General features: G+C 39.1%; 1 long non-coding RNA gene and 1 pseudogene across 1 annotated transcript; both read left to right on the forward strand.

The window, feature by feature from the left end:
• Positions 1 to 18,228: 18,228 nt before the first annotated feature.
• On the forward strand, positions 18,229 to 67,571 carry LOC114233260 (uncharacterized). The gene is made up of 5 exons (XR_003619410.2): positions 18,229 to 18,300; positions 26,366 to 26,516; positions 41,278 to 41,369; positions 53,720 to 53,789; positions 67,336 to 67,571. It is a non-coding gene; the product is annotated as an uncharacterized LOC114233260 (long non-coding RNA).
• LOC103290360 (low molecular weight phosphotyrosine protein phosphatase-like) lies at positions 27,959 to 28,422 on the forward strand (annotated as a pseudogene).
• Positions 67,572 to 144,179: the final 76,608 nt, after the last annotated feature.

Below are 144,179 nucleotides of genomic sequence, written 5' to 3' on the forward strand. Positions count from 1 at the left end.
CAGTTTCGAGCTCCCAGCATTATGTCACTGAAGACAGGGTTGGAAAGAGATGCACAATCAGCTCTGGTCAACCATGGGAGCACTCCAACACAGTATCAACAGTATCTTCTTTGGATGGCAACAGGGACAATGAGGATGACAAGGAGGATGAGAATGAGAATGCCAAATTGTTTAGTGCCACAATGCTTGCTGTTATAATTAGTCACAATCCTATATAATAAAAGGCTAATACGCAAATTGACGGAATAGCAGAACTACTGGTCACTATGACATGCACTGACCACCAGGGGGCAGACACTCAATGCAGGAGATGCCCCCTGATGGTCAGTACGCTCCACAAGGGGAGTGCCGCTCAGCCAGAAGCCGGGCTCAAGGCTGGCGAGCACAGCGGCGGTGGCTGGAGCTAATGATGTCTGACTGCCATCAGTCAGACAACCCCAATGGCTCCCAGACTGCGAGAGGGCGCAGGCCAGGCTGAGGGGACCCCCCCCACCCCCCGCATTCACGAATTTTGTGCACTGGGCCTCTAGTTCTTACATAAAAGCCACTTTTATGTCTTGCAGGATGCAAACTTTAACCACTGGATAATGCAGAATGCTATAAATAGCTATAAATGACATGTGTGGTACCTAAAGAAGTTCATAGAAATAGAAACTCATCTCAATAGCTCTTATTTATATTTACATATTTTTGCATTTTTTCTAGTGTGAAAAAATGTTGGTATCTTTATGAGCTTAAGATAGGCTATGTTTTTCCATGTTTCCTCGAATTATTGATTTGAGGTGAGGTTTTGGTTTACCATAATATAGGTAACACATAAATGCAAAATATCATATAACAGAGCACATTGTAATAATAACCAGTAAAAAATCATTAAAGATCTATTATTTAACTTCTGATAAAAATATAACTGTAAGGCAAAAATTTGACCACCCCTGAAACCTTCATCTAACATTCATCACCTAACACCCTGACAGTTCTCATGACTTGTTGAAGCGAGCAAATGTAATCCTGAACAGAGCCGAGATATTGCAACTTTCAGACAATTCATGTTCAATTACTACCGAGTGTCATGACGTGTCTCCTCCAGGGGCAGACACTTCTCTTTACATGACTCAGAGATCAATGTCCTACACAAAATAGGAGAAGTAAAATTATTCATGAAAGCATAGTCACTGAACCCTATCTGAAAATGCACATTCCTCCCTTGGTTTAAAAAGCAAAAGGCAAAGTAAATTCATTTTCATAAAGGAGCAACACGTTGTGACATTTTAATAATTCTAATTCTAGCATCTAAACAATGTAGTCAATGAAGATAAATGTATGGCCTCTGGTTTTACTCCATTTCTTAGATCTCCCCATCCATGTCATAGCCACCAGCAACATGGAGCTATTTAAATTTAAATTAGCTAAAATTAAATAAGATAGAAAATCTATTTCCCAGTCACATTAACCACATTTCAAGTGCTTAACATCCACATACGGTTGGTGGCTACCATATTGGACAGTGCAGATCTAGAACATTTCCTTTATCACAGAAAGTTTTATTAGACAGCATTAAATAAGATACTCTGGCCCTATTACACTAGCCAACGAGAAAATGGAGGAAAGGGGGGAAATGGAAATTGCCCTTTGCTATATTCTCATAGACATGATTTGGGCCTATCAGCATCTTCTGAATAGTCAGGTGTTAGGAGCACCTTAATCTGGAAACCAATATCCTTGAACAAATATGCAGTTCTTTCTTTCATATATAATTATAATGGGGAGAAATGGAGAAAATATTTCATCAAATCATGTTTCACGTAGGAATTGCCAAGCACTGCATGTGTCAGTAGGAGAAATCAGATTCTGGTTGCCCACAATTAATTCCTTAGTCTTATTTCGCTCCTTCCCTTCACCCTGGAATAACAGAAATCTTCATAGCCAGCAGTATTTAGTCCTGAGGAGAAAATCCTCCAAGGGATCCCCAGCCCCTTAGCAGCCAGATGTTCCTCTACTGAATCCTGACTGTCTCCAGTTGACGTTAAAGTCAGTTCAGAGAGCCTCCTCTCTTGGGCCCACTAATGAAGCCAACTTTTCCCCCTTTGACAGGCAAGGGCTAATTATTGTTCTTGAGTATGAAAAATTTCATCTGTAATACTATCAACAATAAAAAATACATATTTTTTAAATTGCTCAATACCCCCAAAAGAAAAAAAAATCAAACTTAAAACCATCAAGTTTCTGAATTAAATTGTACAGACCCCTCAGATTGCTTTATTTCTAACTCATTCAGCAACAACTCTGTCCTTGGCCATAACCTGTTCCTTTCCAATATAGTGGTTATCACAGTGGTAAAAATATCAGCAAAACCAAAGCTATGGTGGCTAAAACATAATGTTTTGTAATCATCTGTCTGTCAGAGGTTCATTGTCTGGTCAAACAATCATAGAAAATAGATTAGATGGCCCAAAAAAAGGGGGGAGGCGGGTGGGTTTGAATCTTGCATGTACCTGCCTGATTGCTCTAGATTAGCTCAGGAGCAGAAAACAATAGCAGCTTATCTTGACATACAAGATTAGAAAATTACACTTCCAAAATCTACCCTGCAAAATCAGTACCATTGTCTGAGATAAAATATCCCTCTCTGAATCATTTTTTTTCAGTTCATCCTTTTCCTACCTATGTTATGTCATTACCAGCCTAGTCCTTACCCATTGACTTCTTTTGTTGGGCACCTATTGGCCTTAATCTCAAATTACCATGGCTGTATTACCCATTTTAAAAAATATGGATGAGGGAATCCAGCCCGAATTGGCAAAGGAGACGCAGCTGGTGAGACATTTTGCAGCTGGGAAGGGCGGAGATCTCCTGGAAAAAGAAAACAACTCCGAGACCATGTGGATTCCAGCAACAGAGAGGAATTGACAGGACTACTCTACCCATGAAGACAGAAGAGAAGCAATCCAGAGATGGAAGACGCTGACGTTGCCTTGCCATACTAGCAGTTAGCAGCTGTGCATCACTGAAGGTTGCCCAGGACCAAACCAGAGAGAGTTGGACCTGCATTACCACCATTTGTCCACCATCCAGAACTGTACTGTCAGTGCTGACATGTACACATAAGGAACTGTTTGACATTGAAATTGGGTCTCAAAAGAACTGTTGGCCCAGAAAGAAACTCACTACAGACTGATTCATTTGCCTGTCAGCATAACCATTATTGCTTGTCTCATTTTCGGTTCTTATAAGTGTATTTCTAATAGCACATGATCTCACTCATCTAGGGGAAATAATGAACAACATAGACTGATAAACAAGAACAGACCCAGAAACAAGGAGGCATGGATCAGACTGTCAGGCCTCAGAGGGAGGGTAGGGGAGGGTGGGGGTAAAGGGGAGAGATCAACCAAAGGACTTGTGTGCATGCATATGAGCCTAACCAGTGGTTAAGGACAACAGGGGGGTGGGGGCATGCGTGGGGAGGGGTGTGGGATGGGAATGGGGGGATGAGGACAAATATGTGATACCTTAATCAATAAAGAAATTAATTTTAAAAAATAGGGATGAGCCCAGCCAGCGTGGCTCAGTGGTTGAGCATCAACCTATGAACCAGGGGGTCACAGTTCAATTCCTCGACAGGGCACATGCCCGGGTTGCAGGCTCTATCCCCAGTCTGGGGATTGCAGGAGGCAGCTGATTGATGATTCTCTTTCATCATTGATATTTTTATCTCTCTCTCCCTCCCCCTTTCTCTCTGAAATCAATAAAAATATATTTTAAAAAAATATATGGATGAGAGAGAATTTCACAACATTCCATAGCTTATTTGGTTCTCACTGGGATAAAATAAAAGGGATTTAAATCAGTAAGATATAAACTTATTTTCTCTTCATTTAAAAGATTGTTGTTGTTTTTTTGTTTTAACTGTTGTATCTGACATTTTTTAGTTCTTATCCCGCTTCCCTTTCCTAATTTGAACCTGTGTGCTCTCTTGTGATTAAGTGAGGAAAACACTTTTCAAAGGGCTCCTAACGTCAATATTAATTTCCTATCTGTAAGTCATTTCCACCACAGAAATGGTGAGTACATATCATAGGATAAATGTTAACAAATGGATTCTATTTGCTCCCTGAATACTGTTTACCTGGGCGATGTGAATACTATTCATTTGCCTATGAGCAGTTTCCAAGTTGGCAGTGCATGAGGTTCTTTCACAGAGAGAAAAGTGGACATTCCATGGCCCATCAGTTTCTGGTTATTCTAGCCTCCACTGGAGTCATGAAAAAACCATGAACAACTTTTATTTCATCTATTTGTTCTGTCATCTGTAGAATATAGCTGAGGGAAAGAGGCATCTTTTTCTCATTAATTATTATAAGTTAAGGAATAATTTTATGGCTGTGAGTGAGGTGGGCAGCATGCCCATCTCAAAGTGGAAGATGTTAAGCTGACCCATTTTCTCATAAGATGTATGTTCCTACATATTCATCCAATATTACTTAGTCTGCTGAAATACATTAAAAGGTAGGAAGATAAATAGACCCACCTTGCTTTAGCTGTTTTGAGGTAGTGGATTGAACTATAAAGGTATGTGCAAGAGATAGTGCCATGCCTACTAATACTATCTATATATATAAAGAGCCAGGGGCTGTCACATCCGAAACAACCGAACGGATGACCAAACAGGCTGAGTGGGATGACAAGGCTGGCAGGGGGGTTAGTGAGGGACAACCAAATGACTAAGCAACAGGCTGAGTGGGGTGACCAGGCCGGCAGGAGTGTTAGTGAGGGACGATCAAATGACTGAAGAGCAGGCTGCGTGGGGCGACCAAGCTGGCAGAGGGGGGGCAGTTGGGGCAATCAGGCCAGCAGGGGGGCAGTTGGGGGCGACCAGGCCAGCAGAGTGGGGCAGTTGAGGGCGACCAGGGCGGCAGAGGGGGTCAGTTAGAGGTGACCAGGCCAGTCGGGGTGGGGGGGAGTTGGGGGTGACCAGGTCGGCAAGGGGGTGAGTTAGAGGTGACCAGGTGGCAGAGGGGGGCAGTGAGAGGTGACCAGGCTGGCAGGGGGCCAGTTGGGGACAACCAGGGCGGCAGGGGGGCAGTTGGGGGTGACAAGGCCAGCAGAGGGGTCAGTTGGGGGCAACCAGGCTGGCAGGGGGGGCAGTAAGGGGCGACCAGGCTGGCAGGGGGGCCAGTTAGGGGCGATCAGGCAGGCAGGCAGGTGAGCAGTTTGGAGCCAGTTGTCCCAGATTGTGAGAGGGATGTCCGACTGCCGGTTTTGATCCGATCCTGGGCCTAAACCGGCAGTCGGACATCACCTGAGGGGTCCCAGATTGGAGAGGGTGCAGGCTGAGCTGAAGGGACCCCCCACACACACATGCATGAATTTCGTGCACCGGGCCTCTTGTAAGAAGTAATTTCAAAATAATAGTCAAATTGTAAATGAAATCTTGAAATAAACCAGAAGCTAGAAATATAAAACACAAATGATCAAGATGAAATAGGAATGTCACTTCACATAGCAGCCAAACCTGATTAACAATTAAGCAAATATGAAAGGTGTAGAAATATTGGGTGAAAGTGTCTCAATATGAAAATAATGCAGCAGTTGCTTTGCAAATATTTAAAATCTCAGTTAATAGAGCACAAACAAAAATTATTTCCTTATAGGAATTCAGGCCTTAAATTTGCCTTTTTGTTAAAAAAAAATTAAAAAGGAAAGGAATCATAATATATCTGTGAATAGATTGTAAACTTGATAGGGTTGTGTGTGTGTGTGTTATTCACTGATGACTAACTTTTGCCTGGCACATAGAAGGTGTACAATAACATTTGTTTTAATAGAGTTTATAAAATAACTAGAGGCCCAGTGCACAAAATTCGTGCATGGGTAGGGTCCCTAGGCCTGGTCAGAGATCAGGGCTGATCTATGGGGTGACAGGCAGGGCAATCGGGGGGCCCCCACTGGCACCCACCTTGGCTGGCCTGGTGCTGCCCACTCACCAGCCCCACCCCCCGCCACTGCCATCGCCGGTCGCCTCCTCTCTCTGTGGGGCGACCGGCAGGGCGATAAAGGGCCCCCGCTGGCTCCCACCTTGGCTGGCCTGGGGCCTGCAAGCTGGGGGCAGCTCCTGTATTGAGCGTCTGGCCCCTGGTGGTCAGTGCACGTCATAGCAACCAGTCATTCCACCGTTTGGTCAATTTGCATATCAGGGTTTTATTATATAGGATTTTCTGTATATTATCTCCCTTAACCAGCAGTAGACACCAGTCACATGCTTTAACCAGTAGGTGGAGGCTCGAAAGGACAGCACCTCAAGTGGTGTCATGGAAATAGAAGTCAGCCAGAAATTAGAAGTGTTTTTGGTAAAAGAGGCAGTGATAAGTGGGTGCTGGTGCTCAGGACCCCATAGACACCAAGTCAATATTCATTGAATGGTGAAGTCTTCTAATGATTCAGTCTGACTTAATTCAGCCTCCTTCCATTTACTATCACAATATTTTATTTTCTTCATAATTCTTATCATAATAACTTAGATTAGTCAGCTGTGCATTTAATTGTTTATTATTTATCTTATCCCACTGAAATGTAAACTTAGGGGCTAAGACAGAAAGACTCCTTGTCTGTCTTAGCCCCTAGAGAAGGGGCTGTCCAATAATTGGTAGATACACTGTAACATTGGGGTAAACAAATGAATCAACCAACCAACCATCCTCACTGAGATGACCTGTCTGAATTATCTTGTCTCAATTGTTCTCTCTCTTTAGCATACATTGTTTAGGTAATACAACTGTTTATCTGTTTTAGTTTGTGAATATGCTGCTTTTCTTTCCCTCTTCTGCTTACCCTGTAACTTTGACCTAACTCCTCTTTGAGGAGGTGAGAAGCCCTCGGGAAACCTTGCAGGACCATGGTGGAGTCCAAGAATAAAGAACCATGATTGTATTGACTTAAGCTACCTCTTCTCATATCAAAGAAATGTTCTTTTTACCCTGTACTCACCTTTATGTTTCCTCTCTTGCCATCAAGAGGTAAGACCACAGGAGCCAAGAGGAAAGAAATAAGGAAGCCACCAGGATAGGAAATGACATAGGATCCCAAGTGAGTTAGAGCATGCACATTTGCCTTGATAGTTCTTTGTTTCACAGCCACTTTTTAATAGTCAAGGTGATAATAAGTAGCTGGTAAATGGTTTAAATTCATGAGCTATATATTACTGTATCAAAACTATCAGCATAAACTATGTAGATGAGGAAACTGAGCCTCTGAGTGGTAATGAGGCAGGACTTCCAACAGGCCTCCCATCTAGGAGTCACCCTCTCCTTTCTTCTGTCATGCTGAGGTGCTGTCCTTCATAGCCTCCACCTACTGGCTAAAGCATGTGGCTGGTATCTCCTGCTGGTTAAATGAGTTAATATACAGAAAATTCTTTTATGAACTCTATTAAATACATGTTATTGTATCCTCACTGAGAATATGAACATTAAAGTTTTAAAGATATTAAGAAAATACACATTTTGATTATAATTTCTTCTTTACTTGAGAGGTAAATTAAATGATTTTTCTTAAGACACCCAGGCATCACAAAAGATGTAAACCAGGCCTCGGTTTAAAATAATAGGAAAATGCTATTACCACCTCGACTCATTTATTAGTCCTATTCACTCATTGCTTCTTTTTCTCCTTCCAGACAATTTTCTGGAAATACTGAAAAGTTTGTGTTCACATTGTATTCAATATGGAAGTAGTCCTAAATCTTGAAGTAATAACACTAGTTATAAATTCAAGGGAAGATTTGTAATATCTATCCTATATAATAAAAGCCTAATATGCTAAGTGTTCGGTCGTCTGATCGTCCATTCAGCCAATCAAAGCATAATATGCTAATGATATGCTAACCGCTCAACTGCTCACTATGACATGCACTGACCACCAGGGGGCAGACAATCGACTGGTAGGTTAGCTTGCTGCTGGGGTCCGGCCATTCGGGACTGAGCGAGATGGACCAGACACACCCTGAAGCCCTCCTGCAGCCCCTCCCTGGCTGGCCAACCTCCCACATCCTTCCCCGGCCACAATCGTGCACCAGTGGGGTCCCTCAGCCTGGCCTCTCGCAATCCGGGACCCCTCGGGAGATGTTGGAGAGCCGGTTTCGGCCCTATCCCACAGCCCAGACTAAGGGACCCCACTGGTGCACGAATTCATGCACCAGGCCTCTGGTATATATATAAAAGCCTAAGTGACCATCTGACCATTTGACTGGTTGCACAATGACCACCAGGGGGCAGATACTCAACACAGAAGCTGCTGAGCTGCGGTGGCTTGGCAACTGCGGTTCTTGGGTGATGCACCCAGAACCAGAGAGGAGGGAGCCCTATTCCAGGGTGCATCACCCAAGAACTGCCCTCTTGCAATCCAGGACCCCTCAAGGGGATGTCGGAGAGCCAGGCCGAGGGACCCCACCTGCTGGAGGGATCCCACTCACTCTGAAGACACTGCCCCAGGTGCGGCTGGCCAGGGAGGGACCTCAGGAGGTTGGCTCCAGGGTGTGTCCAGCCCGTCTTGCCCAGTCCTGCCCCATCGGCCACCTTCTAATTAATTACCTTTCAATGTGCACAAATCTGTGCACTGGGGCACTAGTATTTTATAAAAATCTAGCTATGTCATCTCATTCATGTCACTTAAAGAGTTATTTGTTCAGCTCCTGCTGCTTTTTGAAATGGTTAGATTTCTAACATAAGTAATATCTGTTCTTCTTCAGTTCCATCTTCTCCCTCCCATGCCAGCAGTTCAACACTTTGTTCAGCACTTGTGACTAGATTTACTGGTCTTTCCCCAGTAATTACTGTTTCTCTTCCATTTCTACATTTCTTCTCACATTGTGAAAAACATGCTCTGTACTTACCTTTTGTGCCTTGTAGAGCATTAATTAACAAGCAAAAAATATCGTCTTAAGTAATGTTTCATCTCCAGCAAAAATGAAAGCAAGAGTCAATATGCAACAATTATACCCTCCTGTTTGCTTCACTCATCCCCAATAGTTTAATATGTTTGTGATGGTTAGATTTGCATTGAAAATGGAAACTGAGAAAAAGCTTTAGGCTAATAATGGAATAATGGACATTGTCCCATTATTGGACATTAGCTGTAACAAGTCTAGGCTAGGTCCTAAGGAATTAACCCAACACCCTGAGCACTTTCATGTTCAATCCCATTACATTTAAATGGCTATCTGTATCCTTTGAAATTTTAATCATTTAGAAAGCTGCTGCTGATATCCTTGAGTCTGCTGGGTGAAACTATTATTCTACAGTTTTTGTTCTCCAAGTACTTGATACTCCTGCAACAATAGCTCCATATAACTTTTTCTTCCCCTTGTAGTCCTGTTAAAGTCTCTGAATGAATGACATAAAGATTGGTCATGGAACAATGTCAGTAAATACAGTAATCTCATGAGTTTGTCAAGGTGAAAAATTGGTCCCTTATGTGAAACCCAAACAGGTTTTTTCAGTCTCATCTTACCAGGAGAAAAGAGAATGATAGCTTTGTACAAGATGGGTCATGGATTCTTATATACAGGCTTAAAATTTCAGGAGATGAATTTAGTTTAGGCAGGAAAAAGTTCTCAACTGTAAAACCTATTTGACACTGGAATATAATCTTAAAAAATTACATTGTTGCATCCAGGATTCTAACTTTTTAAATATAGTTCTCTTAAGAGCTACCTGGGTGCAAAGAAATAATCTCTTGAGGAAGAGTCCTGTGATTCTATAATTATACTTACACTAGAGGCCCGGTGCATGGATTCGTGCACAGGTGGGGTCTCTCAGCATGGCCTTCAGGAATCGGGCAGAAATCAGCTGCCTGCTGCTCCTGCCTGCCACTCCCGCTCATCCTGGCCCCACTGCACCTGCCACGGGCTTGTGCCCAGTCAGTCCCGATCAGGAGAGGCTCACGCCACCACAGCGGCACTCGCCAGCCATGAGCCCTGCGTCTGGCACCCATCAGTCAGCTGAGCAGCATTCCTGCTGTGGGAGCACACTGACCACCAGGGGGCAGCTCCTGCATTGAGCGTCTGCCCCCTGGTGGTCAGTGCACATCATAGCAACCGGTCAGCTGGTCGTTCAGTAGCTTAGGCTTTTATATATACGTATAGATATGATGAAACTGGGTGATTTTCAGAGGGTGGTACAAGTCACTGGAAAAATGAAGAATATCCTTCTGGAGGTTTAAACACAAAAACACATATTCTTGAATCCTAAATAGTTTTTTAAGTAAACTCAGTGTTCAAAACAACAATCGTGCACATAAGTGCCTCTGGATTCAAGAACAATTAACACTTTGTGCTCACAGAATACTTGGCACTAGGCAAACCATTCCCAAAAGAAAGTGCTTGCCTTTCTGAGTCTACATTCTATACCAAATGGTACTATCTGAATATTACAAAAGACAACTTATAGCCATTTTAAAGTTTTAAATCAATTATAAATTGATTTATAAATCAATTTATAAAATTGAATTATAAATCAATTTTAAAGTTGGAATTTTAAAACCTTTGAGAGGTGCATTCATCACAGTCATAAAAGACTAATATTATTTTTCCCTGTTTGGGTTTTTTAGATTGCTTTTCTCTTTGGGGAGTACAATACCTACATTACCCTTCTCAAAGCCTTCATGGTCACACTGTAAATGAAGGCGTAAAACAATCCAGGTCACTTGGTGGAGCGCTAATGAATTAATCCAGCGTCCCAGAGAGATCTGGGATCTGTTCATCCCGGGTTACTAGTCAATTACACAGAACTACACTGGAGAGGAAGGACTCATTTAAATGCAAGCAGCATGTGAAGCTCTTTTTATTATTATTTCAAGTAAATTGTCTCATTAAAACCTCACAAAGGAGGTGGCAACAATGCCAGGAACAGATAAGTCAGCAGATCCCAAATTAACTTACTTCATTATATCATCCCTCACCTCCACAGAATAATCTACCTCTCACCTCTCTTCCTCCTGCCCTCTCCTCCTGCTCAGTGCTTCCCTTCAGTGAAAAAAAATAAATCAGAGCACAAGTTTCCGTTCACTCTCTGCACACCTCGCCAGAGCCTGCCCTAATTTTGCCCTGGCCTATGCACCAAAAGGTTGCTGGTTTTCAGGGCACATGCTTGGGTTGTGGGTTCAGTCCAAGTCAGGGTGAATGCATGCCAGAGGCAACCCAGGATATTTGATGTTTCTCTCTCACATCAATGTTTCTCTCTCTCTCTCTCTCTCTCTCTCTCTCTCTCTCTCTCTCTCTCTCCCCTTCCTCTAAAATCAATAAAACATTTATAAATAAATAAGTAAATAAATAAAATGGACTTTTTAAAAATACTATTATGCACTTCAGTTGTTATTCAGGGGCAGCGCTGGCCATCACGTTTGGGCAATATTTAAATATTATGCCTACCAGCTGTTTTGTATTTTTTAAGTAGTATTTTTGAAAGTCAGTGGCTGTGTTTGTAAGAGATTCTACAAGGCTTGGAATATGCATGGAAAAATCATTTTCTCCTCTGGAGGTTTAATCATTCCAAAAATGGCTTTACATCAGTGAGAAAAGTCTCCATTTCTCCAGTGCTTCCCCCATATAACTGAGTTAATGAGTGTTCCTTGCTTGCAGCTATCTTTCCAAAAGCAGGCACCAAATAGGGGGGAAAACATTCATCAGTAAAACTGTAAGCAAGAGAATAAGCCAATCTCCTGAAAACTCGGTGATGGGTTCAGGATAACTGAAGTTGAACGAGAGAAGCAGTCAGGGTTGGAGGCCGTTATGATGACTATTAATAGAAGTAAGGTTAGCTCTAATAGCTCTTTGATCATTTTTCAGTAGACAGCTCACAAACTCCTGCCATTAAAAATTCTAAGAATCACTATGCAATTGAGCATGCAGTGGATTATTTTTTAACACAGTTTTGTGGAGCATGGTTCTGAGCCACTCCTTGTAGGTAATTTTGGAAACTACACTCAAAAAAGTAAAAAAAAATCTAAATTACAAAATATTATCGCAAAGTACTGACTCATGTACAGTGTTCTCTGAATCCAAATGAACTCAAAGCACACCATAAAACAGTTAAGTGAGTATAAAAATTTATGTATGAAGACAGATTGGTATCTCCTCATATAAAAGGAAAATGACTCATTTCCCCAAGGGTAAGCTAGCATCTTGGTACATTTTTCAAATGCTATAATGTTAACTTATTTCTAGTCCAAGTTATCTCCAAAAGCTGCAGTAATGGTAACATTTCTGTAGATGACAAAGTCTTGTCACTCGTTACCTAGAACTGACTTCAATTCAGTAAATTCACTATATCACACCTTTTACTTCCTAGGTCCACTGTCCCTCTGTTCTCTTGGAACCTTTCCAAACCCATTCTGCCTTCCTTTTCTATACTCGTTATCTAGATTCTGTCATCCATCACTTTGTTCACACTTTGCCAATATCCCCATATCTCTTGAGTCATTGTTTTTCCTTCAACCTACGTTTCCAGCCATTAATAAATTAATGAGATGTGCTAGAGTCAAGCTAGTGACTACTTAAAGCATGAATGTTTTGTTTTTGTCAAATCTTTCATAGTCCTTGTGTACAGTACATTTTAGCCAATCCAGAAATTTGCCATTTTTGCTCACACTGAGAGTATACCATATGCATTTTACATCCCATGTTCTCTTTGGTTGGCAGGTGAGAAAGGTATGTTTTCTTCTCTTCCTGAGCTATAATGACCTTGTTCATTTGATATTGGTGGCTAATAAATTCATAAAACTAATAATCTGAAATCAAATATATCTAAGAATCTTCCAAGCAACATGGCAAAGTGTAGGGGATATACCCCTCGCCTCTAACAGCTCTGGCTAAGGATGCTCCAGACATCACACAATTAGAACTCTTATACGCAGTGACTTGGGATTTCTTTGGCAGATTCAGCTATACCTTGTAACATTTAAGTGACACCCCAAAAGGCCATAATCTCTCCACAAGAAGTAGGAATGCCAACAATCATAAATAAACAACACAAGACAGGAAAGGACAGTAGAATTTTTGCTAATGTAAGGCAGAAGCAGAGAGGGTTGACTGGCACTAAGAAGATTATCCCTGATTTTTCAATACAGCAGGCAAATGAATATTGCAGAAAAATACACTAATATTCTTACAGCCCTCTTAGTGATTTAATCCTGACCTTGAAATGGCTTCTCAATACACACAAAACCTTTTTGAAATGACATTTTACCAACAACAACGACAAAGTGAAACAATAATTTATCTAGCAATGAACTTTTTTTTTGGGGGGGGGTGGGCAGGCAACTTAGTGCTTTCTCTACATCTTGTGTCATTTAATCCTTACAACAATATGATGAGGTTACTACTAATATCCACGTTTTATAAAGAGGAAAACTGAGGTTTGGTGTAAAATAAGGTCTACCTGATATCAGGGCCCAGCTCTTATGCCCCCCTGGACTGCACCCCAGTAGTTGTGTTTCTTCCATCTGCCTTCCTATCAGAAAACAGGGCATTGGACACATACTGATAATTATACAAAGCAGCTACTAAAAATAGTGCAGGACAAATGACAGCAGGTAATTGATTGCATTCCGGCTCTAAGAGAAAAGAAAAGCAAAATTCACAGCAAGTGCTAGCCTTTCCTACACACAAAGCAGGCCATTGACTATGTCAAGACATTTAAGGCCTCCTTAAAACTTGCCCCACTCAGATAGTAAAGGTTGTTCTCACCAGTCTCCTTTAGAGCCAGGCATTCTTACCCTTAACCTCCTTACAGGCTTGTTAAGATCACATGTATCTTAATTGGATCAACTCTTACATTTTCTAAGGAACGAAACACATTAACTGATAAAATGAAGGAATTAATTCATCCACTAACATCTCCTTTCAGTTAACAGAGACACATCTAATTATTAAGATTTCTGAAAGAGTCTTGTCCACCCCACTTTTTCAAGTCCTATGTCCCCATCTTTTCACTAAAATTCTCTTGCCAAGGTGACCTTGTTGTTAGACCCACTGGTTATTTTCAGTCATCGTATTCTCTGCAGCATTTAACACTGTTGACATCTTCCTCCATTTGAAATACTGTCTTTCTTTGATACCAGGACATTACACTCTCCTTGTTTCCTATTTCTCTGCCTCTTTCTCAGTTTCTTCTGTGAGCTACTCCTCCTTTGCTCATCCATCAAATGTCAGAGTTCTCAGACTCTGTCCCAGAACTCTTCTCTTCTCTACATATTCAGTCTGGGCTATCTCATCCACTCCCATGCTTTCAGTGCATTATGCAGACAGCCCTGAAATCTCTATTTCAGCTCTGAATTTTATCCAGAACTTCAGATCCATTTATCAAAACGTTTACCAGATCTCTCAAACATCTTAAGTTCCACAAGTCCCAAATTCAGTTATTATTTTCCATCAGAAAAACTTACTCATCTGCTGGTATTCTATATCTCAGTAAAAGGTCTACCATCGACCCAGCTGCCAAAGAAGAAAACTGGGTGTCACAGCTCGTGTTATTCTTCTTCATTCCCCACGTCCAAACAACCACCATCTGCTGTGTATATACCTCTTAAATGTTGCTACTACTATCTATCCTCTACTACTGCCTGTCCTCACTATCACTAACAATGCAAGACATCATCTCTCCTACAGATGCTGCAACCAATTGCATCTAAGATCTTCATGCTACTTGGTCTCCTTTAGGCTACTCTTGGGGAACCATATAATTTATCATCAAAATCAAACTTTATTATTGAAAGAGACCACTATTGATATTTTCATCAGGACAATAAGCAAAAATTGGATCTATTTTGGAAAACCAGTACATATGATCACACCATCAGACTATAGTCAGACGTCTTTCTAAAGGACATCCCTCATCATATCATGTCTCTGCCTAAAAGGTACTATGGCTTCCCATTGCCTTCAGAAAGAAGGTCAAACTTCTTAACAAGGCTCTTCATGGTCAGGCACGTCTGGCTCGCACGCCTCATCTCTTACCCCTTTCTCTTTGCACACTGAAGGCTCTTTTTTCTACACCTGTGCAACCAAATTTCTGCAAAGCCTTCAAGTTTAAGGTTAGATACTGCATCCATGGAAAATTTCTCCTAACCCTCGAGAACTGACTAATGTGTCCCTCTGGTGTGCTCCTAATACACCTAATACTTATCCCTATCCATGTGGTACTGTAATTGCTTAGTTATATGCATTATTGACCCTGAGATCATGCTAGTGTCAGAAGCTTCCTGTATATAAGGAATGTAAAAACCTTTATAAGAGTTGTTTGTTTTTTTTCAAGTAAATTAATGTTTCAGAAAAAAAAATGTCTCTCAATAGAACCATGTTTCCCAATTTTGGTTGTTAAGAAAAAAAGATGATGTCTCATCTATAATCATCTTCCAGAGGATTCTTTTTTTTTGGAACAAATGAAAATTTCTTCCAGCTGGAACTAGAATATATTCAAGATAGAAAAGGTACCTTCTCTGCTCTTAATTGATTGAAACCGTGACTTAGATCCTCCCCACATAGGAGAGAGGAAGAACCAAGCTTGACACCATCACTGAAGTTAGCTAGTGATCACCCATCAGAGACATGCCAGCTGATTTTGAAAAGTTGATGAGAGACAGAAGCAGACTTCTGCTGGTTATCGCTTTGGGAGTTGACTTTTCCTTTTGGTGAAGTCACTGGAAGCCTAGCCAAGGGAAGGAAGGAAAAGAGGTGAAACCCAGGACATTCCCAAGGTAACCTTGCCAAGGAAAACTTCCCAAAGACATGAAAGGAGGGGTCTTTGCCCTCCAAGACAGGAAGACAAATGCAGTACATAAGCAAACATATCATTTCTTTTTATACCGAAGCAAGTTTGGGATGGGCTTTGTAAAACCAATTTTAAGCATTTTCAATGACTCAAAAGTATAGCATTATTTATATGATTTGGGAGAGAGAGATAAGAAGAGGTTTATTTTTATAAGTATAATTGATCAATATAAATGTGACTATTCTTCCATTGCATTTATTTTCCTTAAGATTTCTGTCTTAAGTCATCTTCAGACCTAACTCATGCCAGAAATACAGCACCATTGATATAAGAAAAAAAAAATAACCCATTGTTCTGTCCAAGGAAGGTCTCAAAGGCACACTGAGAAACATAGGCAAGGTGTATTGTTTGCCAGGAAAATAAATATATTTTATGTGTCCAGTTCACTTCCCAGTAATAGCATTAAATTGCTCAAGATATGCAAACAATATGGTGTCCATGTTCCTGAAGAGAAGGGAGCAAACCTAATAGAGTCTGGTCACATTCCATGAGTGGGAGATTGTAGGAGTTAGAGGAATGGTTCATAGGTCACAGGCAAACATAAGCCTCATAGCATGAATTCTGATGCTTTGATTCAGGAGCATTTAGCTGTGTTTTTCAAAGTGGTAGAAATGAAAAGTCATGTATTTCTGCTCTTTTCTGAAACTTTAAGACAAGGTGCTGGCATGACCTAGAAGCTGGAATAGCTAATCAGTTTGATTTCCTCTCTCTAGAATGTTTCAAATTTTTATAACATTTGATCTTTGGATTTACTCTACTAATTTTTAACAGCTTTATATTACAACAAATTTTAAGTGTGCAATTCATTGACTTCTAGTAAATATACTGAGTTGTGCAACCATCACCACAATCCAATTTTAAAACACTTTCATTACCCCAAAGCAAACTTTATGCATATATTACCATTCTCTTCTATTGTCCAGTAGTATTCCTTTGTATGAATATATGACTTTTTTATTATTGACCAGTTGATGGACATTTGGATTGTTTTCCCTTACTGGTTAATATGAATAATGCTGCTAATGAACATTTACATAAAAGTCTGTGTAGATGTGTGATTTCATTTCTGTTGGCTAAAATAACTAGGAATGAATGCTGTTTCATAGGGTATATTTATGTTTAACATTTTTTAAAACTGCTAAACTGTTTTACAAAGTGGCTACACCTAACTAAATTCCTTGAGTACAAGATAAACAACTATTACTGTTCTTTGAACAAGTCTGGATTTCCTAATCTAAGTAGATTCTAAACCTCTGTCGCTCTTACTGGTTAATGTATTTCTATTATTCCATCACTTTCTGTTACCATATATTTCACTAGATTGATATAATTTGACAAAATTAAATGCTAGTTATCTGGGAGCATTAGGATATTCAAATACAAATAGGCCATTTAAAGTTACCTTCCTTTTAAAAACGTCTACTTAAAAACATCAGAAACATTCATATCACTGTTACATTTACTATGAAGAGTTCCATCGAAGTGGTGAAGATAGGAAGACTAATAAGAAGCGTGGTTGTGTGATTCGAAAAAATCCTTCAGTAAGTCATCTCTGTAAAGAGACAGAAGGGAGTGTTCAGATTTAATCTTTAGAGTAGTGTGACACTTCTGTGAAAAACAATATTTTGTGTGAGACTGTTGCTTGAGTAGCCTGTGAAGGATAAATAAAAAGGAAATAAAATGCTATTCATTTATAAACACATGTCTTTCCTCCTTGAGTGAATTCTGCATTGTCAGTCTCAAAAGAGCCAAGATATAACCACGACTTTAAGCAGAGTCTTAATACCAGGACGGAATCATTCAGCTTTTCACAAGAAAAATCTAAATTTCACTTTAAATGAAAATCCACATTTAATGGAAGAGTGATGCCTCCCCCTAGTGGATAATTCAAGAATTTTGTTTTTACAGTCTAATTGGGGACAACACAGTAAAATAGCTTAATAGATATATAGGAAGAAATACAAAAAAGAAATGCCGGTAATTAGTTCTTATTTACATTGGAAGCTCATCAAACTTGAAAAGAATTTCCCAATCTTTCAGGAAGACAGGGAAAGAGCACATTCGCCAATAATAAATTTAAAAGCAAATGTAGGCAATAGGAGAAAGTGACAGAGAGCAAACTTATAAAAGTACAGAGAACAGCTGAGTGATAAAAAAATGTGTGCATCTCAAAGCAACAATGATTCTGTGTCATAAATCCTCAACACCATGTGAGTTTCCATAGTGCACAGACCATCAGTGTCTGGCTTATTCCTATCAGTAGCCCTGTGGATAGGTCAAATTTTCCAGGGATAGACGACAAAAAGTGTAATTTCCAAAGGCAATGATAGAATTCTTATAACTTCTTTAATTTTAATTTTTAATTTTACTTCTTAAATTTTTGCTGTAATCTATTCATTAGAATCTCAGTGTGCCCGTGGAGAAGTTAAACAAAAATTATGCTAAGTGTTGAGGATTCACCATGTTCGAGGCACTGGTAAGAACTTAATATATATTATCCTATCTAATAAAAGAGTAATATGCAAATTGACCATCACTCCAACACACAAGATGGCTGCCCCCCTGTGGACACAAGATGGCCACCACAAGATGGCCAGCAGGGGAGGGCAATTGGGAGGGACCAGGCCTGCAAGGCAGGGCAGTTGGGGGCAATCAAGCCTGCAGGGGAGGGCAGTTAGGGGTCACCAGGCCAGCAGAGGAGGGAAGTTGGGGGGGACCAGGCCTGCAGGGGAGGGCAGTTGGTGGGGACCAGGCCTGCATGGGAGGGCAGTTAGGAGCAATCAGGCTGGCAGGGGAGCAGTTAGGCATCAATCAGGTTAGCTGGGGAATGGTTAGGGGGTGATCAGGCTGGCAGACAGAAGCAGTTAGGGACAATCAGGAAGGCAGGCAGGCGAGCAGTTGGGAGCCAGCAGTTCTGGATTGTGAGAGGGATGTCTGATCGGGCCTAAACGGGAAGTCGGACATCCCTCAAGGGGTCCCAGATTGGAAAGGGTGCAGGCTGGGCTGAGGGACACACACCCCCCATGCACGAATTTCGTGCACCAGGCCTCTGGTTTTATATAATCCCTCCAGCAATTTTAAACTTCCTCCTTTTGCTGATGAAGAAACTGAGTCTTCATCATCAATAGCATAGAAGTGGCAGAACTGGAATTTGAGTCAGGAAGTTGACCTTCAAATATTATGTTCTTCATCTCTGAATGAAAATAGGACTAAAGTCAGTAAAATATAAAGTAGATGCATGTTTCTCAACCTTTCTAAGGCGAAATGCATCCGTCCTAATTTTTTATTATTTACTAGAGGCCTGGTACATGAATTAAAGCACCAGTGGGGCCCCTCAGCCTGGCCTTTGGGGATCAGTTCAAAACCGGCTCTCCAACATCCCCCAAGGGATCCCAGATTGTGAGAGGGCAGTTCTTGGGTAACCCAGCCAGGAATCGGGCTCCCTCCTCTCTGGTTCCAAATGTGTCACCCGGGAATCACACCTGCCAAGTCACCACAGCTTGGCAGTTCCTGTGTTACGCGTTAAGCGTCTGCCCCCTGGTGGTCATTGTGCATCATAGCTACTGGTCAGGTAGTCGAACAGTTGGATGGTCACTTAGGCTTTTATATATATAGATGTGGCAATTTTTAAGAAATTACTAATATCCCAATTCAGTGCTTGAACAAGCACTGAAGTGACAATCAGAAGTCCTGGGCTCTGTCATTGTCTCTGCCTTCATTTCCTTTTTGGCTTTGGACCATTCATTTAACCTTTGCAATGAAATGACTTACATCTTTTCCTACTGTTCCTAGTATTAAAGCCATTTGGTAGTGCTTTCATATCAATGGGAATGTAGTAATGTCATCTCTAAAGTGGATAAATGTTCCTATGCCCACTGCAAGAAAATTTTAATGGAATATAAAATATAGTAGTACTATTTTTAATTTTTTTAAGAATATCCTTGCTGTCTTCTATAATTACTATAGCAAATTACATTTTCACCAATATTGCACACAGGTCCCCTTTTCTCCACACTCACCAGCATTTGTCATCTCTTGTTTATATAGCAGCAATTCTAACAGGTGTGAAATTATATCTCATTATGATTCTGACTTGCATATTTCTGATGATTACTGATGTTTAGCACCTTTTCATGTACTTGTTGGGTATTTGTATGTCTTCTTTGGAAAAATGTCTATTTAAGACCTGTGCCAATTTTTAATTAGGTTGTTAATTTTTTTGCTATTAGGTTGTATGAGATTCTCATATACTTTGGATATAAAATCTTTAGCAGATACATGGTTTCAAAATATTTTCTCCCCATTCTGTAGGGTGCCTTTTAATTCTGTTAATTGTTTACTTTGATGTGGAGAAACTCTTCAGTTTTATATAGTCCCACATGTTAACTTTTTCTTTTGTTGCTTGTGCTTTTGGTGTCATATCAAAAATTGTTTGCCCTAGCTGGTTTGGCTCAGTGGATAGAGCATCGGCCTGTGGACTGAAGAGTCCCAGATTCCATTCCGGTCAAGGGGACATGCCCAGGTTGTGAGCTTGATCCCCAGTAGGTGGCGAGCAGGAGTCAGCCAATCAATGATTCTCTCTCATCATTGATGTTTCTATCTCTCTTTCCCTCTCCCTTCTTTGAAATCAATAAAAATATATATATTTTTTTAAATCATTGGCAAGACCAATGTGAAAGAGCTTTTCCCTAATGTTTTCTTCTAGGAGTTTTATAATTTCAGGTGTTATGTTCAAGTCCTTAATACATTTCAAGTGTATTTTGTGAGTAGTATAAATTAGGGGCACTGTTTCATTCTTTTGCATGTGATTATCCAGTTTTCCCAAAACCATTTATTAAAGAGACTATCTTTTCCCCATTGAATACTCCTGGTTCTCTTATTAAATACTAGAGGCCCGATGCATGAAATTCATGCATGGGGGTGGGGGGTGCCCCTCAGCCTAGCCTGCAACCTCTCCAATCTGGGACATCCCTCTCACAATCCAGGACTGCTGGCTCCCAACTGCTCGCCTGCCTGCCTTCCTGATATGCCCCTAACTGCTTCTGCCTGCCAGCCTGATCACCCCCTAACTACTCCCCTGCTGGCCTGATTGATGTCTAACTGCTCCCCTGCCAGCCTGATTGCCCCTAACTGCCCTCTCCTGCCAGCCTGGTCACCCCTAAATGCCCTCCCCTGAATGCCTGGTCCCCCCAACTGCCCTCCCCTGCAGGCCTGGTCCCCCTCAACTGCTCACCCCTGCAGGCCTGGGTCCCCCTCAACTGCCCATCCCTGCAGGCCCGGTCGCCCCCAACTTCCCTCCTCTGCCAGCGGAGGCCAGGGCAGGCCAGGGGGGTGGAAAGCTTGGCTTCCTCCATCTCCAGGGGCAACCCAAGCCTCCTGTTCACTCCAGCTCTGTGGCCGCTGCCATATTTGTTGGGTTAATTTGCATACTCCCTCCTGATTGGCTGGTGGGCATGGCTTGTGGGTGTAGCAGAGGTACGGTCAATTTGCATGTTTCTCTTTTATTAGATAGTATTAGTTGACCATGTATTCAAGGCTCTTAGCTTTTCTTTCTTGGGAAATTTTGATTACTGATTCAATGTCCTTACTTGTCATTATTCTCTTAAGATGTTGAATTTCTCCATGATTCAAACTTGGTAGGTTGTATTTTTCTTTTTCATTTGTTTCAAGGTATTTTTGGAAATAACTTTTGATTTTTATCTTTGACTCATTGATTGTTCAGGAGTTTGTTATTGAATTTCTACATATTGTGAATTTTTCCAGTTTTCTTCCTGTTATCGATTTCTAGTTTTATTCTATTCTGGTCAGAAAGTTACTTGGTATGACTTCAATCTTTTTAAATTGGGTGATACTTATGTGGTGACTTAACATAGATTTATCCTGCAGAATGTTCTCTGGGTGCTTGAGAAGAACATGTATTCTGCTGCCTGTCACCATTTTAAATTAATCTTGAATAAATTAATAATTGCTGAATTAATTAATTTTAAGTCTTCATTGTTAGCTTTAATTTGAAAGACATCTTCACTTCTCCCTTTATCAACAAGTTCCTCAGTTAATCATCATCCATTATGTAGATTTTCTTCCCCCACCTTTTACCCCCCAACTTTTGAATCACATTGTGTTTCTTTCTTGTCTGTTTCACACACACCACTGGGAAGTTCAGGCCTTTGTTACTTTTCTCTTATGTTATTGCAATAGACAGTTTCTTCATGATTATAAATAACATTTCTTGAGCTTGATTCATTTAAGTTTACTTTCCAAAAACAGTTTTGACCCATGTCACTACCTGGTTTAAAAAACCTCCAATTTGAGAAACCAAGATGGTGGCATAGGTAAACATCTAAACTGCTGCCTCGCACAACAATTTCAAAACTACAACTAAAAGACAAAACGGACATCATCCAGAACCACAGGAAGGCTGGCTGAGTGGAAATTCTACAACTAGAAGGAAAGAGAAAAGCACACTGAGACTCAGAGGAGCTGCAGGAGGCAGAGGTACTGAAACGCGCGTGCATGGAGAGGACTGGCAACTGAGTGCGTGGCTGGCTTTCTCAAGTGAGAGGGAGACAAAAGCTCCCAACGACTCTGAACTCCAGTTCCAGGCGAGACTCTGGGGACCCAGACTCATTCGGGGAGAAACTAGACTGTCTGGCAGCGGGCGGAACTCAAGGGCAGCTTTCTCTCAGAGGTGCTTACAGCGATTATTACGGGACACTGAGACACAGGGGCCTATTAGGGCAGGGCTGACGGGAAACCAATGCTGTCTGCTCCACCATGAGACTCCACCCCATCCAAGCTGAGCACAGAGGCTTTTGCAAGTCTTCTCCCACAAGGGTGTCTCCAGCACAGAAGTTCTCCCAGCGTAGACACAGCTGATCCTCACAGCCAATTGGCCTGGAGGTCAATTCCTCCCAGTGATACCAACAACAATCAAGGCTTAACTACAACAAGACTGTGCACACAGCCCACAGAGGTCCACCTCAGGTAACTGGGGAGGCTGAGCCACTGGGCCCTATAGGACACCTATCACACAAAGCCACTCTATCAACTCAGGGAAGCAACCAAAATGCAGAGACAAAGAAACAGATCACAAATGAGAGAAATGGAGGAAAGCAACCGACTGGATATAGAGTTCAAAACCACGGTTATAAGGTTTTTAAATAATTTTCTAGAAAAGGCCGATAAATTTAGCGAGACCCTCGAGGATATGAAAAAGGACCAACTAGAAATTAAGCATACACTGACTGAAATAAAGAATATTATACAGAGATCTAACAGCAGACTAGAGAATCACAAGAATCTAGTCAAAGATTTGAAATACAAAGAAGCAAAAAACACTCAACTGGAAAAGGAAAAAGAAAAAAGAATCCAAAAATATGAAGATAGTGTAAGGAGCCTCTGGGACAACTTCAAGCATACCAACTTCAGAATTATGGGGGTGCCAGAAGAAGAGAGAGAGCAAGATACTGAAAACCTATTTGAAGAAATAATGACTGAAAACTTCCCCCACCTGGTGAAAGAAATAGACTTACAAGTCCAGGAAGTGCACAGAACCCCAAACAAAAGGAATACAAAGAGGACCACACCAAGACACATCATAATTAAAATGCCAAGAGTAAAAGACAGAGAGAGAATCTTAAAAGCAGCAAGAGAAAAACAGTTAGTTACCTAGAAGGGTGTACCCATACGACTGTCAGTGGATTTCTCAACAGAAACTATGCAGGCCAGATGGGACTGGCAAGAAATATTCAAAGTGATGAATAGCAACAACCTACAACCAAGATTACTCTACCCAGCAAAGCTATCATTCAGAATTGAAGGTCAGATAAAGAGCTTCACAGATAAGAAGAAGCTAAAGGAGTTCATCACCACCAAACCAGTATTATATGAAATGCTGAAAGGTATTAAGAAGAGGAAGAAGAAGAAAAAGGTAAAGATAAAAATTATGAACAACAAATACATATCTATCAACAAGTGAATCTAAAAATCAAGTGAATAAATAATCTGATGAACAGAATAAACTGGTGAATAGAATCAGGGGCATAGAAAGGGAGTGGACTGACAGTTCTCAGGGGGAAAGGGGTGGGGGGTGTGGGAAGAGACTGGACAAAAATCATACACCTATGGATGAGGACAGTGGGGGGGGGATGGGATGAGGGCAGAGGGTGAGGTGGGAACCGGGTGGAGGGGAGCTATGGGGGGGGAAAAGAGGAATAATTGTAATAATCTGAACAATAAAGATTTATTAAATTAAGAAAAACCTTCAATTCCTCTTCAATATCTACTCAACCTCCTTTTATCATTTTCAGTAACCCCCACAATCTGAGACCAAACAACCTCTTTGTCATAATTCTCCTCTCACAAAACACACAGTTGAACCCCAGAAGTTTATTCACTATTCCCTAAGAACACTCCATTTTTGTCTTTAAGTATGCTGCTGCTTCTGTCAAAAACAATCTGTCTGTTACTCCCTCTTCCACCTCATCTCTCTTTGTTCAGTTGTATTCAGGCTTCAAGGCCGGGATCAAATAGTCACTCAACTACAAAGCATTCCTCAAAGTCCCATAAGGAAATAACCTCCTCCCTGTATGACTTTTAAGTGCCAACTACTTATTATTCTCATTTTCTATTTATTATACTTTCATCTCATCTCATTATTCTCATTTACTCTCTCTCTATTCCCTATATAACATCTTTGAGAGCAGAGTTGGTGTCATGTTCATTTTTGTGTTCTCAAAGTCAGAGCTCAAAGCCTTATGAAAACTTAATTCCCAAAAGCTCACTGAGAGCAAGGACCAGGCAGGCATTTTTCAAAATCAGAATTATACCACTGTCACTCCGTGCCTGTCACCATTTGGAATTAATCTTGAATAAATGAATAACTGCTGAATTAATTTATTTTAAGTCTTCATTAAAAGACTTAGCTTTGCCCTAGCCGGTTTGGCTCAGTGGATAGAGCGTTGGCCAGCGGACTCAAGGGTCCCAGGTTTGATTCCAGTCAAGAGCATGTACCTAGGTTGCGGGCACATACCCAGTAGGGAGTGTGCAGGAGGCAGCTGATCTCTTATCGATGTTTCTAACTCTCTATCTCTCTCCCTTCCTCTCTGTAAAAAATCAATAATATATATTTAAAAAATAAAAATAAAAAAAATAAAAGACTTAGCTTTAATTTAAAAGACACCTAAAATTTACTATTTGGTCAGAATATGCAGCAATGGATCAAGTTCAAGGAAATTTTATTTATATGCATTATCACGAAGTTTCTGTATTCACATAATGACATCTTTTGCTAAAATAACCCAATAATAAAAATATATCTATGTTTTGTTACCATTCATCAGGGGTGGGGAACCTTTTTTCTGTCAAGGGCCATTTGGATATTTATAACATCATTCACTTAATATTATTCACTCAATATAAATTTATGTTGTTATGAAAAAAGATTTATTGCATTTCATGTCCCACCTGCAGTGGCCTTGGCAGGGCCAAACCAAATGATTTCACTGGCCTTATATGGCCCACAGGCCCAACATTCCCCACTCCTGCCATACACCAACACATGTAATTCACAATTTTGTTCAAATACCAAGATAAATTAGTCATCTCTAGACTCAATTGCCAATAAAAATTCTAAAATTTATAAAATTGTGATTATTTTATAAATACCTATGCAAGTTACTATCTCTAAAACTTTTGGTGCTTCCAATCGAAAGACATTTGACTGTAGTTTTCTCATTTATATAGAGTTGGTCTTTAAAAGAAGAGAAAATATAAATGTCTTCCATTTTCTTTTCCTAACATAGTAATAACAATAATACATGTTTAATTCTTTCTGGTTTCAAAGCATTATTCCATATGTTATCTTACCAAAACAGCCAAAAATAATCTAGAGGTGATCAGAGCAGCATTCAGGAATCACTCTGGGCTTTAGTCTTCTCCTGTGTAAATGAGAGAATTATACTAAATGATGTCTGAGGACCCTGCCAGGTCTAACTTCTCATTATCTTTAGTGAAGTTTGCTGGTTCAGTCTACAAACTCATAAAAAAAAAAAGTTCTAAAATGTTTGGAAATGATACCAATCTTTAAGCAAAAATTATAGTCACTTCCTCAGAGTAATGCTTTTGTTTGAAAAAATGCAACACTTTTTTGTTGCTTAGATTATTTTTATGACCCTACAGACTTTCAGGTGCATTGCTTTATAGACATACCTGGCCTGAAGTTTGTTTTTGTAAATAAAGTTTTATTGGCATACAGCCCACCCATTCATTCACATATTATCTCTGAAGCTTCTTCGTAGCAGGGTTGAGTAAGTGCAAAAGAGACATAATGACAAGCAAGACCTAAAATATTTACTCTCTGGTTTACTACAGAAAAAGTTTGCCAACACTTGCTTTGTAATGAATACTCATAAATATTGATTTATATTTAATTCTGATTCTATGAAATCTAATTCACATATTTTTTACTATTTTTTATATGATGATATTTTGGAAAACATACAAATAAAACTGCCCAATTTATCTTTCCTTTCTGATTACAGGAATCCTGGGAATCCTGTACCAGTTGTAATATTTTGATTGATCAGAAGAGGGCGCGTTGATTCAACACAATTGTATACACACACTGGCAGCTTGCTTCATTTAGCCTGGCAAAGGTCAAGCATGCTTGAAGGAAACGTGGAGGAATTACTAGTGAGTTAGTTTCTATTGTACTGGGGGTGAAAGGAACTAGAAAAACTTAAGATGACTCGTCTGTTACCATGTAAGTGGCAGTAATGTTTCTTCCTGAGAAGAAAATTGTTCATTTACTCTTATCTTTTCTCATCTCAGCATTGGTTCGCAGGGGCCTTGAAAAATTTTTTAACATGAGACAGTAACAATTTGGCTATAGAAAAAGGATTTCTACCCCCCACCACCCCCACCCCCCACCCCCAGCCTCGATGATATAGCACCGGTTGTGATAGTGGCTGCGCCTCCCCCACCCTCCATCTCTTTGCATTGTTGCCTGTCTTTATGTACTGATGCCCTTAGTTGGAGAGAACCATTGTCCATTGTAAGAAAATATAAAAGAAGATCATTAGAAGTTCAGATTTCTGTAGTGGCTCTCTGGGTTTTTTGATCAACACAGAGGCTGTCTGAAAAGTGAAACATTTCCAAGGAGAATGTGCTGCCGGACTAAAGAATGCTAGGACCCTAAAAAGAGGCTGAAAAAACCCCACCTACCAGCAGGCTAGACAAAAGGTGCAGGTTGGGGCCTCTTCTTTGAAAGACCTGATTAATGTGAGGTCTTGTTACCTGCTTTATCACTGTTTTGTTATGAGTGAGAGGTTTCAGCATTCTTAATTTGTCTTGGGGATGGGAAAAGGGAAGGCAAACTTGCCTGACGAGGGTCTCAGGGTGAGGCGGATCCATTTGCCCTCAGTGAAAAATAGCAGACACAAAAGAGGCAGGTTGTTCTACAAATTCATCCTGAATGTATTTTCTAAAAAAGCAGCCCAAAGGCACTCATCGCTTATCCACTTATCTTGAAGAATAAGGTGTAGGCTCTGGTGATAGCTAAAAATAAAAGTTATCCATTACGCTAAAGCAAAAATAGGTTCAAAGAACTGAATTGGGGGGAGGGGGGTCCTGTTTTATTAAGAAGTGGGGAAAGTAAAGAACACTTGGAAAAAGTGTTTAGGTTAATTTTGTGATTTCTATTTAGGTTATGATTTTGTGATTTCTATTTCTGTAATCCTATTCTTTACTAGGTTATTCTAAAGCACATTTAGGTGAAAGTTCTCTTGGCATAATCTTTTCATAAATTAACTTCAAAAACGCTTTTTCATACCAACTCTAAAATTGGAATGTATATAGCATGCTCTGAAGATTGGAATTTTTTAGACAAGAGACAGAATGTGGGACTTTTGCAATGTTTTACCTCTAGCTCCCTGAAATATGGGTCTTAAGAAAATATTCTGAGACACATGCCACAGTTAATGACAAATGTCCAACACATATTGTCAGGGGATGATGGGAAAGGGGTCTAGAGAGATGCTTATGCTTGGTAAGTGTTTCATGAATACTGTTTAGTGAAAACTAATATTAAACTGTTCCTACCCGGTCTATGGGTGCCTCCGTGTTTGCGCCCAAAGATGGCTGAGCAGGCAAGTAAGTCAGTGCTGTTTAAGTGTCTGGGTAACATCTGTCAATCACCCATTGCTGAGGCAGTTTTCAGAAAACTTGTGACTGATCAAAACGTTTCAGATAAGTGGAGGTTGGCAGTGCAGCGACCTCCACATACAAAGTAGGAAACCCTCCCCTCCTGATTATCGAGGGCAGGATTGCATGAAGCATGGTGTTCCCATGAATCACGTTGCCCGGCAGGTTACTAAAGAAGACTTGGTCACATTCGATTATATGCTGTGTATGGATGAGAACAATCTGAGAGACTTGACTAGAAAAAGTCATCAAGTCAATAGCAGCAAAGCTAAAATTGAACTACTTGGGAGCTACGATCCTCAGAAACAGCTCGTTATTGAAGACCCTATTAAGGGAATGAGTGACTGAGACCGTGTACCAGCAGTGTCTGAGGTGCTGCAGGGAGAAGGCCCACTAGCACGGCTATCCCTGAGCCCGCTGGTGCCCAGCCCCGCGTCCCAGCCGAGGGTCACGTCCATAGCTCAAGGCCAGTGCTGGTACTTGCGTCCACCTGCTGTTTCTTACCTTAAAAATAATTGTGGATGGAAATCAGTGGTTGTGATCAGACAGTTTATGGGCCACGCGGAGTGTTCTTACACCAGTGGGGCCTCCCGCTTTGCTCCAGGTACAGAGGAAATCGTAGAACAACCAAGTACAACCTAATCCCTCTGTCAGCCTGTGAGCCTCGTAAGTCACCTGCCCTCCCTCTTCCCCGAGTCCGGACGACCTGGGAACGAGCGCCCTGTCCCCGGCACTCCCTTCCCTGGGCAGTAGGAGCCCTCCCTTGGGGTTCACACACCCGCGTGTTTGTAGGAAAGAGAAAGATTTATGGAATAACAGTCCTTCCTAGCTTCTGTCTAGTTTGTAGCACAGGGGAGTCAGCTTATTTGTTCCATTTGAGCCACAATTATATCCAGAAAGAAGGACACTTTTTAGCTGCTTTATCTGTGGTTGGTAAGAGTTGGAAAAATTTTATGTTGGAATGCTTACCAGTAAGTGGTATTGATGTGGTGATACGTATTCTTCGGTGCTTAATTTGTAGGTAATTTCTGTGTACTTTCAGATAACCAATATAAAATTCATATGGCTACATGTTAGCGAAGGCTTCAAAATAAACTGGGGAAATTATAAAAATTTTTTAAAAAAGAAAGAAAGAATAAGAAAACAAATATTTAACAGAACCTGGTACTTGGTTTTAGCTTGTCAAAGATATCAAGTGAAAGATATAATTTGGTTGTTAATTAAGTGGAAAAGTACTGCAAAATAAGTAAACAAGTGAGACTTTCTAAACGTATGGTATCACCTTGGCTGGTTTGATTCAGTGGATGGAGCGTCAGCCTGCAGACTGAAAGGTCCCGGGTTCGATTCTGGTCAAGGGCACATGCCTGGGTCGCAGGCTCGATCCCCACTAGGGGGCATGCAGGAGGCAGCAGATCCATGATTCTCTCTCATCAATGATGTTTCTCTCTCTCCCTCTCTGAAATAAAAAAATATATATATTTAAAAATAAAGTAAACATATGGTATCTGACCCAGATATTTATTCCACAAATTGTAGCTAGTAGTCATTATCATAATAAAGTACTTTTGGGGTTGATTGGATTGATTTTGTCTATCTTTCTATTAGCCTTTTGATCTCACATCTGATATAATTTGACCTATTCTTTTCCTTTAGTCTAGTATGGCTAGACTTTGATATAATGTAAGAAAAAAGTGATTGAAGTACATATGCATATACATACATATACTTATTGATATTTACATATATACATATGACTTTTTGTTATAGAAGGTTAATTCTTGGTTGAACACGTTAGCTTAGCTGTGGAATAATAAATAGTTTCTGCTTTTTTTTTTTTTACATTATCTACTGCCTCCAAGAACTAAAAGAGTTACATGATTAGATTGTGTGCCCACTAGGTTGTAAGCTCATTACAAGATACAGGTCTTCCTGATTTTTATATTCCGTGCCCCCCCTCTGCCCCGCCCAGCACAGCCCCTCACATAAAAATCAGCTTTCAAAAATCGCTTACCAAGGTTTTTTTAATTATTGTACTGTTTCCATCAATTTTTAAAGAAGGCATAAATAAATTTCCACCCTCCCAAAGTACACTAGTTCTCATGCCACCTAGTAAGCATTTTGTCACCTCTATGGAAAGCATTAGTTCAAGCAAAGGAAACTGACCATTTAAATCTTGCAACAAGAATTATTGTCTCCTAAGGAATAGAATTCATAAGATCAAATAAAGTAAAAGTAAGTAAATGAACAAATACTTATTCTAATGAGAATAGTTATTGGCCGTGCCTGTTTGCCTTGAGTAGTTGGGAGCACCCTGACGTGGGAGTCAGAGATAGGGGTTTGAATTCTCACTACGCCTGACACTGGGCAAGAAAATTTCTTTGAGACTCAATTTCCTTGTCTGAAAAGCAGTGACATCTCTCTAAATTTCCTGAGGCTCCTTGGAAATACCATGGCCTTTCCTCCTTCCGTGTGCAAGCCAGCCATCATTCAGGAGCGTTTGTCACTGTGCCAAACGTCCAAGTCTTCAAAAGTTAGAAGTCATTACGTGTGGCAAAGACTTGCTCGTACAGCACTAGCTGACTCCTTTCAGCTTTTCTCAGAAGCCCCTACAACTGACCCAGAGAAGGCAAGCTTGCCCCCAGTTTTATCTTTATCTCATTAGTTGGCAAGCACTCATTTGTGGCAGGGACTGTATGAAGCATTTTACTAACAATAACTGATTTAATCCTCTGAGTTTGAGGTCACCCTGTGAAATATGGCCTGTGGCCTTGTTCTACCTAATAATGTATCCTTCACTGTTAAATAAGTCAGCTTTCATTACTAAAATAAACGTTGAGCAATGGCAGTAGTAGTTCGCTATGAGGAAAAGCCTTAGGTGCACCATAGAGAATTTGACGGGGAATATTCAAGAAAACCATTCGGAATTTTCTTTTAGGAGGAAAGCAAAGAAATATCTTCCCCCTCGGCATAGCCGTGTGATTGTCAGAGGACGTTTCCTGTCAGCAAGGCCAGATCCCAGAGAAGAATCCAGATGTCTCTCTGCAAAACTAAATACCATTTGCATCCCTTTCATTTTTACTGGAGCTTTGAAGTAAATAGGGATGGAACCAGCCCTAGTAAATTACCTGAGGACTGAAACATTTTTGACATAAGTCTTAAGAACAGAGCAACATATTTCTTTTCCTCCTTCAGAAACTAGCTTTGTTTCATCTTAGAGCCCAGAATGACAGACAGAAATGATGACGGACTGATTGGACAGCCAGCCTCACTCCCCTAATGCTAAATACAGACCCAAGTAGCCCAGGCTGCTACTCCAGGGTCTTGAGCTCCAATTTGCATATATAGTTAATCACTTGGCTGCACTGGAACTGCTCTGTTAGAATATTTTAATATTAGAATAACATGGTGATTGCGACAGCAGGCTTGAGTAGGTACACCTCCCTGATTAGATGCCAGGCTCTACAACTTACCAGCTGTGTAAACCCGGAAGAGTTGCTTCATGTCTCTTTACCTCAGTTTCCTTAGCTGTAAAATAATTAAAATAGAACCTATCACATGGGAGGGGAGTATAAAGATTCAATGAGTTAATGCACCTAAAGCACTTAATGCAGAGTAAGTACTCCACAAAGGATAGGTATTCATATCACTATTCTCACAGAAATTGAACTAAATATTAATTGTTGAGTGGCACATGTACTGTTTCCCAAACTATGTTCTGAAGCCCACTATTCCCTGAAGTTCAGCCAAAAGGAGTTTCCTTCTATAAATAATCTTGGAAAACCCTGCATTTGCCTTAGAAATTCAAAACATATTGAAACATATGAAAGACTTCGACAGACCTCTAAGTAAGAAGTTTTCATTTTGTTTACTCTTAGGAATTTCACATATATAAGAATACTTAACCCTTTAGTTCCAAATTTACTTTTAATTTTTGTTAGTTCATCTTTGCACTCTCTGATTTTCCTAAAATGCAACCATTGCATTTCTCTTTAACATACATGGAACCTCGAACAACTTCAAAGGTGTTTAGCTTATAAGCACATGGTATAGTAGGTCTTCACAGATATCCTATATAATAAAAGACTAATATGCTAAGTGTCCGGTTGGCCAGTCGGCTGTTCAACCAATCAAAGCGTAATATGCTAATGATATGCTAAGGCCTCTCAACCTCTTACTATGACATGCACTGACCACCAGGGGGCAGACTCTCCAACTGGTAGGTTAGCTTGCTGCTGGAGTCTGGTCGATTGGGACTGAGCAAGACAGGCCAGACACGCCCTGGAGCCCTCCTGCGGTCCCTCCCCAGCTGGCCAACCTACCGCATCCCTCCCCAGCCCCAATCAGTGCACCATGGGGTCCCTTGGCCTGGCTTGTGCTCTCTCACAATCTGGGACCCCTCGGGGGATGTCAGAGAGCTGGTTTCAGCCGATCCCACAGGCCAGGCCGAGGGACCCCACTGGTGCATGAATTCATGCACCAGGCCTCTAGTAATTAAGTGAAGGCTCCCGAGATGAAGAGATCATCCTGTATTATCTGGGTGGGGACCCTGAGTCAAATGACAACTTTCCTTGTAAGAGAAAAGTAGAGGGAGAGGCAATGTGACCACAAAAGCAAAGAAGAGAAGGATGTGGCCACAAGCCAATAAATGCTGGCAGCCACCAGAAACTGGAAAAGGTAAAAAATGAATTATCCCCTAGAGCTTCCAGAAGGAATGTAGCCCTGTGACACCTGGATTTCACACTTCTAGGTCCCAGAACTGTGAGAGAACACATTTCTGTTGTTTTAAGCCACTAAGTTTATGGTCATTTGCTATGGCAGCCCTAAAGAACTAATATACCCAGTCTTACCACTTACAAAATGGGGTTAATAAAAGCCCATCCTGGCCTGCCATTGTCAAAATAGTGCTGCAAGGATCAAATACAATAATATATGTGAAATGAACAAAATAGAGCCAGAGACATGGAAGCATGGAACAGACTCGAATCTCAGAGGGAAGGCAGGGGTGAATGGTGGATTGGATTGGAAGAGATCAACCAAAGAACTTGTATGCATATATGCATAACCCATAGGGTGGTGAAGGCCTGGGGGGGAAGGGAGAGGAGTGGGGGAACTGGGCTAGAAGGGGTCAATGAGGGAAAAGGGACATATATAATACTTTCAACAATGAAGATTTTTAAAAATAATAATAATATATGTGAAAATATTCCCACTATTTAAAGTACTTATACAGACATAATATTATTTTTACCATTATTATGTGTAATATATGAATTATCTTTTCTTCATTTGAAACAATGACTCCAACTTTTGTTTGCTTGGTAACTTCTCTGTTTTACCTTATTGGTTTCATTTTGTCCTATTTTGTTCTGTTTCATGAGAACTAGATCCAGGACCCTCTTCTCCTCCCATTCAATACCCAGTATGGCAAATACTGAACCTCTCCGGGACACCCGAGTCCTCTTTGTCATTCACTTCCTGCCTGCGGAGGACCTAGCCACAGAACTGGTCTGAAAAAGAAGTTTTACTTCCAAAACAAATCAAAGCTTGAATCGGTGCAGTACATATTTGAATTGAAACAAATCCATTGAGATAATGGAGAAAATATTATGATAAATTAAGAATAATTTACCTACATTGCAATGAAACAGCTCAGAAATATTTAGCGTTATATTTCAATTTCAATATAAGATGTACTGGACAGATTTTAACGACACCTGCCTCTTTGGGCTCTGAAAATAAATATATTTGCTTTTCTCGAACTTTTCCCTGAGAATCACAAGAGCTCAAAACTACAAGGACTATGGCTTTTGAAACTAACAGCTGCAATTAGAGATGCTGCCTTCCATGCAGGGGCACCTGAGAGCCCTCCTTTGTTAGGGGTTGGCTTCCTTAACTACCTCAAGGAAAGAAGTTCAGCGGTGGCACATCCGTCAAGAAGCGTATTGAAAGAGCCAACTTTGATACTCTCACTTTCTTTTTGAAACTGTGTCCTTTCCCTATTCATTCAGCAATTGACTTTACTTACTCCCAGCAGTGATCAAATTTCTCTTTCCTTTTAAGTAAGGATCTTCATTTGATAGAATCTAGACTTGACTGGATATTTAGCTCAGAGTGGCAAGCAATGAGAGTTTCCAAGGGGTCTTTTACTGTGGTATTTACATTTATTTCTAGAAACAGATTCTTCTCTCCACTCATCCAAAATGTTACTGAAAATTCAATACATTTATAGGGGAACTTGGGTGAAGTCAAGGAAGATTTGCATTTCAACTCTTTTTTTATTATTATTATTATTACCACACTCTCTCCATAATGTCCATTATCATCTAAAAGTTCTGACGTTTTTAACTAAATTTTCTTAAGTTATTTAACTGGATGTTTGAGGAGAATGGTCATCAACACTTAGCTCAATATAGTGTACATGTCCCTATGTAACATTGTTAAAACCTGTGGTTTACAAAGGTAACTATGATGATTGTGCATCCTATTGACATGTAAATCATAACAGGTGAAGGGTATGGGAAAGATTTTCATTGGCATGAGCTATTAGTCTAACAAATTCCCACCATTTTCCCTACTGAAAACTAGCATTTTTATGTCTTCTACTATCCATCCTACAAATTTCTTTTTATTGGTTTTAGAGAGAGGAATGGAGAGAGAGAGAAAGAGAGAAACATCTATCAGCCACCTCCTGCATGTGCCCCTACCAGGGATTGAACCCACAACCTGGGGATGTGCCCTGACTAGGAATCGAACCCACAACCTTTTGCTTTACAGACTGACACTTTAACTGAGCCACACTGGCCAGGGCCATCCTACAAATTTTAAACACCAAATATGTGTCGGGCATATTTCTAGGAAATTAGAATATATCAGTAAATTAAAGTAACAAAAATTCCTGCTTTCAAAGAGCTTACATTCAAGTGAGCAATAGTAGTTAACTCTTACTATTAATCAAGTACTATTGTTAGTATTTTATATAAATTAACTCATTTAATCCCCACAATCTTATGAGATTGTTATAATTAGCATCCCTATTTAAGAGAGAAGAACATTGGAGCCAAAAGAGTTAAGTGACTTGTCCAGAGTCATAAAAATAAACTCCATCTTCAAAAGAAAATTAAAATGTGAACATTTATGAAAGAACTAGTGGCCTGGTGCACGAATTCGTGCACATTGAAAGGATGATATTAGTTAAAAGAAGTATTTTAATATCGTTATTCGCCCTTTCGCTATAATAGAAGTGTCAACCAAATTCACAATCGACAATGACAGATGGAAACACACACGTGCAATTGGCGCCAGCGAGAACTTTATATATATCGTGCATGTGCAACTCAACTTAGCCTTTTATATATATAGAATAAACTTGCTTAATTAGACCTGCTTTCTGATGTAGCTAAACTTTTTCCAGCCCAGTGAAGCACCCCAACTTCTCTTTCAGGTAATTGTCAGCAACACAGCAGTAAATATCAATACAAAGCAGATTATTATTGTAGATCATGCAGGGAGAACAAGGGTAAAATATTTAACTGCAGCAGTGTTTGACTATATTCTGTGCAGTGAGAAAACCTGAAGTCATTTTCAAGGTCCACCATTTCTTCTTTTCAGTAGGGTCAAGTTTCTAAACTTTCTAAATCTCTGTTTTCCGGCTAATGAAAAGAAAATAGGATTCCATCGAGTCTCCTATCTATCTACTCCAGGACTTCTATGAGGATCAAATGAGATGAGGATGGAAAAATGCTTCACAGATACTTGGTTAAAGTGTGAAATGTTTGCACTTGTCTATAAAGCAAGTCATGTTCCTGGGTTGAAGAAACTGCAAGGAGGCTAGTTGTCGCTAGGGAGAGGAAGCCGGGCATTGCTATGTGACATCATTACCCGGTGCCCAAAGTGACCTTTTCCAGACTGGACTGGGCTATGGGCCGCATTTTGTGCCATGGCAGCATCAGCTGTGATTTGGTGGGCTGTCGCTCTGGGGTGGTGGTGGGGCCTTTGTTCCACTTGGGGGAAGCGAGTGTTGCTTTGTTGGCACCAGGTCCACAGTGCTGTTTCTCTATAAATGGCCAGTGCATGTCACGGCAGCTTCTGCATTGAGCATCTGCCCCCTGTGATCAGTGTGCATTATAGGGACCGGTTGGACGGGTGGAGGGACACGTAGCATATTAGCCTTTTATATATATAGATATTATAGAAGCTCAGAGCTTAGCTCAGTGCTCAATATAATCTGGTGAATAAAGTTATCTTTACTGAACTATTAGAGAATATCTTAGTCCATTCAAGCTACTAAATAACAGAAATACATTTCTCACAGTACTAGAAGCTGAAAATCAGAGATCTGGTGCCTTCATAGTAGGGTGAGGACCCATGTCAGAAGGAAGTGAGGCACATCTCAGGCCTTTTTTGAAAAAAATATATTTTTATTGATTTCAGAGAGGAAGGGAAAGGGAGAGAGAGATAGAAACGTCAATGATGAGAGAGAATTATTGATTGGCTGCCTTCTACATGCCCCCTACTGGGGATCGAGCCCACAACCTGGGCACGTGCCCTTGACCAGAATTGAACCCGGGACCCTGCAGTCCGCAGGCTGATGCTCTATCCACTGAGCCAAACCATCTAGGGCTCTCATGTCATTTTTAAAAATTAAATTTTTTGGGATGACATTGGTTAATAAAATTACATAGGTTTCAGGTATACAATTCTATAATATATCATCTGTATATTGTATTGTGTGTTCACCACCCCAAGTCAATTCTCCACCATTTACCCCCCTTTACCCCCTTCCACCTTTCCTCCACCCCACCCTTCCCTCTGGCAATCGCTGTTGTCTTTCTTTTCTTTGATTAATCCATTCACCCCTCTCACCCAGCCCCCACACCCCTCCCCTCTGATAGCTGGCAGCCATTTCTCTGTAGCCTTGAGTCTGTCTCCTTTGTTAGTTTATTTTGTTCATTAGATTCCGTGAAATCATATGATATTTGTCTTTCTCTGACTAGCTTGGGCACTAATACCAGTCTTGAGGGCTCTACTCTCAGGAGCTAATTACTTCCCATAGGTCCTGTCTCCCAATACCACCACCTATTACCATAATGTTAGGTTTCAACATTTGAATGTGGGGGATACAAACAGTCAGACCATAGCAAAGGACTTCTGTTATGCAGCTTAATTTTATAACTAGCACAACTAAAGTTGTTAATATGACCATCATAATCTCCAGATTTAAAATTATAAAATTGATATAAAAATTGATATTTCAGTATTATAAGGACAGTGCATTGATGGTTGCTTTATTATTAGTAAAGTGCATTGATGGTCGTTTTATTATTAGTAAAAGTGACCATCAGTGGTCACTAATGAAAATTATTTCAGCACGTATCACAGTTAATACCCATACATACATTAAGTATTATGTGACTAATCTCTCTTCATAGCCACTCTCCTGCATTTAGATGTGTCCCCTACAGTAGCAAAGACTCAGTACAATAGCACAATGTCTTGTATATCAGAAACTTATAGTTTTAGCATTTACCTCTAAGTTGCTTTTTGAGCCTGATGAAGATACTGACTATAATATACACTGAGTGGCCAGATTATTATGATCTCTGAACATATAATAATCTGGCCACTCAGTGTGTGTGTGTGTGTGTGTGTGTGTGTGTGTGTGTGTGTGTGTGTGTATTAGAGGCCCAGTGCATGCATGGATGGGGTCCGGCCAGCCTGGCCAGGGGGAGGGGACATGGGCGGTTGGCTGGCCTGCCTGCTGGTTGAGCTCCTGGTCGAGGGGACAATTTGCATATTAGCCTTTTATTATATAGGATATACACTGAGTGGCCAGATTATCATGCGTTCAGAGATCATACTAATCTGGCCACTCAGTGTATATTAGCCATATATATATGCACATTAATTTGCAATAAAAATTATGCCCAACCAGAAACTCATACTAGACAAAGGTGCCAAGACAACTTAATGGAGATAGAAGAATAGTCTTTTCAACAAATTATCCTGAGACATTTGGCTATCTTCATGCAGAAGGCTGATCCTGGACCCTTACCAGACAGTCAAACACTTAGCATATTAGCCTTTTATATATATATACTAGAGGCCCGGTGCACGAATTCATGCACAGATGGGGTCCCTCAGCCTGGCTGGTGATCAGGGCCGATCAGGGCCATCTTGCCCAGTCCTGATCTAGGCCGGCCAGCTGGGGGGATGGACTGCAGGAGGTTAGCCGGCCACGGTAGTCCGGTTGTAACAGTCACTTAGGCTTTTATATATATAGGTTACCATATCTGATCTTATATAGGCTATCTATTAATCTTACCCGGGAGCTTTAAAATGTAGTTTATTGGGGGGTGGGGGGGAGGGAATTTCTGCCTATACTCTGAAATTGAACTACATAAATCATCATATAATGATATGGCCATTAATCTTGTTCTATACAAAAATCATACACTGCATTAAATTATAAGCTTACTAGGGGCCCAGTGCACTAATTCATGCACCTTGAAAGGAACTGTAGGCCATGAGGCTGTGGTGGGCACAAGGGCAGGTCTCAGCCCATCCTCCGCACCCCTGCCTGGCCCCTCCCGCCGCAGCCCCCAGTCCCCGGTCTGCCAGCAACCCCACTCCCACCGCCGCCACTCCTGTGCTCTGACAGCGCTGGCCCCAATTGCTCCATGCCGTCAGCAGGTGCGAGTGGCAGCTGCTGCCCCGATTGCCCCTCAGGAGCAGGGGGAGGTAGAGAAACCCTCAGGGGCGATCATGGCCAGCAGCCGCCGCTCACATCCCCTGACAGCACCGAGGAATCAGGACCAGCGCTGGGTGCTGGCAACAGGTGTGAGCGGCAGCTCCAGCGCCAGCAGCAGGTGCAAGTGGGGCAGGCACCAGCAGCAGGTGCGAACACCAGGTGGGACCACAGCATGCGGGAGCAAAGAATTTTCAGTAACCACCAGAGGCTCGCCCCGATGACAGTGAGCAGGGTCCCGCCTTGGTCTGCCACCCCCGCTCATCTGCTCCACCATCCTGCTGCGTCCAACGCCCGCCATGTTCCGTGCACACCTCCTGGCAGTCAGCGCACGTCATAGCAACCAGTTGTTGGGTTGTACCGCCGGTCTATTTGCATATTAACCTTTTATTATGTAGGATATTATATTTTAGTCAAATATTAGTTTATTTCTTAGTCAAGTATAGTATTAGAAACCTAAATAACTTTGTCATTTAAACAGTATAAGGGCCCTGGCTGGTATAGCTTAATGGTTAGAGTGTTGGCCCATGAACTGAAGGGTCTTGGGTTCAATTCCCAGTCAAGGGCATGTACCTTGGTTACAGGTTCAATCCCCAGCCCCTGTTGGGGTGCCACATTGATATATCTCTCTCTCTCTCTCTCTCTCTCTCTGTCTCTCAAAATCAATATAAAATATCCTTGGGTGAAGATTAATTTTAATTAATAAATAAATTATAACATCATGTGTTAACTCTTTGCAGTAACTCCTGGGGCAATTTTTATTATTTTACAAGACATGTTCAGTGTGTATAATTATCTAATTTTAGGTTTCTCCAAGAAAAGCAAAGATATATAGAGCCTTAAAAATCCTGGTACAGGCCTAACTGGTTTGGCTCAGTGGATAGAGCATCGGCCTGTGGACTGAAGGGTCCCAGGTTCGATTCCAGTCAAGGGCATGTACCTTGGTTGTGGGCCCATCCCCAGTAGGAGGGTGTGCAAGAGGCAGGTGATCGATGTTTCTAACTCTCTATCACTCTCCCTTCCTCTCTGTAAAAAGTCAATAAAATATATATATTTTTTTAAACCCTGGTACTAAATCTCACTCCTTTGAACTTCTTTATGCAATAACATTTTTATACAGTAAATAATATTCATTTTGCTTTTGTTAAGTTGGCTCAAGCACATCAGCCTCCATATGAGCATCACTGCCTTTGGCAAAGCCATTTCGTACCTCTGCTATCAGTTGTGAAAGCAGCAACATTAATCCTCTCCTAAATTCTAGTTCCTGATCTCTTGTGTTGAGGTTACAATTATCACTGAGTCACATACTGATATCTCACAGTAACATATTTTTTTCACTTCATCTTCAACCTGAAGAGAACCCATCGCCTTGGAATCACATGCTGGGTTCTTGTTTCCAACTGCCTTAAATCTCACACTATATCCTCCGCCACTAAGTACAGAATCATGTAAGGCAGACCAGATTTTCTGAAACAGTTTTAAATGCTGTTGTACTCCACAATATTGTAAGTCAAATTGGCCTGATGCAATATAATACCCTGTTAGAGTACTGAAAGTGAGATAAAAGTCTTCATTAAGGATCAAATAACGATTATCTTATCCACTTGGAGTGTTCTTTTAAGACGCACTTAATACAGTTGTATCTGTTGATAACAGCAACCTTGGACTATAAAAAAAAAAAAAATAGCAATTTGTCCCTGTTCAAATGATACCTCAGGCACCTGATGCCCACAGAAAGCATAAACATGCAGTAAGAAATAAATCTGAGATCTGGCTGCTTGGACCCAAATCACATCTTTCCAGGGCGCCCTGTGCCATGGGTTGCCGCCTTTGTGCAATATCCTCTCTGCACAGTTTGTTTTGGTGGTCTGCCTCCCTGTGGGTCGTTAATATCAGCATGACAAAATACGCAATTAGACTCCTCTATCTTAGTGTAGTTCTTTCGACAAGAAGCAACACTGTGAACCTCTGTGTTAACAAGAACAGGTGATAAAGGGGGTCACATAGCTAATCACAGCTGCCAATTTCAAAGAGCTACTTGAAACAGAAATCTAAAAGCCAGCTCTTTAGCCGAAGCCCCAGGGAGTGGAGTTTGCTTTTCTAACTCCCAGTGTGTTCTCCTCTTTCTGGGCACTTTCTCCACGCAGCTTGGCAGCCCATTAGAGCGAAGAAGTCTTCAGTTGGTGAGGCAACAAAGTTAAATAATTGCTACCTTGAGTCTCTCTCAAAGTCATGTGAAAGATGACCATTGTAAGGTAGGTTTGCTTCTGGTAAGCGATCTATGTTAAAGAGCAGGCTATAGGAGAGTGGGACCCGCTAGGCGACATTACTGACGGTGGCAGTGAAGTGGCAAGTAAATTGGTCAAAGATCAGCCGCTTATCAGTGTCCAGGGCTCCGCAGAACCTCGGTGAGCCACATGGTTGGGTCTGCACCGCTGCTAACATTTACTAGCAAATGTTGGATTGCCTATTGCTTCACGTGAACTTATCAAACAATTGCTTTTGTAGGCAAAGAAAATCATCCCGTCACTCAAAACTAAGCATGGACAGCACGGGGAACACGGGGACAAAGACTGTGAGAGACTGCAAACTGAAAACAGGTACAGCCCTACCCTACAGTCATTTCCAAACGAATAGAGGAAATGGAAGAATGAATGATTCTGACCATCAAACACACATGGAGGTGTACAGCTTGCACAGGCCACTCCATATGCACTTTCTTAAGCTCTGCCACTTGGTAACTGTGTGATCATTGTTCAATTACCTTATCTCTCCCTGCCTCTATTTTTCCTATTGTAAAATGAGAGTACTACCCTCTAATCCATTGTGAGAATTAAGAGACTACCAAAAAAAAGCAAAAATCTTGGTACATGGTAAGTACTTGATAATTGTTGGCTTAAAAAATTCTAATAAAACATAAATAGCAGAAGAACAAAAACTTGCCAAGACACTTATATAGCTCTCTGGAATTAGGAATTAATATAATGGAAATGATGGAACTTTTTAATGAATAGGGCAATGTGCAGTTGTCTAAGAATACTTTTAATAAATAAACATGGTCTTAAGGAGAAAAATAGCAATATATTTTAGGGGAGCAAAGAGGGGAAAACATTGTAATACAGATAAGAACTGAGAGCTGTTAAACTGCCAAGTCATAGTACATCAAAACCATAAAAAGGAGTTAAATCTGATTTAATGACCATTACAGAATAATATGATCAATCCTAGAAACCAGAAGATCTTATTCTGATATGAATTACTTCATGGATTAAATACAGAAATTGAACTAGAAATTACCCAAAGCCCCTTCCAGACTTACTTTATGATTCAAAGATATTCTTATTATGAAATTCTTATTAAAGGAGTACTCCTTTAATCAAGAATTTATTAGAAAGGGTCACTAAATAAGTTAAAACTACATCATGTTGAAGGCCTGCTTCAATTTGCTCATCTATAATATCTCATTTAATTATACAACTTCATACAATTGTCCAAGTCAGAATTATATTTAACTTCTCTGGTTATTTTTAACTCTCACATTTTATTGGTCAATTCCTGTTGACTACATTCATAAGTTTCAATAGAAAACTTAGTTCTTCCCAGCCAAATAAAGTTCTCCTTCTTTTAACTTCTCCTAATTCAATTTAGATTTTATTGCTCAGTACTTATTGAGGTCAATTCCCAAGTGTAAATCACAACAATACCAGGCTGAGTTGAGCATTAATGGGAAGCAGGCCAAATTCACATAGCTCATCCTTGTATTCAGAATTGATATAAATCAATGTAGAAAAAAGTAATAAAGCAATCCATAAAATGTTATCATCTATCAGAAAATAGAATGTGTATTTAGCTGCCACAATTTTCATTTCCATACTAAGCACAAGAATTTTTATGTCCAAAAGGATTATCATCTCCTTTTCCCCAAGTACTTTGCAGCCTATCTGAATCAACAGGAACAGTTCAATGATTAATTCTGGTACAATGTGAGGAAACTTGACATGAATTATTATAATTCAGACCAAAAAGAGATTCTTGTATCTCACTAATAACTTCAACTTCTAAGCAATAACATGACTTAGTCCCATTGACTGAACTTGCTTCCTTGATCCTGTTAAAAACTGATCCAAATTCAGATGTGGCTTCCCATTGCCTTCCCAAGGGAAAAGGAATAGAAATGGTATCAGAAAAGCTGCATTCAAATCCTGACTATATAATTTAATCACTTTATTTCTTGGACAAGTTATAATTCAAAAGGAAATAAAATAAGTGAAAGTGCTTGCATTGATAGTGGGCCATCATGATATTGAGTATACAGTAAGTAGGTCCTCAAATAATGTTTCTTTTAACATCATTTCATTATAATGTCCATGAGATGCCATAAGAACTTAACTGTTGTTTATATCAATTAGCCTATAGTAAAATTGGTTTCATTATACATCATTTCACGTTAAGTCACAGAACCTATTGATGACGTCAAGTGAGGACTTACTGTACATACAAATGATAATGCATTAGCTTGCTATGTGGCAGGCATCGTCCTAGGTACTGAGTATTTATATCCTTGAAAATAGACAAAAATCCCTGTCATTATGGGTTTTATATTTTAGTGGAGAGAGAGACACTAAACATGATAAACACAATAAGTAACAAACATGGTAAATAATATTTTATGAGATGTGTTGGAAGGTGGCAAATACTAGGGGGAAGTACAGCCAGGTCAGAGGAATTGAGAGTGCTATGGTGAAGGCAGGCCTCCCTGAGAAGGTGGCCTGTGAGCACAGGTGAAAGGAGGGAGGCAATGAGCCTGCAGACAGATGTGAGGAGAGAGGAGATGAACATAAGGTCACAGTGCTGATGCAGGCGATGCAGTCTGGGAAAAGACACGGAGAGTATGGGAGCCATTTAAGGCATTGGGCAATTACTCTGAGGGAAATGCAGAACCATTGGAAGTGTATGAGCAGGTGTGACATGATCCATCATACATTTTTAAAAGGCCACTACGGTGGCTGTATTGAAAATAAACTCCAGTGGGTCAGGGTGAAACCTCGAGACAAGTTAGGAGTTTATTGCAGTCACCCAGGTGAAAGATGATGATAGCTTGGAACAAAGTGGTAGTAAGTAGTGAGTGAGAAAAATTGGTTTTATTATTAAAATACTTCAGAAGTAGATCAAAAGGCTTTCCTCAAGGATTTATATGGGGAACAAAAATAAGTGAGGCTTGAGCAATTGGAAAAATGGAGCTGCCATCAACTGAGGCCTGTTAAGATGGGGATGCCTGGAAGACACTGAAATGAAAATGTGTTTGCTCTCCTAAGTGATACAACAGGGACCAGTACCATACTAGGCAGTTTATATACATCATCTTATTTGAGATGATTCTCACAACAATTGTATGCATTATTTTTATTTTTATCCACGTGCTAATTAACTTGCCCAGAGCACTGAACTAATAAAACGAAAACCTGAAATTTGAACCTATTCTTCTCTCTGTCCAAAATCTTTGCTCTAAGTCTCTATACAGCCTCGTCCTATATAATAAAAGCCAAATAGGCAAATCGACTGAACAAAGGAATGACCAGTCGCTATGACGCGCACTGACCACCAGGGGACAGACACTCAACGCAGGAGCTGCCCCCTGGTGGTCAGTGTGCTCCCACAGGGGGAGCACTGCTCAGCCAGATGCTGGTCTCACAGCTGGTGAGTGCAGTGGTGGTGGCGGGAGCCTCTCCCACCTCTTCGACAGCAGTAAGGAGCAGCGAGCAGGCAGGCAGTAAGGAGGGAGGGGTCCCAGACTGTAAGAGGAATATACGAATGCTGGCTTAGGCCCGATCCCCGCAGGCTAGAGGACATCCCCAGAGGGCTCCTGAACTGCTAGAGGGCATAGGCCGGGCTGAGGAAACCCCACCCCACCCATGAATTTCATGCACCTGGCCTCTAGTTACTAATAAATGGGAAAAATGATACTAAAGGATCATGCTTCTTATAACTTATTACCTGAGCAGAAACTGTCCAACTTTTAAAATATGACAGTAGCTAAATTAGAGTGGACTTCAAAAATGTATCTGAACACCAAGCAAGAGAACAATGTTCCAAAGTTTACCACACCATGTCCCAAAGACACAACAGGAAATCAAACTCTGGCATCGGGCCAGCTTTAAGCTTTCATCATTTTAATTTCCACAGATTATTATTTCCATTTTTAAGTAGCTTATGTGATTTATCTCCATAGGTCAGACCAAAAAGTCAGCCGTGATTTGGAGAAAGACCCTACCATTGTGTTCAGTGACATTTTATATTGGCAGGAAGTAACCATTTGTGCAATTATTTTATGTAATCCTTACATTCTTATTGGTTATAAGCTAGAGAAAAGAAGAAATATATGTATATATATGTATACATAATGATCATGTTCTTCAGTGTGAAATTGGACAAAATGCTATCACATTGCTGATCCCTTCTTTCTGCTAAAATGTAATTATGCCTCTGAAGTACCTACAACTAAGGGAAATAAGAAAATAATTTTCTTGCATTGAACCAAGACGCTTGAGATAGGGATATGTTTTCATTACTTTTTCATGTTATTTGTCTGGGACTCAATTTCTCTTTGCAATATTATCTTTTTATAAAACCAACACAGACACAACTACAATCCTTTAAAGACTCAGAACTAGAGAGATACTTCTCAACTCAAAGCGTCTGTCCCTATTTTATTAATTGTTGTAGTTACCATTAATTTTGTCTCTCTTCCTAATTGACTTGACCTGCCAGTAAAAATTTTTAGCTCTTGAATGAGGAAGAAAAAGCATATTGCTCCTTCTATACTCTACTCAGTTTATTAGCTCAGTATTTTTAAAAGGTGAATTCATTTTAGAAATTAGTACAAATGGTGATTAAAACAAATATTAGAAATTTTAGAACTAATATACATTATATGATTTACACTTCAATAGTACTTTGTTATCTTAGTACTTATTTGAGTTCTATCTGAAATATTGATAAATGTATAGTCCTTATGATATCAGTCCTATTTATGCAGGCCTATCAAAAGTCTGAGAGCAGATGCCACATGATTCCAAACCTGTGGCAGCCTTAAATTATTAAGGACATAACGGTTATATTAGTCAGGGTTACCCAGAGAATCAGAACCAAGTTTTTATATATATATATATAGATATATAGAGAGAGAGAGAGAGAGAGAGAGAGAGAGAGAGAGAGAGAGAGAGATTCAGGAATTGGCTCATACAGTTGTGGGGCTTTCAAGTCTGAAATTAGCAGGGCAGCCTGGCAGGCAGAAGACCCTGGGAAGAATGGATGTTGCAGCTTGAGTCCACAGGCCATCTACTGGCAGCATTCCCTCTTCCTTAGGGAACCTCGGTCTTTTTCTCTTACAGCCTTCAACTGACTGGATGAGACCCACATTAGGGAGGGTATTCTGATTTACTCAAAATCTACAGATTTAAGTGTTAATCTTATCTCTGAAAGACCTTCACAGAGATGGCTAGACTGGTGTTTGACCAAATAGCTGGGTACCATTGCCTAGCTAAGTTGACATGTAACACTAACCAGTATAAGGAGTTTGGAAAGATTCAGGATACAAGCAGAAATGATGTATGGGGTGTATAGGTGCCATAAACAAGTGTAAGCTCTTGTTAATGTATAGAGAAAAAGCAACAACAAAAAATACTAATGACTTTCAATTTAGTTAACAAGTGAAGTGGTATTACCTAGGCCCATAGCTCTTAAAATGTGGACCCGGGACCAGAAGCATCACCGTCAGGGGACCTTGTCTCGGTCCCCATCCCAGACCTACTGAATGAGAAACGAGGTGCACGTGCAGCCCAGCAATCTGGGTTTTAAGAAGCCCACTGGGTAATTCTGATGCTAAAGTATGAGAGCCAATGATTGAGACCAGACCGTTTCATCACTACAGCACTCACACATTTTCATTTCTCCAGAAAAAAAGAATTAGTTTTATATTGATACTGGTCAATGTACCTACAGGTGTCTTCTCACTAAGCAACAATTATTTATGGAGTGTCTGCGTTGGGCCAGGCTCTGTGCTATTATTGATGTTTCCTAGAGTACCAAGGTGGTGGCAAGCAGAGAGAGGTGAGACTGTCAAAGCAGATCTGAGCCAGTTTGTATCAGGCTTTATCTGCCATGTTACAGTTTGTTAGTACGTTTGTTTGTCTAGAGGTTGACAACTTACCAGTTTCATAAAAATGAAAGTTCAATTATCAAAAATTAATTCTAATAGCAACACTAAGAAATGGGATAACTGGGATATGATAGAAATGCCAACTAGAAGACAAATTGGGAAGTAAATAAAATAGTACAGACAAGAAAGAAGAGGAATGAAAGAGAGAATGTTGGTTGCAGAAATAGACTGGATAGGAATAGTGGTCTAATGAATAAGAATCATGGAGAAGAGAATAAAGAATGATGCTAACATTCATCTTCAAAGAGTGGTGACATAAAAAAAAAGTGGTGACATGTATGCACACACATGTACAATGCCAGAGAATGGCTAATCTCAGAGTGGAAGATAATTTAGATATGAATGGGGCGGGGATGGAAATGAAAAATAAATGTCAGAATAAGTGATAGCTTTGGGATTCTTTAGTACAGAGATTATAGTTAAAGCCCTGGGAGCAGATAAGATTGCATAGTTTAAAGTATGTAAACTATGGTGTTCAACTGACCTGCATGACCTGCTTGGGAGGGAGGGGGCAGAGGTCTTGGTTTTCATCAGAAGTGTATTTGTTAAAGCATATTCAGTATACCTAATGCATATGAAAACAGGAAACTTTGACAATTTCTGGCTGAGGAGACATGCAGATATAGAGGGTTGCTGATAGGATAATGCACTGGTTAAGGACACTGACACATTCCTGCAGTAAACCAAAAACAGGGAATATGAAGGCAGAATCCTATAGAAGACCAACAACTCTATGAAAGGTAGAGGGAGAGAAAGTAAGAAAGGAGGCTAATTTTCTCATAGCTTATTTTATTAACACACTAACAATTTCCATTTTTACAATAGACTATATAATTTACAAAAAGTGTAATACTATTGAAGAATAATAATATTGAAAACAAATAAGAATAATATTGAAAACAAATAAGCCTCTAGTAACTAAAAAATAAAAACATAAAGTAGTATTTTGTCTTACAATCAGGAACATCCTGTGAGGAATATTCTGCACAAGTTTACAGGGACATATGGAATGATTCAAACATTCAAGGTGCCTATACAGACTCCACTCTTAACTGGCATCATATATATATATAGATAGATATAGATAGATAGATAGATAGATAGATATAGATATACATATACATATAGATATACATATAGATATACATATAGATAGATAGATATAGATATCTGTATATATATATACATACAGATATATAGATATATATATTCACACACACATATATATATAAAAGCCTAAATGACCGTTACGACAGAATGACCAGTTGCTCTGATGTGCAGTGAGCAGGCAGGAGAGTGTTTAGGAGTGAGCAGGCAGGCAGTCGAGTGGTTAGGAGCGATTATGCAGGTGGGCAAGTGGTTAGGAGCAAGCAGTCCCAGATTGTAAGAGTGATGTCTGACTGTCGGATGTCCGACTGCAGGGATCAGGCCTAAACTGGCAGTTGGACATCCCCGAGGGATTCCAGATTGTGAGAGGGCGTAGGCTGGGCTGAGGGACCCACCCCCCACCACCACAGCCCCGTGCATGAATTTTGTGCACTGGACCTCTAGTCTCATCATAAAAAGGTAAACTGCTTTGCTAACCACCCCAGGAGTGGTGATGAGGTTAAGAAAAAAGTTTCTGAAGAGAATAAGAAGCACTGCTAAAGCCCAGAGATTTCTCAAGTTTTAGCCAATGATTTTTAAATAGTAAACTGAAAAAAGACGTACTTTGGTTCCAAATGTTCCAAGATCAGTGCACATATGGTTGGACAATCTGAGAATGGAATAAAACAAACGAAATTTGAACTGTTCTGAAAAATTATTCCTGGCTGAATTCTACATGCAACTGTGTAAGTAAGTGAGACAGATGAATTGGCTGATTTCAAACAGAAGGTGATAAGAACCACAGGCAAGCAGACCATGAGGGATTAAAACATAACACCAAATAATATTATAAAAAGCAATAGTAAATAAATAAGTCCTCAAAAAACAAACAAACTTAAGAGTTCAATTTTTAATTCAAACTCCTTTTAGACTGCTTTGACATTTTTAATTTAACAAGAATCTTATGGAAAAATAAATGGAACATGTAAAAAGAGACACGGTATATTATTCTTGGAATTTTGTTAAGATCGTGGTATATGGGTCAGGGTGTATGTGTATATATGCATCTATATTTAGATATATATATACACACAATCTATATGTCTCATCAGTAAATGATAGATATAGATGGATGGATGGATGGATGGATGAGATAGATAGATAGATAGATAGATAGATAGATAGATAGATAGATAGAATCAGGTGCCAAATTATAACAAAACCAACATACCAATTATAAATTTTAGGAACTATTTATTCAATGTTGGACCAATTTTCTGTCCACACACACACACACACACAAACAAATAAAATTTTAAAAAACACTAAATGGAAGATTATATCTGGACAAAACATTGTTTATAATTATACCATGGTAAAATTAATGTCAATCATTTAGTGATTTAAAAGGATAATACAAATATTCTGTAGCACATATAATCAAGCTACTTAAGCCATTTTTTTTTATTTTTAGCTATCTTCAGTATGTAAACAAGTGCCATAAATATAATAGGAGATAAAGAGATAATTGTGGGAAAGTATATAGAAGTATCTACTGACAAAAACTGGTAAAAGCAATTCTTAACTATGTATTGAAACAAGTATAGCATGTTTTTACTGTCCCTAAGAGTCAGGCTATAAATTTAGGTAGTTTGTAACATTTTTTTTATTTTTCTAAATGTTTTAATATGGACACTCCTTCTACAAGAATATCCCAAATTAATAAGGTTCTACAATTAATCACATTGCAAATATATAACACTAGAGGCCCGGTATATGAAATTCGTGTATGGGTGGGGGGGGATCCCTCAGCCCAGCCTGCACCCTCTTGCAATCCAGGACCCCTCAGGGGATGTCCAACTGCCCGCAGTGGGATCGGGCCTAAACTGGCAGTCGGACATCCCTCTCGCAATCCAGGACTGCTGGATCCTAACCACTCACCTGCCTGCCTGCCTCATCACCCCTAACCACTCACCTGCCTGCCTGATTGCCCCTAACCACTCACCTGCCTGCTTGATCGCCCCTAACCACTTGCCTGCCTGTCTGATCGCCCCTAACTGCTTGCCTGCCTGCCTAATTGCCCCTACCCACCTCTGCCTGCCTGCCTGATCGCCCCTAACTGCTCGCCTGCCTGCCTGATCACCACTAACAACCTCTGCCTCGGCCCCCGCTGCTGCGGCTTCATCTGAAAGGACATCCGGAATGACATCCGAAAGGTCGTTAGGCTGTGTGGTCTAATTAGCATATTATGCTTTTATTATTATAGATTATTCTGTTTTAGTGTTGGCCTGGGGTATATGGTGACATAAATATTATTATATCTATTGTAATTTATGATTATTCAAACATTTATATCAGGGACACACAAAACAATGAAAGAAAATGTGACCAGTGATGACTTCTTATGCATGAAATATTCGGTATTAACCCTTTGCACGCGCTTGCTTTTTTCTCAATTCCTTTATTCTAATGCTAACTGTGTCGAGTCACACTTGACATCCGAGTGCAAAAGGTTAAATTATTTTCATATGGCACAAGCTACATAGCAACTAAGAAATCTTTGTGCTATTAAGGAAACAGTTTTTTCTTTCATATTTGCTCAAGAATTTGAGGTTTCACATTTTAGTGACCTTCCAATTTTTTATTCTAGTAGGAATATGAATATAATATTAGAATCCTAAAAGGACAAATATAATTTCATAAACAAGAAAATAATATACTACTCAACAAGATTAATATTTAGAATTACACTATAATTAAAATAGTGTCTTTGCAGGATAATAAATTTTTTCTTTTAATATTCATTTACGCCATCAACAGTGGAAAACTTTGCTGATTTTCTTTGGTCTTGCATTTTGAAAAAAATTACTATTTTTATATTGTCATTTTTAATGAAAATATATGATTCCAAAACACAAGGTGTATAAAATATACAACAGTACTATTTGACTAAATAAAAATAGTTGTTTCTACTATAAACCCTCTATAATTTACTTTCTACATTTTCTGAACAGAGTCTCTGCTAAGAAACAAACATCTAGGATTACCATTAAACATGGATATGTTTTGAAAGAAGCTAATCTTACTTCAGTCAAATTAAATAGGGTTAGACATGAAAGTCCACCTGAATAGTCTATTTCCTGTTCCTTCTCAGCAAAGGAGCTGCCCAGAGAGGCTCTGAGTCTGCAGCTGTCATCTTCCCCAGTGCCTGACTGATGAAGGAGGCTTTTGTTCTACTGATAAGTGATACATTGTGCGCTGCTCAGGTGCCCAGAACAAAAGTGGGGGTACACAATGAGCCTCTCTCCAGTCAGTTTTAAGAAGATGAAGAATAAAAGGAAAACTAGCTTTACCTGAGATGTGCTCCTTTCAATGAAACGCTCCTTGCCCATTCTAAAGGAAAATATCATTTTGTCTGTTTTTAAAAGCTTACTCTATAGTTTGCTCCTCCCCCCACCCCACACCACCCATTCTGGGACAAAAGCAATAGGAACAGAAGGTCTTTTTTAAATTAAATGCTTAAGTTGGGTGAATTGCTGGCTTTTTGAAAGGGATTGTTGGAATGACTTTAAGATAACTTGCCTCAATGTGTCTAAACAATCATGTAGAGTCCTTTAAATAGCCGTTGACTCTACTTAGTTATCAATGAAGAGAGAAGATTGTTACATTTTTTTCTATATGTTCTTAAACTCACCTAAAATGTTTTACTCAACATATTTCTAAGTGTAAAAAAAATAACAAATAATTCACTTAATAAATATGAATAAAAATATAATTTATAATAGGTAAATAAAACCCTCTAAGAATGCTTTTAAAATCAGTGTAGTATATATATTTTTAATGAAATCATGACATATTTATTTAGTTAGTTAGTTAATTTTTTTTAATTGATTTCAGAGAGGAAGAGGGGGAGAGAGAGAGAGAGCTAGAAATATCAATGATGTGAGAGAATCATTGATTGGCTGCCTCCTGCACGTCCCACACTGGGGATCAACCCAGCAACACAGGCATGTGACCTTGACCAGAATCGAACGCAGGAACCTTCATTCCGCAGACCATTGCTCTATCTATCCACTGAGCCAAACCAGCTAGGGCATGCCTTATATTTAAAGAAAATATTGGTATTTTTCTAGAGATATTTTCAAACTACAGTGTGAAAAGCACTAGTGAGGAGAAGGGGGCAGAGGAAATCATCTCCTATTCACACTTTTATCAATAGAGGAAGAGGCCCTACAAGGACAGCTTGCTTGAGCCAAATGGAATGTGCAGATCTCAGCTATCATATGCCACACTGGTCATCTATGGCTTGACAAATTTACTTCGTCAAGTAAAACACCCACTACATTGTTGATGATTTATTGCAACAATTACATGGATTGGTGCTATTTAGATGTCAGTTACTTAGTTTTTCTCATCTACTAGTATATTCCATATCAAGTTATTACATTTTTAAGATTTACAGCTTCATGATCATTACGATCACTGACATCAGTAAAGAAAGGTTTTTTGTCTAGCATTATGATGTTGAGTAAAATTGCAAAATATTTTTTGCATAATAAATAAAAGGCTCTCCCACATATGACTTAATATGTGTTTCCAGTGGTTCTTTAGCCTTTACATACACCACTAGCATTGTTTACTATGTTATAAAATCATTTAATGCACACATGCATTTTATACACAGTGTTAATGCTTATAAAGTGTTTTTACACTTTATATATAAGTGCCTGGAGGGCGGAATTTGTGTCTGTTTTGTTAACTTAAAAATATTCAGAGCCTGGAACAAGGTCTGGCAAACAGTGATGCAATATTTGCCTTATTATTTGACAGTGAGAAGGTAATACAAATCTTGAAGTTATGGAGAATTCTATAACTTCTGCCCTGTCAAGTTCTGAATATTATCACTGATTCTATTTATTATTTTATTCTAAATATTAACCAAAATGTATTAATTATTCCTCATTTTTTGCATTCGATTCAAAGTTCTACAATAAATTAGGTGTATCACAGCTAGGTATATTTTTGGCATCATCTTATAAAATTCATTCTTCTAAAGACACAGAGCATTAAAGAAATTAGAATTCTAAAATGTTCAACACTTCTATTACAGCTTACACACATAAATTAAATAATTACTGTATTAATGCATCAACACATTGAATGAATAATACCCTTATTCATTTTTTATGGCACTGAGAATGTCAAAATCAAAAACTTTTTAAACAAAAATTAGTCAAAATCTAATTTTACTCAATGTTGCTTTAAGTTTGTGCAATAGAGAAAGAAGAGAAAAGCAGTAGTTCTTTGTTTACTCTTATATTTTACGCGACCATCAAGGTCATTTGCAGATATCATTGAGAACTTAATCACTAGCTTGAGTCAGATTCTGTTCTTTTGTTCTAGTTACTTCTGATTCTATCATCTCAGGGTCATAGCCACACTGCTTTATGGTGCTTGCTTTTCCTACCCATCCATGTAGGAAACCAAACCATCCTAACCTGTGCTGTTCATACGGGAAGGACACTTAGGCAAAAAAACACAGAGCCGCTGCTTACTTTTCCTCAAGAAATGAACTTGTCAAATCTGTAGACTGACAGACTAGTAGGTGATAAGTAACCACTTAATGTCTCTGTATTTGTATTCTAGTCTACAAAATAATAGATACCAAATAACTTGTGGTTTTGAGGATTCCATGAGATGCAACATAAATTCTGAGGTATTGTACAAATATTTTATACAATAATGAGACTTTATTAGTAGATACTACAAATCTATCTGTCAAATTTTCCTAAAGTATTCAATCGGATATGTTTTTCATTTGTTTCAATGAACTATCATTACTAAAATGTATTTTAGAAGTCCCTTTTTTAAAATAGGTCTGATTATGATCCTCATGAGAATACTAATCTTGTTATATTACTGAAGTTAATCAACATTAATTCTCAAAATTTGAGATATTCCCAATAGGTATACTTAAGTTTAAATTTAAGAATAGTTTCTTTCGCCCAGCCAATATGATTCAGTGGTTGAGAATTGACCTATGAACCAGGAGGTCATGGTTGGATTCCAAGTCAGGGCACATGCCCCGGTTACAGGCTCGATCCCCAATAGGAGGCAGCCAATCAGTGACTCTCTCTCATCATTGATGTTTCTATCGCTCTCTCCATCTCCCTTCTTCTCTGAAATCAATATATATATATATTTTTAAAGAATAATTTATTTTTAAGGAAGGTGCTTAGATGGTGAGAATTTATTTTTAAGGAAGGTTCTTAGATGATGATTTAAATACTGAATTTTAGCTACTTTTATATATAAACTAGAGGCCCAGTGCAAAAAATTCATGCATTGTGAGGGGGGGGGTGTCCCTCAGCCCAGCCTGTGCCCTTGGGGGATGTCTGACTGCCAGTTTAGGCCCCAGGCCTAAACCGGCAGTTGGATATCCCTCTTGCAGTTCTGGACACTGCATGCACCAGTGACCATACTTTTCATACAGGTGAAAGGCATCTTGCTGTTGTATGGGCAGCTACTTTTTTTGCCCTGATTATAAAAAGTAGTACATAACATGATTCTTCTGAGGCAGTAGTACCATTGTCCCCATCTTATGGGTGGAAAAACTGAAGCAGAGAGAAGTTAAGTAATTGGCTTTGTCACACAGTTATAAGTGTCAGAATCAGGGCTGACCACAAAATGTGCAAGCCAGAGTCCATGCATGTCATCGCTATATCATCTTGTTTTTTCGGTGTTAGAGTAGCCTTGCCAGATTTTAATTTTGAAATCTAAGAGACTGTTCCAATATATAGGGTAGGGTCCCTAAGCGTGGCTGGTGATCAGGGCCAATCTGTGGGGCAACTGGCAGGCAGGGCGATCGGGGGGCCCCTGGGGGCACCCACCTTGGCTGGTGGCCTGGCGCTGCCCACTAGCCGGCCCCGCCCCCTGATTGCCACTGCTGGTCATCACCCTCTCAGGGGGGCAGTGTGCATCATAGTAACCAGCTGTTGTGTCTTTCGGTCAATTTGCATATTAGTATTTTATAATATAGGATAGTCATATTTTTATAATATATTAAATATTTTATCATTTTTCTCTTCCCACCAAGAGGACTGATGGAGATATATTTAAATCAAATTTAATTTTTATTCAAGAATTCTCTTGTACATAGAGGCACTCTCAATAAGGACACATATTAATAATGTGGTGGTAATTTTTTATTCATTCAATCAAGCAGTCTATCAGGAAATATTTCTTGAGTCCTTACTGGGAATACCAAAGCCTGCCCAGAAAGTACTCAAAGTCTAAGAGAAGCGACAAAGTAATGTCATTGAAAAACTGGAAAAGAAGATACTAGAGAGCAGTGTACTATGGAGAAAGGTAGAATTAGAGTGAGTACTATTCATTAGCAGTTACATGCAAATCATTTTGAAGAAGCTTTTGAAATATCAGCCTTTGAGCAAGAATCCAAGTAAGCCTACAAACCTTAGAGGCTTATTTGCAACTAGAGGCCCAGTGCATGAAAATCTGTGCACTTGGGGGGGTGGTCCCTCAGCCCGGCCTGAGCCCTCTCCCAGTCTGGGACCCCTCGAGAGATGTCCACCTGCCAGCTTAGGCCCGGTCCCTGTGGGGAGCAGGCCTAAGCTAGCAGTCGGACATCCTTAGCGCTGCTGCAGAGGCAAGAGAGGCTCCTGCCACTTCCGCTGTGCTCACAGCCTTCAGCCCGGCTTGTGGCTGAGCAGATCTCCCCCTGTGGGAGCGGACTGACCACCAGGGGGCAGCTCCTGCATTGAGCGTCTGCCTCATAGTGGTCAGTGCGTGGTGTCAGATCAACCAGTCATTCCCAGTAATTCTGCCTTTAGGGTCAATTTGCATATTACCGTACTTTCTGGCATATAAGATGACTGGGCATATAAGATTTTCCTGGGTTAAAAAGTCGTTTTATACGCTGGAAAATAAAGTATATTGGACTATATTGATGGGATTAGATATAATGGATTAGATATATTGGACTACCGTATTTTACGGCGTATAAGATGACGTTTTAACCCAGGAAAATCTTATATGCCCAGTCGTCTTATACGCCGGAAAATATGGTACCCTTTTATAGGATTACCCTTTTATAGGATTTCAACTCCAAGCTTTCTATTGCATGCCTAATGCACAAATGCTGAAAAGATTTCAACACACTTTTATTCAGCTCAATGTCTGCTAGCCAATAAATATATGGAGTGCTGGATGCTATCCTAAGAAGTGGAAATAGTTTTAGAAGAAACAGATACAGCCTTTTCCTGTGTAGTTAATGGTAGAGCTGAAAAGACAGATATTAAACTATTTCAAAATAGTTACGTCATTTAAACTGTGCAGAGTGTTGGAAAAAGACATAAGATGCTCTGGAAGAGAATTATCATATTTTAATAATCATATTGTTATTTGAGAAAATGTAGCCTGTTTCGTTTTTAGAAAAATAAAGTGACCAAAATATAAACATGCTGCAAAACCATCCTGAAAGCCTCACTTGTATGTTGTGGGTAAACCTCACACACGAGCTACCTGTGAACATGTTTTGGTATTGTTGGTAGAGACTTCGGGAAGGTAATTTTTGTCTAGTCCTTTGAACTTGTAACTTTTGTCTAGTTCAGAATCTGACAGGTAACTGGAAATTCTGAACAGTTCAGGACTGCAGGGGCTTTGACTCATCTGTTGTGTTTTCTAAGTGGCTAACAAGTCATCCTTTGATCTCTGAAGGAGTTCATCAGGTAGGAGGCAGGGATTAATCACTGGGTTTATATCTAGTTTTCCCACTGAAAAACACCATAAATTATGTAAAAGCCAACTTAACAAATGTATCAATTTGACATTGAACCAAGTAAATGTTTCTAAGTGTTTGCCTCAAAATCATATCATAATGCTCTAAAGAACCATAAACTTTACTATGAAAGAAAAGTTGACAGTTACATTTTAGGAAAAAAAAAATTCTTTTGAAATGCACTAAAGAGAAAATTAGTGAAATAGAAAAGTGAGAGTTTTAAATAAAGCAGATTTTTTAAGTGAAACTAGGTAGAACTGTCTCCAAACTCTTCAGAATGGCTGGGAGGAGTTTGGTAAACACCATTACATGACATGGCAACAGGAATCTGTTTGGGGGACAGTCGGTCAGATATCAAGTTTATATCCTGCCAGTTTATAACACATGCTCATTTAAACATTTGGCTAGGGGGCCAGATCATAGCATATCTATAACCGTGCCTGCTACTTTTCAAAAAACAAAAACTTAAGAAATAAAGGAATTTTTTTTCCTTTTCTTATTTTAATTGTAGAAATAATTTATTCTTACTGATAAAAATCAAATATAGGGAGTTCTAGTTTCTATGGAAATACGACAGCCGCTTAATTCTTCATTTTCCCACATTTCTGGCTGAATAACATATGTGAACATGAAATGTATTTAAATATCCATAAGCTACATTGTCATAGATGTGGAGACAGAGACAACCACGCATTCTAAATAGTCAGTGCTGCCAAAGGCAAAGACAGACAAAAAGCCCACAAGGGCAAGCTGTGAGGAAGAGCAAAAGTTCAGAATATGGATATGGGAAGACCTCAGAAGGCTTAGTGAAATATTCCACCCAAAAGGAAGAGACCCTACCTGTGAGGACCTGTTTGAGAACTGAACAGAGTAAGATCACTAAGAAAGGGCAGAGAGAGTAAGTTCAGAAAGTGCCTGGTGTGTGGACAGTGAAAAAGTTAGCTTGATTTGAAAAGCTGCAGCAAAATCCAATTTCTAAAAGTGAATCCAATATTTTGGAAGACAAAGAATGTGAAGAGATCTGGGGAGCTTGGGGCAGGTGAAAGTAACTCTCCTGTATTCGTCTGAGCTCTGGAAGCCAGAGAAAAGGTGACCACCGAGAGGGGCCATGCGTCACTGCCCACGCTGAAATAACACTGAAGTAACCCAGGATATGACTCTGACATATTCCCCACCTTGCTCCCAAAACACACTCCTGGACCCCTCAGCTGCTAGACAAGGAAAGTCCATCTCCTAAAATGTGAATAAAATGAGAGTAAAATCCTCTCCCTACATGCAAAGATTCGGGGTGCTCTGTTTGTTTTGTTCCTTTTAAATCTCCTATATCCTTACTGATTTCTTGGTCTGCTATTTTATTAGTTATTAAAAGAGCTGTATAGAACTCTATAAGAAAATGATGAAAAAGAACAGTGTAACTTTCCTTCAGATGATGTAAACTCACTAGAAAAAGTATTTCCAAAAAGTTAATGAAAAATTATAACATCCTGAACATAAAGAAGAAACAGGAAAGAAAGAAATTATTGACTAAAATTGTAGCTATTTAGAAAAACCAAAAGGCAAAATAATAACTCAGAGAAGAAATTAAGAGCATATCCAATGAACAGGAACATAATAATAGCACAAATTTGACAATACAAGGAAAGAATTAAAGAAACAAATTCCACTCAGAAGTGAAGATTAAATTACAAAGAGCATAGGTGAGAATAGACACCATAATAAAAGGTACAGGGAAAAAGAAACAAAGAAAGAAAGAGAGAAAAAGGTTATAAAGTGATATGACAGAAAAAGATCTAATATGTGTCTAATTGATACCCCTAAAAGGCAATGTAAATAAATCAACAAATAGTAGAATAACATCAATATTTCAAACCGGAATGAAAAGAATACCTGAAGCCAGACTGACTATAAGCCATGGACATAGATTTTGCTGTCCTCCATGGTTCTAGAAGAATCTTATGGAGGGACTTTTTGAATTGGTTCCAGGTTTTTGAGAATTTATTCTCTAACCTGATTAGATTCAAAAGTAATAATACCCTGTACATGCCAGCCGCTGGGGAGAGGTCAATGGGGGGAAAAGGAGACTCATGTAATACTTTAAACAATAAAGAATTTAAAATTTTTTAAAGTACTAATAACTTTTTCCAGAAATAAAGAGGGTACTGGTAGTCCATAGTATGATGTTGCAATAGAAATATGGAAAATATTGCCAGTAGATCATCCAAATCAAATATTTAGAGAAAGCAAGGTTCTGAGTGACCATGCATTTGCTACCTTACCTTTGAAATATTTTAGTCAAACTAAGGAGTATAATGACATTGACTGATTGTTCCTACTGGAGGATGAGAGGCCATGTACAGAGAATCCCACCGTCCCAACCAGCTACAGAACGGTGAGCTAAATGAAATGATTGCTGTTTTAAGCTACTAAGTTTAGGGATGGTTTGTTACACAATAAAAGCTAACTGCTATAGTTACACTATACAAAAATTAATTCCAGTTATCCTATATAATAGAAGGCAAATATGCAAATTGACCAAACGGTGGAACGACCAGTCGCTATGATGCACACTGACCATCAGGGGGCAGACACTCAACACAGGAGCTGCCCCCTGGTGGTCAGTGCCCTCCCACAGAGGGAGCGCCGCTCAGCCAGAATCCGGGCTCATGGCTGGCAAGCACAGCAGCGGTGGCAGGAGCCTCTCCCACCTCCACAGCAGCACTAAGGATGTCCGACTGCCGGCTAGGCCCGCTCTCCGTGGGGACCGGGCCTAAGCTGGCAGGTGGGCATACCCTGAGGGCTCCCAGACTGTGAGAGGGTGCAGGCCAGGCTGAGGGACCCCCCTGAGTGCACAAATTTTATGCACCAGGCCTCTAGTAAAAATAAATAAGCCATGGTCAAGCAATGTTCAGCATGGTGACTATACACTGAGTGGCCAGATTATTATGCGTTCAGAGATCATAATAATCTGGCCATTCAGTGTAGTTAATAATACTGTATTGCCTATATGAAAGTGGCTGAAAGTAGCTCTTTAAAGTTCTCATCACAAGAAAAATTTTTGTAACTGTGAATGGTGACAGGTGTTAACTAGATTTATAGTGGTAATCATTTTGTAATTTATATAGATATAAAATTATTATGCTGTACACCTGAAACTAATATAATGCTTTATAGCAATTATACTTCAATTAAAAATTAATTCCGGATGGATTTTAGATCTAAAAGTGAACAATAAATCACTAAAGCTTCCAGAACAGCATGAGCCAATAGAAGTGTCTGTGATAATGAAAGTATTCTATATTTGCTTTGTCCAATAGGGTAGACACTAAGCCACCTGTAGCTACTGAGCACTTGAAATTTAACTTGTTTAAATAGCTATATGTAGCTAGTTTCTATACTTTTGACAGTGTAGTTCTAAAAGAAAACAATAATTCTTATCTTCAGGAATTTGGGGTAAGAAAAATCTATATACAGGATAAAGAAAAGCAGTAGCTAAATTGGAAAACATTAATTAACCAGTCTACATAAAACTTAAGATTTTTATTTGTCAAAAGATGTCATTAAAAATGCAAACAAACAAGCTATAGTGTGAGGTAATATAATTAAAACACATATAGCCAACAAAATATAAAGAACTAGTAAAAATAAATTAGAAAAAATCCGATAGATTAGCTAACACCTTGAACAGTCAAAGAGGAGGATATCCAAATGTCCAATAAACATATGAGATTGGGCCTAAACTGGCAGTCGGACATCCCTCTCACAATCCAGAACTGCTGGCTCCCAACTGCTTGCCTGCCTGCCTTCCTGATTGTCCCTATCCGCTTCTGCCTGCCAGTCTGATCACCCCCTAACCACTCCCCTGCCAGCCTGATTGATGCCTAACTGCTCCCCTGCCAGCCTGTTTGCCCCTAACTGCCCTCCCCTGCAGGCCCGGTTGCCCCCAACTTCCCTCCTCTGCTGGCCTGGTAACCCCTAACTGCCCTCCCCTATAGGCTTGATCACCCCCAACTGCCCTCCCTTGCAGGCCTGGTTCCTCCCAACTGCCCTCCCCTGCTGGCCTGATCACCCACAACTGCCCTCCGTTGCAGGCCTGGTCCCTCCCAACTGCTCTCCCCTGCTGGCCATCTTGTGGTGGCCATCTTGTGTCCACATGGGGGTAGCCATCTTTGACCACATGGGGGCAACCATCTTGTGTGTTGGAGTGATGGTCAATTTGCATATTACTCTTTTATTAGATAGGATATATAATCCTACTTTACCTACTACATAATTTCCAAATATGGCCATAGTTTACCTATCCACTCTTCCATTGATGAACATTCAGTCTGTTTCCTATTTTTCACCATTGCAAAACACTGATGAAATGAATACTCCATATCTGTCTTTATTTACATATGAAAATTATCACACATTTACCTCTAAAATGTGCACAGAATAAATAAGGAATCATCTGATAACCTGTTTTGGAAGGAAGCTATAACCACTTACTATGTTTACCTACAGGGAAGAATCATTCAGCTTACCTCTCTATAGCATTGACAAAAGATAAACATTTAAATCTCCCTCGCTCCCTAATGTTATATCTAGATGGAAGCAATTATTTTTTTCTTCTAAGTAAAAAAATGAATTATCATGTTTGGCATTGTAAGTTGGTGATCTAGTTTCATTTTTTTGCATGTATCTGACCAAATTTCCAATGAATAACTCATTTCCAATGAATCACTCAGTTTTATAGATCACTTTTAAATTCATACACTTTTTTAAAAATAGCTTGCTGTATCTCATAGGGAATACTTAGTTACTCATCTATCAGAGTTCACTAAAATTTCCATGTTTGAATTAAAAGAAGTTAAGCAAATTTTGTTTAATTAAAAAAAAAGCTTTTATATTTATTTGAGAAATTGACAAACATTTTAACAACAGATTCACCTAAAAAACCCACAATGTATAAGTATTTATGGTATCATTAAGACATAACCGTTCTGTAACTAATGAAAATGTTGTCATTACTGACCCAGCAACCACAGTATTTTTTGACAGATTCCTTATTTTTTATTTTAAATAAGTTTTAAAATCTTTTTGATAACTTTTTTGTGGATTCCATAGTATCCTTTTTTTACATAAAAATGGAGCATTGATAATGCCATTATAATCAAAATATATATCTAAAAGAAAACTCTTAGTAAGAGTTTCCACCAAAACTATCCCACTCCCTCGTTTTTATATGTTAACATTTTTAAAATCTTGTTTTTCACTAAGTCATTCAAGTAAAGGCCTTAATAATAATAACAAACTTAAAATCCCACAATGTCACCTATTGAAGAGAACTCCACATTCAGTATAATTACTTTTAAAATAATACAAATACTCTATAATTACAAAATGCATGTTTAAAAATTCCTCCATTGCCCATCGGCCATGGCTCAGTAATCGAGTGTCCACCTATGAGCTAGGAGGTCATGGTTTGATTCCCAGGTTGCGACTCAATCCCTGGTGCGGGGCATGCAGGAGGCAGCCAGTCAATGATTCTCTCCCATCATTGAAGTTTCTATCTCTTTCTCCCTCTCCCTTCCTCTCTGAAATCAATAAAATTATACATTTTTTAAAAGTTTCTCCATTAAACATTATAGTTGGTATCTGAACATCTCCCACAAGTAAAATACTTTTAGAATATGCCACTTAAAATATTTTATCACTCTCTGATGAGAGGGGTCATTAACATAATTATGATTAAAGAGCATTTTCAATAGAACACTTTCAGTATAGATTATGTTTAATATAATTATTCCTAATTTCCATATTGTCTAAAAACAATTCTTTATGAGAGGTGCTCAAGTTATATAGTTTTAAAATTTTATACAGAATAATAAGTTAGTAGTGCTTTTGAACAGAGATAATTGAATAGAATACTAGCAACCTAGCTGTCACCCAGTATTACTCAGAGTAAATTGTTTATTAAGACAAAAATGAATATGTATTTTTTTTCCTCCGGATCCCTCTACTGAAAAATCTAAGTTGAGGGACAAATTTCTATAGAATCAATTTGTTTTCCATAAAGTCGGGCTATGATGCCAGAAAAAAAAAATTAATATGTATTGAAAAACTTCCCCTCTGTATCCAAAGGCTCTGACCTAATTTCTGGGCACCCTGCCACATTTCTAGTCATTCAGTTAGATGAGTCAGCGCTCCCTGGGCCTTCCTCTGGCTGGATCTGCCGAGAGACCTAAACCTCTCCATCTCCTGGCAGACATCCTCAGTGATGTCCTCACTTAATGTAAAAGCGAGGCTCCTTCGAGCTGAAGATGAGGACTCAAGAGAACAAAGCGTTCTCGCTCCATTTCATCATTTTCCTTCACCTTGGGCTGCTTGCCAGTGACTGACCAACCACTCCGTGTACAGTTAGGTAACTACCGTCATTCACAGGTCAATGGCTATTCCCTTCTCTCAGTAATAACAATACTTATCTCCCAGATAAAAGAGGAGGTCATTCAATGAGGTAGATTCTGCCTTCTGATGCTTTTCATTGCATAAGAAGTAGGCCAAAAAAATTATGAAAGGGCTTTGTCTGATGTTAGCCTTTCTGCCCTATTCACCTCAGAACTCCCTCTTTTCCTTGAAAACCATAATTTCCAGAAAAATCTAGGATCTCGTTTATGGATAGCAAAGGAAGATGGGCAAACCACATAAGATCACTTAAGGGGCAAGGAGAATTAGCTAATTGAACAAAGCTTATTCAATTCTGATGATCAATTAGTAATTTTGCAATAAAATAATGAAAATGTGCCAACTTATATTCACATGGGTGCATTATTTCCTGTGTGTGTGTGTGTGTGTGTGTGTGTGTGTGTGTGTATTCACACACAGTTTATCAGGTACTATGGTAATCATTTTTTCAGAATCTCATTCAATTCTCACAAAACTCTGTGAAGCAAATGTTACTATCCTCTTTTTGCAGATGAGAAAATTTAAGCAGGAAAAGGTGATATAACTTACCAATACTACACAGAGAATGAAGAGCTTGGGCCACTCTTCTTACCTTGGCCTGTCTGATTTCAAAGTTTATACTCCTGCTACTAAATGATCTTTTGTCCCTTACACCTCTCTTACAGTTTTGCATATCCTTTAAAACACAGTCCAATTCTTTCTCTCTTTTTTTAAAACAAAATCCAACAACTTTTATTGTTTAAAGTATTACGTGTCTCCTTTTTCCCCCAATTAACGCCACCCAGGCACTTCCACTCCCGAGGGCAAGCCCCCACAGCCCCAGTGTCTGTGTCCATTGGCTATGCTAATATGCATGCATACAAGTCCTTTGCTTGCTCTCTAACCCCTCCTCCCCTGACTTCTCCCCAAGGTTGGATGGACTGCTCAGTACTACCTTGTCTCTGCATTCATTTTTGTTCATCAGTTTATGTTGATCATTATATCCCACAAATGAGTGAGATCATGCAATACTTACCTTTCTCCAACTGTCTTATTTCACTTAGCATAATGCTCTCCAGTTCCATCCATGCTGTTGCAAATGGTAAAAGTTCCTTCTTTTTTATAGCATAGTATTCTATTGTGTAGATGTACCACAGTTTTCTAATCCACTCATCTGCTGATGGATACTAAGGTTGTTTCCAGATCTTAGCTATGGTGAATTGTGCTGCTATGAACATAGGGGTGCATATATCCTTCCTGATTGGTGTTTCTGGTTTCTTGGGATATAGTCCTAGAAGTGGGATTACTGGGTCCAATGGGAGTTCCATTTTTAACTTTGTGAGGAAACTCCATACTGCTTTCCACAGTGGCTGCACCAGTCTGCATTCCCACCAGCAGTGCATGAGGGTTCCTTTTTCTCCACATCCTCGCCAGCACTTGTCATTTGTTGATTTGTTAATGATAGCCATTCTGACAGGTGTGAGATTGTACCTCATTGTTGTTTTGATTTGCATCTCTCGGATGATTAGTGACTTTGAGCATGTTTTCATATGTCTCTTGGCCTTCTGTATGTCCTCTTTCAAAATGGTCCTTTGCCCATTTTTTTATTGGATTATTTATCTTCCTTTTGTTAAGTTGTATGAGTTCCCTGTAAATTTTGGAGATAAATCCCTTATCTGAAATAGCATTGGCAAATATGTTCTCCCATGCAGTGGGCTTTCTTGTTGTTTTATTGATGGTTTCTTTTGCTATGCAGAAGCTTTTTATTTTGATGTAGTGTCATTTGTTTATTTTCTCCTTAGTTTCCATTGCCCTAGGAGCTATATTGTTAAAGATATTGCTACGACCTATGTCTGATATTTTGCTGCCTATGGAGTCTTCTAAGATTTTTATGGTTTCCCATCTTACATTTAAGTCCTATAACCATTTTGAGTTTGTTTTTGTGTATGGTGTTGTAAGTTGGTGATCTAGTTTCATTTTTTTGCATGTATCTGATCAAATTTCCCAGCACCATTTATTAAAAAGACTATCTTGCCTCCATTGTATGCTCTTGCCTCCTTTGTCAAATATTAATTGAGCATAATGGCCTGGGTCTATTTCTGAGTTCTCTGTTCTGTTCCATTGGTCTATATGTCTGCAATTCTTTCTCTTAAAACATCTCCCAGAATCCCCTCTCAATCAGAAGTGAACTTTCCAGCTATATACTAGTATGCCCAGAGCATTTTGGTTTGCTTGGCCATTAGCAGTATGTATACTCACCTGCCTAATGTTAGAGTATGTCTCCATGCCACCACTAGATTGAGCTGCTCCTGAGCAGGATTTAAGCCCCATCTTCACATCACCAACAGAGCTTCACACAGTGACTACAGAGGTTCTCTGCTGAATTTAGTTGAATCATCATAGCGAACAAATAGAACCACCTGAGTAGCTTTTTCCTAAAGTCAGAGAGGCTGTCTTCATGATGGGCATTTAGGTCCATCCTGCAAATCGGTGGGAGGCTGCTAGACATCAACACCCCTGCAATCTCACGTGGGAGTAAATTATGAGAATGCCAAGAATACAGTACACACATTGATAAACTCTAGAAATGCTCCAGTTTAATAAACCCATTAAGTCTAAAACTTCTTATTGAAACACTCAAACAAATTTTAAAATTTAAGAATTGCCATCTCACGTAATAAAATGTATTGTCCTGGACTCTGTCTATTTATTCTGAAGAAAGACTCTAGTTGTGTGGTCTGCTGTAGGAAGTTTACTATCATTTTATAACTCCATTAAAATTGAAAATGGATTTCCAAAAGTAAAAAAGCAGTATCTACCAATTGCTTCATGTGAACCTGTCTAAAGGAGAAAGAACATTGATAACCATGTATTCAATATACAAGAGACTTTTAAGATTATCTTAGATAGGCAATTTGCCTCTTTAACTTCATACATTTATGTTGTATCATATGGAGTATAGAGTCTTATAAGAATGCATATTTTTAAATCAAAGTCATTGAAAGAGATCATAGAGGATTTTAAAGAAACATTATTATTTTAATGACCTCATCATATCAAGTAGTAAAATCTGTGACTAGAATCAAATGACTTGGGTTCAAATTTCAGCTTTGCTACCTACTAACTGGGTGATTTTGAGAAAAGCTCTTGACCTCTGTGTGCCTCTTATTTCCTCATTGATAAAATGGAGGTGATAATGGAACCTACCCCATGGTTCTTATGAGGATCATGAATATCCATGTGAAGTACTGGAAGAATAGCTGGAATATGGCATTTTAATTACTATTTTCTCTTAGTAGTAGTAGTAGTAAGAGCATTACAGTTCTTATTTTTAGTATTATCATCATTATATAAGGTGATTAACATAATACCTTGCTCATAGTTAAATACATAAATAAATTTAGTTTCTGTCATTATTGGTATTATTATTATTACTCACTGACAATAATAATATCCCTTTATTGTCCCAAAATATTTTTAACAATATTCAGTAAACAATTCAAATATTAATTAGTTTCATATTAGCAGCAGGCCAACAATTTATACATTTATTTAAATTGTTAATTTAACTTAATTATCTTTTTTTCTGTGTACACACACCATCAAATGAAGTGGTGGCCTTCAAAGTAGACCCACCTGAGTGCTAGTTTTCAAGTTGGACCTACTTGAATTCTCATCCTGGCTCTGCCGTCACTAGCTGTGGAACCTTGGGCAGACTGCTTTATAGTTTTCTCATCTGCAACAAGGATAAAATGGTGGCTGACTAGCTAAGGTCACTGTGAAGAATAGATGCAATAATCTATGCAGAATGTGGGTACAATGCCTATCATAGCTATGATGGGAGAAGAATTATAATGAAGTACCCTTTATAGTGCAATTTGTGACTTATAGTGTGATTTGTATAAAAAAGAAGTTGAGAAAATTTTACAATCAACCATTATTGCTTGTCTTCTGTGAAAAAAAAAATTTTAAGGTTATCAGGAAGCTCCAGATTAGTAATACTATAAAACTGCCATCTGCTCCTATATTTCTGCTTTTCTAGGGAGACTGCTTGTCCTTGGAAGTCTCATTGAAGCAAGTCAGAACTACCTGCTTCTCTTAAATCTGGGCTCCCAGCAGAAAATGAACCATGAATACACAGAACTAGACAGCTAAGGATCTCGGTAGGTATTCAGGAAGGCATCCCAGAACACCTTCCAAGCTAGCGCTGGTTCAATGTGAAAACACTGTACTTCCTGTTACATTATTATGAGGCTTTGAGATTAAAAAATATCAGAATATTTTCCTTACTTTGAACTATATATTAAACAGAATACATGACAGTATTATAAGAAGAGAATCCAAATAAAACAGCATTACACAAAGTGCAATATATTTTATTTTTATTTTCTTCTTTCAGTTGTTAAAAATAGAAGTCCAAAACCATTATTCTTGATAGGTAGCAGCAGTGATTCAAAGGTTATTTTGTGACTTTCCGTGATGGTCTCGCTGTCCCATAGGCATCTCAAGGGATGCAGCCCGGCACCAGAGTAAAGGACTGGGCAGCAGAAAGTGGTTGGATGTCAGCCTGCACTCACCTACACAACCTACACAAGCCCACTCAGGAGACCACATGGTTTCACAGATGCAGTCACATGGTTCTCTGGGAGTCGGACAGAACCAGACCAAAGCACTAAAGGGGCCAGAATTTCAGGTTCATGCCATTCTCTGGGCCATATAGCACAGGCCCTATGCACAAATCCCTGTATGGGCTTAAAGGTGATGATGTTGCCATTTCCAGAAACTCTGCAAAGGGTATGAATCAGGCTGTCTGTGATGGTTGGGGCAGTCTTATCTTAATATATGTATGCTACCACCTATTGTATCTTTTTATTCCTTTGGCTTCTGGAGGTTTCTTTCCTTTAAGGATCCCTATCAAAATATCTTTCCATTAAAACTCTCAGTGCCCCAGGCTGCATCCCAGGGTCTCTTAGAGTGTGGCCCAGGTATTTGTATTTTTCTCCACTTTCAAATTGCAACCAAGGTTGAGAACCACATGTCTAAGCTCATTATAGTAATTTCCCCTTCCCAGGAATGTTTCAGAAATAAACATGTGACCCAATCCTTAACACGCCTGAGAAGAAGTCTCTTCTAAATATATCAATCTAAAAACACTAAAAATTTAGGCTAAATACTCTCTGAAATAACATGTCCTTTTAAAGTATATTTGAAAAGATCCTCCTCCACTTACATTATTTTACATTAAGGGACTATAAAAATCTTTACAGACCTGTCTATTATGATGAGTTGCCTCATTGTGTAATGTATTTAGAGGTAAGAAAAGCTATCTGAAATGTGATTTTATACAGTAAAGTAATCTGTTCCTATGGAGGAAGCTCTGAATATCTCTCAGTATCTTTTGGCCACCCATGAACATCTCAGCATCCCTGACTACTAGAAAAAGTTAATAATATGTGAAGTATTTATCAAACTAAGTCTCAATTTCCTTAAGTAATTTTTCCTCTTATGGATGTAAACTGACTCTGAAGATAAAATAAATAAATAAAGTCTCTAACTTCTAATTCCAAAATGTATTGTCAACTCCTGTAAATTTCTACCTATCAAGTTAAGATCAAGAAAGTGAATGTTAGTGGGCTAGTTAACTGTCAACAATGTTGATTTGGTTCCAGTTTATGGACCCTGGTTTTCAAATAGGGAGTATCACATAAGAATGTTAACTGTGAAGGTGAAAACAAATCCCTATTCTCGACTTTCTTCTTTTATTCTTCCTTTATTTTTTTATTCTTTGTTGGACCTCCTTTATTCTTATTCTTTCTTTACCCCAAGTTGACCCCTGTCTGTCCCTTCGTCTGATTTCTCTATTTAGTGTCTCTCATCTCCTCTTTCTGCACTCTCCTTTTCAAGTCTCTTCATCTTTTTAAGACTCTCCTCTTTAAAGCCATCCTGTGCCTCCCCAATCCTGCCTTTGTCACCAGCACCCCCTTGGCCCCCCCCCACCCACACCCCGCCCCCAACACCACCATCACTGCATTCTCTTGTTACCTCCTCACTCTGGCACTCAAGGCCTGCCAGAGCTGGAGAAATGTGTAGTACTACCTGAGGACAGTCTTACCTTAACCTAGTTTTGCCTATCAAAAAAAAATAATTCAAGTCTTAATAGAGGCAACTGACCTTAGAGTTTTAGTCACTTCATGGAACAAACTTCCAAAAAATGCAAACCTAATCAGAGTCTCCTGTTTACTCTAGAACCAAATGCTTTTGTAATGTGTCAGGGATTTATTGCTCATGAATACCTCTCGAATGAGTGGGACTCCATTTCCCACATTAGGCTACTTAATGAGGGATTTAAAAATCCTTGGGGACAATGTTTAAAAGGAAGGAAAATAAAAACATCTAAATAATACAATATAATTAAAAGATGAAAAGTGTTGGAGTAATTACAGACTAGAAACAGAACTGAGTTGTAATGAATTACCTTGGAATCTAGCTAGATGGTGCTAGAGCATGTGTGTGGAGAATTGGGCCAGTACAGTTGCTGAGTGGAAATTACTAGTCAAATAGATGTTTCATATTTTTTTAGAGTATAGGACTCTGTTAGGAATGAAAGAGATTACCATAATTATAATTTCTAAATGTAACTCTTCTGAGAGTGATATTTTGCATCTTTGAAATGAAAGAGACACCCATTTATATATATTACATACCTTATTTGACCTTGAAGTAGGACCATCAACATTCACATTCAGAAGTTTCATCATTTTTAAAGCCTTTTTTTTATTTTAAGCCTTGCTCATTAATTAATAGTATCAACATGTTCCATGTATTTGTGAAATTCTTCAGCAGAGACAACTCCTTTAAAAATCCCAGGGATCTTTGGGATTTATAACATTCTGCCAGAAGCTTCTCTTTGATCAAAACTGGCAGTCACCCAGCTGATTTCTCAAGACATCTTTCCCTCCTTCCAAATCACACAATTTCCAACAGAGCAAATGCAAACACACCATTCAACTGCTTTACTTTGCACACATTTAGCCAAGTACTAACCGCTCTATAGCTAACTTTTTGTAACACGTAATTATTCTGTTTTAATTATTAATTCAATTTAATTGTTTACATCTTTTCAGGTACTTTGAAGTTGAAGATAGGCCACTTTCATTAGCAACCCCACTAAAGAGGCAATTACTCTGTGCTACTCTTATCTCAGTTACATTAATTTAAAATGAGTCACAGGCAAACTACCCAACAAAGAAATAATTTTAGTTGTTTGTTGTATTTAGAATTAGTACTTACTGTTTATATTTTCAATACTTTTATTTTTTTCAGAAAAAGGTTTTATTTTTTATTTAGTATTTTATCTTTTTCAGAAAATAATGTTTTAAAATTCTCTTCTATAGAACATGACGTAGACAGATAATTATCACTGCCTCCAATTTCCACTTGTAGAAACCAAGCAAGAATGACAGAATTGTCATCTGTATTCAGCATTTGAACACCTCTACTCTATAATCAATATAATAAATATCATATGTATACGGTATATTCACATGTCCATGCTCATACCCAGAGAATATGACTACTTCGTATTTATCTAACAAAAACAGTAAAATTAAAATATGTATCATTTGTAATACATACCCTCCAACTTTGTTCTTTAAAACCCAATGGAATCCCCATAAATGCCTCTTACTCTAAAATGCCACATTTCAGTTGCTGTTTTGGCTTAATCTTCTTGTCTTTATTTTTATTTTTTAATATATTTTTATTGATTTCAGAGAAGGGAGAGGGAGAGATAGAAACATCAGTGGTGAGAGAAAATCAATGATCGGCTGCCTCCTGCTAGCTCCCTACTGGGGATCGAACCCGCAACCCCGGCACGTGCCCTTGTCTGGAATTGAACCCGGGACTCTTCAGTGCCCAGGCCTATGCTCTATCCACTGAGCCAAACCGGCTAGGGCTCTTGTCTTTATTTTTAAGACTTCAATAGATACCCTACAATGGAAGGGAAGAGAGAGCAAAACAAAATTTTCTCCTGACCTTTCTCATGGAACTTGCCTATACATCAACATTCCTGTGCTCACAGAAGTGCTGATGAGCCAGCTGCACAACCCCCCAACCCCCAGTCCTAATCCCCTCCAGTGCATCTCTTTCCTCATTCATTCATTTAACATTTATTGATCACCCACTTTGAGCCAGGCACAGTACTAGGCAATGAGAATTCGAAGTGAATCGTAAGCAGTCCTCCAAGACCTCTAAACATTCACAGCTTAAAGTAGTTAGGCAGATACAATGCAATGAGATAAATGCCCTGATAGAGATATAGTGTGGGGAGAAAGGCAGAGTTCAAGGAGGCTTCCTCGAAGAGATGATGCCGGGTATAAGTCTTAACCAAAGACTAGGTGTTAACCAGGTAAAAACTGTGCCCCAAAGAAACCTAATTTTCTTGTAAGAGTCCAGAGAAGGAAATGGCAAAGACCAGGGGGAAAGAGAATTACCGAAAGAAAGCAGCTCGAGAATAACTTCCACTTACTCCATTCTCTAAACGACTTCCAAATTATGGAAGAGTAGATCACAGGCCTTAAATGCAATCTTCTTAACAGATGGGTAATATCCTATATGAATTTTATAACTTGGGCAAGTATATATTTGAGACTTTTTAAAAAAGGAAATTATAATTTACAGCGTTTTCCTAAGCATTAAATGAATGAATGCAATAAAAATATTCAGCATATTATAAACATTATCTCCCTACCACCTTCTGTCTACATTCCTCAATACCTAGAATAATACTGGATATGGAGTATGGAGAAAAACCATGAAGGATAAAGTATTGTATGTGAAGTCAGTAAAGTTTGTGTCCAACTCTACTAATTACCAAACTCTTTAACCTTGGATCAAATAAGTAACTTTTCTGAGCTACATTTAAACCATTAATAAAATTGGGATACAAGATCCCTCTATACCTCCATTGACAGGGTTGTTGTGAATATCAAATGAGATAACAAATATTACAGTGCTTAAATAAATAAAAGGCACTGTGTATGTTATACAGATTGAATAAAGACTGATGTTAATGTTTTTATTAGGTAGAATGTCAATAATGAATGTATGTGAAAGAGAGAGAAAAAGAGAGTGAAATACTACTAGAAAAGTGACTAATTTTGTCTTTTTTTGCTCTAGAATCAAGGTCAAAATAAATGTTATTTTATAACACAATGACTTTAAAAGTATAATACAGTAGAGGCCCAGTGCATGAAATTCGTGCACTCAGGAGGGTCCCTCAGCCCAGCCTGCACCCTCTCGCAGTCTGGGAGCCCTCAGAGGATATCCGACTGACGGCCAGACATCCTTAGCACTGCTGTGGAGGCAGGAGAGGCTCCCACCACCGCTTCTGCACTCACCAGCCGTGAGCCTGGCTTCTGGCTGAGCAGCGCTCCCCTTGTGGGAGTGCACTGACCATCAGGGGGCAGCTCCTGCATTGAGCATTTGCCCCCTGGTGGTCAGTGCGCATCATAGCAACCAGTCGTTCTGCCTTTCAGTCCGTTTGTATATTAGCCTTTTATGCCTGTGAGATCAGGCCGAAACGGGCTCTCCAACATCCCCCAAGGGGTCCCGGATTGGGAGAGGGTGCAGGCCAGGCCGAATAGAGCGTTGGCCTGCAGACTGAAAGGGCCTTAGTTCGATTCCAGTCTAGAGCACATGCCTGGCTTGCGGGCTCCATCCCCAGTAGAGCACATTGGAGGAGACAGCCAATCAATGATTCTCTCTCATCATAGATGTTTGTATCTCTCTCTCCCTCTTCCATCCTCTCTGAAATCAATAAAAATATATTTTAAAAAAATAGAATGTCTCTTAAAATCAATAAAGAAAAAGATAAATACCACATATATAAAAGTGACCAAGTGAGCCCTAACCAGTTTGGCTCAGTGGATAGAGCGTCAGCCTGTGAACTAAAGGGTCCCAGGTTCGATTCAGGTTAAGGGCATGTACCTTGGTTGTGGGCACATCCCCAGTAGGGGGTGTGCAGGAGGCAGCTGATCAATGTTTCCCTCTAATCGATGTTTCTAACTCTATCCCTCTCCCTTCCTCTCTGTAAAAAAATCAATAAAATATATATATTTTTTAAAAAGTGACCAAGTGATAAGCAAGAATATCACTAAAACAGAATACCCAAATGCCTAATTAAACTTTGAAAGTTTGATCAAATTTATTAGAAATAAAAATGCGAATTAAAATTAGGTAAAATTTATCTAATCAAATTGTTAAGCAAGAAAATAATTATAATAAAAAGATGGTTTTCTCACACCTTTCTGGTGAGAAAAATAAATTGGAGCCATCTGCCTGAATGGAATTTAAAAATACTATTCATGAGCTTTTTGTTGTTGTTGTTGTTAATCCTCACCTGAGGGTATTTTTCCATTGATTTTTAGGGAGAGTGGAAGAGAGAGGGGAAAACAGAGAGAAATATTGATGTGAGAGAAACACATTGATTGGTTACCTCCTGCACAAGCCCTGACCAGGGCCTGGGCCGGGGAGGAGCCTGCAACCAAGGTACGTGCCCTTGACCAGAATCGAACCTGGGACCCTTTGGTCCACAGTCCAACGCTCTATCCAATGGGTAAGCAATATATTTGTGAAGAACTTTTTGCACAGAACTATTTACCATCATAAAATGATGATAAACTAAAAGCCTAACCATGAGTTACTTCATTAATTATGATGCATTTATACAATCATATCATATATCATTAAAATCTGGTTTTGAAGGATTATTTAGTATAAGACAAATTAGGAAGCAAAATTATCTTTATGTTATTTTAATATGTATATATTTGTTTGGAAAAAAAGACTTGAAAAGAAAACAAGAAATGGCCCTAGCCAGTTTGGCTCAGTGGATAGAGTGTCGGCCAAAGGATTGAGGGTCCTGGGTTCGATTCCCATCAAGGACACGTACCTTGGTTACAGGTTCCCCGGCCCTGGTTGGCGTGCATGCAGGAGGTAACCAATCAATGTGTCTCTCTCATATTGATGTTTCTCTCTGTCTTGCCCTCTGCCTTCCACTCTCTCTAAAAATCAATGAAAAAAATATCCTTGGGTGAGGATTAACAAAAAAAAATAAAAACAACAATAAATTGTTATCAATTGTATCAGTTATCATGTGTAATAAATAGATAAGCTGTGTAACAAATTATCCCAAGATTTAGCAGCTTAAAAAAACATGTATTTATTATCTTATCATTTCTCTGAGTCAGGAATCCAGGCATAGCTTGCTGAGGCATCAGCTTCGGAGTCCCTCAGGAAGTTAAAATCACGTCATCAGCCAGGCCTGAGGTCTCCTCTGAAGGCTTGATTGGAGAAGGATCCGCTTTCAAGCTCACTTACAAGATTGTAGTCAGGACTCATTTCCTCGAGGGGTGTTGAACTAAGGGTTCTTTGCTGGCTGTTGTCAGAAGCCACCTTCATATCCTTGCTATGTGGGCCTCTCCAACATGGCAGCTTAGCAACTTCTTCTATGCCAACGTAGATCACAATCTTACGTTACTTAATCACAAAGTAACATCCCCTCAATGTTACTATCCTCTATTAGAATCAAGTTACTAAAGGGGAGGAATTCACAAAAGTAGGAATATCCAAGAGGTGGGAATCATTGAAGTTCATGTCAGAAGCTGTCTAGCACTTCAGTGAAATCCTCATTTTCTTCCTTACAGGTCTCCATTTTTACAAATAGTATTACAAACATATTTCATATACTAGAAAAAAATTGTTTGAAAGAAATATAATTAATTAGCTATCTTTAAGAAAGATATGTTATAAAATCGCCCTATGATGTAATAATTAAAATACACTTTATTTATACAGCTAGTATCCAGGACAGTTTAAACATATTAAAGAAGAAAGGAAGGGAGGATGGGAAGAATAGAGAAAAACAAGTGATTAATTACTGAAGACTTGGTAAACAACTGGTTTAAAAATATAAAAATTATGTCACTAGATTAAAATATCTTTTTAAATGAAAATTTTTCAGCTAGACATAGAGATATGAAAAAGGCAAAAATGTTAAATGCCAAGTAAGAAACATAAAATAAAACATACACCATTATGTTCTAAAGTAAGGGTTATGTCTACAACATTATAACTAAGCTTCAATTACACATTGAAGTAAAGGGATATTTTATTATATTGTTAATATTTTTGCAAATATAATTCCTATTGAAAAACTAATGAAACACCTTTAAAAAAATAAAATAATCTAGTTATACTTGACCAAAGCAGGAAGATGCAAATTATTTTCTCACCTTAGATTTTCACAAAATAAGTTTAAAAACAATCTGACTAATTAATAATGATTTTCTCTCTTTCCCACAACTGCTTTAAGATCAGTGAAATTATCCACATCTAAGGCGCTTTCCTCTTAGACTGAAAAGTGTCCTGACGCTGTATAAAATCTCGTATGAGGAGAAAACAGAGCTGCCTGTGAAAAGAAAAGACCTGTGTTTCAGGCCAGACAGTTTATCTGATTAAGGAAAGAGAAGAAGGTTTACAGTCAAAGATTAATTCTCCAGCACCACACAGTAAGCTCTCCCAACAAGATCTGTGTCACTCCAAACTTCATTCACAACAGTTGGGAAGACTTTTCCGTTCCTGGTGGGATAGCTGATTCTTGGTTGCATTTCCTTGGCCCAATCTCTTGCAAAATGCTGTGAACAAAAAACAAGTTAAACGTCCCTACTGCAAGTGCCTCACAATCAACAGTAGCGGCGTGAGCTGCTCTGCCCACAATACACATGTAAGTAACTGGAAGCTGATTTTACTAAATGAAATAAAACTACAATCTTTTTAATAAATGTATACACGATCCTTAGTAAGGGTCCTCTTCAAGAATTTATGAAAAATTAAACTATACAGAGTTTTAATGTTAATGAAATAAGCATAGGAAGTATAATTTGCTAAAGAAAATGATCATTACAAGAAGTGATAGGGGAATAAAACATAGTTTATATTGGATACAAAGCTGGTCATCTTTATAGTAGTATACAGGTATCCAAGAGTCTTTCTAAAATAGAGCTTCAGTTTTCCCTCTTAAGTTTAAAACACCAGTTACAGAAGTCAGAAATTGAATGCTGCTATGTGTCTTTTACCTACGAACATTATCTCTTGCCTACAAACATTAAAGATATTTAAGAAGTTAGAGTTCAAAGACCATAAAGAAAATGACTCCTATATTATAACAATGCCAAAGAGTTACTTTATCTTTATCTCAGCAATAACATGCAAAGACTTTTTCTAACATATAATGTTTCTCCTAAATTGCCTTCATTCAACTGGGTTTGTTTTAGGGTGGGATTTTTTTTTTTTTTATGTAACTAAGCTGAGATTGAATCACTATCAAAGCAGCTAGTGTAGTTCATCAGCTTAGTCACCAAACCAACCACAGACATTCCAAATGGGTGAACTGAAGTAAGAATTAAGCTTCAAACTGAAGTCAGGGCATCAATTATGTTAAAATATCCGGCTTTGCTTTTATGTGTGTTATATCAGTGACAGAACATGATTTATGACAAAACAAGATTTATGACCACTTTGTTCAAATTCATCAACACAGTTAGAAAGAAAAGACAGTGAAATAAAATTTATATTGACTTCTAGCTAATTCCAACAATTATCTTTTCTACCACCAGAGACCTCGCCCTGACCATTCCTATGTGCCTTCCTATTTAGTTCAGTCATGTCCCTATTTCCCAAATAATTTGGTATTAGGAATCTGAATTCAAAAATGCTTAGATTTGACTCATGGTTGTTCAACTCACTACTTATAAGACCAAAGGCCAAATATTTACAGTATGTATAAAACATAAGCAGTGGTAGTGTCTTTTGTACAGGAGTATTATGAGAGAATGCAGGTAAATTATTTAGCACAATGGCTTACATATATTAAGACATTTAATATTGTTTTGCAATGTTGATTATTGACTTCATTACATATATTGATGTAATAACTTCCTTTTGGTATCATCTTAGAGGTAATTTACCCTTATATCAGATTTCTAATACTCTTGCTTTAAATTTATTTCACCAAATCCCTTAAATAGCTTTGCTATTAAAAATTATTCAATGAAAAAAAATTATTCAATGAACAGACCTCATTGGGGAGGGGTATGGAGGGGTCAGGGAGAGATTAACCAAAGAATATATATGCATATATGCATAACCCATGGACATAGACAATAGTGTGGGGAAGGCTTTGGGTGAGGTGGGAATTGGGTAGAGGGGGACAAAAAAGGAGAAAGTTGGGGGACATGCTGGCAATAATAAAAAACATATTCAGTGAGATGTTTTATGTAAGCCTGATGGTAACTACAAGGAAAAATCTTTAGTAGATACACAATAGATAAAGAAAAAGGAATTAAAGAAGAAAACTACAAAACAAATCACACAGGAAGAGAGGAAGAAAGTAAGAAAGGAACTAAAACAGTCAGAGACCAATTAATAACAGTGAGTCTTTAAATGTAAAAATATTAAATTCTCCAATCAAAAGACACAGAGTGACTAAGTAGATTAAAAAAAAACTAGATCCAACCATATGCTGCCTTCAAGACATACTCTTTAGTTTTAAGGACACATATAGTCTGAAAGTGAAGGGATGAAAAAAGGTATTTCATGTACATAGAAACCAAAAGAAAGCAGGAGTGGCCATCTATACTAATAAAAGGGTAATATGCTAATTAGACCAGATGTCTTCCGGACAAAGCCAAGGTGGCAGGGCCGAGGCTGAGCGGTTAGGGGTAATCAGTCTGGCAGGGGAGAGCAGTTAGGGGTGATCAGGCCAGCAGGGGAGAGCAGTTAGGGGCAATCAGGCAGGCTGGCAGAAGCAGTTAGGGGCGATCAGGCAGGCAGGCAGGTGAGTGGTTAGAAGCCAGTGGTCCCAGATTGTGAGAAGGATGTCCCAGATTGGAGAGGATGGAGGCCGAGCTGAGAGACACCTCCCTCCTGTGCAGGAATTTCATGCACCAGGCCTATCTCTATATATAAAAGCCTAAGCAACCATCGCAACCAAACAGATGACTGAACAGTCTGTATGGAGTGACCAGGCTGGCAGGGGGGTTAGTGAGGGGTGACCAAACAACTGAGCAGCAGGCTGCGTGGGGCAACCAGGCCCACGGGGGGGCAGTTGGGGGTGACCAGGTCAGCGGGCGGGGGGGGCAGTGAGGGGTGACCAGGCCAGCGGAGGGTGGCAGTTGGGGGCAACCAGGCTGCCGGGGGGCAGTTAGGGGTGACTAGGCCAGCAAGGGGGGCAGATGGGGGCAATCAGGCAGGCAGGCAGGTGAGCAGTTAAGAGCCAGTGGTCCTGGATTGTAAGAGGGATGTCCTGGATTGGAGAGGGTGCAGGCTGGGCTGAGGGGACTGCCCCCCCCCCCATGCACGAATTTCGTGCACTGGGCCTCTAGTATATATATATATATATATATATATATATGGCTAATATGCAAAGTGTCCCCTCGGGTGTTAGACTAGGAGACCGGGAGTTTGATCGCTCACTATGATGTGTGCTGACCACCAGGGGGTGGCGCAGAATATGGCAGGTGACCAGCGGTGGAAGCAGGGCGCTAGGGAGCAAGGGAAGGGGGAGGAGAGAGACGGGGGGGGGGGGGGGACTGTGCACAGATTTTGTGCATTGGGCTTCTAGTACTTATCCTATATAATAAAACCCTAATATGCAAATCGACTGAATGGCAGAAAGACTGTTTGCTATGACGTGCACTGATCACCAGGGGGAAGATGCTCAACACAGGAGCTGCCCCCGGGTGGTCAGTGCACTCCCCCAGGGGGAGCACTGCTCAGCCAGAAGCCGGGCTCATGGCTGGCGAGTACAGCAGCAGTGGCGGGAGCCTCTCGAATGTCATGCACTGGGCCTCTAGATAAGATAAAGTAGTCTTTCAGTCCAAATTGGTCACAAAAGACAAAAGAGGTCACTAAATAGTGATAAAGGGATCAATTCATTAAGAGGATATAACAATCATAAACGTATATGTACCCAACATTGGAGCATCTAAATATTTAAAGCACATTTTAACAGAACTGAAGGTAGAAATAGACAACACAATAATAGGAAGGGGACTTTTTAGCCCCACTTTCAACAATGAATAAATCATCCAGACATAAAATCAATAAGGAGACAGTGGATTTGAATAACAAATGGACCTACAGAGAACATTCTATCCAACAGGATCAGAATACACATTCCTCTGAAGAACAAACAGAACATTCTCCAGGATAGATTATATGTGTGCCACAAAGAAAATCTTGAAACAGATTTTAAAAGATTGATATCATGAATAATCTTTTCCCACCACAGTGGTTTGAAACTGGAAATCAATTACAAGAAGAAAACTGAAAAATTCACAGATGCATAGAAACTAAACAACACTGTCTGTATAACCAAGTTGTTGAGAAAATCGCTAATTTACACATCTGGACTTTCAATTGGCATTAGGATGTGCAGGTTGGTGAGATGATCAATAAACTGAACTAATTCACAGAATCATGAGTTTACAACAGAAATAGCTATGTTAACTGGAATGGCACCAGATGTTAGACCTCAGTACTTGAATTCTGGCTAAGAAATAATTCACAGCCAAGATTCAAATACAAGTGAAAGTTTATTTAGAAAGTCACAGGGGTAGAAATGAGCTCTAGAAGAAGAGAGCCAGCTAGGCTGTTTGGACTCAGGAAACAAGTTACAGAGGCAAAAGAAGGGCTCTTGGAGCTTAGGAGAAAGAAAGGCAAAGAAAATGCACCTGGGGGAAGGAGAAAGGGGAAGGCTCAGGCGTGAGAGATGGAGAGGGACAGGGGCAAGGAGAGGGATAGGAGAGGGAGGGCACTGGAGCTGGGTCCATGGTCTTCAGGGATTTTATCTGGAGGTCTCAAGGGATGATCTCAATAGGATATTCATCAACTTTGCAGGTGTGCCCCTTCAGGGTTGTGGTCTCCAGTGATTGGTCGGTGCCAGGGCAAGGCAAGGCGTCATTAGTTATCAGAGCTGGTCCTGACATTAGCCTGCCTCTGCTGCCTGGCCTTGCTGCTTTTTTGGGCCTAGAGCTGAAACACAACAGAGGCCTAGATATTATATCTGGGGCTTAATGCTTAAGCGAGTGGTCATGCAAGAGCTTGTATGGGAATCTTATGAGGTTATTCTCCGGCCCCCTTATTACTCCTCTAAGGGGAGTCTACCATGACTAGCAATATGCTAGGGGATGAAGGGTCAGGGGATTGTTGGAACCGAATGACCAGTGATATGAAAGGTCAGGGGGTCTAAAGTGCATGACATGCTAGGGGAGGAAAGGTCACCCTGGGGCAAGGTCCCACTTATAAGTATCTGTTGCCAGGCACCCAGGGCTTTCCAACATGGTTACCTTCCACATTGTTTCTATTCTGCACATGCCTGCCTAACTGCCTACTATATGACCTATCCTATAATATAAAAGGCTAATATGTAAATTGTCCCCTTGACTGAGAGTTCGACCAAGGGGCAGGGCCAGCCTGCCAATCGGGGGTGGGGCCAATCGGCCAACCTCCTTCGTCCCCTACCCCCAGCTGGCTGGGCCAAATCAGCCCCGATTGGGGCAGACTGGCCAGACCCCACCTGTGCACAAATTCATGCACTGGGCCTCTAGTTAGTATATAAATAATCATATTGGGAAGTACATATGTCTGGCAGTAAAAGGGGCAGCTTGGCCTCCCACAGAGCTTTGGCAGTTCTAATCAATCTGATCAAGATTTCAAAAAACAAGAACTTTGAATGACATGTGGATTACTCAGAAAATACCAAGTAATTATAATCCCAGTTATATCCAATGGGCTATAACGTATGCAATTATAATTATAACCCACTAGGCTATAACCTACAATGCTTCATATTTAACCTTATATTTTAGCTTGACTCCCCCCGCCCCCCCAAAAAAAAATAGAGCCTGGGGGAGGGTTTGCATAAGGATAGTTTCTATGAGGTTGGAAAGCCAAGAACTAGAGGAAGGTGATTGGAAAGAATAAAGTCAGGCCCAGCCAGTGTGGCTCAGTTGTTGAACATTGACCCAGAAACCAAGAGGTCACTGGTTCAATTCCCAGTCAGGGCACATACCCGGGTTGCAGGCTCAATCCCTAGTAGGGCATGTGCAGAAGGCAGCCAATCAATGATGATTCTTTCTCATCAGTGTTTCTCTCTATCCCTCTCTCTATCTAAAATGCAATAAAAACATTTTTTTTTAAAAAAAGAATAAAGTCAGGAGAGAAATAAATCCAATTTAAGGGTATGGTGTTCCAATAACTACTGCTATGGACAACGAGGTCTCAAATCCACTGGAAATAGAGTTGCCAGATTTAGCAAAGAAAAATACACAACACCCAGCTGAAACTGAATGTCAGATAAACAATGCATAATGTTTTTAGTAGAAGTATGTTCCATGCTTCTACTATGTGTGTGTGTGTGTGTGTGTGTGTGTGTGTGTGTGTGTGTGTGTGTGTGTGTGTCTATATATAATTTGGCTCCCATCCCCATTGGTTAAAGTTTGCAGGGGTGGAATGGGTAACAAATAGGAGCAGAAAGCAGATTAGTATTGCAGCCAAACCAGGTGCCCTCAGGCTATAGCTGCACACTGCTGGTTGCTGCAGCAACAGCCAGCAAAAATGTGGGCCACTGGGATATTAGTTAGCATATAAAAGATGTCTAACTCACCCTACATTGAAATTGCAAAGGAATTTTTCAGATTTTGGAGGGGAAATATGCCCTGAAAATTGGTGCCACCATTGTCACCTCACTCCATTTGAGTGACAGATGGAAAAGGCCAGTTTCCCTTTTTATTGACACCAGCATGTAGTAAACAGAACCATAAAATAACTAACAGTAAGACCAACGTGGCACTTCATCACATTTTTAACCTGAGAAAAAGGTGAGCCACACTGTTCAACAAGGGCACACCAAGAAAAGCCACACAATTTCCGACAGCTTTTCTGAAAAATTAATAAGATCACCATAAGTCACTGTTGGGGAATGGATGTCACTGCATAGTATATGTTCACCATGAATCAATGTGGCAAGCAAATGAGATCCTCTCTGGATCACAACAGAGGTATAGAAGAGCAGCCTGGATACTCAGCCTCTCCCAGGATAGATCACGCCAAACAAGAATTCCAAAGGGAAGATACCCCCTAAATTAATCCTGAAGAGCAAACCCTAGGTGAGTGGGCTGCGGGGAACTTCTGTGGAAGGGGCTGAAATGTTTGCATAGATGAACCTTCCCCATTTACATGGTCTCAGCACTAATGCCAAGTTCCAGTGCACCGTTTCCTAATGAATATGAACTGAGTTTGAGATCCTCATCGTTTGATCTTTGCCAAGAGTTTGTGAGTTTTCTTATTTCTGCTTGATTTTGAACTGTTAGTCATTCTCAAAAGAAAATAGCACAACATCTCATATTTCAAGGATTTATCTTTTTGTGAACCATTTTTATCTCTTGGCCTTTAAAGTATCCCAGTTTAAATCTCAGTTGAGTTATTTGCAGGATTTTAAAGCAGTGGCATTTGCTTATTATAAATACGTATGATTGCCTAACCTGGGGGAAGAGGGAGAGGCAGTGAAGGGAAAGGAAGAAAGTATCCAGTATTATTAGAGACTAGATTTACTTGCAGCATTTGGCATGGTTTGTTCTGTCTTTTTATACTAAAATATCACAATAATGAATAATTTTGTAAATAACAACAGCACAGTGAATTTCAAAAAGTTCTTTTAATCCCCCACACATTGGTAATCTAAGCACATTGGTAGAAAAATCACACCCACAGAAGTGACCTCTCCACAATGAAGTTACATATAATGTTATCATCCCAGCTGCTCTCATTTTGTTATTTCCAATATTTTGTTCACCTATGAGTTTATTTGCTCCTCTTTTCTCCAGTTATTAGGGTATTTGATCCATCTTTGTGCCTCTGTTGGGTGTGCTATTCACCTGAGTGGGTTTGTTTACATAGGCCATTGCCTGCAAAGCACCAAGAAGGTCTCCTTTTTGGAACTTTGTTATCACAGTCGGTAGTCCCTGAGTTTAACTCTGTATAGTTTGCCATCTACATTGTCAGGAAAATCCCATGTGGAATTAAGCCTATCAGCACATCACTTAAGCAAGGAAGTTAGACAGGTATGGAGAGTAATCAGGATCCAGATAAGATGGGAAACATTTTTTGGCATAAAGAAAGAATTCCATGTTTAATGAACCCTGTGGACTAAACAACTCTTTTCCTCTAGGTTGCCTAAAACTGGAAAACGAACAATTAACACTGTGCTACAACTGTTTTCTCATCTCAGATAAATCACACTGAGTAGGCACTTAAATAAATTAAGGATTATTTCCAATTTCAGGGAGGTTTCCAATTATTCTGAATTGTAGGTGTTCATTGGGCCAGACGTCTAGGAGATAGGCATGCCAGATGTCAGACTGTTTCTGTTATTGTACTTAGAACCCCAAAGGGAGAATGGAAAATAAGATCAATCCCATTCATGACTTTCATTGATTGATTGAAAAGTAAAGTTTATATGTGTGCTGCCACACACATCACCTCCTACCTGCCACTTTTAATCATATAAAATCAAAGAACGTCATTGATCACACTCCTTTAATTTTATAGGTGAAGAAACAGGCAAACTTCCCTTACAGTTATGAATTATTGGTGAAGCTAGGACTGGTACCTGAATACTACTTATCCATAAAAAAGAGTGAACTATTGATACATACTACAACATGGATATCTCTCAAAACAATGAAGCTGAGTGAAAAATCAGGTAACAGAGTACATATTGTTTGCCTTAGTGTATGTAAAATCCTAGGAAAGGCACACTGTAATGACTATAATTGCCTCAAGGATAGTGGGTCATTGAAGAGAAGGAAAGAGGTGAGAGGGAGGGATTACCAAGGGCTCAAAGAAAGTTTTGGCAGTGATTGATATGTTCATCAACTTGAATGTGAGTGAGGATTGTCTGGGCATTTTCATATCAAAACATGTCACTTTGAAAACTCTAAATATGTGTGCTTTAATACATCAATTACACTTCACTAAAGTCATTTAAAAATAGAGATTTTGCAAAAGTAGGCATACTATTAAAAATGATGGTACTTCTGCCCAGCCTATGTGGCTTAGCGGTTTAGCATTGACCAGGAACCAAGAGTCACCAAGAATCTTCCTGGTCAGGGCACATGCCCAGGTATGAGCTTGATCCCCAGTAGGGGGCATACAGGAGGCAACCGATTGATGATGTTTCTCATCAATATTTCTATCTATCTTTCCCTCTTCTTTTCTCTCTAAAAAAAACAGTAAAAACATCTTTTTTAAAAATTATGGTACTTCTTATTAAAAGAAAAGTTTCTTAGTGTAAAGAAGATAATAAAAATGATACTTGTAAAAACTTAATTTGGTTGTCAAACTCTAAGAGTTCATTTTCTGTACATTGATTTAGCATTCATTAATTATACTTTATGTCCTAATACTTCTCAGTATTAATAATATAAATAACCAAAGATGTAACTAATTAAGATACATCATTTAAAGGTGCTTCTTTTTATCTACCACTGCATTTTAAATAGTTTGAGATAATGTAAAAAGTGATAAATTAGAAAAAATTAAAAGTTGGATCTATGTTGTCAAACTAAATATTCCAAATTTGAACTGAAACTTCCTCCAGTATTATTAACCCATTTTTCAAGCCATCTGTGAACAGCAGATGAGAAACTGAAATCAGGGAAGTAAGGTGAAATGCAAAGAATCAAGTCAGTATAGTCAGAAACCAGAAAAGCTAATGGAAATCAAGGAATGCAGATTCTTGAGGTCAGAATAAGAGCTATGTTTAGCTTAAGTGGTTAGCAAGAGTTGAAAAAGTAGAGTAAGACAGATCGTCAAAATACCAGTGAGATAGAAATGAAATTATAATAAGAAAAACTGATGGATCTAGACTGAGGAGCAAATGATTTTTCTGACTAGTCTTCAGCCTTCTATTCTCCTTTACCTTACAGTTTCTTCTTTGGTGAGAGTATCTACTCTCACGGTTTCAATTATTGCCTCTAATCATATGACCCTTAATAGATAGTTATAGTCCTAACCATTCACTTAAACCCAAATTCTTTCTTTTCATTTGGGTGTTCTATGATCACACATTTCAACTAAATATGTTTGAATCCAAATTCGTCATCTCTCTTCCTCTGTCAGTCTCTAATACCTAATTCCTTATTTTCAGGTCAGTGGTACTATAATTCTCATTAGAAACTTGAAATTGTATTCCCTATAGTCAATCTGTAAAAATTATTAAATTTTGTCAATTTTTCTTACAAAATAATTTTCGTATTGGACTTGTTTATTTTATCTTCATGCCCATTAACCTTGGCAAAGCCTAATTTCCTTACTTCATTGTGCACATAGGGACAGTGAGGCTGCCCCAGATCAGAGAGAATGTGGGCTATAAAATCATAGGTATAAAAATTACAAAAATTGTGGAATGTAGTGAATGTACTATATGAATTAGGACTCAAATATGGCTCAAGGTAGGTCTATTCTAAAAAGCCTTTATTTTCATTAAGAATCGTTAGAGAGGGACTTAGGTTATCACATTCTCAGATGTGACCTGGGTCATTTTGAAGGTCAATGTTTGACCAGACAATGAAGAACAAATCACTCCTACTTGAAATAATAGCAGAACGGTAAGCCAGTGATGTGTGTATACTTTCTACCTAAATTAATCTGTAATGTGAACTTCTACATTTGATAAGTTGAGAGTATCATTGAAATTTTAATCTCTAAAATGTATTATTTTAAAATTAAAAATTTAGAAATACAAATCCTACCTAATAAAAGAGTGATATGCAAATTGATCGTACCTCCACTATACCCACAAGCCACACCCACCAGCCAATCAGAAGTGAGCATGCAAATTAACCCAACCAAGATGGCTGCAGCCACGGAGAGAGCAGGAGGCTTGGGTTTCCCTGGCAATAAAGGAAGCCAAGCTTTCCACCTGTCCTGGCCTGCCTTTGCTATCCCTCCGCTTAAGGCTACAAAGTTTCAATTATAGAAGATAAATAAATCCCAACAAAAATGGCTGTGGCCACAGAGCAAACAGGAGGCTTGGCTCCACTGAAGGCTACAAAGTTTCAATTATAGAAGATAAATAAATTCTAGATACCAGGGCCTCCGCTTGGGTCGCTGGGGGGCGTGGCCAGCCTGCAAACCACTACAGGCCCCTCACCCATGCCGCCCCACACCCCATGCCCCAAGGGAACCCCCACCCTGATCCAGGACACCCTTCAGGGCAAACCAGCCGGCCCCTACCCATGCATCAGCCCTCTATCCTATCTAATCCTATGTAATAAAAGGATAATATGCAAATTGACCATCACTCCAACACACAAGATGGCTGCCCCCATGTGGTCAAAGATGACTGCCCCCATGTGGACACAAGATGGCCGCCACAAGATGGCCAGCAGGGGAGGACAGTTGGGAGGGGCCAGACCTGCAAGGGAGGGCAGTTGGGGGCAATCAAGCCTGCAGGGGAGGGCAGTTAGGGGTGACCAGGCTGGCAGAGGAGGGAAGTTGGGGGTGACTGGGCCTGCAGGGAAGGACAGTTGGGGGGGACCCAGGCCTGCAGGGGAGAGCAGTTGGGGGGGACCAGGCCTGCAGGGGAGGGCAGTTAGGGGTGACCAGGCCTGCAGGGGAGGGCAGTTAGGGGTGACCAGGCCTGCAGGGGAGGGTAGTTAGGGGCAATCAGGCTGGCAGGGGAGTGGTTAGGGGTGATCAGGCTGGCAGGCAGAAGCTGTTAGGGGCAATCAGGAAGGCAGGCAGGCGAGCAGTTGGGAACCAGCAGTCCTGGATTGTGAGAGGGATGTCTGACTGCCCTCGAGAGGTCCCAGATTGGAGAGGGTACAGGTTGAGCTGAGGGACACCCCCCCATGCACAAATTTTGTGCACTGGGCTTCTAGTTATTTTTATAAAATCTTATTTTAGTAAGATGTTTTACAAAATAAAACATTAAATATCTCATTTTTAAGGAGGGTTGAAGGAAAGATTATTGTTAAGTGGTATATTTTATCTAAAAAAATCCTACCTAATAAAAGGGTAATATGCAAATTGACCGCACCTTTGCTATCCCTAAGCCATGCCCACCAGCCAATCAGGGCGAGTATGCAAATAAACCCAACCAAGATGGCTACAGCCACAGAGAGCAAGGTTTCCCAGGCAACAGAGGAAGCCAAGCTTTCCTCCTGCCCTTGCTAGGCCTAAGCCTCCACTCAAGGCTACAAAGTTTCAATTATAGAAAGTAAACAAATCTTAACAGAAATGGCGGCAGCCACGGAGCTGGAGAGAGCAGGCCAGGGTTGCCCCCGGCAACAGAGAAAGCAAAGCTTTCCGCACACCTTGGCCAGGCCCAGGCCTCCGCTTAAGGCTACAAAGTTTCAATTATAGAAGGTGAATTATCCCCAATAGAAATGGCTTCCGGCCATGGAGCAAGTAGGAGGCTTGGCTCCACTCCAGGCTACGAAGTTTCAATTGTAGAAGATAAATAAATTCCAGATACCAGGGCCTCCTCTTGGGTCGCCAGGGGCCGTGGCTGGCCTGCAAACCACCACAGGCCCCTTGCTCAGGCTGCCCCACGCCCCAAGGGAACCCCCATTCTGATCCGGGACACCCTTCAGGGCAAACCAGCTGGCCCCCACCCCTGCACCAGGCCTCTACCCTATCTAATAAAAGAGTAATATGCAGATTGACCATCACTCCAACACACAATATGGCTGCGCCCATGTGGTCAAAGATCCTGCCCCCATGGTGACACAAGATGGCCACCACAAGATGGCCAGCAGAGGAGGGCAGTTGGGAGGGACCAGGCCTGCAAGGGAGGGCAGTTAGGGGTGACCAGGCCGGCAGAGGAGGGAAGTTGGGGGCAAACAGGCTGGCAGGGGAGCAGTTAGCATCAATCAGGCTGGCAGCGGAGTGGTTAGGGGTGATCAGGCTGGCAGGCAGAAGCGGTTAGGAGCAATCAGGAAGGCAGGCAGGCGAGCAGTTGGGAGCCAGCAGTCCTGGATTGTGAGAGGGATGTCCAACTGCCTGTTTAGCCCCGATCCCACCGGACAGTTGGACATCCCTTGAGTGGTCCCAGATTGGAGAGGGTACAGGCTGGGCTGAGGGACACCCCCCCCCCTCTGTGCACAAATTTCGTGCAACGGGCCTCTAGTATAAATGATAAGAACAGGAGGTAAAAAGGAAACTATAATCTTAGAAATTTCTGGTGTCAGCTTAAGAACTTGAACTTTATTCTGTTAGTACAGAGAGATAGTGAAGGTGTTTGAACAGAGGAAATGTCAACATGGTTAATTTTTTAAGATTTACATTTTTTAAAGATATTTAACAGATTTTTTAAAAGATTAGGATGACCTAGAATAGATTGAAACAGGGAAAATGTCTGTGGGCAGGGAACTGAGGTAGTCACCCTATACAGGTGAGCAGTGACTGACTGTAAACAAAGGTGGAAGTAGTGTGAGTGACAAGGGAGATATGATCTTGAGTAGTGTGTCACAAAGGAAAACAAAAACAAAGGAACAGATTTCATCAGCAACTGTGGTTGGGATGATTAAAAGATAAGTAGGAAGGAAGGATGATTCTGAGATACAGGAACATGGTAATAATATTGAGAGAATTCGGGGCTTCAAAAAGGAAACTGATTCATGGAGAAGGATGATGATTATAATTTTTTAGTGATATTGCATCTGAAGTCAGAACAATATATGCAAACTGTCCCACAGACAGTTGTTGATGAAAGTGTGGCACTCAAAACAAGGGTCAGTGTTCAACAGGTAGATTTGGGAAGTATCTGCTTATCTGTATATATATATATATATTTATATATATATATATATATATATATATATATATATATATTTCATAGCTAAACGATGTCAGTAGGTACTGAGTTGGGAAAAGGAGAAATGGGGTCAGTTGAGACTTGAATAATTCTTTTATACCAATATTTTTGTGATTGTGGTCATCATTGTCATTGAATTTAACTTTATATTTTAAAATCACACACAAATAATGTCCTACCTTTTAAAAAGAACATACTAAGCTATATGATGGAAAAGAAGTAGTTATGTTGAAATCTATAAAGTGTGTCTATTTCCTAGTGGTGATTATTTGCTCACCTTGAATGCTGAAATAATGATGTGTGCTAAAATAGGAGTCAGGAATCGTCTTCATCCTACAATTCCATCACTCTCCTGCTCATAGAAACTCAATTATTTCTAGCCTTAAAAAACAGATGCCTCTCTTGCCATCTCCTTCATGAAATTACCTATATTTTCACATCTTCAGCACCTGTTTTCAGGGAGGCAGTTCCTCTGTGCAGGAAGACCTCAGACTCCCATCCTCCTCTCATTCATTGTTTAGTTGGGTTCCTTCAACTGATAGTGGCAGGTTATCTCTCCTGAAAACCTCTTATCTCTTCTTCATTTGTTTTTTAAATTAACCAAAATCACCTTATCTTCCTTTTATTTCTTTGTTTGTTGAAACTCCCATAATTATCTTTGGACTAGGTGAAGACTAAGAGGATCTTGGTTTGCTCAAAGAGCTGACTTAGCTGTGCGCAGAAATCTATATAACTAAGAGCATTGGGTTAAAACTGAAAGCCTTTGTTCTCTGCTTCTGTCATTAAAGAACATTGCTATGTTGTGCTGTTATCATCTATAAAAGACTATAATAGTGATTTGTGTGCAGGGCCACTAGTGTTCTTATAATAAGGAGAAATTTGGAGACAGATATGCACACCAGGTGATCATTAAAATGACCTTTTATAAGAAAAGGAGAAAGAAGTAGAAGAGTTTATTTTTTGCAGCCCTCAGAAGGGCCAAACCCTGCCAGCACCTTGATTTTGGACTTCTAACCTCCAGAACTATGAGACAATAAATTTATGTTGTTTAAGTCATCTAATTTGTGCCTCTTTCTAATGGCAGCCCTAGCAAACTAACACAGACCCTCTAAAATCTATGTCATTGTTGTTGTTAATTTGATTAATTTTGATTACTTGCAACCAATAGACTTTTTGATTTCAAGACTTCAGAAATCCCATGTAAACAAGAAAAGAAGGCATTGTCCAGACCACTTAGGACAGCAAAGTCAAGACCTAGGAGTGATTTAGGCTCACCCAACGAAGAAGGTTAGCTACTGACAATATTGTAGTGTTTCAGATCTCTCTGCTTCTTTCAAGACTCTATCAAGGGTGGAAAGTCAGCAATGGCAAGAATGCCTTCAGGATTAGGATCATGATGATGGCATACTAGTATTCAGCATGTAGTTATTCCATTCTTCCCCCCCACTCATGAGACTTGCTTTGGAGCAAAAGAACTCACTCTTTCATTTTGGCCTCAGGCATATGGCTTGCTTTGGCCAATGGGATCTTAACAGAAGTGATACTAAAAGAGGTTGGAAAGGTACAAGAAAACTGAATTTGCCCTCTTGCAAATTCAAACTTGAGTAGTGTGTATCATTCTGGACCATCCAATTAATAGACTTGGAATAGACAAAAAACATTGGTTGAATGTAGACAGGATGGTGTGTGAAAATACAAAAAATTATGTGAATAAAGGATCTGAGCACATATCAAGCACGATCTATACCAGTAGAGAACGGAATAATGCCAAGGAAAGTACTGAGTCACATGCTAGCTGCTGGAAACACTTACGTCACGGCCACATAGACACCTCGACACATAAGAGCACTTTTTCTCCAGGCAGGCTCTTATTTTATGATATTTAAAAATTGTTCGGTGTTAAAGATTGCCCTTTCTCCTGACTACTTTTATATGCTGAGATAGTCAAGTATGAAACCTCTTTGACTACACTTTTTGAATTCCTCCAGCCCTCATGTTGTCCCTAGAAAGGTATAAGATTCATTTTTGCACCCATGGCAAATCCACACAGCTCAATCAAACCATATCTCTACACCTCAGTGAATAGCCAATCAGTTTGCAACATTTCAATATGAATTGATGCAGAATCAGTCAACTTCACTCTACGAATCATTAAAGATGGTGAAGACAACCATGATAAAATCATGAATTATATTACATATACCAGAGCTCTCTGCTCACTCTATGATGGGACAGCCTTGGAATCTTAGAGCATCATAAAAAAAATTACCTTGAATTCAATCACCTAGAAAAATGAACATGTGTTTCTTGTTGCAGTTTTTTGCCTTTGGAGATCAACTTAGGATTTAGGCTGCTTTCAAAATATTTCAAAGTGTCCTGGGGTTTTCCTGGAAGTTTGATTTTCTATGCTACTGTTCCCTTGCTACAAACTCTCCATGGGAGAGCAGAACCTTCCAAATGCCTAACTTTTGCATTTCAGGAATAATGAGACAGGGTCTTCGCTATCACTCTTAATGCCTGTTAAAAATAACTAAGGGAATTAAAGGCAACAATTACACTAATATCACAATTACACAATTAAAGCATAAATGAATAGTTACTACTTATTTCTCATGATTCCATCATTTCATTTTTTAATTGTTAATGCATAATTTTGAAACTACTGTGCATTTTTTACTTTTCTCTATAACTAGCCGTGTGCAGTTTTCTTAAAGTAGTACGTAAAACATTTTTGTAACTGTACTAAGAAAAGTTTCCTTTTCTTAGACTCAACCTGATGCTGGATCTTCAAAGGCTCAGATTCGCACTTGCAAAGCACACTCTGCAGGGGAAAGGGTGTGGGTGAATGACTGTAAACACACCTCTGTGCTCTTCTTTGAAATTGTACTTGTAAAAGTTATTACGCAGGAAATCCCCGTGGATGACTAATACCTAAATTAAATAAATATCCCACACACCATAGGAATCCTAGAAGGAGCAACGGGGGAAACAACCAATTGACCTCCTCTACACTTGTGAGAAAGGCAACCAAAGACATTCATTAATCATAACCCACTGAACAGTGATGAATGATTATGTGTCTTATTACTTACCATAATGAGAAAATAAGAACTATCAAGTTCCTTTTCATGTACAATGCCACATATTTCAGATTTGGCAAGAATAGTGGGAGAGGCATTCTGGTCTTTTACTGTATCACCGTAACTAAAAACAGTTAAATATTGGGTCTGAATCATTAAAATGAATTTCTGCTAAGGTTATACTCTTTGGGTTACATATCTTCATTTTGCTATATTTTTTATAAAGAAAGAGGTAGTATAATTATTATTTTTTAGTTTTGAGGGTATTGTAAGGGTCGGTTATGGAAGGGAATAAGAAATTCAGAGTAGAAAAATGGAGAAATATGTGAACTTTAGAAGTCTGAATAGGGATGCAATTGAAAAACTAAGTAGATAGTTATAAATTAATATATCCCAGGTGCCAGAAACAAAGTTTACACAATAGATCAGAAATTACATTTGAAATCAAGTTCCACACAGAAATGTCAGCAATGAGAGATCAAATTATATCAGTGCTTCTCAAACTTGAATGTGCATACATATGACGTGGGAATTTCATTAAAATTATGAGATTATACAACCCAACTTCAGCAGTCTGGGGGTAGGATCTGAAACTCTGTATCTGATGTGTCCATAGGTAATGTCAATGCTGACAGTCCGTATAGCACTTTTGCATAGTCTACCCAGAAACACGTACAGTTAGGAAGGCTCTCTAGAGGTTGCCAGGTAAGAGCTCCAGATAGGTCAATGATGTCTTATGCCTCAGCCATGATGTTTGCTATCGCAGGTTCTTAGGAACACAGCAATAACTCCCAGGAAGTGGAGAGCCCAAGGCCCATGAATGGCAGTAGGTGAGCCAGGGAAGTAGGTAAAACAGACTGTAGGGGTAAACATAAGGCAATTGCTAATGTTATCCGAGTGTGAAATCCAACAATGTATTTCATTGACCTCCACATTCTGATTTTAATGGGGCCATGGACAATTCAATATATTTTTGATACATGTTACATAAAAATCTTTGGGAACCTTCAATGATTTACTTAGTGCAGGATAATTAAGGACAGCTCCATGTATGAAGCATTAGAGAGATAGTTTAACAGAGTGTATAAGAGCCTAGTGATTTGAAAGTCAGACTGCCAGAGTTTTAATTCTGGTCCAGAGTTTATCAGCTATGTAACACAAATCAAGTTACCTAACTTCACTGGGTCTCAGACTCCTTACCTACAGAATGGGGGATAATAAAAATATTTACCCCATAGAAAGATTATTTACTAATTTACCCCATAGAAAGATTATTTACTAATTTACCCCATAGAAAGATTATTTACTATTTTATCAAATACTGGGGTGGGGGAAGGGGAGGAGGGACTCTCAGCCCAGCCTGCACCCTCTCCAATCTGGGACCCCTCAGGGGATGTCCAACTGCCTATTTAGGCCTGATCCCGGGGATCAGCCTAAACAGGCAGTTGGACATCCCTCTCACAGTCCAGGACCACTGGCTCCTAACCGCTCACCTGCCTGCCTGCCTGATTGCCCCTAACTGGCCCCCCCCCCCCGCAGCCAGCCTGATCACCCCTAACCACCTCTGCCTGCTAGCCTGATCACCCCTAACTGCCCCCTACAGGCCTGGTCACCCCTCTCTGCCCCCCCTGCCAGCCTGGTTGCTGCCAACTGCCTGCCCTGCTGGCCTGATCACCCCTCATGACACCCCCTGCCGGCCTGGTTGCCCCATGCAGCCTGCTGTTCAGTCGTTTGGTCATCCCTCACTGCCCCCCCACTGGCCTGATCACCCCTCATGACACCCCCTGCCGGCCTGGTTGCCCATGCAGCCTGCTGTTCGGTCATTACTGTGAGGGCATCCTGACCAATTTGCATATTATCCTTTTATTAGTATAGCTAATTTAAGGAGAAAGATTTAGGGGTAAACATTCTAATAAATGTAATTTGTGGGCTCCTCCAGCAATCTATTCATTTAGCCAATTACATGCCAAATCCAAATTCTAATGACTCTTCACATAATTCCTCTTGAATTTGCCTCTTTATTTTTGGGTGCCACCTTCCTTCTGTATTCTGAGGCCCCCATGACATGACTTGTAGATAAATATACTCATATTCTCTCATCTCATTCATTCAGTCATCCCCTACTTCAGGCTCTCCTGTGGCCCACTGCTTTATTAATCTTCCCACAACACTGCTTTTTGTCAAGTTTCTACTCTTCTCAAGAATCTTGTCTTCCACATCAAGCCTCAACTCTTTTTGTCCACCATAGTCTAACTCTCTGTTTGACCAATCTGTATCTTACCCATCTTTCAAAGCAACACATTCACTGATCATGCTGTCCTTAGCCATCATTATCCTTTGCTTTGTTTGCCACCTTTTTCATTCGACTGTAATGACCATAGAGCATTCCCAAAGATATGCATGAAGTGAGTTCCATGAATTTGACTGACAGTTGATTGGGTACACCCATTAAGAGAAGAAAAACAGAAAGGACTCTGAAATACATTTACCCGTATCTTTTCCTCAAAATTATGATTTCAGCTGACAATTTACACAAAAGTGACATGTACCAAAGTATGTCATATTTCAGAACAAAGTTCTCATATTGGAAATGAATCCTGTGACTGACATATGATCCATTGTTTGACCACAGGTCAACATATCTGAGCTGAACATGATCCCTACACCCTGCCTGAGATCGTATTACTAGGCTACACATGGGTACATAAAGCTGTCGGACTGTTATTTTAGAAGATGTGCAAGGAAGAGCATGATGACATGGGTCATCTGCTTCCAGGAATATAGCTTTATGGCCTGATATAGCTGTTTAATGGTCCATTGATAGTTCTATGGGACACCTGAGGTGTTTAAAGCTTTAGCCACCCAGGGTGCATAAATGAATGGTAGTCAAACTATATAGTTTTAAGTAGCTACTTTCAAAGTTTTTTTGTCAAATATCCAAACTAAATTTAATACTTACATTTTAAATTTCAGTTATAGAGAAATACTATAAAGATGGAAAGGGTGTGGCAAAAGTAATTATCTATCACTCTTGTATTAATAAAGAAGCATAATATACAGTTTATACTTTTCTCTTCTTTTGAAATGAGTGACATTGTTTCCAACATCTGCTTTCTATTGAATTGCCATGATTAAGAAACTGATGAACAAAAACAGATCCAGAAACAGAGAAGCATCGATCAGACTGTCAAACCTCAGAGGGAAGGTAGGGGAGGGTGGGGGTAAGAGGGAGAGATCAACCAAAGGACTTGTATGCCTAACCAATAAGCCTAACCAATGGATACAGACACCAGGGGAGTGAGGGCATGAGTGGGTGGGTGGAGGGCAATGGGGGGATAAGGACACATATGTAATACCTTAATCAATAAAGAAAAAAATTAAAAAATAAGTAGAATAATAATTCTTGATGCATACTATATACTTTAATAAATTTCTGTATCTAAATCTTTAAAAAAAAGTATAGGACTATTTGAAAGCAAATTACTCCCATTATTACTTTTTAAACAATTAGTAACCAAAGACTTATGTCTTGGAAGAGATGATAGAAAGATAGATAGATAGATAGATAGATAGATAGATAGATAGATAAATGGATTATTTTATGGGACTTTTCTGTTCATGCACACTTTTTATGCCCATGCTTCATACACAAACAATGCTTATAGAGTATGCTTAACATAAATATAATATTAAATAAAACATAATTTCAATAAAGTTTTCTAATTATACAATCAGAAAGAATAGATGTGTCTAGTTTAAAATAACATTGTAGTAGAACCAGTGATTTAGCCAATCCAAATCCTATATAATAAAAGCCTAATATGCAAATTGACCGAATCACAGAACGACCAGCTGAACGACCAGTTACTCTGATGCACACTGACCACCAGGGGGCAGACGCTCAACGCAGGAGCTGCCCCCAGCCCGCAGGCCCCAGGCCAGCCAAGGCAGGTGCCAGTGGGGTCCCCCCTATCACCCCACCAGTCACCACACAGGGGGAGGCAACTAGCAGTGGTTGGGGGCGGGGCTGGCAAGCAGGCAGTGCCAGGCCGGCCAAGGCAGGTGCCAGTGGGGGCCCCCTGATCACCCCGCTGGTCACCCCACAGATCGGCCCTGATCACTGGCCAGGCCTAGGGACCCTACCCGTGCATGAATTTCATGCACCAGGCCTCTAGTTCTTAATAAAGTACTGAAGAAAACAGAAAACACACACACACACAAACACACAATTTCAGGACAGCATTAAAAATTAGAAATTAAAATCAAGGCCCTACCAGAACCAAGATTTCCACTAACTCCAGACTGATGAAACTGGGTCACATTTTCAAGCAGTAGCTATAGCTTATACATTTTACCACAAGAAGGAGAGAAACCTATTGATTGGAAAAGAATCAATGGTCTCACGTCACAACTACGTACTCTTCTGCTAACATGGCCTCCTATATGACATCGACTATTTTATAGACTCCCCTCAAGAACTATAACTCATGACCTATTCCTATATTCTTTCTTTTCTGTCCCTCTGTTTTTCTGTGACATCTAAAATTAAGAGAAACATAAGAAGTGAAGAGAAGGAATATGAGAGTGTTTATATACAGATCAGACAAGTGGCAACAATTGTTTATACTATTAGAGCAGCTACTCATTTATCAAATATTGATTAATCACCTATAGTGCACAATTGTATATTGTGTTTATAGAATAAGTGGAGTGCTCACAATTGGTCAGTTTTTTTCACTCATCAGCTCAACGATTAAATAAAGGCATTTCAGATGTGGCCATTTTTTTATAATGTAAAATTTTTCATCACAATCCATTCATAATCATTACATACTTCAGAATGTCTTAAAAAATACAAGGCCCTACCCTCTAAGACTTTGCCTTCTAAAGAATAAACAAATACTTGATAGCATCTACTCTGTTTGGATCTTATTTGGTCCCTGAAATTAAAAGAAAAACACAAAGTATTTGTGGTTAAAGTTTCTGCCAAAATACAGCCTTTCTAAAAATGCCCCAACCACTAACCTACAGTTCAGGATTAACCTCCAAGTGAAATAATAATAATGTTAACTGTCCCTTCAGTGGTAAACAGAGTCCTCCAGACAAGACATTACAGGGGAATTTAAAACTCAAAAAATAGCACTAAAATCTAAGCTGAAGGGAGAATTTTCTTTGAGAAAAGAGGTTCAGAGCTGGAGCGCTCTTAAAGAGGCACTATTTCTTTTTTATGTTTTTATTGATTTTTTTTTTTTTTGAGAGAGAGAGAGGGAGAAGGGAGAGGGGGAGAAAGATAGAAACATTGATTGGCCATCTCCTGCAGACCCCCACCGGGATCGAGCCCGCCAACTGGGCATGTTCCCTGACCAGGAATCACACTGGTGACCTCTTGGTGCATGGGTTGATGCTCAACCACTGAGCCACACCTGCCGGGTGAGACACTATTTCTTTTTGAAGAGAACATGCAGCAGCATCTTTTAGGGAGCAGATTTTTTGCTGCGGGACTAGGATTATTCCTCTACCTTAGGTATACATTTAGGAATAAAAAGTGCCTCTTCTTCATCAAACTTTTATCCAAGAGTTTAGTGTACGTTGGTGAGTTTGCTAGATTAGCAGTGATCCTATGCTGAATACAGAAGGAACATTGTCTAATTCCTTCATTTCTTCAGTATTTATTTGTTGGTATTCTACCATAAGCAAAAGTTGTTTTTCTCCCTTTATTTATTTGTTGGCTACTTATTTGCTTAAACAGTTGTACTCATAGATTATTATTTTATTCTCTAAATATCTCCTTCCTATCATTGTTTATTTTTATGTTCCTATATCCTTTTGACATGTCCTCATTACTTTTTGAGTCCCTCTTTGTCCTGGAGGGGCACTTCCTCAACTTAGCTCTACAGCTAACGTCATCCTTAATGGTAAGAAACTTGAAGCATTCTCATTAGGATCAAGAACCAGGCAAGGGTGTTTCCTCTCACCAGGCCTTTTCATCATTGTACTGAAACTACCAGCTAATGCTATATGACAAAAAAAGGAAACAAGAGCTATCCATATTGGGAAGGAAGAAATAAACGTGTCTTTGTTTGCAGATGACATAATCATCTATGCAGAAAACAACAACAGCAGCAGCAATAAAAGTCAGTGCTTATTAACATGCAGTTCATTTTCAAAATTTAAAAGAATCTACAGAAATGAATAATCTTTTTGTCAATGCCTGTTTTCAAACTGATGACCATTCTGATCCAGGCACTGCTGATAATGCAAAGCAATGAAATCACAAACATCAAGAATCATTTTGTTGGGTATTTGTGTGCCCTCAATTCATCCACTGTTGCCAGTTGTGCACAGTAAACTTTATCTCTGATGTGTCCCCATAAAAAAATGTCTAGTGGCACGTTAGGATAAAATTTTCGTTGTTCAAAACTTAGTCTGGCTTTACCCATTATTTCAAATCAGTTAAATGTGAAAATTAAGTGAGTTATCAGCTGTTAAAGTGTGTATACATTTTTTGGGCCACCTCATATATATGATAAGAGACAGGTAATATATAAATGTTGTAAAAAGAATGAGAAGAATTAGAAAATAATTTTAATTTAATTGCCCTACATTCAGCAGAATGTGAGAAAAAATCAAGTCCCATTAACATATCATTGATGTTGAAAGAATTCTCTAATTATAGAAGCTGTAAGTCAACTAAAAACGAATGCAGTTGTGATGAGAAGGAATTCTCTGATGTGGTTACTGACAGGTAATGGTTAACTTGCAGGCCCTTCTCTCAGGAAAGGACCTGGTCTTTTGCAAGGCTCCAGGGAAACCAATTCAGTCCAGTGCTTAAGACCAAGCCAACTGTGTATGCTGCTTGGCTACTTGCCCTTGTAGTATGAGTGTTTCCATGACCAATCAGGGCATCATCTACATGAAAAAACGATTAAATAAAAGCCACATAAAATGTAAAGGCTATATTAACAGCTAAAATGATTCCATAGTTTTCAATAAATTGTATTTAGATGTTTTAGAAATTATATGTTACACTTCAACTTAAATCTCTTAAGTAGTAGTATATCTATAATAATAAAAGTGTAATATGCTAATTAGACCGGACAGCCGAACGACCTTCTCGATGTTCTTCCAGATGACCTTCCGGATGTAGCCGGAGTTTCGAGGGCCAAGGCAAGCCACCACGGCTGCGAGGGCCAAGCCCCTTGCATGAATTTCATGCATTGGGCCTCTACTTTTAATATATTTAGAGAAAATGGTAAGGCATTTAAAGTTTTGATCTATATAATAATTTATATCATACTAATTGAATAGATTGAATGTTATACCTAGATTCAACTATAAAACATGAAATAAAATAAACTCAAAAGATTATACTTCACCATTACTTTTTTAAAAATTTATCTTTGTTGTTGAAAGTATTACAAATGTCCCCTTTTTTCCCCATTAACTCCTCCACCTCACACCCACCCCCCTCCCCAAGCCAACTTCACCACTACTTTTTCCAGTTGCCATTTAAGAAATGGTAACAATCACAATAAAATTAACCAAATACTTGAGCTTTCAACATAATCCACTTAATTCCTTTTCTCCATGAAAGTTTCCCTCTAAGTGGCATGATGCAATAAACAAGTTTTCAGTCATGTAATGCCAAGTATATATATTCTAGAAACCTGAGGAGGATCACAAATAAAAACTTAATATCAAGCATGTAGAAGCCTTCGAAGTCATACATGCTTATAAGTAAATTAATGATTATATGTAAAAAAACTTTCTTGAATCTTAAAATGTGTAGTGTATATACATTAAGCAAAGAAGAGTACTTGTTAAAGTTCATGAGGTGGTTAGATAAAAGTTTCTCTTTATGCTTTTCTTTCAATTCTAAGTATTGGTTTATTTGTACAAAATTTTTTAATACACAAACCATTGGGCGTATTAACAAGTGACAACATATTTAAATTATATTAATATATTTAGATTTTATACAGCTTTCATGTCTTAACAGGAAAGGTATGATTTTTTTTCACAGTGTATAGGCAACTGTGATGAGCAATTTGTGAATATGTTGATTAATTGTAGGGCACAGGTTCCATATGTAAAACATATCCTAGCCACGGCAGGATATCACTTTCTGGTAAAAGGCTTCAATAAGATTTGAACTATTATAACTCATCTCACTTTAACATTGGTTATTTATTAGTATGTTCCCCAGCCTCTAACACACACACACACACACACACACACACACACACACACACCACACGTTAACAAAGTAAAGAAGTCCATCCCAGTTCCTCTTAGAAAAGCATCCCCTGGGCTTCACCGATTTAGACCAGACATTTTACCTGCATTATTTCATTTAATCTTCACCTCTTCATTTAAAACATACTATTATTATGTTCATTTTACTGACTAATAATATAAAAATAGAGTTTAAAGAGGTTAGGCAAGTTGGGAAGGAAAGCTAACACAGAGTTGGTTGAAGAGCTGGGGTTCTAGATTTAACTGTGTGATAATAAAGTTCTGATTCTGCGCTGTGCAGTACGGCCTCCATACCCTGAATTTAAAGTGATTTAAGGTGTATAAAGAACTTTCACAGGTTATTTTTTGTGTAATCTTCACAATCTCCTCTCAGAGAACATTCTGCATTGTGTGTAGAGCCCAGACTCAAACCTAAGCCTAGAGCTGCCTTTATCTCAATCTGATTTAAAAGAGATAATCTGTCATATAAACACCATTTCCTGAAGTAACAGCTAAAATCATTTCTATTTCTAAAAAACAGCCAATAGTAAAAGAGGTTACTAAAGTATTTGTAACATACTTGATATTTAGATATATTTGTAATATATCTAAAATATAAATTTTTTTCTTAATTTTCTAAGTACTTTTTTTTAATTTAGCCCACCCATCTTCCTGCCATGACATATTCTTAAGTAAAATGGCAGGGGTGGAGGGGGATTTTATTTTTTTCTAGTTAGCTAATAAAGATCATGACTCTTGTTAGTGATGATCATTTCCCAGGTGGGAGGTATTTATAGACATGTCATAATGGAAAAGTAAAAGTAAGGAAACTACAGCAACATTTCCAGTTTCGCTTTTCATTAAAATTTTAAGTATTCTTAGTAGGTCATCCTTTAATTGCCAGATTTTACTTTATGCTTTTTTAACTTTAAAACAGAAAGGAGATGACAGAATTGAGAATGTTCACAAGCAAAACTCATAGATCTAATTGTGGACCTCATCTTTTCAAAGCCACTTGGGGTGGTTTTGTAGAGCACTCAGCACTGCCCTGAGGACTGCCTGGCTGAAACCAATGGTTAAAGCTTAATTAATCAACAAACTCTTACTATGTATTAACTACACCAAGATAATGTTTATATTCTGTACATTCCCATACACTGACATTTTCCTTTAATTTTATCAGATAATTAATTGTTTTTTCTTGAGAAAGCAGTTTCTTCAGATGCATATTTAACTTGCTCAAACAATTTGATTGGCAATAATAATAATAAAGTTACAATTGAAATTTTATATACTGTACAATTATAATTTACGTATTTGTTAGATATATTTTAACGTGAACATACATACTTATAAGGGTGTTCACATAAAGGCAGGTATGCTTGCAGTGGAGGAGAGAGGAATTTTCAAGCATAACTTGGGCTCCCTGTGATTTTTGCATGCTCAAACTTGAGAAACAAGCCCCTGGTAAGTTGTGGCACCACTGCATTCAAAATTTCATTAAGAAGATCAAATTCCAGTTTTAAAACATCAACATTTATTATGAAGAGCCTAGCTTGCTCCATAAACATTCCAATTGAATAACATGCAAATATGTACCCAGTTTATACTGGCCATTTAGGTCACTTCGGAATAGAAGGATCAAATGTCATGTATCCAAAAAATTCTATATGCAATTGTTACTCTCAATTCAAAAAACTGAAAAGTTGACTATGCCTTTGGATCTTCATCCTTCTCTCTCTCTCTCTCTCTCTCTCTCTCTCTCTCTCTCTCTCTCTCTCTCTCTCTCTCTCTCGTTCCTAGAATGTCATTGAAGTGACTGAGGGTGTTTAACATCTTTAACCTTTAAGGGAATCCTAAAAGCATTCCATGCCCTGCGAACATCTCATGTGCTGCCATAAGGTGGGACACCTTGCATCTAGACCACATCTGATTCCCAGCCTACAACCTCTTACTCTTAAGCTTTAACAGTCTCAGAAATTGCAAAGAAAACAATATAAAAGCACCTCATAGATTAACAGACCATTACTAGTCCTCGACACTTCAGCAGATGAAACCTCCTTGATCCCAGACTATAAAAACGCCTTCTGAAGGCTATTGAGCTCCTCTTTGATTCTCGGCCCAAGTCTTAATTTTTTCACAGTGCCGAAGCTCTGTATTTCATTAGCGATATCTTCTTAAATCCCCGTGTGCCCCTACTTGTTTTAATGGGGTTTCTCTTCTACTGAATCATCTGTATTTATTTTAACGTTGAACTAATAAATATCAAAATATAGTTTTAGAAACTATTGATTATAAAGATTGGGTTGGGTTTGTTTGTTTTTTAGACAAAACACAATCGTTAGGAGCTTGACCTTTTCCCATTCCAACCTTTTAGTCACTTCATATGGAGTCCTCAGGTTAAAAGCACACCTATTAGGTCCAGATTCTGTTCCATAGTCATCTAACTTTCTCTTGCACTTTCTGTCTCAACTAAGTTTATAGAATCTCAAATGGCAATAACCGAAAGTCACAAGAATCTTTTCACTCCCCAAAAAATAAATAATATTATCAACAGAATCGGGGTCCATAGTTCCCCTGTAAGAGCAAAATATGAAAACTTGAATTTTAGCACAAGCCCAACCCTTAGTGTGTGGAATATTGTTTATTCTGTATTCAAGCTGTTAGAATGTGGAGGTGTTGGTCAAAGGGCACAAACTTCGTTATAGGATGAATGAATTCTGGGGATCTAATATACTGCTTTGTGTTTATAGTTAATAATATCATATTATATGTTTGCAAGTTGCTAGAAGAGTTGATCTTAAATGTTCTCACCACAAAAAAGAACCAGTAATTATGTGACATGATGGAGGAGTTAGTAGTAACCATTTTGCAAAACGTAAGTGTAATAAATCAACACATTGTACACCTTAAATGTATACAATGTTATATGTCAATTATATCTCAAAAAAACTTAAAAAATTAATTACAAAGGATGGAATTGGAATCTGAGATTAAAAGAGATTTAAGAGTTGTATCAATTAATCATAACGTGTTAAACTTATTTGGATCTTGAGTCACATAAAGAAATTATAAATATAAAAAGATATGTTTGGTTTGGTATATCTAGCCTACTCTTTAGCAATGGTTACAGAGTAGCTGAAGGCATTTTTGTTTTATATATAATTTTATACAATAACTTATTTAATGTAAAACAATATATTTTAGTTTAACATGTTGCTTTTCAAGTATCTTGAACATCTGAGAAAAGAACAAATAATGATATTTTCAAAAGAACTATTGAAGAATAGTCTAAAAGAGAAAAAGAAATTATCTCAAAAACTCACAATTCAACTAACTTCCAAACACCTATGAGGTACATAATGTTCTCTAAAGTTTACTTGCCTATGAAAAACAAATTATAGTGTTATTTTTAATGATATAAAAATATTGCAGATTCAGCCCTAGCCAGTTCGGCTCAGTGGATAGAGTGTCACCCTTCGGACTCAAGGGTCCCAGGTTCGATTCCTGTCAAGGGCATGTACCTTGGTTGCGGGCACATACCCAGCAGGGAGTGTGCAGGAGGCAGCTGATCAATGTTTCTCTCTCATTGATGTTTCTCACTTTCTATCCCTCTCCCTTCCACTCTGTAAAAAATCAATAAAAAATATTTTTTAAAAAATATTGCAGATTCGAGTGGGGCAACATGCTTACGTGGTTAAACACATTCATATTAGACTTAGCAATTATAGTAGTAGATGCACTAGAGGCTTAGCAGTCTTTTATGTTAATACTAGAGGCCCGGTGCATGAAATTCGTACACTGGGGGGAGGGGGTGTCCCTCAGCCCAACCTGCGCCCTCTCACAGTCCGGGACTCCTCAGGGGATGTCCGACTGCCAGCTTGTGGCTGGATGGCCTTCTACTGCTGCACAGCCTGCGGCTCGAGCTTCAGCTGCTGCTGCATATGCACGGGCTGGGCCACCACAGTCTGTCCTGCGAACACCATCGAGTGGGTGAGTCAAGCACAGAGGCAGGTTCACCCTTAGTTCCCTGCGCTTCCCTAAGTCACTGAGTTGTTTAGACTGACTGCCTTCTACAGAGAACAGCACCGGGATTGGGCCTAAGCCAACAGTCGGATGTCCCTCTTGCAGTCTGGGACCCCTTGGGGGATGTAGCAGTGCACCAAGTGTCAAGTGGCCAGGGAGGAGCCTGAATCGGGGCCCGGCACCACGCCACTCGTGCTCATCCCAGCCCGCTGCGCCTGCTCTCGCTGCTTGGTAGTATTGCCATGGAGTTGGGAGAAGCTCCCGCCATGGCAGCTGCACTTGCCAGCAGTGATCCTGGCTTCGGGCTGAGTGGCACTCCCCCTGGGGAACGTACTGACCACCAGGGGGCAGCTCCTGTGTTGAGCGTCTCCCCCCTGGTGGTCAGTGCGCATCATAGCGACCGGTCATTCTGGTCATTCTGCCATAACAGTTGCTTAAGCTTTTATTATATAGATGTAACGAAACTCATTAATACGAGTTTGGATCTAAGCTCTATAACAAAGACTGAAACCTGGCTAAATAATATGCTGGGTCAGCCAAAGACAGTGTTTAAGATTAGGAAGAAGTATTCAACAGGGTGACCTGGATTAAGAAATTACATGTCATCTTGATTGAAGTTACTATTTTTGTAACATTTATGCTAATCAATTGACCTATTATAATAAAATTGGTAGCCATACTGTGAAGGATACAACAACAAAATGGAAAAATAATTCAGGACATAAAGTAAGCTCCAATTAGAAGGGAATGCTATGTTTAATAAAAAGTAGGAAGCAAACATTTATTAAGCCTCTATTGCAGGCAAGATACAGTGTTTATCAGTTTACAATTGAGCTCATCAATACATCTTTGAATTAGGTTTATTTTCTCCATACTCTTCTGATACACTAAAAAGGGTAAAAATACTTGGAGGAATGGCCAAAACAAAATAACCACAAAAGTCATAAGAAAGCAGACCACACAGTAACATTTACCAGTAGAATCTTAGCACAGAGAATATAAGGATAACAATTTCTCATCCAGCCAAATTCTGCCCAAAATTATACACACAGTATTCACCAAAGCTGACTGACTTGGGACAAGGGACGTGTTCAGATGACACAGGCAACATTCGAAGTGAGACGGGCCAGCATTCCTGCCTCTTTTCTCTTTCTGATATTATTTTTTTCCCAGTGGTAAGATTTAAGATACAGTAAAACTTCAATAACTACACTAGAATCCTTAATTAACTGTTCTTATTTTTCCTGAAATTTTGGGAGACAGTGGCCAATTACACACACACATACACAGACACACACCATAATAAATTTAATTAAACAAATGCATACAACTTTTAAAATATATCCTGGGCAGCTCAATACAAATTTAACCCCAAAACCTGTGAATCCTTTATATTCAAATTCATAAAAATCATCCAAGAGTAAAGCTAGCATGCAATAGGTATAGCCTAGTTCCTGGAGTCAGAGGCCAAGGTTTGAAACCTGGCTTTTCTGCTTGCTTGTTAAATTATTAGGCTTCAGTGTATTCATCAGTGGGAAATGGGAATAATAATTACAGTATCTACTCCATAGGGTTGGTGTGATAATTGAACGAAATTGTCCATGTCAAGCACATGGGAAGTGTGCATTATAATGTCACCAATTCAGGTTTTTTGTTTTTTTTTAATTTTAACTCTCTTAAAACATGTGTGGGTGTGGGTGTGTGTGTGTGCGTTAGAAATTTTTTGATAATAAAAACAGTCAAGCCAACACAGATTTTTTTATATATATATTGATTTTTTACAGAGAGGAAGGGAGAGGGATAGAGAGCTAGAAACATTGATGAGAGAGAAACATCGACCAGCTGCCTCTTGCACACCCCCTACCGGGGATGTGCCTGCAACCAATGTACATGCCCTTGACCGGAATCGAACCTGGGACCTTTCAGTCCGCAGGCCAACGCCCTATCCACTGAGCCAAACCAGTTTCAGCTTCACACAGGTTGTTTTTAATGAATGTACTCTAATCTGAAAATTAATTAATTCCAACACCATATTATACAATTCTCTTTTCCTTTAACTTTTTTTTTCTATACTGAGAAGCATATGTTATGGTAGAAAGAGCAGCTGTTTGAGAATTAGGTGGGTCTGGATTTAAATTTCATCTGTCACTTATTAGCTTGGTGACTGAATGTTACTTAAAATTTTCTCATTCTAAATTTTATCTTACTTTGACTAATCCTTGATATAGGAGCTAGTTGATACAAAGTAGGTACTAAATAGTAGCTCTTATCGTATTCCAATGTATGTGGTTCTTTATATGTAAATTTTTATTAAAGTACTAACTACTTAATTTTTGTCATAGACAAGGTTTAACATTAAAAACATGTAAAGGATATTTTAAAATCCTTTAATAAAATGTCTTCACCTTACTAACAATTTTGGTGACTTAAAAGATCATGGATTTAATTTGGAGAGACAAATGCTTTCTAATTTGACAAATTATTGACATTTGTTGAGCCATGTAGCCTTTTCTCTTGGGTGCGATAGAAATGTTCACTGATGAGAAAGAAGGAACATGTGATACCTGGATGTTTAGGAAAATTGGTGTTGTCACAGGTTGATACCGTGGAGCCCTAGCACCTTCCTGATACTTTTTCCACAAGATGCAAATGTAAGAGTTGTTTTTCCATTTGAGTCATGTTCAGGCAAGAAAATAATTCCAGACATAGTAGATAGACTTTTCCACTGGATTGCTGAATAGCAATGACATATTTGAATATAAGGAATATAAAATCAGCTCTGGCCAGTGTGGCTCAGTCAGTTGGAGCATCTCTTCGTACACCAAGAGGTGGCTGGTTTGATCCCTGGTCAAGGCACATGCCCAGGTTGAGGGATTGGTTTTTCTCTGTGTGTGTCTCTCTCTCCTTCCCTCCCTCCCCGTCTCTCTGAAAGATCAATTAAAAATATTTTTTAAAGAATATAAAAATGATTATTATATTGTTTTTGGCTGTTTCAGAAAGAACCAAAAAGCCTGCAGTGAACTCCAGTGGTGATGGAGTTTTGAATCAACAGCTGGTTAACATTATCAGACTGAATCGTGGTGCAGAAGTGACAGCTGGATGGGAGCCAGGTAGGCCAAGGCATACCAGAGATCGTGCCCGTGTTTTAAAGGGAGATTTCCTTCAGTGCCTCTGACCTGGTGCTACATACATCTTAATTTAGAGTGACATGGTGTGATAAAAAACACAGCACAATTATAGCATAAACTCAAAGCACCTAAACAAATAGAAGTATCTTAAAGGTGGCATGTTTTCCAACCAGGGCCAAGCATTCGCTTTGCTCAAGAGCTCCTGGCTAAACACTAGAAATATCTAGTGCCCTATTTAGAACCGTTTCATGTTTATTTTTTTTTTTTAATACGGAATAAACTGTATCTGTTTTTATGGTCAAGTTAAAACAAGACTCCTTCCTATAAGCTTGACAGGTAAAGCCACACCAATCTTTTCAGCTTTAAAACCAGTCAGGGGGAAAAAAAAGTCTGTTTTATGCTCCTGAGACTAGACAACAAAGTTATGAGAGGGTTTCCCCTCCAGATTTAGAGTAGCTGTCCCCACCTGACACAGGAGCGCCGGGCTATCAGACAGGATGCTGCTGCCCCACACCTGCGCCTTCAGAGCTGCCAACAAAGGGAGACAGGCCTTCTGCCTCCACACCTGCTGGATGGGTGACGCCTTTGCTTCTGCTGCTCTTGAAGCGCCCCCCCCACCCCCCACCCCCACGACCAGGTGGAGAAATACAGTCTTCAAAGGCTGACACTGCGAGCAGGCGAACGAGACTGCTCCATTACAAGTTTAAATGCTAATTACAGAATATGCCTGGCAGTGTGCTTGGAGGGCGGGGGGGGGGGGCCATATATTAATAGGAAAAAATTAATTTGCTCCTAATGAATGCTGAGGTTGGCGGGGGGTGTCTCAAAACACCGGAAGATAAACTATTTAAACCCAACTAAACTTAGGACATCTCATAGGATTTATGGTAGCCAATTTTTATGTTATTATTAGGAAATATATCAAGCATAAAGACAGCCTATACATATTACTGAAGAAAAAAAAATAGTTTTGAAAGACAAAGCTATCTCCCAAATGCCAGGCATGTAATTTATAGACTTTAAATGGTTGCATGCTTAATCAGTGTAATGCCATATGCATTCACATTATTTATTTTTTAAGTGGTATATAATTGTTTAGTCTAGTGAGTTGAGAAGTAGATTAGCATGAAGAAATGAACAAATATAGCGGTTGTTTGGGAAAATGCTTAACTCACTTATTTTGAAGTAAGAGCAAAATTGTGTAACTTGAAGTATCACATTATAGAAAATCCAAAAGATTGGATTTTGCAGCACTACTTAAAATGACAGTATATGTAAAAGATAATAAAGTATTGTGACTTTGTATATGTTAAAGCAAGTAGGACTTACTCACATTTAAAAGTATTTTCAAACACTTGGTTAAATGCCTATGTAATCAATCAAACAGCAAGATCTTTTAAATATCTTAATTTACACAATAATAATTTTTAATTACTATATATATTTAAATGGTTTTTAAAGAACAAGATTGTTGACAAGTTTTAATAGTTAATGGTTTGGATGACCAGAAATAATTCTTTTCACTGATAAAGAAGAAAAAACTCACACACAAAAAAAAACCCAAATTCAGGTACACCACCCACATTTGTAACACTGTAATTTGTTTCAAGGCTTGAGCAGGGTTGAGGGGGGGTGCAAAGGTCGTGTGTGTGGACCCTGTGTTATATGTGGGCAGGAGCAGAATCCCTTTGGGGTTCCTGGAAGATGAAAGAATGAACAACTTCCTCTCATGTTCTTTTCTCATCAGAGAAAAGTATTTGGGTAGGTGAAGCTACCACCTACCAAAATACTAGTCCAAGTTCTGAAATTCTTCCCAAAAGTTATGAGTAGGTAAATTTTTAGTTCAATAGAGTGATTTCGTCATAAGTCTGATATCACCCTTCAAGAGAGCAAGACAACATACCAAACCGGCACATCCCTGGAACAGCCCACATTCCCGGGGCCGGCCTTCTCACCCAGGCTTGAACTTTGGCAGTAGTTAAAATTCAAATTGGATTGTCCACTCCCTATAAATGAAGCTAAAAAGTGCTGACAGAGTGAGGATAAGGTTCGAGCAAGCTAATGGTTTTAGTGTCTGAAACTTTTGATAATCTGGCTTTAAGTGTCATGGGTCTTTCAAGGTGGATTCCATCTGTCCTGTAAAGTTATGTATTGAAACATAATGCACCCCTTTGATCTCCTTTGTGAAAACCCTATGAAGTCAACAAAATGCCTCCATCGACTCAGCAGCCAGATCCCCAACCTGTTGACATGAAAGATTTTCACACTTGTAAGTGTTAGTAAACAGTAAGTGAGCTGTGTGTTGAAAGCCTCTCAGGAAAATGATTCAGGGATGGGCTGAGTCTTGCACTGGTACAGGCTGTCCCACTAAGATTTTGTACCAAAATAAAACAAAAGAGCCCAGCTCGAGCCAGGATTAGGCCTGTAATGCCCATTGATGTAAATTTTCAAAGTTATTCCCTAGTAAAGCACTTATTTTTAAAAGCATAATATATTTTATTTCCAAAGCACTTATGTTAGTAGGCAAAACTATTTCTACAACATAGGTGCATGCCATGGTAAAGAACATAAATAAGATATGAGTGTGTGCATTCACTTATGTATATGTATTTATGTTTGTATTTATGTTTAGAGTTTCCGGAAAATGAAAGAATGAACAACTTCCTTTCATGCTCTTTTCTGATATATATATTTTTGGGTTTATAATACTATGCATTTGTGTGAACATGTATATTTTATACTCAAGACAGGTGCAAATTACATTGACTTTTGCATCAGGAAGATCCAGGTCCAAATATTGGCTATTATTGTTGAGTGACCTTGAGCATTTCTTCCTATCTTTAAAAATGAATAAACAAAAAGAGGCATATGTAATACTTGAAACAATTTTTTTAAAAAGGTAAAAAGAAAAAAAAAGAATAAACACAGTGGCCTGGTAGCTCAGTCGGTTAGAGCATCATCCCAACACGCCAAAATTGCGGTTTTGATCCCAGTCAGGGCACATACAAGAACCAACCAATGAATGCATAAATAAGTGGAACAACAAATCAGTGTTTCTCTTTCCCTTTCTCCCTTCCTCTCTCTCTTAAAAATATGAGTAATGCCTACATTGTTGACTTTGGAATTAATTGAGACCAGCTATTTTAAGGACTTGGTAAATAGTAGCAATAAACAAATATTATTTATCCTTTTTTTCCCCATATCAGCATCATAACCAGACTTAGGCCCAAGTTCTTAATTCAGTTACAGGATTTATTTAGTGTGCTTCAGCATTAATATATGTCCTCAAATTTTTTGAGTCATTGAACACAAACTCCATCGGCTCTTTTTGAATAGCAAGGAAATGTGGTCTGTCTGAGGCCTGCAATTCCCTGTTGACATATCTCCTAACAAGGCAAAATCTTGTCCATCCTTCAACAGCCAGGTCAGATGTCACCTCCTCTGAGAAAACTCCCACAATGCTGCAGGACAGCAATCATTAATTGTTCTTTTCACTGTTGTCCCAGAATTTGGCTCATGCTATTATTGTAGTACTTATTAAATTGCATTATAATTAGTTCTTATCCTGTCTGCTTCCTCTTTGAGAAATAGAGTTTCATGAGGTCAGGATCTTTGTCTTAGTCTTCTTGCTACCCCCGGCATGTAGCATACAGTCTGGCAGATATTTGCACATAACAGACAGGAACAGGGAAGCAAGAAAGGAAACCAGAGGTAATATTTGCCTACTTTCTTACATTGTGTCTTTGATCACGTACTCAGCAATGAGTGAGGCTTAAAAAGAAATAAACAGTGGTAATTAATAGGAAAAAATAAAAAAGTTGTAAGTGCTTTCCAGTCTTGGGAATACGATTCTACATTATTTCAGCCTCTCACTCTTCAGCAGCCTTAAAATCTGCTAATATCCTAACACCAACTAGCCAAGCTATGGCAGATGGTATGAGATCCACACTGAATTTTTGTGTTGTGAACCAACAGATGTCTTATCCAGTGACATATGTGCACACATATTAACAATGCTAGATGCTTTGAGTTTGCAAACATCCCTAACTGAGGAAATGTGAATTTGTATAAATACGTAAGCCTTTTATTTAATTCAAAATTAGTACTTATCTATAGCTGCAATTTATAAATTTACCCCCTTTTCTCATCTAGCCAGTCTTACTCAGCTTCCTTTCTGGGTAGAGCATTTTTCTAAGCATTTCCATTTACACACATGTGCAAGCATACGTACACACACACACACGCACACACCTATGTACATACATATGCATGAGTGCCACTTTCTCTCAATCTTCTGCAATGATCGCTACCAAAGTGATCTGCCTCAAGCTCAAAGCTGAACATTTCACTTTCTTACCAGAGATTCTGTATCACCAATGATAAAGTCTAAACTAAATATACACCAATGTTTTAAATATATTTTTATTGACTTCAGAGAGAGAGAGGGAGAGATAGAAACATCAATGATGAGAGAGAATCATTGATCAGCTGTCTCCTGCACACTCCTACTTAACTATATATACACCAATTTTAACCAAACCATCTTTCCCTCATCAAATATACCATGCTTACTATTGTTACCGATTAGGGTTACCAGTTAGGACCTCGGTTCTTTTCATCAACACAGAAAACATTTTAAGGTCAATGAAAGTAAAAGTAAAGCAAAATGGGGTTTATTGAAGATAAATTCCAAAGAGGAACAGGCCAGTCAAGAGAGACAATGTCTGGGAAGTCAAAGAAAAAGGGCTTTGGATACAGGTTCAGGGATGAGCTGTAGCCGCCCATTTCTCCCCTGGTTGCAAATCTCATGCGGTCCCTTAGAGGTTGGGGTATACGTGTCTGTGGGGGAAGGGAAGGGAAAAGCGAATGGCATGGGCCTGCTTGCAGAGCATGTGGCCCCCAACTCCTGGATTTAAAAGAGGGATTTTATTGGTGGAGACTTTTATTTGCATTCAGGGATGATTGACAGAAACTATATTTCTTCTGAGCATGCCTTTACCCATAATATATACAGAAAAACTCATGGGGTGTGGGGTCAAAACAGAAATGCAAATTTTGTTATAATTAGTCCAGGGACCTAGTAAGGTCACATTGGCATTAAGATCATGTTGTTTCCTTCTCAGCTTGTGCCAAGAACTGGCTGGCTCCGAACCTGCCTACTGGCTGCCCGTAGAGTGGGGGTCTGAAGGCAATGTTGGTCTGAACCCTGTCCAGGACCCCAGGGCAAGCCCCACTCCAGCCGCTCATGTCTAACTTCCTACCTAACACTTATGTCCTCATTTCTATGCAAATATTGAATCCACATTGTAAAATGCCATTTTCATGTTTCTCCTATTTTAAAAAATATTTCCTTTCCTCTTGGTTTTAGATCAGTTGTCAACTTCGCCGAAAAACTTTTCATCATAACACTTTCTCCCCTCAACCACTGAAGAGCTGGGTGCCCATTCACTGCCCCAGGACATTCCATGTAAATGTATGGACTATGACTCATACTAATGCATATATGTTTTACACATACATTTGCCTCACAGGGTTGTATGCTACTGAGAATAAGAACTAAATTTTGTTCATTAATTGTATACTCATTACCTGAAACATAGCACGTGCTTAATTATGTGTTAAACAAGTAAATTACTATATAGATATTGTCCATGAAGGATTCAGAGTAACTTTATATAAGTTACATTAGTGGCCTGGTGCATGAAATTCATGCACGCAGCGGGGGGGGAGTCCCCCATCCTGGCCTGTGCCCTCTCACAGTGCAGGAGTCCCGCAATCAATCGTCCCAAAGAGGTAGGCCCCGCCCACCCATCCGGGGCTTCTCGATGGATTGCCCCAAAGACGTAGGCCAGAGCCGGGGGTCCCGCCCCCGTGGCACGTGTGGGGCCACTGGGCCCCAGGCGGAGGCCTCCGGGACCCGCCGCACATGCAATGTCAAGCCCCGCCCACCCTGGTCATGGATTGTGATGGCGCGACGGCATGACAGTGTGAGGGCATGACGACCACCTAGGCTTTTATTAGTATAGATACAGGAAATTACAAAGTTTAAATAAAAACACTAGGAGGTGTATTTGAAACCTTAGGGATCAGGACTGAAGAGGTTAGCAGATTAGAGAGGGATTAGTTACTTACAAAAGGATGTTTGAAATTGGGTCAGGTTATTTTTATAAGTAAGATCAAGTCAATTAGGAACCTTTACATATCCTTTTACTAACCAAGAATTTCTTGAGAGTTCCAATTAATAGAAGACCAGCAATGGCACACATTTTCATGGGGTGCATTTTTAAAAATGTTTTTATTGATTTCAGAGAGAGGGGATGGAGGCTGCAACCTGGGCATGTGCCCTGAACGGGAATCGAACCATGACCACCTGGTTCACAGATTGATGTTCAACCACTGAGCCATGCCAGCCAGGCCACAGGGTGCATTTTTATCATCATAGCAATATTCAGATGTCATAACTCAGGGCAGCAAGGCAATGGAATAAGCACAAGAGTAGAAGGTAAATGGTTGTCCCATGATTATGGTCTGGGCCGCTGCTGGCAGTGTCAGAAGAGCACAGCCTTCTCTGACCATCTGGGAAACCTGAAGCAGCAGCTCTCAGAGCAGTGGGTATCCTGCGATGCCCAGGGACAAAGGTTGGCACCTGACCCATGCATCCCCTACTTCTGCCTAAGATGCATTTTCTAGGTCTGGATGCATGCCATGAAGATCAATCAGTCTTGGAATTACGGGATTAAAGAATTCACTAGATTGCTGTTTTGTCACAAGTTTATCATTTTTGCCTCCCCAAAAACTGATCGGCTAGACCAGAAGGGAGGTTAGGGACAGAGAGAGACAACCCAGGTAGCCAGCATATGAGCAAGGCTGATTGGTTACTCCTAAGGTGTTGCATCTTTGGGGAGTGATAGAGAAAATAGACAAATGAAAACCAGAGCCAGTGAAAGATTATTCCCAGCGTGGGATATCTACACTAATAAAAGAGAAATATGCAAATTGACCATCACTTCACAATACCCACCATCCAGTCAGGAGTGAGTATGCCAATTAACCCAACAAAGATGGTGGCGGCCCTGCCCCCCCCCCCCCCCAGTCACTCTGGACCTCTGAGCAGCATGCATACAGGCATGGAGCAGCTGGGCGGGGCAGGATGCCTGCTATGAGGGGGAGGGCGGGGGGCGGAGGGAGCTACAGGAGCAGTGCTCCAACTGGAGCGAAGACTGAAGGCTCCGGCCACAGCGAAGGCCTGGGTCCCGGGTGCCAGAGGAAATCTGGTGCCGGCAGCCAGGGGAAGGAAGGCCTATTGCACAAATCTTCATGCAACAGGCCTCTAGTAGAGTATAAAGTCCAGCATGCACCAGCAGGCTTGCTAACTGAAGTATCCAGCTGGATTATCCTGGTGGCAGTGGAATTCTACACTGTTCATTCCGTCTATTCTTTTTTCTGAGTTTCCTAAGTTCTCATGTTTCCTAACTTTAAATTTTTAATTGGATGTCAAGTTCTGTAAAATTGCCATCATCTCTAGTTGTCTTCCATTCCTGCAAAGGAAAAATCAGATCTCTGTGTCTGTGGTTATTGAAAGGTGTGTAGCCCACAATGATCTGTAAATAGTAAGAAGCTATGCAACATGTAGTTCAGCCACTTCATTTTCAGATGAAAGAAGTGAAGCCCATGAAAGTTAAGTTACTTGTTCTGTAGACCATGATATGCATTAAATAGGATAGATGGAACTCTAGTCTGAACCTACTGATCATTTTCCATGACACCTAACTTTTTCTGTGGGCACTACCAAATTAGCAATGTTTTTATGATAAAAAGATTCTCTTTATTGTTCTAAATTATTACAAGCAAAGAAGTACACCATTAGTTCTCTTGGAAAATGTTCATACCCTTATTACTTCACATCTGTATTTTTTTCTGAAATGGATTATGGAATGAGAGAATTCAGATTTGAATCTAAGCTTTGTTCATGACTGGACTTCAGATATGTCTAGATACACTAGATTGTTTCACTGAATAAAGTGGTCTGGATTTCTTGTATAAAATAGTTTAAATAAGTTAGTACTTCATTCCAAATACAAAGTCAGCACTAACAACAGTGTAAGACACAACTCAATTTCTACAAGCATAGTCAAGACTTTTGAATTACTTAGAGCAGTGTTTTGCCCATTCATATGACTTGCAGGTTATTATAATTCTCAAAATCAGACTCCAGGCATGTGACAGGAAAAGAGTGATGAAGGTGAGAATAGAATTGAGCTTCAGGCATTTAAACAGACAAAATAAATTATAGAGGAAGAAGGACCACTAGAGCAGAAATTTAGCCTTGTGGCTCTGTGGTAGAAACATTAACCTCTGGATTCATCATACTATGAGAATTACAATCAAAATCCCAAAGGATTTGGAATTATATCCAGATTTTTTCTTAGTAAATTCATTTGTAGATTCTTGATATAAGTATTTAGAAGAGAAGAGAATTATTAAAATGCATTGAAGTAGCCATTCCAGTATAAAAGTTTTGTTTTAACCAAGATGTTGATTTTTCACTTGGTATCTGATGCCACTAAAATTGTCAAGCAGAACACCACTGGATAAATCCTCTAAACAAAAAATCAGTAAAGAAACATCAATCCTAAATGACTCACTAGATCAGATGGAATTAATTTACATCGTCAGAACATTTCACCCCAAAGCCACGGAATATACATTCTTCTCAAGTGCACATGGGACATTTTCAAAGATAGACCACATATTAGGGCATAGGCAAAGTCTCTTCAAATTCAAGAAGATAGAAATCATATCAAACATCTTCTCAGATCACAATGGCATAAAATTAGAAATCAACTACAATAAAAACAATGAAAAAAATCAAACACCTGGAGGCTAAATAGCCTGCTATTAAACAATGATTGGGTTGCCAGAGAGATCAAAGAAGAAATAAAAAGTATCATGGCAACAAATGACAATGAAAACACAACAATCCAAAATCTGTGGGACACAGTGTAAGCAGTCTTGAGAGGGAAGTTCATAGCTCTACAGGCTATGAACCTCAAAAAACAAGAAAATATGGTAATAAATGATCTAACCCTACAACTCAAAGAGTTAGAAAGAGTGCAACAGGAAAAGGCCTGCATAAGCAGAAGGAAGGAAATAATAAAGATCAGAGTGGAAATAAATGACATAGAGACAAAAAAAAAAAAAAACAATACAAAAGATCAACAAAACCAAGAGCTGGTTCTTTGAAAGGATAAACAAGATTGATGAACCTCTAGCCAGGCTCACCAAGAAGCAAAGAGAAAGGACCCAAATAAACAAAATCAGAAATGAGAGAGGTGAAGTAACAACCGATCCCACAGAAATACAAAGGATAATGAAAAAATACTATGAACAACATTTTGTTCCAACAAAATGGACAACCTAGACGAAATAGACATATTTTTAGAAAAATACAAGCTTCCAAAATTCAATCAGGAAGAATAAAAAAACCTGAATAGGCCGATAACCACTGAAGAAATTGAAGCAGCGATCAAAAATCTTCCAACTAACAAAAGCCCTGTTCTGGATGGCTTTACAGGGGAGTTCTTCCAAGCATTCAAAGAAGAACTAAAACCTATCCTCCTCAGACTATTCCACAAAATTCAAGAGGAAGACACACTTCCAAACTCCTTCTATGAAGCCAGCATTACCCTAATTCCAAAACCAAATAAAGATCCCACAAAAAAAGAGAACTACAGGCCAATATCCTTGATGAACATAGATGCTAAAATCCTCAACAAAATTCTAGCAAATCAGATCCAGCATTACATTAGAACGATCATACACCATGACCAAGTGGGATTTATTCTGGGGATGCAAGGATGGTACAATATCTGCAAATCAATAAGTGTTATATATCACATAAACAAGTTGACAGACAAAAATCACATAATCATATCAATCGATGCAGAAAAAGCATTTGACAAAATCCAACACCCTTTCTTGATAAAACCTCTCAGCATAGTGGGAATAGAGGGATCATACCTCAACATAATAAAAGCCATATATGACAAATCTACAGCCTACATCATACTCAATGGGCAAAAACTAAACTCATTTCCCCTAAGAAGGGGAACAAGACAAGGATGCCCACTTTCACCACTCCTGTTCGATATAGTACTGGAAGTGCAAGCCATATCAATCAGACAAGAAGAATAAATAAATGTCATCCACATTGGAAAAGAAGAAGTAAAACTGTCCTTATTTGCAGATAACATGATACTGTACATAGAAAATCCCAAAGACTCCATCAAAAAACTACTAGACGTAATAAATGAATTTGGCAATGTAGCAGGATACAAAATTAACATCCAGAAATCTATGGCCTTTTTATATACCAATAATGAACTCACAGAAAGAGAAACTAAAAAAAAAATTCCATTTACCATTGCACCAAAAAAAATTAAGATACCTATGAATAAACTTAACTAAGGAGGTAAAAGACCTGTACTTGGAAAACTACAGGACATTGAAAAAAGAGATAGAGAAAGATATAAACAAATGGAAGAACATACCATGTACATGGGTTGGTAGAATCAACATCATTAAAATGCCCATACTACCCAAAGCAATCTTCAGATTCAATGCAATCCCCATTAAATACCAAGGGCATATTTCAAAGATCTAGAAAAAACTCTCCAAAAATTCATCTGGAATAAAAAAAAAAAATACCCCGAATAGCCACAGCAATGCTGAGAAAGAAGAACAAAGTTGGAGGGATCACAATACCAGATATCAAGCTATATTACCAAGCCACAGTTCTCAAAACTGCCTGGTACTGGCACAAGAACAAACATAGACCAATGGAACAGAGAACTCAGAAATGGACCCAAGCCATTATGCTCAATTAATATTTGACAAAGGAGCAAGAGCATACAATGGAGTCAAGACAGTCTCTTCAATAAATGGTGCTGGGAAATTTTGTCAGATACATGCAATAAAATGAAACTAGATCACCAACTTACACCATACACACAAAAAAAAACCCTCAAAATGGCTAAAGGACTTAAATGTAAGACAGGAAACCATAAAAATCCTACAAGACTCCATTGGAAGCAAACTAGCAGACATATGTCATAGCAATATCTTTACAGACACAGCTCCTAGGGCAATGGAGACTAAGGAGAAAATAAATTAATGGGACTATATCAAAATAAAAACCTTCTGCACAGCAAAAGAAACCATCAACAAAACAACAAGAGAGCCCACTGCATGGGAGAACATATTTGCCAATGCTATTTCAGATAAGGGTTTAATCTCCAAAATTTACAAAGAACTCTTATAACTTAACAAAAGGAAAATAAACAATCCAATCAAAAAATGGGCTAAGGACCTAAATAGACACTTTTTGAAAGAGGACACACAGAAGGCCGAGAGACATATGAAAACATGCAAATCAAAACAACAATGAGGTACCACCTCACACTTGTCAGAATGGCTGTCATCAACAAATCAACAAATGACAAGTGCTGGTGAGGATGCGGAGAAAAAGGAACCCTCATGCACTGCTGGTGGGAATGCAAACTGGTGCAGCCACTGTGGAAGACAGTGTGGAGTTTCCTCAAAAAATTTAAAAATGGAACTCCCATTTGACCCAGTAATTCCACTTCTAGGAATATATCCCAATAAACCAGAAACACCAATTAGAAAGGATATATGCACCCCTATGTTCATAGCAGCACAATTTACCATAGCTAAGATTTGGAAACAACCTAAGTGTCCATCAGCAGATGCATGGATTAGAAAACTGTGGTACATCTACACAATGGAATACTACACCGCTATAAAAAAGAAGGAACTTTTACCATTTGCAGCAGCATGGATGGAACTGGAGAGCGTTATGCTAAGCGAAATAAGCCAGTTGGAAAAAGAAAAATATCACATGATCTCACTCATATGTAGGATAAAATGATCAACATAATTTGATGTACAAAAATAGATCCAGAGACAAATGGCAGGGAGGTGGGGAGGTTAGAGAGCAAGCAAAGGACTTGTATGCATGCTTATTAGCAAAACCAATGGACACAGACACTGGGGCGGTGGGGGCTTGTCCGGGGTGGGAATGTTTGGGGTGGGGGGGGTCAACTGGGGAAAAAGGAGACATATGTAAAACTTTAGACAATAAAAATAAATATTGTCAAGCAGAGATATTTCTGTTAAACTAATTTTTAAGAATAAATGAGCCAATAGTCTTAACACTGCAGATTATCATAATAAAAAATAAAATAATATGACCTTGTGGTCTATCAAATAAAGATGACTTTTTAAGATCTCAATTCTTATAAATGAGAAATTTTAAGATGTATATTCTATATATACATAGTTTCAGTAAGAAAAAACTAAATAGAACAAACTCTTAGCAATCATAAAACCAAGGTTGAGAAACAGCTTCCTGGGAGAGAAAAATAAATGTATGAACTGAAGGATTAGATAGATAGCCAATATTCTATGGAACATTTTCTAGTCCTCAGGAAACCATTACATAGGCACAGCATGCATAAAATGACAGATATTGGATCCACAGTAATAACTTTTTATATCCTACTAGTGGCCCGGTGCACAGATTTATGCACATTGAAAGGAAATTAGTTAGAAGGTGGCTGGCAGGGCAGGAGTGGGCTAGCTGGGGCCAGACACGCCCTGGAGCCAACCTCCCATAGTCCCTCCCCCACCAGATTCAGGGGCAACAGTGCCCTGCAAAAACATAACCCATGGTGGCCAAAGGTAGAATCGCGCTCCTTCCTCTCTGGTTCCGGGGTGCGTCATCACCACTGCTGCCAAGTCACCACAGCTTGGCAGCTCTTGCGTTAGCATCTGCCCCCTGGTGGTCAGTGTGCATCATGCCTACCGGCTGGTCGGACAGTCACTTAGCCTTTTATATATATAGATAGATTTTAAGTTTGAGGGGGTCTTCATTTAGTTGCCTCAGCATGATGTTACATACTAGTTATCAGTCAAGATCATCGGATAGGTTTCTGTGCCTCAACATCTCCATTTGTTATAAGGTCCTTAAAGCATACCATGTCTATGGTCCTGTCAGATATTTCACGCAAGTTGGATTTTGAATGAAATCCATTGTGGTTAACTCCCAAAAAAATCCCAGCCCTGGGTGAGCTGTTCTTGAGTCCCAGGTGTAAGGAACAAAATATTTTCCTTGACCTGACACTCTTAAGCCTCTTGCAAACTTTCCCTTTAAGCTTCATTATGGTAAAAAGGAAAAATTACATATGTTTTAGGTCAGTACAAGGTCAAACCAGAGGTTTATTTTGTAAATCAAAGTGTGATCTTTAAAATAATCTGTTTCATTTTCCTGTGCAAATGTTTTTGAAGTAAAGATAATACATTCGCAATTGATACCTTCCCCTCTGCATCAGCTTTGAAAAAGCTATAACAACAGTGGAAGAAAAGCAAATTTATGTAATTTATATTTACCTCATTAGATGGCAGCAAAACCTCCCAAACCAAAGTCTAACATTTTGGTGAGGAGTAGATCTCTTAGAAGCTGTGAAGGAGAATGAAATGTATTGAACATAAGTATTACATGAGCTACCGTTATCATATCATGAATGCATCCATCTAAATTAAAAAATAAGTTTGAAAACAGACTTAACATCACAAAACTACATGAACATTAATTCACTTACAAAAAAAAATGTATTGAGCACCTGTACTAAGTGACAGGGACTATTCTAGATGCTTCGATTAAACATGTTCTAAAGGCATCAGTTACACATTTGAGTAAAAAAAAGAAAGACCTCTGCCTGCCTAGAGCTTACATTCCAAAAGAGGAAGGCATTTGATGGAAATGGAAATGATACATTAGTAAATTATCTAGGTTAGAAAACTTACTAATTTTAGTAAGTTATCTATGTTAGAAATTTATTATGAAAGCCTATGGAGAAAGTAATGTGGAGGAAGGTAAGGAGAGAATTAAGAGTGGTGGGGTAGGAGGTCAGAATATAACATGAAGTAGGAAGATCAGTGTAGGTCTCACTGATAAAATTTCATTGAGCAAAGATTGGAGGAAGATGAGGAAAGCTGTCATGTAGATAACTGGAGGAGACTTTCAAACAGGAAATGGCTAATACAGAAGGCTAGCATATTGCTGAAACAGACTGTAAATTGGTAAAGGAATAATAAATTAGATAAAAGAGATGAGCATGTGGAGAGAGGGAACAAATAATATAAGGCCTTGTAAGTTATTATAAGAACCGTGTCTTTCATGGAGTAAAGTGAGGACGTGTTGCAAGGTTTTGAATAGAGAAGTGATCAAATCCGAGTTAGATTTCTACAGCACCACTCTGGCTGCTGTACTGAGAATACATAGTGCAGCTAGGAGGTGGGGGCAAGTGTAAAAGCAGGGACACCAGTTAGGAGGCCAGTGTGTCATCCATTAACCAAAGGACAGTGGCTCAGACCAGGACTATAGCAGTGGAGCTGGGGAGGAGGAGTCAGATTTTAGGTATAGTTTGAAGGTAGACCCAGCAGGATTCTGGACAGAAGGTGTGAGAAAGTGCGGCGAGTCAAAAGTGAATACAGGGTGTTTAGCCTGAGTAACTGGAAGGATGGAATGGTCAGTAAAGAAGAAGGCAAAGGCTGTGGGTAAATCTGTTTTGTGGAAAAAAGTCATTTCGAACAGGTTGAACTTAATATTTAAAAGGGAGTGTCAGTACCACATTGATTATATGATTAGTCTGGAGTTCAGAGGGAAGATCCAAGCTGGAGATTTATGATTGGGAGTCACCAGCATATATAGTATATTTAAGCTGCAACAGCAGATGCGATCATCAAGGGTGTGAGAGTAGAGATGGAAAAGAAGATAAATAAAGTATTCACACTGGGGGCACTCTATAATCAAAAAGTTAAGGAGGGACCACCCTCAGAGGAGACTGAGGAGGAAGGATAAATAAGTTGGAGGAAAAATAAGTTGAAGGATAAATAAGTTGGTAGGAGGTATCGATGTCAATGCAAGGAAGAAAATGTCCTGTTAACTGGTGGGAGAAGCAGGATGAATAGAGTTTGTTGGCCGGGGTTTTAAGATGAGTAAATAACAGCATACTTGTGTGCCAGCTGGAGTGATTCAGTAGAGAGAGGAAATGATCATGCAGGAGAAAGACTGGAGAATTCCTAGAGTGATGTCCTTGAGCAGATGAGAGAAGATGGAATCTCATGCCCCAATGAAGACAGCAATGGGGCAAGTTCAAAAGGCAGGAAAGCAAAGTATTTAAGTGAAGATGCCAGCAGGTGGAAAAGATGTCTAAAAGAGTGTGGCGGTAAAGGCACTAAGGAAGTATCATGTGATTGTCTGGCATTAGGAGGCCACTTGAGATTTGTGATCATGATTATAAAAGTAAGCGCATTGCGGTATCTTTCTCTAGCCTCATTCTGCTTCACAGGTGTAGGTGGAAAGTAGGTAGAGTTGGTACCAAGATGGTGATTTGGGCAAGTGAGTACACAGTAAACAAAGCAAGAGAGAGACAATGAAGTCATCATAGTGCTTGGCCATGAACCCTAAGTCTCAGAAGAAGAGGAGTCAGCACGAAAAGATCGTGAAGGATATTACTGGGTCTTGGAGTTCCTGCTTTTCTGTGCTTGTTTACTTGTCATTTGGTCTAGAAAACGTTGCATCCTCCCATTTAAAGATTTCAGAACACAGGGCTTCTTTAAATGTTATCTTATTGACCCAGAACAGACCTCTGATTTTCATAACACTTTTAATAATCATCTATTTCAAAATGAGTGTGTAGCATATTAACTCATGATTCCTGATGTTTTCATCTGAATGTAACCTGATTTTCATGCATATACACTCTATTAAACCTTTGAGGTATGTTTCCTCTCCTCCCCAATTCCTTACAAATTTTTCTTGTTGAACAAACCATTTTTTACTTTTTACTTTCCTATTGCATTCAGATTAGAGCATGATTATTTTCTAGAAACTGTTTCTTCTTACACATAACATTATTATAAACTAATTTGGAGGAGATGCAGTATTGTCCATAGATAGAAGTATTATTTCCAAATGCAAAACCTCATTTACTTTACCAGATATAATTTGGTTTGTTGCTATTTCATGAAATTTATGTGAACAAATAAACTGTTATTTTATTTCAATCAATTTGGACATACTTGTATTTCTTCATGTGTATAAGCATTACACCTTTTCTCTAAATGAATAATAGAATAACAAAATTTAAAATCGAGAATTAGGTATGTAATTCTACCACTATGGAAAGGATTTCAAAAACTTTATAGTGGGGCCCTAGCTAGTTTGGCTTAGTGGATAGAGTGTCAGCCTGCAGACTGAAGGGTTCCAGGTTCAAGTCCGGTCAAGGGCACATGCCCAGGTTGTGGGCTCGATCCCTAGTAGGGGGGCATGTAGGAGGCAGCCGATCAGTGATTCTCTCTTACCATTGATGTTTCTATCTCTCTCTTCCTCCCCCTTCCACTCTGAAATCAATACCAAAAAAAATTATAGTGGAAAAGAGGTAATGCATTAACATTTTTTTTAATTCAGTGAAACTCATAGCATCTCTTCGAGATACATTACAGCATCTTGCAACCCTTAAAAAGTCACTCAACCTTTTTTTTCTTTTCCCACTGCATTAGGCACAGGGAAAACACATATGGAATAAAGCATTGCCCACACCCTTAGGGAGCTGACTGCTTAATGATGTAGACAATACTAACATAGCTCATTTCAGAATAGAAAGGTATGTGCTGAAATTGAGGCATCAGTAAAAATGTCAGTCAATCAAGAAGCCAGGAAGTGCTTCACAGACAAAATGGCATTTCATCGGGGACTTGAAAATTGAGTTTATTTGGCAAGACAGGAAAAATGACATTTTTTCAAGAAGAGGTTAAAAAATACAAAGTCACTAAGAACTTTTTAAAAAATGCTTTTCAAGAAACCAAAATAATTTTTATACACTTGAGCCTGAGGCATATGAAAGGCAAGGGGAAATTTTTTTTTTCAACCCTTGCTCAAACATGCATTCAATTTACCTGACTCCAACTGTATCCATACCATATGGATGGTGCTGGAGCTAAAAGAGAAATGATGATGATGGAAAGAGCTATTCAGTGCTTATTGCTGTAGACAGGATAACTCAGTGGGTAAAATGAAGTCAGGCTACCTACGCCTGAACCCCAGTTACACTATCAACTAATTATTGTGTGGCTTACCCTCCTTGAGTCTCGGTTCTCTGGTCTGGAAAAGAGAGTAGTATAGTAGTCACTGAGCAAGGTTGTTTTACAGAATAAATGAGATCATCCATGTAAAGTGCTCATCCCGGCACCTGCTAAGCATTATTACTGTTATGTACTACCGACGTTGTACCTGAACTACTTCGTTACATCTGAACAAACCCCTGTGACATAGGTGCTGCAGCTTTCCCATCTTCCCTTAAAGAACTGAGGTTCAGAAAAGAAAGGAAAAGGTTCATAGTCAAGTTGATACATTCTATTAAATGATGAAACCAGGAAAAAGAATTTGCAGTCAGGTAAAAGAAGCAGAGAGGTGAAGAGATGCCACAGTGCAGCCCAGGAAGAATACAGTGTACATGAGCACAGGCTGTGAAAGAAGTGAAGAGGAAGTCTCTAAGCCAAAAGGGGGGAGTCCAGTATGGTTTCCTGGAGGAGTCATACAGGAACTAAGTCCCTAAAGGGTGAGCTTATTGAAGAGAGGAGGGAAGACATTCCCTCAGCTTAGAGTTATTTGGATTCAATGAATTGTCAGCACATTTGCATTATCTGAAGGCCATAAATAAATATGTCCTTAGAAACGTCACTCCAGAACTATCTGGAAAATAAGTAAATTGCAAAGGGGAGACAGAAGATAAAAAGACTAATGAATTGCTTTATGTGAGAGATGAAAGGTCCTATAATGAGACAAAAGCAACAGCGATCCAGTCATTTCCCTGGTGCAGCTGCCTCTGCTTTTGCCTCCACAGAACACTGAATCCTCATCCTGTCTTCAGTGGTCCTTCCAATTGCCTCATCTCTTGAGCCTGCAAAGGTACAAACCAAAGAACTGGGGATGTCAAACAAGTCAGGAGGGCTTGGTACCATCACACAAACTTCCTCTACTGTAGCTTTCCCACTTTTTCCTTCCCTCTCATAGGGTTGTCCAAGGAACCTGGTTCAATGTGTGAAAACTAATACTCCATCTTCTGGGCACGGGATGGTATCCATAGCCATGACTGTCAGGGTGTGTTAATGACCATAGTCAGGCAAAGCGTTCTTAACAGCTCAGCACCTTGATATTGTATTGAAAGAGTCTAGATGTTGAAGAGGAAAAAATGAAATAGCAATTTGCTTACCTTTGTACCCTTTATCATTAGTGAGTACTTTAAGCAGCAGCCTTGTCGATGAATGATATTATAATGTTTGCAAACTTACATAACAATAAATGTGGCATCTCCTGTAGACCAAAAGTGTCTGCCTACTAATCTAAGGCCTACTAGATTTTTAATAAAGTTTTCCCCACCTTGTGTTATTTCTAAACCATATTTAGGCCTTGTATTTTATGTGTATTTTCTCTATACTGGTAATCTACAGCCTTTCTGTTGAAATATACACCTACGAAGGAAATTTTTTGCTCCTGTATTCCTTTTGTTTTCTCTCTCAGTCCCTTTTTAGTGGTCTCAGGGTTTTTTGCATGTTTCCCCCAGTTAACAGCACAAATTAACTAATACTTGGTATATAATTTATCATTGATATAAAAAAAAACCTTCAGAGATGCTTTGAGATTAAATAATCCCATAGATGTGAATTATTTAAGCAGTTTTAATCCACACTGTAGCATAAGATTGATCGTGTCATGAATTATTTGGAACACACAGGAGAATGAGAATGTGGCTTTGATGGGAATAAAGCTGTTTGTACACAGCAGACTCCTCCTCACCATCTTCATGTTCCTTCCAGGGAGTGAACCATAATTTTCAATTGCACTGTTGCAACAGGAGATGTTAAGTAACCTGTTAATGTTGAAAGATGGCTGGTTGAAGTTTTCAGTTACCATGTGTTACTTGGTCATTTTAGGTTGCCCTACAGGGTCTGGTAACCCAAAGAAGACTTGGATTTCCTTGACCTTTGGTTCTGTGTCAGGTTGAGTCTCTGAATTTATGACTTTTTGGGGTTAGAACAATAGAGTTTCTTTAGGAGGTTAACACTCCTCCCCTTTTTATTACCTTCCCCTGCCCTAGTTTCAATTTCTCATCTGTCAGTTTTGTTTTCTCTCTGTGCTCTCTCAGGCCCCTGCAAGGAGTTTTCTCTGCGCAAGGCATGTAAGGTGGTCTACCCAACAACTTGTTAGTTTGACCTAGAGCTCTGTTAGAATGTTGTAAGGGAAGACACTAGTCAATACAGTTCTGTGCTTTGATGGTTCCCTAGCAATAATTCAACCCGTAATCACTTGATGTCATCCTTACCCAAAAACATTCCTTGACATGAATAGGCAGGTGAATTTCTTTCTCAAATGTGTATCTAAAATAGCAAAACAGCTTGTGGAGTCTAGCAATATGCATGTACATAAAATGTTTTTGATTTGAGTTTTAAGGTTTTTCAAAGTAAATTCCTTTGTTCCCTGGGTTTCTGATGAAACACATATAAAGTTAAAATCTTATATATAAAAGGACTCTTCAAAACCTTTTGTGATTTGAAGAACAATGAAATTTTTATTTCAGCCTAAATTAATTTTAGATTTGAGACCATCATTGATATGTCTTTGAGAATAGAACAGCATGTAGAATGATAATGTCAATTTAGATACATACCTAAAAACACAACTAAACAGCACTCTACCATCTCTTCTAAGATTTATTTTATTGCAGAAGCTTTAATTTTTTCTTTTCTGATTTAACATTAGCAACTATAGCAATTATACTCCTTACAGAAAATGTGGAAAACAGACTAAAATCAAATGAAGGATAAGGGGAAAATAACATTGGTTGGTCTTTTGGAAGAGAGGTAAAATGCTTGGCTAAAATTTGGGGTCTTATTAATAAGGAAGAAGAGAGAAAAAAACATTAATAAACAATTTGGAGTCTCTTTTACAGTAGACAAACAAGTATTAGTAAAAAGGTTGTCAGAATTCAGTATGTTTGGACAATTGAAATTACTATGTTAAAGGCTTATCATGCACCAGACTCTAGGTTGGATAATGTACAGACATAAAATCTTTTAATCCACAAAATGACCCATGAGGTGATAAACTAGTTTCTTTGGGCTGCTGTAACAAAGTACCACAAAAACAGTAGAAATGTATTCTCTCACATATCTGAAGTCCAAAATCCAGGTGTCAGGAGGGCCACACTTCCTCCAGAACCTATGCAAGAGAATCCTTCCTTGCCTCTTTCTAGCTTCTGCTTGGTGTTCCTTTCATTCCTCACTAAAGAAGACAATGAGCTGGCAAGTACTAAGCATATGAAAAGATGCTCCACATCTCATGTCACGAGGGACTCACAAATTAAAACACTGAGATACCACTACACACATTATTAGAATGGCCAAACTCTAGAACACTAACACCAAATGCTAGTGAGAACATGGAGCAACAGAAACTCTCATTCATTGCTGGTGGAAATACAAATAGTACAGCCAGTTTAGATGACAGTTTGGAGATTTCTGACAAAACTAAACATATTCTTATATGATCAAACATGCCCCTTGGTAATTACCCAAAGGAGAAAAACCTGAACAAGATTGTTTTATAGCAACTTTATTTATAACTAGTGGCCCGGTGCATGAATTCGTGCACGGGCGGGGGGGGGGGTACCTCAGCCTGGCCTGCACCCTCTCACAATCCGGGACCACTGGCTCCTAACCGCTCACCTGCCTGCCTGCCTGATCACCCCTAACAACTCTGCCTGCCTGCCTAATCACCTCTAACCACCTCTGCCTGCCTGCCTAATTCCCCTAACTGCTCCCCTGCTGGCCTGATCGCCCTTAACCACCTCTGCCTCCGCCCCCGCCACCGTGGCTTTGTCTGGAACGATGTCCAGAAACGTCCAGTCTATCTGGTCTAATTAGCATATTACCCTTTTATTAGTATAGATTACCAAAAGTTGGAAGCGCCCAAGATATCCTTCAGTAGGTGAATGGATAAATGGTGGTACACATATGCAACAAAATATTATTCAGCACTAAAAAGAAATAAGCTATCAACCCATGAAAAGATATGGTAGAAATTTAAATGCATATTATTAAATGAGGCAATCAGAAAAGGCTACATACTATATGATTCCACTTATCCAACATTCTAGACAATATGAGACAATGGTTGCCAGAAGGAAGTGAGGAAGAATAGGCAGAGCACAGAGGATTTTTAGGGTATTGAAACTATTCTGGATGGTACCACCAATGGTGGATACACGTCATTATATATTTGTCAAAATCCATAGAATGTACCACACCAAGAATAGACACTAATGTAAACTATGAACATTAGGTGATAATGATGTTAAATGTAGGTTCATTAATCTTAACACATGTCAATAGTGGATGAGGTTGTACAGATGTGAAGACAGAAGAGATATAGGAAATATATGTACCTTCTGCTCAATTTTGCTGTGAACCTAAAACTGCTCTAAAATAGTAATTCATTAAATAAAGAATATGACACAAAAGGTTAAAACATTTTATTTAATTTTAATCAAATTATATTTTCCCAAAATTATGGATAATTAGCTAACAGCATTTGTATAATTCTTTCCAGTTTATATTTATACTAGAGGCCCAGTACACAAAATTTGTACACGGGGGAGGGAGGAGTCCCCAGAGGGGGAGGGTAGTCCCCTCAGCCCAGCCTGCACCCTCTCCAACCCGGGACCCCTCGGGGGATATCCAACTGCTGGTCTAGACTGGCAGTCAGACATCCCTCTCACAATCCTGGACTGCTGGCTCCTAATCCCTCATCTGCCTGGTCACCCCTAACTGCCCCCCCTGCCGGCCTGATTGCCCCTCACTGCCTCTGCATGCTGGCCTGATTGCCCCTAACTGTTGCCCCCTGCTGACCTGGTCGCCCCCAACAGCCCCCCTGCTGGCCTGGTCGCCCCCAACTGCCCCCCGCCCCGCCAACCTGGTTGCCCCTCATGGCCCCCCACCAGCCTGGTTGCCCCACGCAGCCTGCTTTTTCAGTCATTTGGTCATCTCTCACTAACCCCCTTGCTGGCCTGGTTGCCCCACACAGCTTCCTTGTTCAGTCATTTGGTTGTCCCTCACTAACCCCCCTGCCAGCCTGGTTGCCCCACGCAGCCTGCTTGTTCAGTTGTTTGGTCGTCCCTCACTAACCCCCCTGCCAGCCTGGTCACCCCACACAGCCTGCTGTTCAGTCATTTGGTCATCCCTCACTAACCCCCTTGCTGGCCTGGTTGCCCCATGCAGCCTGCTTGTTCAGTCATTTGGTCATCCCTCAGGCCGGCCCTCGGTGGCTGGGCAGCTGACATCTGTGGCTTGCCTGTGCCTCGGGCTGGCCCTCGATGGCTGGGGTCTGAGGGGACTGGGGGACTCCAGAGGCAGGTGCACAGAGTGGTTGGGCCCACCTAAGGGCAGGCCCAGCCATGCCACATGCCTGCTGTCTGGTGGGGCTGAGGGGACTGGGCACCGCCATCTTGTGGCTGTGGGTGCCGCCATCTTTGTGAGGGTGTTACGGCCCATTAGCATATTCCCTCTTTATTAGATAGGATGCCTTAACTTATTCTTCACAATGAATGAACAAAGCAGATTTATTTCCACTTTGAAAATAACAAAGTAAAGCAGAGAGTAACTTTTTTAAATTTTGAGAAAATGTATCACTACTTGGAAATGAATGCTGTCAATATCAAGATTGAAATTATTATTGGCATATTGGTGAAGTTTTAGGATTTGAGTGTCATTAATTCTACATTTTTCACTACTGAAGAGGAGTTCATTATAATTAACCCTTGTTTTAAAGATAAATCTACAGCATATAGCTCACACCTCTAGAAAGTGTTAGCACCCAATGAATGCATAAATAGAAAATTTTATATATGTTTATCAAATTTGATCCTCACATCAAGTCTTTGAAAAAGATAAGAAGATTATTTTTATACTTTTCACTACAATGAGAAAATTAAGGCTAAGATTACTTGCCCTAGATCATATAGCTATTTAGTGGCAAAATCAGAACTCATAATTTTTTACTCCAAAATCTATGCTCTCTCTCTTTTTGAAATTTATTTCTCCATTACAATTGGACATAAAGTATTATATTAGTTTCAGATTACAACATAGTGATTAGACATTTATATACCCTAGTGAAGTTAGTACCACAATACGTCTAGTGCCCACCTGATACCGTACATAGTTATTACAATACTAGAGGCCCGATGCACGAAATTCGTACAAGGGTAGGCCCTCGCAGCCCCGGCTGTCTTGCAGCCCTGCGGCCCCACCCCCCGCCCACTGGTCATTTTGGAAGGTTGTTCCGTTGTCCGGTCTAATTAGCATATTGGCTCTTTATTATATAGGATTATTGACTGTAATGCCTATGCTGTACTTTACATCTTTAAGATTATTGTTATAGCTGGCAGTTTATACTTCTTTTTTAAATTTTATTTTATTGTTTAAAGTATTACTTATAGTATTACATATACTTCTTAATAATTTTCAGCTTTTATGCCCATCCTCTTAATCTCCCTCCCTCCTATAATCTGTAAGTGCACAAAGATTACAGAATACCTTGTCCAATGTCTAAATCTTTTCAGAGAGCAAGTCTATTACAAATGCATTATTAATTAGGGAAATATACCTCCAAAAACTCATGTTAATTTTAAGCACATAGATTACTTTGTTCTGAAACTGTGAGAAGGCAATCTATTTAAATATGTCAAGTTGCTTTAAGTTGAGTTCCAACTTAAAGAAAGTGGAAAATAGCCATAGCCAGTTTGGCTCAGTGGATAGAGCATCAGCCTGTGGATGGAGGGGTCCTGGGTTTGATTTGGTCAAGGGCACATTCCCAGGTTGCGGGCTCAGTCCCCAGTAGGATGTGCAGGAGGCAGCCAATCAGTGATTCTCTCTCATCATTAATGTTTCTATCTCTCTCTTCCTCTCTCTTCCTCTCTGAAATCAATAAAAATATATTTTTTAAAAAGAAAGTGGAAAATATATGCAAAGTTTGCAAAGGCTATTTTTATCATTCAAGGGAATTTTAACATTACACAGAGTAGAAACAAGGCACAGAGAGTTGTGTAGATAGCCTTGGTCATATTACTTAATATTTCTGGTCTCTGTTTACTCATTTGTAAAACTGGCTACCTCATTGGTAGTAGTATTATTAAGTATCATAAAAGTGCATGCAGTTAACATAATGCCTGGCATGTAATAAGCACTCACACATGTTACCACTTATTACACTATGAACTCAAGTATTTGTTGGCTAAATTAGCAATGAAAATATAGAAAAAGCCTATGAAAAATCACTTCTAAATAATTTTTAAAAGAAATGTGAGCAAAACCACAGGTATTTTAACTCTTATAGATCACAGACAATTTTTATAGCTTAGACTCACTCTGATTTTTCTCATGTGGATTAGTACCATCTAAGTCTGCCCATCTAAGTTTTTTTGCAATAAAACAGTCATCAGAATCTCTTGCCAAGAAGAGAAAACAAAGCACATGTATTCCATTTCCTTCAATAGCCTGTTGTTGTTGTTGTTGTTAATCCCCACCAGAGGATATTTTTCCATTGATTTTTAGAGAGAGTGGAAGAGAGAGGGAAAGACAGAGAGAAATACGGATGTGAGAGAAACACATCAATTGGTTGCCTCCTGCACGTGCCCTGACCAGGGCCTGAGCCAGGGAGGAGCCTGCAACTGAGCTATGTGACCTTGACTGGAATTCAACCCAGGAATCAAACCCAGGACCCTTCAGTCCACAGGCTGATGCTCTACCACTGAGCAAACCAGCTAGGGCTCCTTCAATATCCTTGTCAGTACTTCTTTTTTCTGTAAGTTAGTCCTACACTGTCTGGGGTTTTCTTTCAATTTGTTCAATACAACATCCTGAATTTAAATTTTGACTCTGCTACTTATTATCCTTGTGTCCTTGGGCAAATTATATTAACCATAGATGAGGATAATAATACGCATATCGTAAGGCTGTCCTAAGGATTAAAAATAATGTATTTTAAGTCTAGCACAGACACTAATGCATTGAAACTTTAATTAACTTTAGTCTTTCTTTCCTAATATTTGAGACCAGAGTACAGTTTCCCCTATATATTTTTTTTCAAATTAAGGTATATAAGAATAATGTGGAGTTTGTGAGAAAGACAAATTTCTAGGCAAAATCTCCTAAGATTTTGACGCTAAGATTATGAGGCCAAGAAATTTTCATTTATACAAAGCAACTTAGGTGATTTCATGGAGTATCATACTTTTTAATGTTAACAAAATATGATATATAACTCAGAAAACATAGTAAAAGAAGCAACATAGGAATTAACATGATAAACTAGAAAATATCTATTTAGAACAGAAAGTAGTAATGAAGATATAGAGGGGGAAATAAGACATAAGTATAGAAAATAGTAATATGGCAGGCATGAATATTATCAGTAGTTATATTAAATGTAAATGAATAAAACATTCCAAACAAAGGTATCTATTGGCAGACAGATTTTTTTTTAATGATCCAACTTTGTGCTGCCCATAAAGACACATCTTATATTTAAAGGCACAAATGAGTTGAAAGTAAAAGGATGGAAAAAATTATACCACTCAACAGTAGTTAAAAGAGAGCTGCAGTAGCTATACTAATATCAGACCTAATGGATTTCAGGACTATAATTATTGTTAGAGACAAAAAAGGACCTCCCATCATGCTAAAAGGATCAATGCGTAAAGAAAACATAATAATTATAAGCATATATTAATGTACCTAATAAAAGAGCTCTCTTGCCTGGCCGCTGTGGCTCAGTGGTTGAGGGTTGAACTATGAAGGAGGTCACGGTTAGATTCCCAGTCAGGGCACATGCCCAAGTTTCGGGCTGGAGCCTCAGGGTAGGGCATGCAGGAGGCAGTCAATCAATGATACTTTCTTATCAATGATGTTTCTATATCTCCCTCCCCAGGACTGAAGGGTCTCGGGTTCAATCCGGTCAAGGGCAGGTACCTAGGTTGAAGGCTCATTCCAGGTCCTGGGCAGGCAGGGTGCATGCGGGAAGCAAATAACGGATGTGTTTCTTTCACAGCCATGTCTCTCTCTCTCTGTCTCTCCCCCTCCCTATCACTCTCTCTAAAAATCAGTGAAAAAATATCCTCGCATGAGGATTAACAAAAAAATAAAATAAAGGCATGCTCTAAAGCACTTAAAAAGTAAATAAATAAAAGAGCTCTCATATACTAGTACATGAAGCAAAATTAAAGGCAGATATTGACAACTCAACAATAATATTTGGAGACTTAAACCAAACCCCAAACTCCATAATTCCTCCCTTAGGTAGTCAACATGCAAAGGCTCAAGAAACTAATTATCCTAAGCCAGGTCTGAGTTAGCTCCCTGAGCCCTCTGTGCCAAGGTTGTCCCCATGTTTAAGTCCAGAGTGTTCCCTCAGATATTATATGGTAAGGTTACATCATCTCATTCACATCATTACTATTCATACTTTTTAAAGGGTAACTTTTAAAGATTAAAGATTTCAATGATAGGCATTTAGAAACCATTGTATTTTTTAAGCAGTTTTCTCCCTCCCCGCACCCTCTACCTAACAGCTGACATCCATGGTCTCTTTGAATTTTCTACTAACATTAGTCAGTCAGATCAGGAGCACTCCTAGGCTGTAGCTACATGCAGTACAAAGAGTACTTTATGATTCACACACTGTATCTTCTCAAGCTGATCACTGTTAATTTCCAGCTGACCTTTCCTGGTATCTCAACCACTTAAGTTTCTATTTCAGTATGAAATGCTCAGTTATGAATTTACATCTGAAATATATCTATCACTTCAGACTTTTCTTTGAATTAAAATAATCTTCATGCTAATCCTTTATACAAAGAAAAAGTTAAGGACAGTTTTTAGTTGTAACTATAAATCTCTTTATCAATAGGTACAGATTAAGCATTGTGTAGCATATGCTGTGTGTATATTTTTTATAATTTACCTTTTATTTCTATAGGTTTCTCTTTGTCATGATTCTCTCCCTCTGAATATCTTCCTTACTCTCTAGATGCTTCTGCTGCTTACCTTTTTAATATTAGTGTTTCTCTGAATTCCATCCTTGACCCACTTTTCTTTTTATTTTGCCTTTCATTGCTAAGAAATCTAAGCCTCTCTTACAGCATTATATACCTATAAGCCAATGATTTCCAAATCTCTATTCCTTTCCTGGAAAGTCCTTCTATGTTCCAATCTTTGTTTCCACATTCTTACTGTATAGTTAATTTGCATGTCCCATAGGCACCAATTCAACATCTCCCCAAAATATTCAAATCCAATCTTCCTGACCGCTTTCCAACAAATCTTCCTGTTCCATTCATTGCTTCAATTAATGCACCACTATTTACTCTGCCCTTGAGTCATCCTTGATCTTCCCTGTTTCTGTTTCCCACATCTCACGTTCCCCAAATACCATCAACTTTGCCTCTAAAATTCCTCAAATGATTTTTGATAGGTTAAACATGGACACAAATCATATGCCATATTCTCACTATAATTGGATTTTCCCATGCAATTTGATTTGGCCAATTAAACATTAGCAAATGTGACACAAATTAAGGGTTCAATAAGCATTTGTACCTTGGGACTTGTCCTCTTGGAACTCTGCTCTGAGACACACTGATGTACAGAAGTCAGTCTTGCTCAAGGAAGAGAGGCCCTGTAAAGGAGAGAGATGCCTTAGCCCACTGTCAGCCCAATAGCCAGACATCTGAGTGAGTCTGTCTTGAACCAATCGGGATTTCCAATCATAATCTGATTGCAACCACAGGAATGTTCCCAGCAAGACCACCAATAGAACCATCCAGCCAACTCATATATTGATAACAAATAATAAATCATTCTTTGTTGTAGCCACTCAGTTTGAGGTGGATCACTAAGCAACAATAGTTAATAGAAACATAATCCTTCTTCTCTGTGTTGATGGCCCTACTAAGTCTCTTCTGGATTTTAGAAGTAGCAAGATAACTAAGCTCCCCAACTTCTGTATTTCCTCTCCCAATTATCCAAAACCACAATCTTTATTACATTTGCATATAATGAAATTATTTCTATATTTAGAAACTTTCAATAATAACATTACATGAATAATGGCCACACTTTTTAGAAACTTTAATCTTGAATGGCCTCATACCCACCCAACTTACTATTCTAGCATCTATTTACAGGATCTTATATATTTAAGCATTTGTTCCACCATCAGGTTGCAGAGTACTATAACCTTTAATAAAAGTATGAAAAAAAAAAAAAAAAAAAAAAAAAAAAAAGTGTGGCTATCAGTTTCCTAGCAGAAAACATTTTGTCCTAATTATATACTCTACATCTTCAAAAACACTATGAATTTACATATTTTCAAAAAGAAAATTTAAATATTCTACCAAAATCAGGCTCTCTGACAGTGCTGTATCATTTATGTAATACTAGAGGCTAGATGCACAAAATTCGTGCAAGAGTAGGCCTTCCTTCCCCCAGCTGCCAGCACCGGCTTCCCTCTGGCACCCAGGACTGGGCTTCCCTCCGGCCTCCAGCGGGCACCGGGGACCCGGCTTCCCTTGCAGCCCCGGCTTCATCCAGAAGGTCATCTGGAAGGACGTCCAGTCTAATTAGCATATTATGCTTTTATTATTATAGATTTCTTTGATTCCATGTTATAAATATACAGTGAATTCTGTTCCTTTCATCTAATGTCAAGTTGTATGGTTAAAAAATATATTTAATTAATGCTTCTGATTATGGTCAGTCCTTAAATAGCCCAATCCCCACCCCCAATATTGTCATCGAATGCTTATCATTTTAGTAGGGTCAGCCTGGTAAAGTCAACATATTTAATCTTCATGTGTAGTACTTGGCTGAATGCCAGTAGAATCAAAAAGGTAGGTCTGAACAAGGAAGAAAATTTGCAAGTGTAGACGAGGTAAAACATCCTTTCAATAGATGCAGTAGAAAGTGTGTTCTATTCTGTAGGAAATGAACAATTCGAATGGACACTTAATTTCCTTGTCTTGATTAACTTGTTTGAAAAATAAGAGTAATTATGCCTCACAATGTTGTTGGAAGCTTAGCTGAAATAGCATACATAGAACACATTGCACAATGTTTGGCATAGAGCAAGAGAGCAATAAATTGTAATAATTACAACTGTTTATGTTAGATAATAAAAATGTTCATGATTACTACTGGGGTGTTGAAAATTGAAGCTCTTTTCTTAATTGTGATAATATTTTATTTAGAATGTTGTCAGAAGTTAAGACTGGGAAGAAGATATTAGTCAGAATATATAAAATGCTCAAGGCTAACCCAATCACATGGCAAAGTGAATGAGACCACTATGGTTAATTTGGACAATATCAATTCACTCCCTTAAGGAACTTGCCCACTCAGATACCATTGAAAAAACTATTACAATTCTACTTGCATTTGGAGAATTCTTTCAGCATTGGGAAAATAGCTTCTTGGTAGCCAACCAAGGATGTCTACTGCAGTTGTCTCTCCCATCTTTTTTCCGCCTCCATCTCCCTTTCACTCTTCAGTACACTCCAATCTAACATCTGTCCCTCTTGTTCTTCAAGTCACCTCTGGAAGCAACTATTGACTTCCACGTTCTGAAATGTAAACAACATTTTTTTAGTTCTGATCTTATTTGACCTCTTAGTAACATGTGACACATTTGATTTTCATCCTGGAAATGCTCTTTTCTTGGTTTAAGTAATGCAAAACTTTACTGACTTTCTTATTTAGTATCTCCCTCCCTCTCTGTAGATGACCCTTTCTTTCTCTTTCACTTGACCTGATAGGACTCAAAACTTTCATTTTTTCTCACTACATCTATATGCCAATTACTCCTAAATTACATCTCTAGCTCACACTTCCAGTCCTACATGCTGAATTGCTTCCTTAACCTATTCACTTGGTCACCTCACTGGCATCACAAGATTAACAATTCCAGAACTGAAGTTTTTATTTTTATCCCAAGATTGTGTCTCCTTGAGAATCATATTTTTTAAATATATTTTTATTGATTTCAGAGAGGAAAGGAAAGGGAAAGATAGATAGAAACATCAATTATGAGAGAGAATCATTGATTGGCTGCCTCCTGCACACCCCAAACTGGGGATTGAGACTGAATGTGCCCTGACCGTGACCTGCTGGTTTATAGGTTGATGCTCAATCACTGAGCCACGCTGGCCGGGCCAGATTTGTATTATTTTAATAAATGATACTATCATCCCTAAATCACCCACCCATCTGCTCAGGCCAAAATCTGGGCACATTTTGACATCTTTCTCCTGTCTCACATTTAATGTATTTTTAAGACTCGGTGACTCTACCCTCACACTATCCTGAATTTATTCATTACTCTCCATTTTCACCACCAATACCCGAGTGCATGCTATTCCAACTCTCACCTAGATTAATTAAATTGTCTCCTTATAATGTCTATCTTCTTCCACTTCATTGCCCCAATCCAGTGCAATGTTCATATTGTAACCAATGTTCTTTTAAAGATATAGATGAAATTATGTCACTCTCCTATTTAAAATCCTTCTGTGACTTCCCATTATACTAAAATATGACTCAAACCACTCAGTATGGCCCACAAGGCCCTGCCTTCTAGATGTGGATGTGGTCCGTCCATGCCAACCTCTTCACTCTCATCTCATGTTCTGCTTGTCCTCACTAACTGTACTATGGCCATTTTGACCTTTTTGTTTCTTAAACATCCTTTCCCAACTCTTAAGAACTTATTCATTTGTTCCCCAGATTGCTTGTATTGCTGTCCATACACATCTGCCTCTCACACACAAACTGCACAAATTCTTTGTCTAACTCCTATTCATCCTTCAGAAAGGCTTTTTCATGATTGCCTCAATTAAAGGCAGTGCCCTTGTGTTCTTTTTTATATCACCTTGCTCTTTTTATTCATAGTATGTATCACATTCTGTAATTTAAAATTTTAATTTTATAAACAAATAACAAAGATGTAATTATTAAAGTTTATTTCATGCTTTTGCTGCCTGGTAGAAATTATGTTTACTTTGGAGTATTTCTTAATGTATCTACATATATACATATTTTTTTAATAGATGCTTAGAACCCATATCCCATTTTAGGGACTACTATAAAGAAATATCAATATACACACAAGTGTGCAAAAGTTTCTTTAGAACTCAAGTGTGCAAAAGTTTCTTTTAGAATTCTAAAATTTGTACATACAGGTATTGAATTCTAACTGCTATTTTAGCCCAACAAAATTTAGTCCTTGTTAAAATTTATTCCATTCTTGCACAATGTTAGATAAAAAAAGAAAATATAAATTCAGTAAAGTAGAGCTTCAAGATTTACTCTCAATAAGGAATGAGAAATCTCTAATCCAATGAAATCTAGTTTATTTTGATAAGTATATACCAGTGGTCGGCAAACTCATTAGTCAACAGAGTCAAATATCAACAGTACAACGATTGAAATTCTTTTGAGAGCCAAATTTTTTAAACTTAAACTTCTTCTAATGCCACTTCTTCAAAATAGACTCGCCCAGGCCGTGGTACTTTGTGGAAGAGCCACACTCAAGGGGCCAAAGAGCCGCATGTGGCTCGCGAGCCGCAGTTTGCCGACCACTGGTATATATACCAATAAAATCCTCTATGTCCTTATAGACTACTGTCTTGTCCCTGGTTTTAACTTATTAGAATGCATCAATTGCTCTATGTCAATTATTTTGGGGGGAAACATCAGTAATATTTTGTCTTTAACATTTCAAATAGGAAATCCCCATTAGTATAATAAATAATGTATTTGTCAAGGAATTGGCAAGCCATCTTAATCAGAAAACTTCCTGGCTGACAATCACACAAAATTGAAACCACAAAGCATATCTTAAATGTTTCAGCACTTGGATTTTCCTAAGTACTTCTTTTAAGTTCTTTCTGAACAACTTGTACAAAGATCAAAACATACTAATTTCATCATTGCTGCCCAAAATCATAAAAGAAACTTATAAAAGCTAATTGATACATTTACTAACTTATAAACAACAAAATGTTTCATGACTTTATTGAAAAGAGTCAATATGATACAAGATTTTTCTCATTTCTAGAGACTGAAATATTTGATAGCTAAAATATCTTCAAACTCTCAAAATCCTAATGTTTTTACTCTTAGGCTAAATAAATTGTACTATTCCCCTCTTCTCATAAGGAAAGGTAATAGTATCTATGTTTCACCATTTCTATATTTCTACTTTATATTTATTATGTGTAGTGTATTGAACTGGTGTACTGGAGATCTGGGCTCAGTCTTGCCCCTCTGGGAAGTAGAAATACAATAGTAACTCATTACCACTTCTTTCCTTGAATAAACAACTAATTTGGAGGATTTTCTGCCATCCCTCCACTCTCTCTTTCTCTATCCTCCTTTTCTATTAAACACACATACATGCTTCCACCCCCATCACTACTACCACCATCACCACCATCACCACCATCACTACCACCATCACCATCACCACCACTGCTACCACCATTACTACCACCAACCTCACAACTGCCATCGCCACACCACCACCACCACCACCACCACCATCACCATCACGGTACCTTGCCACTTTAGCCAACAGACCCTCTTGTATGATAGGTATCAGGAGTAGGAAAAGATACTATGTGGAATGTATGAGAAGTCACAGTAGGAAAATCACAACATCGGCCCCTGGGGTACTACAGCAAGGACATACAATTTGCAATAGTGAATATATGGCTTTTGAATTGCAACTTCTGTTGTGGTACTGAGCTATGGTAGAAATTGAAAGCTTGACTATGGGATACCAAGGGATTATATGGCTATAATTTCCCACATGAGCTGAATTTTTCATTATTCATCAATTCAGATAACTCAGACTCCTTTCCTCCACCATGGCTACACTGGCACCTCTTCCTCAGCTCAATCCTATGGCCCAAAAGGGGCATCTCTGAGGATTAGCTGATGAAGCATGAAAATACCCAAGTTTGTTTACAGATCAGTCTTCTCAGTATGTAGATCCAAGCCACTACAGCCTAACTCAGGGGGAATCTTCCTAATTGGGAAAGTTTGGGACAGTGCATCTCATCTACTTTGCATGATAAAAAGAAGTTGCCTCAGATTAGAATATATAAGGATTCATGCGTAGTTTGGCTACTTTGATCAAAATCCTAGAAGAAAAAATATTGAGACTAAAGACAAAGATGCCTGGCAGAAGTGAATATATATGAATAAATAGGAGTGGGTATAAAGCATGAAGACCTTTGTATTGAAAGTTAACACCAATCCAAGAGCTCCCACCATGGAGGAGTTACTAATCAACCAAGTAGATAGAATGGCTCAGCCATTTCATGACAGCCAGCTGTCATTGGCCAGTCCAACACTGGGACAATGGACATATTAAAAAGCAATAGTGATGACAGAGATAAAGGTTAGGCATCAGCCTAGTAGCTGATGGGTGCTCACTTTCCATAATTTATCTAGCTACTACTCCCTCTGAATGTCCAACCTGCCAGCATCGAAGAACAACACTGAGTGCTTATGTTGCACCATTTCTTAAGGAGACTATCTGTCCACTTGATGGCAAGTTGTCTACCCTGAGCCCCTTCTACCCTGAAAAGCTCTGAGATTGAATTAGATAGGAATAGATCTTCTAGATATGAATTGCCTTTACTGTCCATAGTGTCTCAGCAAACATCACTATCCCAAGAGCTTGTTCTAACTGCACAGGGTCTCAATACAGCAGAGTAGGCATGAGAGTAGGTCCATGACAAAGGGATTCAGCAGTCATGAAAATGTGGATCTAAGGATGAGTGGATGGTTGTGGACATGGAGATTCATTGTCTATACATCTTTGCAAGAAAGGATTTATGTCTCCAAATGGCCAGGTACTGTCAGCCCCTTCAGAAATTTTCTCAGCTTCAAAAACCCCACTTCCTGTGGAGGGTACACATCCAGCAACTGATCCAAGTATGAGTAAAAAGTTCAGATAACTCAGTGGTTGGCAAACTGCGGATCGCGAGCCACGGTTTGCCGCTCTGTTGACTAATGAGTTTGCCGACCACTGACCTAGACTCTCAATTCCAATAATTACAGCCTGTTGTTGTTCCTTGTGATTAAGCCCCTCATCCCAAGAGTTAGGACCATTTCAGCTCCAGAGCTCAATCAAGATGACTAAGTCTGGCATCACAAATATATCACAGCTCAACTTTCCCTGCCACACCTTATTGTCTTGCATTTTCTTCTTTAATTGTTCATCCCAAGGGCACTGCCTAATAAACATCTATACTCTAAGCTCCACTTATATAGGTTCCTAGAGTGGTCAAATTCTTAGAAAGATACGTATAATGTTAGTTGCTAGGAACTGGAAGAAGAGGGAAAAGAGGAATTAGTGTTTAATGGATCAGAGTTTCAGTTGGGGGAAATAAAAAAGTTCTGAAGAGAAATGATAGTGATGGTCACACCATAATGCAAATGTACTTAAATGACATAGAATTGTACATTTTAAAATATTATGTATATTTTATCACAATAAGAAAAAGAGAGAGAGGTAGTGAATACACTATGTGAGGAGGAAAAGTGGAAATTTCTTTGAAATTAATGCTTTGCAGAAACCAACATTGGCTGATTTGCAAGGAGTGGTGGAGCAACCCTAGTCATGGAAAACTGATAGACAGGATCCAAAATTTAGAAAGGAAGAACTTCTAATAACTGTCATCCTGACCAAGAGGCTAGGAGAGCCCAAAGACGCAGATGATTAACTTTGTGCTAAAATGCAAAGAAATGGGCATCTTCGGTCTCATTCAAAGGTTCTCTTTCTTCCTCCCAATAGCTTTTCATGGAAGCATGAATTTCCTGGGAAATTGCTGGAGAACTGGCTAATGGAAAGATTTGGATTTGGACTAGGCTTGTTTGCGCAACCATTTCACTGTGGGCTGAGACAAAGGGTTATTAGATTTGGGAGAACTTTCCCGAGTTCATAAGAGGAACACTGGCAAGTTGCTAAGATTCACAGGCAATCAATAGGACACAAGAATCAACTAAACTTGCTGGCACAGCAGCCATAGCAACAACCTTGGCAAACCCTCTGCACAGATAGCAACAAGCCACTTCAAAATCACTGGGAGCTGAGCCAAGAGAGGGAACACTGAGACAAGGACTTTGTAAATCTTAAGGATAAACTCCCTACACATGAAAAACAAAGAACAACTTCCAAAGCGTTTCCTTTGATTTCTTTTGATCTCCCTTAATTTAAGAAGCCTGGCCCTAAAGTCTGGAGATCAGACCCAGTCTTTCAAAGGGAAGGACAAATTGCCCCAAAGTCCTTAACATGCAAGCAGGTCCATTATAATGTGAGATCTGCCTGGAAAGTCCTGTTTTGAACAAAGGGTAATATTCAAGAATCTCAGGGACCTTTAGATACAGGATCAAAAATAACATTAATTCTGGGAAACTAGAATATAGGTAGAGAAATCATTTTGACTATTGAAGGATATGGATGTGATAATTGCTGGATACAGAAGACCAAAGAAGTTCTCCTGAAGTGATAGCTCCTTCCCTTGAGTGTGTAATTGCAAGTGATTTATTGCAATTCTAGGAATGGAAAGAACATTCAAAAGGTTAAAGGGTAGGACCCAAACATTTGGGCATACCACATGGGAGCCTCTAGAACAACTATATATCACAATTACAAATATAAAATATTACCAAAGTGCAATAGGAGTCTACCAAATTACATAACAAGGGTGTTGAAAGAACTGAGAATAACCCATATACCACTTACCCCAGATTTGACTAGTCTAAAACAGAGATGAACATTAAATCAACCTTTTAGTAATCCATGATCACTGATGTAGCAAATGCATTTTTTAGATCCCTATTAACTTTGATCACCAATCTAGTTTGACTTCATTTGGACAGAATCATACCTTTATTGTCCTATTATAGGGATAAATTCTAGCACTAGAAAAAGTAGGAATTACTTTATCTTGAAGATTATTAAACCATCTTTATTACTTTTTACATTCATAAAACCAAAAGGTTTTGAGCTAAAACATTTCTCTCTGTCTCTCTCACCCTGAATACACTCAAGTAGACACACACACAACTCCCCCAACACATACACATTCCCATGTAGCTTTATTAAAGTCATGTGTTAAACTTTGTAACCCTCACCCACATATCACCATTAATTTATTTAAGCAACTGGAGGATGAACAAATAGGAATAACTCCAGAGCATTAAAGCAACA

This window comes from Eptesicus fuscus, chromosome 8 (genome assembly GCF_027574615.1).
Source record: "Eptesicus fuscus isolate TK198812 chromosome 8, DD_ASM_mEF_20220401, whole genome shotgun sequence".
Taxonomy (NCBI): Eukaryota; Metazoa; Chordata; class Mammalia; order Chiroptera; family Vespertilionidae; genus Eptesicus; species Eptesicus fuscus.